General features: G+C 32.0%; 9 protein-coding genes and 1 long non-coding RNA gene across 26 annotated transcripts; 6 read left to right on the top strand and 4 right to left on the bottom strand.

The window, feature by feature from the left end:
• The first annotated feature begins 4,397 nt into the window (after positions 1-4,397).
• On the top strand, positions 4,398-7,256 carry LOC112766537 (uncharacterized). The gene is made up of 4 exons (XM_029294727.2): positions 4,398-4,553; positions 4,882-4,934; positions 5,538-5,647; positions 6,910-7,256. The coding sequence occupies exons 1-4, from the start codon at positions 4,533-4,535 to the stop codon at positions 7,044-7,046; spliced, it is 321 nt and encodes a 106-aa protein (XP_029150560.1). The 5' UTR covers positions 4,398-4,532; the 3' UTR covers positions 7,047-7,256.
• LOC112766538 (uncharacterized) lies at positions 5,873-7,283 on the bottom strand. Its single transcript, XR_003184423.3, has 2 exons — positions 6,957-7,283; positions 5,873-6,179 (listed from the first exon to the last, which is right to left on the bottom strand). It is a non-coding gene; the product is annotated as an uncharacterized lncRNA (long non-coding RNA).
• A 2,836-nt stretch (positions 7,284-10,119) lies between these two features.
• On the top strand, positions 10,120-15,574 carry LOC140180476 (uncharacterized). Its single transcript, XM_072221667.1, has 6 exons — positions 10,120-10,330; positions 12,980-13,154; positions 13,311-14,003; positions 14,320-14,569; positions 14,727-14,885; positions 14,975-15,574. The coding sequence occupies exons 1-6, from the start codon at positions 10,120-10,122 to the stop codon at positions 15,572-15,574; spliced, it is 2,088 nt and encodes a 695-aa protein (XP_072077768.1).
• Positions 15,575-45,711: 30,137 nt separating this feature from the next.
• LOC112767374 (LOB domain-containing protein 12) lies at positions 45,712-46,850 on the top strand. Its single transcript, XM_025813238.3, has 2 exons — positions 45,712-46,001; positions 46,464-46,850. Exons 1-2 carry the CDS (start codon positions 45,846-45,848, stop codon positions 46,821-46,823), a joined length of 516 nt encoding a protein of 171 aa, XP_025669023.1. The 5' UTR covers positions 45,712-45,845; the 3' UTR covers positions 46,824-46,850.
• A 3,127-nt stretch (positions 46,851-49,977) lies between these two features.
• On the bottom strand, positions 49,978-54,548 carry LOC112766035 (cytosolic endo-beta-N-acetylglucosaminidase 1). The gene is made up of 11 exons (XM_025811885.3): positions 53,978-54,548; positions 53,215-53,352; positions 52,728-52,837; positions 52,504-52,615; positions 52,327-52,434; positions 51,851-51,963; positions 51,662-51,743; positions 51,372-51,452; positions 51,231-51,283; positions 51,015-51,150; positions 49,978-50,807 (listed from the first exon to the last, which is right to left on the bottom strand). Exons 1-11 carry the CDS (start codon positions 54,341-54,343, stop codon positions 50,130-50,132), a joined length of 1,977 nt encoding a protein of 658 aa, XP_025667670.1. The 5' UTR covers positions 54,344-54,548; the 3' UTR covers positions 49,978-50,129.
• A 78-nt stretch (positions 54,549-54,626) lies between these two features.
• On the bottom strand, positions 54,627-56,142 carry LOC112766036 (RNA polymerase II C-terminal domain phosphatase-like 4). Its single transcript, XM_025811886.2, has one exon. The coding sequence runs from the start codon at positions 56,140-56,142 to the stop codon at positions 54,760-54,762; it is 1,383 nt and encodes a 460-aa protein (XP_025667671.1). The 3' UTR covers positions 54,627-54,759.
• A 4,363-nt stretch (positions 56,143-60,505) lies between these two features.
• On the top strand, positions 60,506-64,931 carry LOC112765203 (pentatricopeptide repeat-containing protein At4g21190). Of its 2 annotated transcripts, none has more exons than XM_025811089.3 (6): positions 60,506-60,946; positions 62,215-62,311; positions 62,413-62,511; positions 62,925-63,068; positions 63,722-63,934; positions 64,181-64,931. In XM_025811089.3, the coding sequence occupies exons 2-6, from the start codon at positions 62,228-62,230 to the stop codon at positions 64,580-64,582; spliced, it is 942 nt and encodes a 313-aa protein (XP_025666874.1). In that variant the 5' UTR covers positions 60,506-60,946; positions 62,215-62,227; the 3' UTR covers positions 64,583-64,931. The 2 variants fall into 2 exon arrangements, with proteins under 2 accessions (XP_025666874.1, XP_025666873.1); XM_025811088.3 differs by having other exon boundaries at positions 60,540-60,946; positions 62,227-62,311.
• A 5,854-nt stretch (positions 64,932-70,785) lies between these two features.
• On the top strand, positions 70,786-74,757 carry LOC112766604 (protein trichome birefringence-like 33). Its single transcript, XM_025812503.2, has 6 exons — positions 70,786-71,321; positions 71,626-71,845; positions 72,672-72,849; positions 73,208-73,407; positions 73,506-73,664; positions 74,193-74,757. Exons 1-6 carry the CDS (start codon positions 71,099-71,101, stop codon positions 74,530-74,532), a joined length of 1,320 nt encoding a protein of 439 aa, XP_025668288.1. The 5' UTR covers positions 70,786-71,098; the 3' UTR covers positions 74,533-74,757.
• A 7,933-nt stretch (positions 74,758-82,690) lies between these two features.
• Positions 82,691-87,484, top strand: LOC112764522 (uncharacterized). Of its 16 annotated transcripts, none has more exons than XM_072222288.1 (9): positions 82,691-83,644; positions 83,951-84,132; positions 84,222-84,331; positions 84,509-84,576; positions 84,669-84,705; positions 85,458-85,547; positions 85,640-85,717; positions 86,924-87,129; positions 87,199-87,484. In XM_072222288.1, exons 5-9 carry the CDS (start codon positions 84,699-84,701, stop codon positions 87,220-87,222), a joined length of 405 nt encoding a protein of 134 aa, XP_072078389.1. In that variant the 5' UTR covers positions 82,691-83,644; positions 83,951-84,132; positions 84,222-84,331; positions 84,509-84,576; positions 84,669-84,698; the 3' UTR covers positions 87,223-87,484. The 16 variants fall into 16 exon arrangements, with proteins under 16 accessions (XP_072078389.1, XP_072078390.1, XP_072078402.1 ...); XM_072222294.1 differs by having other exon boundaries at positions 82,709-83,644; positions 83,872-84,132; XM_072222296.1 differs by having other exon boundaries at positions 82,725-83,644; positions 87,202-87,484.
• Positions 87,485-109,656: 22,172 nt separating this feature from the next.
• Positions 109,657-111,545, bottom strand: LOC112764513 (abscisic acid receptor PYL4). The gene has a single exon (XM_025810161.3). It carries the CDS (start codon positions 110,896-110,898, stop codon positions 110,224-110,226), a length of 675 nt encoding a protein of 224 aa, XP_025665946.1. The 5' UTR covers positions 110,899-111,545; the 3' UTR covers positions 109,657-110,223.
• Positions 111,546-144,179: the final 32,634 nt, after the last annotated feature.

Here is a 144,179-nt window from a genome sequence, read left to right as displayed (position 1 = left end):
GACTGTTTAGCCTAGCCAGATGATACAAGCCCGCAGTCTCCAGATACAGTATAATCCGGTCATGTAAGGGCATATTCTGCTGCCTCCTAACGGCGCTAATAACCCTACTAGGCTGCAAAACGTGGGTAACAAAATTCCTTAACATACAACCATTACAAACAACACCAAACATAATTTTGGTAAAAATTAGTAAAATCGTCACATTAAATTCATTGATTCTCTTATTGTGGAATAAACAATGAAGCTACGAATACTATGCACTCATGATAACAATATAAATAAAGAAAAAAATATTTCTCAATAAAATATTAACATTTATAATAAAATATTTTACAAAAATACTATTAACCAGAATAACAAAATAAATAAGCATAATAAAATATGCATTACTATCAATACCGATAATAATATTAACATTTACGTAGACAATATTAATAAACGCCTCACATTTTGATTGACAGTAACCATAATAATATCAACATTTATATAAATAACATTAATCAGAATAACAATACAAATAAACATAATAAAATATTTTTACTAACAATATTCCTAATAATATCAATTGTTATATTAGTATGAATCTTAATAACAATAATAATAACAATAATAGTAACTAACCTCTTCGTCGATATATCCTGCCACGTGAGCGACGCCATTTAGTCGGTACAAGCGATCCTCACCCTCCATTGACTCCACCACCCACTCCTCCTTCACATCTCCAAAGTTTTCCCAAATCCTCTCAACACAACAACACCTTCCTTTTTTTTGTGCTGTCCCAAATGATCCGTCCCAGCCTTCAGCGGATTACTTATATAGCTACACACACATAAACCGCGGTGGGTTACCATGTTTTATGTGCAATCCACTTTCCTCATAAACCGTGGTGACTTACCACGGTTTATGCATGCCATGCCTCCTTCGTAAACCGTGGTGACCTACCACGGTTTACACTCAATAGTTTTTGTCCCTAAACTGCTGGGACCTGCCACGGTTTATGCACGTTTGGAAACCGTGGTTGGTTGCCACGGATTACATAGAAATGGGTTTTTGCACATGCAGGTAACAACAATCAGTTTTGCACATTTAGGTAAAGGATTCTGCTATTCTATTTATTTAAGTAAATTGCCCTTTAAATCGTATATATTAATTATTTTTTTATCATGATTAATTTTTTTGAGCCTACAATTATTCAATAATTTTTTTATTCTTTATTATTAATGTCATCGTATGTGTAATTTTTATAAATTATAATAATTTTTTATTTATCTATATAATTCTAAATATTTGTTTATATATATATATATATATATATATATATATATATATATATATTAATTGTACATATAAAAATTTAAGTCACATATATTAATTAATTTTTTTTGTTATAGTCACCAAAAAAAATTATTTTTTTGTTATGGTTATTTTATATATATATATATATATATATATATATATATATATATATATATATATATATATATATATATATATATATATATATATGATTATTTTTTATTCTACAATCGAGGAATAATTTTTTATTTTTTATATTCATACATATTCTCCAATCTCTTTTGATATGCATGATTAACAATTTTTTTTAAATGGTGATATTTTAATTTTTTTCTTTCATGTATTTTTATATATTAGCAAGAAAGCAAAACCACGTATTGTGACTCTTTTTCGTTTTTCATGCTTTAATCTTAATTAATCAATCTTGTGTCTACACAATATAATTAAACTTTTCATCATTCTAATTTATTGATGAATTATATTTCTCTTAATAATTGCATTACGAATCTGAAATACAAAAAAAAGGTGATACATATATCCAAAAAAGAAAACAAACTTAAAAATAAAATAAAAAATTTATATTAAAAAGTTTAAAAATAACATATCCAAAAAGAATAGTCATAATATATAAATTGAGACAACAATTTAAATTTCTCTAAAACTAATTTAATCAATTACCAATATTAGAACTAAATTATTTAAATAATATTTAATCTATTCTAATCCTTAGATACGTATAGATTATTAGAGTCATTCTCGTAACAACCAACCAAAATAACATCATAAGATCGAACACTTAGAATCCGTACAAATTTAGACTATCTTCTTATTAAAATTGTCAAATTAAATTGACTTTTATTCTCCTCAATGGCATTGAATTAATGCACCAAAAGGCCGGTAGTTTCTGAAAAAAATCACAATATGTTATAAAATTATTTTTAATACAAAAAGTTTAAGAGAAACAAATTTAAATATATTACCAATCTTTGAATTGCATCTTTAAGGTTGGCACGAATTTTTCAAAACTGAACCTAAATTGAGAAAATTCAATCTCATTATATGCTCCACTTCGAATATTTTCGGACAAACGTAGAAAACGTGGAAGAGGGGATATGACTTGAACTTGACCTACAAAACTCCTTAGAAACAATTGCCCAATCAAAGAAGAATAACAGATTAGAAAAAAAAGAATGTTTTGATTCTTAGATTTAAACTCACTAATCACAAAATACTATATATAGTCTTTAGTAGTAAAAAAATAATTATAGAAATTAATTATTGCAATATCAATTTACCACTATGAACGTTAGTATCATATTTATAGCAATTAGAATTATAAATTTATGTTTAATTTTTATATAATTATAATTAAGATATTTTTTTTAAATTAGTATAATTATGCATTTTTTATTAAATGCTAATTGTAATATAATTCTAATAAAGATATTTTTTAAAATAAATTTAGAAGAGAGAATAGTGCTTTAATTTTGAAAAGAAAATAAATTCATGAGGAATTGACACTTTACTTTCATTAGTTGAAGAAAAATCCAATTTTAGTATATTAAGCAGATTATTTTATATAATTATAATAAAGATATTTTTTAAAATTAGTATAATCATGCATTATTCATTAAATGCTAATTGTAATATAATTATAATAAAAATATTTTTCTAAAAATAAATTTATGAGATAATAGTGCTTTCATTATATGAGAATAGTACTTTCTAAAAATAAAGATATTTTCTTAAATTAGTATAATCGTGCATTATTCATTAAATGCTAATTGTAATATAATTATAATAAAGATATTTTTCTAAAGATAATTTTAGAAGAGAGAATATTGCTTTCATTATATGAGAATAGTACTTTCTAAAAATAAATATATTTTCCTAAATTAGTATAATTATTCATTATTACTTAAATGTTAATTATAGTATAATTATTATAATAAAGATATATTTTTATAAAATAAACTTAGAAGAGAAAATAGTGCATTCATTTTGGCGAAAAAATGAATTCACGAGGGATCGACATCTCACTTTCATTAGTTGGGAGAAAACTCAATTTTAGTATATTAAGTAGATTACACAACCAACTCATGATGCCAGACAAGATTACAATTTTTCAGCAACAAAGACCAGAAACATTGCCAAAAAAACAGCTTATTGGGCAGTTATCATCATTATTTCTAGAATGACAATGCAAGTATTTTTTAAAAAAATGTACTGTGTGAACTATCTTATCTTTAAGTCTCTTCATTTTGATTTTGTTTTGTTCCAAATTACTTATATGATACACTTGGTATATTATTGGATGCTTTTCAAATATAGCATTGGTATTATGGACATAATACTTTATATTTTACCTTCATTTTATTAAAAAAAGATTTATTGATCTACGACCTTGACCCAAAACGGAGCGAGCTACAATAATTTCTGATTACCTTCATTTTGGATTATATTATTTAAGATTTTGTCTAGACAAAAATGACTACAAAACATAAATTTGAATCATTCAAAATTATGATCTTTTAAAACTTTTTGACTGTAGTTTTTTTTAAAGGAATTTAAATATATGTCTTGAATTTTAGTGATCTTTTTGTTAAGAGTTTTTTGGTACTCTTTTGTAGTACTCTCTTCTTAAATTTAATTATATATTTCTTAAAAAATTTATAATATAAATTTAACATTATTATATAAGATATATACTAATTTTTTAACACACAATAAAAAATCTACAAAGGTAAATAAAAAAAATAAGGTTCTAACAGAAATATGTATGAATAAAAATAATTTTAAAAAATTATATAAAAAATGAGTGCTAAAAAATCTATTCACAAATACAATAATATACATCAATAAACATAAAAAAAATCTGTACTATTACCAAAAGAAACTAATAAAAAATCAAAACTTAAAGAAAATATATTAAAAATAATATTAAACAATGCCTATAACGTGAGCTACAAGGACACAATTCAAATATAATCTATAACCCAACCGAGCAAGCAAGAGTCCCTTACCCATGCTACTTCCCTTACATGCCTCTTCATTGGCGTTGAAGGGCTGCTGTTCCCCCGACTCAACCGCGACCTTCTACTTCCAGAGCTCGCCATGGCGGTGCCGTTGTTTATCTGCGCTGCTGCTCCTTGCAACCTCCATATCGGTTCCGACGTCCCCTACGTGTAAGAAACTAGCCAGCGTGACCTCCATCCTCGCCGCTAATACTGTAATATATGCATCACGAGCACTGTTGGGTAAGTTTCTGGCTTCCTTGATCCTTGGAAAGAGCTGCATCAACATTTACTTTTATCACGCCATACAGAAGAGGTCTCAAGTTAATGTTAGGAATTCTGCTTTTTTTAAATTAGCATCCTCTAATAATTTCAATTTATCCTCTAATTGTATTTCAATCTTGTCAATCCAAAAAACAAATGATTATTCAAGCTTTACTTGAGTACCTCATCTTTGGTCTATACATTCTGCAAAATCCATTGATTATTGGTGTACCTCTGGCTTTTTTATGCACAAGCCTTGCTTGAGATTTAACTAACCTTCATTCTTTCCTCCTATTAAATGTTTCAGATTATAGGATCTAGGATTCGGTGTGACAAATTGGTATACCGACACTTAGTGAGGTTTTTTAATTTCATCTATAATAATATAATACATGTAGTGTATCAATAATTTTAATTTATAAATATAGTTGCTCATGGTTTAATATTTTATTACAGGAGTATATCTTTTAATGCCTATTCTCTGTATAGCAATAATGTCATGTATATTTTGTATATCTCTTCTTTGAACTTTTCTCGGATAGTTCACTATTATATATTTCCATGTATGTATATATCAATGAATTGGAAATCATTGTTTTCTTATCATATGAAGCATTAATTATTATATTCCAAACTTAGCTCTCCTATAAGTTTTCTTGATCTAAGGTTGCAAATGTAATTTTATTTAGAGAAGGTATCGCAAAAAAAAAAAAAAAAAAAAAAAAGAGAATAGAAAGCATAAAAGCATGGAACATTCCAAACGTAATTATCCTACTCTAAATATCGAGAATTAATTGTAGAGATTTAATTTTTTATTTTACCTTAATAAAATATTTTTCACATTCCCGCTAATTCATTTTCTTCGGTTTTCAAATACTTCTAATATATTCTGCATATATAACAATTCAGAATTTGAATTATCTTAATTTTAGTATGTTATTTTAATCTCTTGTCAATGGACAGTGAAAATTCAAGGATAAGTTCAAGACTTGCAAGGATTAGGCGTAGAATAATTTTGGACGGTCAAAAAAGAAGAAAAAGAACAAGTCTTTGTTTACGAAATGCACCTCAAGGTAATCACCAATTATAATTATATCATTCCAATTTTTTCATGGAATATTTTCTTTCTGTTTCATAATACTACATTCTTTTAAAACACTAATTATTTCAAGCATAGTTGTAAGAATCGGACCGGTAATCGAACCGGTCAGGTCACTGGTTCACTGGTTTATTGATTCAACCGATAAATCGCTAGTTGAACCGGTAAAACCGATTTCACATAAATAAAAAATATAAAATACTAAAAATAGTCATAAAATTAATAAATTCAAAATACATATCGTTAGTTCTTCACCAACATTTTAAAAACAACCAAGTTTCAAAGTCTAAATATAACTAATACAAAGATAAACATGAAAGTAGTTACTACTAGTACATTAGTATCTTAATTAAACACAATATGGATAACAATTCATAAACTAAATCCAAGGAGTGATTTCGAAGTCGGCAAGTTGCTCTTCATTTGACAAATGTGAAGCTACATCCTGATTGGTTTCATTTTGATTTGCATTTTTCACAGAATTATTAGCTCCATCTGACAGCAACCTTAAAGGCTTAAATAGTTAAATTCACAGCACAAGCATATTCATCCTAGAGACCTAGACAAGCATTAGTCAATAAACAATCTTAAATAGTTAAATTTCCTATTCAGCAAGACAAGCATATTCATATTTCATATTTCCAGAACAAATAAACAAAACAACAAATTTTCAAGTTTTTAACAAGCATGTAAAAGTGTGCAAAGGGTGATTGATATCACCAATAACAACAAGACTGGTTGAACCTTCATTGCAGACAATGACTCTTAACACTATGAGAAGAATACAATTATTATAGTAAATGTGCTTTCAAATAAGGACAAGTAAGTAGCTCAAGCTATGAAAATGCTTTGTGGAAATGTTTTGGTGTTTGGTACTGCAGTTGGCGATGCTAACATGAATTTATTTATAGTGCAACTCCAATGCACCTTCTCAGAAACTCTCGTGCCAAAATTTCCACATTGCTTTTGACAATAATAAAAGTGGTTGGAGAAAGAAACGTTCATGTTTTTCGATAGCTCTTAATTATTCGTACCACTTGGTTTTTATACAGCTCACAAAATGTTTCATCATGCCATGTTTCCTCACAAACGGGTTTGGGCAAATTTTTGTTGTGTCTTACGGTAAAACACAGAACAAATCAACAAACAACATAATTCATATTTCATAGATTCAAGCTTTCAACAAGCATATTTATCCCAGAAATTTCAACAAGCATATTCATAACACTGTAACAGCAAGAAGTGCAGAACAGAGCAGAGTACAGAGGAGAACTGGAGCTAACCTGTTTGACAGAGCAGAAGAGCGAAGCAAGGGCGAGTTCGACGGCGCAGCAAGGGCGACGGCGACGGCGGGGCAACGACGACGGCGATGATGGACACCCGCGGGTCTGTTCTGTTCGGCTGTTCCTGCTTCCTTAGTTCCTTCAGAGATCAGGCCGGCGGTGAGACGAAGAGGATGACGGCGGGTGGCAGGCGGCTGGCGGCTGGCGGCTGGGTGACACCGTAAAAGAGTGAGGTGAGGCGGAGAGGGTTAGGCGCCGTTAGGGTTGGGGGGAATCAGAAATGTGGAAAGTGGAAAACTGGGGGTGGGGTTTGGGGCTGGGGTACCCGTAGAGCTTTTTTTTTTTTTTTTTTTAAATAAACAAAAACGACGTCGTTTTGGACAAGGAATTAAAAAAAAAAAAAAACATTTCCGAACCGGTCGGTTAACCAAAAACCGCCGATTTTCCGGTTTTTATTAAAACCGGCCGGTTCAAACCGGCCCAAAACGGTTCTTTTCCTTATCCGGTTACATCACTCAACCAGATCGGTTATGAGTTCGGTTCACCGGTTTTTCAGTCGAACCGACCGGTCCGGTCCGGTTCTTACAACTATGATTTCAAGACACCTACAATGGAGGAAAGAGAAGAAATATTGTCAAAGAGAATTTTGCGGCCGGTAGCAGCTCATATAATCAAGTTCTCTTGATTAATAAATGGGGAGTGTTAGGTAAACAATGACCATTTTGAACAATATGAACAACTACCAATCAAATAAAAATACACTACACCCTAATTTAATGCTACTAATTAAATTTAAGATTAATTTACTCTTTTAATCCTATTAATTCACATTGTTCACATATTATTCAAAAATGTTGTTAATTACGTATACTTTTCCTTAATAAATTAATATGCACACAAAATGAGAACAACCAAAATTTAATGCATGCAATGAGGTCCGGTTCGGCTAGCACAAGGATTTCATTAACAGATGTTACAAGTAAGTTAATTAACTTATCCTTATTTGGAGTGTGTTTCATTATTAGTGTTTCTACCATTTATAAAATTAAAAAATTATTCAGATGTGATTTGTATCACCATCTCTGTTATTATCATCTGTATTATTACTAAATCACCACAAAATTATTGCAGTTATTTATTAATGTGTTGTTTATCAAATCTCTGTTAGTCTGATTTTATATACCCAATATGCCTAAATAGGCTGAAGTACAAATTTCCTCACTGACCTCTTCTATCCACACATGATTTGAGAAGCCTGATTGCTCAAACAGAGTTCAGCGTCTCAGCTCTTAATTAGACTCACACTTTGTAGCATTAAATTAAATGAAATGAATTTGGCTAATTGTGCTGCTTATTATTCAAATCGTCGATGTTAGGTGCTTAGATACATGAAAAGTGGGCCCATCCGCCCGCACGTTATTACTCTCAGTCTCAGGCACCATGTCATGTGCCGTCCAACTAATTATTGTAACCAAACAAACGAGGTTACACGAGTTAAATCCTAAAATGGTTTCTGAAATCGGCGTTGTGCACTAAAATCGTTCTGAGATTTCAATTGTACTAATTACGTTTCTGAAATTGAAAAAAGTGCACTATATTAGTCCTTGACCTATTTTACATTAACGACGTAATGATATGGTATGATGATGTGGACTGTAAATGACACATGTCACTTCATGATTTGACCACGTGTAATGGTATGATGATGTGCTGACCAGTGACACGTGGCATGCTGACGTGGATGGTTGTGCCACGTGTCACAATGTTATTTGGCCACGTGTCCGTTTGTGCCACGTGTCGCAACAGTATTCGTCCACGTGTCATCCATTATGTCATCGTTGTATATGCACCAAATTAGTCCCTCACTTTGCATTAAGTGACTCATTTTAGTCCCTGAAATTGAATGTCGTGCACCAAACTAGTCCCTTCACTAATTTTTTCTCATTTTTTTCTATAAATTCAAAATTCTCAATATTTTTTAATGAATTAATTTCAATTCTATTTTTTCACATGTTCTTCAAATAAAAGTGTTTTTATAAAATATTTTTCTCTTGCGAATACCCTAACCGCCAACTTAGAGTTGACGTGAAGGCTTTTCAAGCACCTTCACTACCATCTCCGACCTCTTTCAGTACTTTTATAAAAAAAAAAAATTCTTGCAGATACCCCTAATAACCGCCGTCTTGGAGTTGACGTGAAGGCATTTCAAGCTTCGCTCATTACCATCTCCGACCTCTTTTGTCTAGACTGCAGAGGTCAAAGATGGTAGTGAGGGTACTTGAAGTGTCTTCAATCTAGCTCATTTACACATAACGAAAACATGTATTTCATAAGAAAAAAAATGTTTATTTTAATTATTAATTTATTGTTAAAAACACATATTTTTTTATGAAAAAAATGTGTCTAATCAATCATATAATTATTTTTTTATAATAACATACTTATATATTACAAAATTTACCAATGTTAAATTATTAAAAAAAAGGGGTAAGTATGGTTTTGGTCCCAAAAGTTTAGCGCCAGAATCGAAATCGTCCCTCATCTAATTTTCGATTTAGAATCGTCCTTAACGTTTTTTTACGTATTAAAATCGTCCTTTTTATTTCTTTTGGACAAAAATACCATCATCACTACCAACACAATTACCTCATCTACCACCACCACCACTAACACCAACACCACTGCCACAACCTCCACCAACGCCACCACCAACACCACCACTAGCACCACCACCACCACCAACACCACCACCAACGCTGCCGCCGTCCCTCCCCCTTTTCCCTTCCCCCTCCCCTCCCTGCCTCCCCTTTACCCCACCCCCACCCCCACCCCGCGTCCCCTCCCCCTCCCTGTCTCCCCTTTCCCCACCTCCACCTCCACCTCCACCTCCACCTCCAAGAATAACAGCATCAACAGAAAAGCAGAAAATTAACAAATCAACACAAATTTAACACAAGCAGAAACAGAAAGTAACAAATCAATAAATCAACACAAAGCCAAATCAACAAATTCAAGCACAAAGTCAAATCAACAGAGAAGCACAAAGCCAAATCAAAAATTCAAAGCACAAAGAAGCAGATGCAGAAGGCGAAGCAGGACCACCGGCAGTTCGTGGGCGACGGAGCAACGGCGGCTGGGTAGATCGGCGGTGGCAAGAGCATGCATGAACGGCGGCGACACACTCCACGACTGGATAGATCTTCCCGACGACGCACTCCACGGTGGGGGCAGAAAGATACATGAAGGGAAGGCGGCGACGCCTTCCTCTGGTCGTGGTTTCGGCGACGGCTCGTGGGCGGACTGGCGGCGGCTCGTGATGCAGGTGTCGGATGGTGGCGGCGGCTATGGCGATGGACTCCTCCCCTCCCTCCCGCGTTTTCTTTCCCCCTACCCCCTACCCCCAACGCGTTTCCTTTGCCCCCTCCCCTAAAACGCGTTTTTTTTAATTTTATTTTTTTTATTAAAATAGGGGTAGTTTAGGAATTAAATTAAAAATTTTATTTAAAAGAACGATTTTAATACAAAAAAAAATGTTAAGGATAATTCTAAATCAAAAATTGCGTCGGGGACGGTTTCGATTCTGGCTGAAAACCTTAGAGCCAAAACCATACTTAACCCTTAAAAAAAATATATAATTAAAACTAAAAAGTAAAATCTTAAAAATTTTTATGAAAGCACATATATTTAAACGATATATGAAAAAATAGAATTGAAATTAGTGTATCCAAGATATTAAAATTTTAAATTTAAAAAAAATGAGAAAAAATTGGTGAAGGAACTAGTTTGGTGCACGACATTCAATTTCAGGGACTAAAATGAGTCACTTAATGCAAAGTGAGGGACTAATTTGGTGCATATACAACGATGACATAATGGATAACACGTGGATGAATACTGTTGCGACACGTGGCACAAACGGACACGTGGCCAAATAACATTGTGACATATGGCACAACCATCCACGTCAGCATGCCACGTGTCACTGGTCAGCACATCATCATACCATTACACGTGGCCAAATCATGAAGTGAGACATGTCATTTACAGTCCACCTCATCATGCCATGTCATCACGTCGTTAATGGAAAATAGGTCAGAGACTAATATGGTGCATTTTTTTCAATCTCAGAGACGTAATTATTAATTAGTGTAATTGGAATCTCAAAGACGATTTTAGTGCATGACGCCAATCTCAGAGACTATTTTGAGGTTTAACTCGAGGTTACACTATATTAATACAGTACTGCCTACTTTCTCAGTATTAATTAACCATAAGATAGTATTAGTGACCTACTCTTTTAATTTTAAATGAATCTTGCTATAAATATAATATGTTTTAATATATAAAACATGCTATTTTGATAATTAGATCAAATGGTAAATTGGTAATAAAGTTATTTATTTTAAAAAAAAACTATTTTTAATATATATCTTTTTACTATTTTTTCTATTCGCAGTTGTTAGATCATCATTTCCTAATAAATATGTAGTATTATATGGAACGATATGATTTGTTTATGGTTTGAATATGCATCGTTCATGGAATGGATTGAGATGGTTTGTTTCCCCAGTACAGGAAAATTGTCGAACCAAGCTTATGGTATATGTCTAATTTGAAATATATCATAGAAAAAAGAGGTATAATCTAGAACAGTTCATTTTTATTCTATTGAATCTGTAAAACACGGGCCTGTGTATCTGGCATGTTATTTTAAAGCACAGAAAATTATTTGATTGTAACCTAAAAAAGTCAGTAAATTGTAATTTCAACTTAGAAATTGTTCACAACGATTCTTTAATGTTAAATAAAGAACGGTGCTTCTTTAAGTTAGTCAGTGCCTTAGGTACGTCCCATTTTTTTTAAATTTTGCCATAAGATTATTACATTAAAGTTGCCTAGAACTATGGACAGCATTTTATTAGCAAGACGATTATTCTCATAGAATATAGAAAAATTACAATATTTATAAATTTAATGTTTTCAATAAATTGTGTTTTGTATGAAATTGTCTCAAGTATTTTTTTCTATATTTTTAACGTGTACAAACTTTAACTTATCTTTTATAAAAATTATAAACATAATTAGTTTTAATTAAAAAAAAACATTTACTTTCTCCGAAATCAATTTCACAATTTAAACAACTTTACGCAGTAACTACAAAACTACACTCTGTGGAAAACGTTGCATGGTTTGTAATGAATTATTTAAGTACTCAATATTAATAATAGCGGATAGGGGTTATTCGGTGATTTGGCAATTTGATTATGTATATGTTTTGTCTCCCGATGGCTCTCATCCAATTCTTTATTTTATGTTCACTCTTCTATTTTCTCTTTTGTTTTTTATTAATTCTATTTTTACGATAATATTCGTTTGTTTTATTTTTAACTTACTTTTAGATTTGGTGAATAAAAAGTCTCCTATTCCTTTGCTCTCCAATGAAAACTCAAGACGTGGACCAGAAAACGTAATTCAAACACCAATTATAGTAACAACTAATTCAGGAAAAAACACCGATAGTATAAAAAACCATGATGATCATCGTGGTGATAATCAGTGTTCTTCGAATCTTCAGTCAACTACTGTACCAGCTTTTGAAAATTTATCAAACAGGTACGTGTGAAAATTATATAATATTAACTATTTTAATATTTCTTTGCTATTTTCTTATTGAAAAAACTGCTAATAACAGTAAGATAGCTATTGGAAAGACAGTGATCCAAGCTTCACAAGTTATAAAGTCTGTCGCAAAGAGCGGAAATGAATTGTTTATACTGATCCGATATACCAATGTCTATACTGTCAGGCTTTGATGTGGCTAGATGAATGCTTGGAAAAGTTAAGAGGTAGCTCCAATCCTATATTTTCTTTATGTTGTATGGAAGGAAAGGTTGAATTTCCTTTCTTGAAGCATCCACCTCAAACGTTGCAAGAGTTACATAGTGGAATGGACGAAAAAAGCATATACTTTCTTAAAAACATAAGGGCTTTCAACGGAATGTTTGCATTCACTTTTATGGCAGGAAGAGTTGACCATTCGATAAACAAATGTGGTGCACCTCCTATCTTTCGCATTGGTGGTCAAAATTATCACCATATTGGCAGTTTACTACCACCGAAAAGTGAGAAACCAAAATTTGTCCAGCTATACATTTATGATACTGAGAATGAGATTACAAACCGCATGGAATCATTTAGGTAATTGTTCGACTCACGCGTGTAATTCTTCTATTTCCTAACTTTGTCTAAAACGCTAATTATAGTAATATATTATGAGGAGTTAAATTCTCATGCGATCTTCTCGATGCTTAACAAATGAATTGAAGTTCTCATATATTGTTTATTTATTAATAGGTCAAACATCAGTGCAGAATTGATGGAAACTGAAATTGTTTCGTCCTTGAAAGTCATGATGGATGAAAATAATGTCCTAGCAAAGGCATTTCGTTCAGCACGGGATAGATACCAAGTTGATGGCTTTGCTGATGTTAAGTTACGATTAATAACCAGAAGAAATACTGATGCAAGGACATATAATTTGCCAACGGCATCTAAAGTTGCTGCACTGATAGTTGGAGATATTGACAAGAGCGGAGTTAATAGGGATATAATAATCGAGACAAAATCAAGAATCTTGCAGAGGATAGAAGTAGTACATCCAATGTACCTTGCTCTTCAATATCCTTTGTTGTTTTCATACGGTGAGGATGGTTACAGATTACATATAGCTACTTCTTCTCGACCAAATGTCAGAAAAACTGAGAAAAGAACAACAATAAGCATGAAAGACTTCTTTGCATACAGATTTCAAAGAAGGACTAACGAGTCTCAGATCCTTTTGCGGTCAAGAAGATTACTGCAACAATTCATAGTAGATGCCTACACTATGGTTGAGTCAGAACGGCTTTTATACTTACGATTGAAACAACCAAACTTGAGGCTAGGCAAGTTCAAACAATTGCATGAGTGTATGGTTCGTGGTGAAACTAATGCCATTAACACTGGACAAAGAATTATTCTCCCAAAGAGCTTTACTGGTAGTCCAAGGTACATGTTCAACAATTGCAAAGATGCTTTTACAATATGTAAATAGCTGGATATCCAAGTGACTTTATCACTATGACATGTAATCCAGAATGGAATGAGATAAAAAGAGAGGTAACACCCCAAGGACTCCATGCAGAGGATAGACCAGACATCTTATGTAGAATATTCAAGTTAAAGGTTGATAAATTAATTAAGGAATTGAAGAAAGGAACATTCTTTGGAACGATTATTGGATGTAAGTATAACTAATCTTCTTATACGGTCAAGGTGGTTGTGGAAAAACATTCTTATGGTCAACTATATCATGCTCAATTAGGTCTAAAGGAGGTATAGTTTTAAATGTTGCTTCGAGTGGGATTGCTGCACTTCTGTTACCTAATGGAAGAACTGCACATTCAAGGTTTAAAATTCCTTTGACCATAAATGAAGATTCTTTGTGTAGCATTAAACAGGGAAGTCCTCTTGTAAGGTTGATATCCAAGGCCAAATTAATCATATGGAATGAAGCTCCAATGATAAGTAAGTATTGTTATGAAGCTTTAGACAAATGCCTCAGAGATCTTAAGGTGCTCAGAATCGTATAATGCTCATTTGCCATTTGGAGGTAAAGTTGTTGTTCTTTGAGGAGATTTTAGACAAATTTTACCTGTGATTCCCAGAGACTCAAGGCAAGATATAATTCAATCTTCTATTAATTCTTCATATTTGTGGCATAACTGTAAGGTTTTGAAGCTTACAAAATACATGAGATTGTCACTAGGTGAAAACAACAACATACAAGAACTCAAAATTTTTGCAGAATGGCTACTCAAAATTGGTGATGGTTTGGCTGGTGATACAACAGATGGTGAATCGATCGTTCATATACCATCTGACATTTTGGTTAAGAACTCTGAGACAGCTTTGGATGACCTCATTGATTTCATGTATCCAGATATGTTATCCAACTTATCCTTGAAAATTATTTCAAGGATAGAGTAATTCTTGCACCAACTCTGAATCGTGTCACTGATGTCAACAAGAAGATGACTGCAGGGTTATCTGGACAAGAAAGAGTCTACTTAAGTTCATACTCTGTGTGTGCTGAGGAGGAAAATATGGAATTTGAGTTAGATGCTTTCTTACCGGAGATTATAAATGGAATAAATTGTTCAGGTCTACCACCACACAAGTTGGTTCTGAAGGTTGGCACTCCTGTTATGTTGCTGTGGAATATAGACCAAACTAATGGTTTGAGCAATGGAACGAGGATGCAAGTTAGAAGAATGGGAAATCATGCGATAGAATGCAAGATTTTAACTAGTAACAAAGCTGGAAGTATTGTTCTTATCCCAAGACAGAATCTAATTCCAAATAATGAAACATTGCCGGTCAGGTTTCAAAGAAGACAATTCCCAATTATCATGTCATTTGCAATGACAATAGATAAGTCCCTGGGACAAACTCTATCGAAAGTTGGAATTTACCTTCCAAGGCCAGTTTTCACCCATGGTCAATTGTATGTTGCGTTATCGAGGATAACGAGTAAAGATTGCAAGATCATGGGCACTTGGAAGATAACTACACGATGAATGTAGTATATAGATAAGTTTTTGAGAGCCTATAATGAAAAGGTAATAACAAAATGTCTTACTAAATCTATTTATTTATTAAAATTAATTACTATTAATTAAAAAAATTTAGAAATTATAGGAACTAATGGATGAATTCTTATTATACATTAATAGTTTGAGAATATTAAAATTATCATAAAAATTTGTATTATTTTATTCTCCTGATAAACAATTTTATAATTACGTTAATCATATAATTTTATATACTAACATTGATACAGTGTTGTTTCAGGTATATATTTTACAGGTATCAAAGGATAGCATTGAATTGTTATTCAATAGGTCTAAATTATTTATTGTTTATTACAGAATTTTCTGCATTAGGATTCTCTATTAATTTGTTTTTCATTTTGAGCTGATTTTAATATGTTCTTACTTCACAGTAAAGCAACATATAAAACTTTGTTGGTGAATTTTAGTATTACTAGATTATTTATGGTCATATTGAGTATATATGTCTGATTTATTGAAAAAAATAGACTAAATAACTATTTTATAGTTAATACAATTAACACTATATTAAGAAAAGAAAAACAATGCATACAAGTTATTTTTTTATTAATTAAATTATTATAATTGAAATTAATTTTAACACAACAGATTAAAATTATAATTTCAATCTAGTCACGTGCATGGCATATGTTATTACACTTGTTAAATAGTGCCATTTATCTTTTTCTTTTCAATCCCGCTAGGTAACCAAGAGGAATCCTACCAACTTCTACCAACTCTTAATGGGCTGGACCAAAGCCCACAGCAACGAAGAAAACATCCACCCAATTTTCCCAATTCACTTTTACTCTAGTCTATAATTTCAATTCACCATTTCACTTTAATATGGTAAAGGTGATTTATATTTGATTTTTGTGATAATCAAGATTTTGGTTGAGTAGCTAAATATGTTACTTCTTAATATGTTTTAATGATGACTAAGTGATGTATTACATAATAATTATGTCTTAATGTAATTAAGTTATTCTAACTATCAAAAGAAATTTATTCCATACAAATTATTATAAGTTTTTAAAACTGTTGAATCGATTAACTTAAACTTGTACCGTTCTAAGAAACAAATAATTTTGAGCAAAAATATTTAAGATTCTTAAATAGAGTTTAGATTTATGACAAATTAATTATTGATCTGTTCGACCAAAAAAAACTGTAAAAAAAAAAACATTCGAGGGGTCTGTTGATTTTTTTCTTATATAAATTAACTCTTAAAAAGAAACACAATAATCAAAGTAATAGAGTAGTTATTCGTGGGTTAACTTTGCATCGAATATAATGATGGGAGTTATGCAAAATAAAGATATTATTATTGTTAAATTCGGATATAATGATGAGGATAGTGTAAAATAAAATATTATTGTTATTAAATCAAGATATTATTATTATTATTATTATTATTATTATTATTATTATTATTATTATTATTATTATTATTATTATTAATTATCGCAGTACAATGAAAAGTTATATCTTTTAATCAGTATCTGAAATTGATATATCATTTTTTTCAAATTTAAAAATATTAGTGAGAAATTTTAAACTAAAAGTTACAACACTTTCTTAATTCAAACATTTTTTTTATCTTAGCCAACAAGATAAGATAAGATAACAACTTTAAAATATATAAAGGGACTAACATTTTGCACATATATAATTGTAATTGATTATTCTTTTATTTCTATAAATAAATAATAAACCATAAATTAAAGGGACTAATAAAAAAATACTCCATCTGTAAATTAATTATCTAAAGCCACCTATATAAAATAAAATAATTTTTTTAAATTATTAATTTTTTCCATTGTCTTAAAAATTGTTTTCATTAAATATTTTTTATTTCTACATCTTGCCTTTAATATATTGTAGTGGCAAGTTTGGAATCCGATGCATGTTGGTTGTGGATTGATTTTAAAGTTTAGTTTTTAGTTTTTCTAATTTTTGTAATTTTAATTTTTAGTTTTCATCTTGTGTTAAATATTTTTTATTTTTTATTTTTGTTGTTGGAAGCAAACATATTAGATCATTGGCTAGTAAAGCCCATCTGTCTGAAACGGGGCAATGATAAAAATATTACTTTTATTACAGCACATTAAATAATTTGAGACTAATCAAATTAAATGCTCTTTTTTAAAACCATTAAAAACTGGACAATGAATCAGTTACTTGTATTAAAAGTATCAGATGCATCATTCTCCTCATCTTAACCGGTGTAGGCTATAACTCACCCTCATGTTCTCAGCTCTATGTTCTGTTAGTTCAGCACAAAGCCACAAACAAGCCTTCACCAAACACTTTTGCAACACCTGTGCAGCGTCTGACAGTACTTCTCAACATTTGCACGTGTCGCATTCACCTTTATTTAGAGGAAATATTTGTACATATTACTATGTACCGTAGTAATCTCTTTGAAATTATTGCTCATAGTTCAATATTCATATTCATATCCATTCCATACTACTTAGAAATCACATAGCATAAAAGAGTAACTCCTAGAAGAAAAATATAGGTAACCAACAATATTTTTAAATAATGTGTGAATAATATGAATTAATAAAATTAAAAGAGTAAATTAATTTTAAATTTAATTAATAGCATTAAATTAGGGTGTAGTATATTTTTATTTGATTGGTGGTTGTTCATGTTGTTCAAGATGATCATTGTTTACCAAACACTCCTCCTCCCAGAAATTATGGTCCAAAAAGCTAATAAGTTTTTTTCTTACATATATCTCATGATTAATGATAAAATATTAAAAATTGTTAGAGAATCATTAGAATCAATTTAGTTCAATTAGTATCGTCTAGTATATCTGTATATTAATTGTAGGATTCTATGCCTTTATTGCTTTGATTCATTTACCACCTATAAATACCCCTTGTATATTATACCTTTCATTACAACTAAATAATACACTTTTCAGATTACTCTCTCAGTCTCTTGTTTCTAACATGATATCAAGAGCTTAGGTTATTTTTTTTTCAGCCACCATTGGTCCATAATTCTTTTGTTTTTTCTTTCGGCAGCCTTCTTTGTCCTTGATTTTTCGTTTCTTTTCGACGCTTTGGTTCGTCATCACCTACACCATCGTCTTCGTCTCGTCATCACGAGTTCAATGAGTCTCGAAACGTCGCCGGAAGCCTCCACACGTGCCGCCACGCGCCGCCGGAAGTCGCTGCCGTCACCAGCTTCTTCTCCTCTCCAAATTCTTCTCCGACCATTGGATTGCGCGTTTGATCAAAGGTTCTGCGGCTCCCACGTGTCGCGTCTCTGCTTGCCCACCCAGCACCGTTCGATCTTCAGCCACGATCCACCCGTCCAGAGCGCGCCACATGTCGTGGCCTCAACGCCTCCAGCAACCCACGCACGCGCCCGACCCGAACCAGACTGCTTCGCAACCCGCGCACCGCACCCGCTGATTCAGCGCTGACTAGGCTTCTCTTCTCCACTCAGACGTCACTAAGATTTTTTTGTGAGCTCTTTCCGATTTTGCCATCCGTTTTCTGATTTTCTGCTCCAAAATTGCAATTTTTCTTTCCTCTCTTTGATCTCTGAGACTACTATTATGGAAATGTCAGATGTTTTTGCTCCCACAGACAGAAAGGGTAAATTCTGTCGAAACTATAACCATTCTGGGCACCTCTTCTCCGACTGTCCTTCTGTTGAATGTCGCATATGTCACCAGAAAGGTCATATTAGCTACCATTGTTCACAACTATTCTGCCGTTACTGCAAGCTCTTTGGACATTTAATTACTGCCTGCCCTACTCGCCCACCACGTCCTGATCCAATCAACCCGTCTCCTGTCTCTCTATCAGATGTTTCATCTCTTCTTCAGCGTCTTCCCTCTATTTCTGGTAATACCCCTGCTGCTTTTTCGACCCCTTCAGGTAATTCTAAATGGTACTTTGACTCAGGTTGCTTTAATCACATGTCTCCGTTGCGTAATATTTTCTCGTCTCTGTCTACCACTACCAATGGACCTTCTGTCAATACTGCAAATGGCTCCCTCTTGCACGCAACACACAAGGGTTCTATATCCCAGTCTACTCTTAATCTTCATGATACTTATTACATTCCCAAATTAAACTTTAATCTTATTTCTGTTGGTCAACTTGTTGATCTGGGTTTTGAAGTCACTTTTTCCGTTTCTGGTTGTCGTGTACAGGATCCTCGGACGGGACTGGACGTAAGGTCGGAAGGTTGTTTGAACTCGAGAATCTTCATATTCCTTCTGTACCAAATCTCTGTGCTGCTTCTTCTCCTTCTACCCTTCACTTATGGCATCAGCGTCTTGCCCACACCTCCTTAGGAAAACTGCGTCCTCTTGTGTCTCAGGGTATTTTAGGTCAGGTTCCAAATGAATCATTTGATTGCATTTCTTGTCAAACTGCTAAACAACCTGCTTTATCTTTTCACAATAATTCATCTCTTGCTTGCTCTCCTTTTGATCTCATTCACTCTGATGTTTGGGGCCCCGCTCCCACTGCCTCTATGGGTGGAGCTCGATACTTTGTCGTTTTCATTGATGATTATTTCCGTTTTACTTGGGTTTATTTGATGACTAATCGCCATGAGTTACCTCAGGTCTATATCAACTTTGCTACTATGATTCAAACTCAGTTTTCCAAGGTCATTAAGGTTTTCCAACGTGATAATGCTATGGAATATCGTGATTCCAAACTCTTAACCTCTCTTGCGGAACAGGGTACTTTGTCTGAGTTTTCTTGTCCTGGTACGTCACAACAAAATGGTAGAACTGAACGCAAACACCGTCACATTTTTGACTCCGTCCGTGCAATGCTCCTTTCTTCTTCGTGTCCTGAGCGTACTTGGGGTGAAGCTGTTCTTACTGCTGTTCATGTTATCAATAGACTCCCTTCTTCTGTTCTTGGTAATGTTACTCCCTTTGAGCGTCTTTATCATACCTCACCAGATTATAGTTCTCTTCAAGTTTTTGGTTGTGTATGTTTTATTCTTCTTCAGCCTCATGAACATAGTAAACTTGAACCTCGGGCTCGTATGTGTTGTTTTCTTGGTTATGGCACTGAACACAAGGGTTATCGTTGTTGGGATCTTCTCTCTAAACGTATTCGTATATCTCGTCATGTTGTCTTCTGGGAATACCACATGTTTTCTCGATTCTCATCCTTTGAGTCCATTCTTACTACTCAGTCACCTTTGTTTACTAACCCCAATGTTGATCTTTTTCCTAGTGATGATTCTACAGATTCTATCTCGAGTGACCCTCCACAGCCTCCTGTTCTTCCGCCTTCTCCATCTCCCGATGATTCCAGACCGAACGATGATCCTGCTCCTACTGTCATGCCTCCTCCTCCCGCTCGTTCTTCTAGGGTAAGAAATCCACCTTCTCATCTTCTTGATTACCATTGCTTTTCTACTATTCTTCATCAATATGAACCTAAGACATTCAGAGAAGCCTCCTCAAACCCAAATTGGCAACAAGCAATGCAAGAAGAAATACAGGCACTTGAAAAAGTACACATTTGGGATCTGGTTGATCCTTCTTCTGATCAAGAAGTTGTGGGCAGTAGATGGGTATACAAGATCAAGACTCGTTCTGATGGCTCTATTGACCGTTATGAGGCCCGCTTGGTTGCTCAAGGTTGTACGCAAGAGTATGGTATTGATTATGAAGAGACTTCTGCCCCTGTCGCTCGTCTTACGTCTGTTAGAGCTTTTCTTGCCATTGCCGCGGTTAAAAAATGGTCTCTCAGTCAGATGGATGTGAAGAATGCATTTCTTAATGGGGATTTGAAAAAGAAAGTCTATATGAAATCACCTCTGGGATATCCTTGTCCTTCTAATAAGGTTTGTCTCCTTCGTAAGGCACTTTATGGACTTAAGCAAGCTCCTCGTGAATGGTTTGACAAGTTCAGCACTACCATATGCAGTCTTGGTTTTACTTCTAGCCCTCATGAGAATGCCCTCTTCATTCGTAAAAGCGAACATGGAGTTGTTCTTCTACTTTTGTATGTTGATGACATGATCATAACTGGGGATGATGTTGATGGTATCTCTTATCTCAAGGCCTCACTTCACCGTACCTTTGAGATGAAAGATCTTGGTTCTCTCAGCTATTTTCTTGGTCTCGAGGTCATCTCCACCGATGATGGCATCTATCTCTCTCAGGCTAAGTATGCTTCAGATCTTCTTGCTCGCGCTGGGATTACAGATAGTCGCACTGAGTCTACTCCTCTTGAGCCTAATGTTCGATTTACCCCTATGGATGGCACTGTTTTAGATAATCCGACTCTCTATCGACAGTTAGTTGGCGGTCTCGTCTACTTGACTGTCACCCGACCAGACATCGCCTATCCGGTTCATGTACTTAGCCAGTTCTTGTTAGCTCCTCGTACTACTCACTATGCGTCAGTTCTTCGCGTTCTTCGCTACATTAAAGGCACTCTATTTCATGGCCTTTATTTTTCTGCCTATTCCTCTTTGTCTCTTCAGGCTTACTCTGATGCTGATTGGACTGGTGATCCCACTGATCGTCGTTCTACTACTGGTTACTGTTTGTTTCTTAGCGACGCTCTCATCATTTCTTGGCGTGCTAAGAAGCAAACGTTCACTGCTCGCTCAAGCACAGAAGCTGAGTACTGTGCCCTCGCTGACACCACTGCTGAAGTTATCTCGGTTCGTTGGCTTTTCGAAGATTTGGGTGCTCCTCAGTCGTCCCCTATTGATATTTTTTGTGATAACCGCAGTGCTATTCAGATCGCCCATAATGATGTGTTTCATGAACGTACCAAACACATTGAGATTGATTGTCACTTTGTTTGGCAATGTATCCTTATTGATGCTGTTCGTCTCATTGCTGTTGGAACACTAGATCAGACTGCTGATATCTTCACAAAAGCTCATCACCCGACTCGTTTTCGGACTTTGTTATCCAAACTCAAGTTGGTATCCTTAGCTCCCACTTGAGTTTGAGGGGGGGGATGTTAGAGAATCATTAGAATCAATTTAGATCAATTAGTATCGTCTAGTATATCTGTATATTAATTGTAGGATTCTATGTCTTTATTACTCTGATTTATTTACCACCTATAAATACTCCTTATATATTGTACCTTTCATTACAACTAAATAATACACTTTTCAGATTACTCTCTCAATCTCTTGTTAGAATAAAATTATTAAATTAATAATAAATAAAATTAATTACATAATAATCATAAAATATATAAAAAAATCTAAATTAAATAGTTTTGTGACAAATTAAAATATTTTATATTTATGTGATGGAATATTAAAAATAAATAAAATTTATATTATTATTTAAAATAGTCAAATAATTTATTAAAAATATAGTTATTCATGTGACTTCTCTTATTAATTTTAACTTTAAGAAAAGATAATATCATGATGTAGTATTAGAATATCTATAACTTAAAGATGTAGAACTTAATTCTTGTTGACTGTAAAAAAAAATGTTAACCTAAACTTTTATGATTATTTTAACTAAATAGACTAAACTATATGTTACTTTTTTTTTTTGGTCTTCAACAATATGTTACTTTAATCTTACATGCAAAGAAAGTGTGCATCTAGCAGGAAAAAAAAGTGTCGTTTTCTACAAAAAAAAAAAAAAATGGAATTGAATTAGTCACGGCATTTTTGTTAATTGAGTGGCAGTGGCAAGATTGATGATCCATCGGAGGATTTCCATGGTGGTGCATATCAAAGATATAACAGAAAATGAGATTGAGTTCTAAGTATTGTGCCATATGTAGCCAAGGACTATTTTAAAGAAAAGTAGTGTTAAATTCATCATTATCTAATACAACTACATGGAAAAAAAAATTGAGTAGAGGGGTGAAGGATTACCATGTCTTCATAACACTTAGCAAAAGAAAAGAGGTAATCCTAAAGATCTATTTTGTGTTTAAACTTTATTCCAATAATATACAATATATAGATCAGATCTAAATACCTAAGTACGCTAGTAAAAATCCTTTTCTCCTTCGATGGTACGAATGCGTTATGCGTATCCACACCGAGACCAACTTTTGCTGTCAACTCCTTGACTAATGGACATCTGATCTAAATTGAGAAACCTCTTGCAACTCTTTGCAAACCATAAAATTCTTCTCCAAGAATTAGGCTCACATACATTTATGTGCGTAGAGGTAAAGGAATAACAACCCTTGTTATTCTCTCTGTCATTCTCAACTATCCTCTACTCTTGGCATACATATATATAGTATGAGATTTGTTACTGATTTTAAATTTGATTCTCAATTCAAATTTAAATCATATCTTTTTATTTAAAACTTGAATCTTTCAAATTTATGAGTCATATCATAACTCAATTTGAAACAAAATCAGTTAGGATCTCATCCAAATTTAGAATTCAAGTTTAGAAATAGAATAACTAATTATTCTCAAATCTCATATAATATTCTCAATTATCATACTATTATTATATTCTTGGTGCTAGCAAAGAATATAATAATATTCCATTTGAATTAATATAATTATTTATTTGATCAAATCAAAATAATAATTAAATAATTCTATAGCAAAGATTAGGACACTCGTTAGTGTGTGACCCCATAGGTTCAATACTAAGCGAGTAGTAAATTAGTCATACTAAATTTACTAATCAAGGTTGGCGTCTAGCAACACTCCTTAACGACCCGATAGTATGAAGTAGTATTTTTACTAAGAACCTCAGAAGAACAAAGTATAATTCCTTCCATCTTTCCAGCTCTTGGTTAACCCTTAGAGTATGGTTTAATTGTCAAACTCTAACTTGTTACCATTATTATAATGAACTGTGAATGACCTAAGAAACTCATTTCTTCATTCATTCAATCCCCTTGGCCAAGGTTTTATTCATCTCAGTCATTATAATCATAGAGCTCAAACTCTTTACCGAGAGTTGACGGATTCCTTATTGACTAATCATTAATTCTACAAGTATTTAAATCATACCCAATATCCATTCAACTAGCACCCTAGGGTATTAGGTGTCCGGAATCAAAGTATAATAAATATATTGTTAATTACTATGACAGTCGCAGGTCAAAGGACACTCTATTACTGTGTTCATGTTGAGAATATCCTATTGACAAATATGCGGTAATTATAACCATTAGGAATTCTCAGAGTGAGTCAGTTCAATGGTCATATCTCTATATGCACCATATATATATATATATAATTTAATAAATGAGATCTATTAATCTTCATCCAATGAAGACCATTATATATATATTGATCTTTCCGGATTATTAATGTCCTTTTTAATAATCCTATGACCAAGAACAATTTAGATTAAATTATAAAATATTTATCTCTCAATATTATGATCACTATCACAATGATAAATCTCTAAATTTAATCAAGGACCTTATTATATTAACATTTTAATATAATAACAATAAAAAATTATTTGACACATGATTGATTGGATTGTGGTCATACTACTTATTCCCAACAATCTCCCACTTGCACGAGAGCCAATCATGATGGATTGGATCTTGGGCATACTATTATCACAATAATCTCCCACTTGCACTAGAGCCAATCAATCATGTGTATAATTTTTCAATGCACATTTGTGTTTATCAAAATTCTTTTGACCTTAAACACCTTTGCTCTTGAGCATGTTTGCTTGACCTTTTGTAAAATACACCTAGTGCATAATAAATATCACGTATTCTCAAAACATAAAATCTCCCACTACAATAGTGTATAATTTTATTTTAAGGACAATCCTTATTGAACATGATTATAAAAAATCTAAGTAACCATTAGATCTATCTTTATAGAATTGTATCATTATACAAATAGGCTACTTTTTCGAAAAGTTAGTTTGACGATCAAACCTTTTATACTTTCAGGAGAAAGTATATCCTCTATTGAGTGGTATACAGTTCTAATAAAAGTAATTATACTCCCATTCTTTCTTTAAGATGGAATCTCCTTTTTAAAAAAGGAGTTTAACCTCTTATCACAGACACTTTGTCATAAGAAGAGTGATAAAAATAATCTCATTATTTCTTTAGGGTAACCAATAAATCTCATTTATTGGACCTAATATCAATTCTATTGTTGTGCAATCTCTTAATACATATAAGACATCTCCAAACTCTAATGTTCTTGAGTTTCAGCTTATGCCTTTTTCATATCTCATATGGGTAAAAATTTGATTTAGTGAGAAATTTGTTAATTTAGCAACATTTCTAAAATGTAGTCTAAATATTTAACAAAATACTCAACTAAATCAAATTTCATGTTTCTTAAACATGATGGAGTACATAGAGTACTAGTATTTGTGCATGGAGAGAATTTCATTCTCTATTCAATAGAATATCAATTAGATAATTAGAGATTTTACTTTAAACTCTTATAATAAAAATACTCAATATCTTTATTATTGGTCAAACCAACCTTAAGAGCAATTTTGATTCGCATCCTCAATACTCATCTTGGATTTTTTTCAAAAAGATCACAAACCTTAATTATATTAGGGCCAATTATAAATTGTTCGTAACAAAATAAATCTCCTAAAATGCTTGCAAGAACAATTCTCACTAAAGCCATTTGCCTAATGGCATTCTAACTTCTAAAGTTGTTTAATTCAAAATATATTGCCCAATACTCCCAGTAGTTCAAATAAAATATTTGATAGTCATACTATCTTGCTTTGGGCATCATACATCTTCTCAAGATGTTTAATAATAAATAGTAAGTTGTCTTTGAAATTGGAATTCATGGTTGTCAAAATAATCCATATTGCAGTAAAGCAATATTCCAAATTCTTCACAACTTCTAACTATTCTATAACCAAATTTATTATACAATATTATTTCAATATGATTATCATGTCCATGATAACCTTTTCATACATAAGAACAATTCTCAATGTATAGCCAATTTATTACTTTCAAAGTATGCCATACAAAAGATGGACATATTTAAAAAATTTAAAATATGAAAGTAAATCAAGAAATCTATATTTCTGTTAAAATTATTTAGAATCATAAATGAGTACCTTGGTTGTCAAGTTATTACTCATACCTATTCTAAATAAATATGATTAAATTGTATCACATACAATTATAATCTCAAATAATTATCTGGTTGTCAGACAATTATTTAACTGAATTATATTTTATACCCCTAGGTTGTCTAGGTTCAAGTATAAAATTAATTCTCCTTATACATCGTCATATGCATAAATAAATTCTATCTTTGAGTACAAGTGTCCTGGTTGTCAGGTTGCTCCTTATAAACAAGAGATAAATTTATTTTTTTTGGCAAACTCCTAACTTTTAGGATTTATCTCAATTGTTAGAGAATTTCTACCAGCATTCATGGATTAAATTTTACACTCCTAGGTTGTCTAGGTAAATATAAAATTAAATCCCTAATACATCAAATGTATATACTGATTAGTATCTTGAAAATAAAACTCCTGGTTGTTAGGCCGCTCTTTATAATCAATAATATTAGAAAAACTAATTTCTAAAATTATAGTGTTCAAAACACATAATCAAATCAAAATTTGATTTTTCATGTACTAACGTTTAGCTTTAAAAAATTATCAAATCAAATTTGACCTTTATATATATGCTTATATATATATATAAGAAACAAACAAAAGATATTTTGCATCTTATTCCTTTTATTGTGATCAAAATCACAATAAAATTTAATATATAAATAAAATCAAACAAAATATTTGATTATAAATATAACTTTTATATTAAAAGAATGATAATTTAATCAAAATTAAATCATTAAAATAAATTAACTATTAATTTATTAGAAAACCATTTCAATGGAAATAACTGCATCGCATGCTTAAAAAAAATTTTTGAATTAATCCTATTAATTTACAAATTTAAGAAAATAGGAATAAAAATTTAAACACAAAAAAGCCAAAGCTCTGATACCACTGAAGGATTACCATGTGTTCATAACACTTAGCGAAAGAAAAGAGGTAATCCTAAAGATCTAGTTTGTGTTTAAACTTTATTCCAATAATATACAATATATAGATCAGATCTAAATACCTGAGTACGCTAGTAAAAATCCTTTTCTCCTTCGATGGTACAAATGCGCTATGCGTATCCACACCGAGACCAACCTTTGCTGTCAACTCCTTGACTAATGGACATCTGATCTAAATTGAGAAACCTCTTGCAACTCTTTGCAAACCATAAAATTCATCTCCAAGAATTAGGCTCACATACATTTATGTGCGTAGAGGTAAAGGAATAACAACCCTTGTTATTCTCTCTGTCATTCTCAACTATCCTCTACTCTTGGCATACATATATATAGTATGAGATTTGTTACTGATTTTAAATTTGATTCTCAATTCAAATTTAAATCATATCTTTTTATTTAAAACTTGAATCTTTCAAATTTATGAGTCATATCATAACTCAATTTGAAACAAAATCAGTTAGGATCTCATCCAAATTTAGAATTCAAGTTTAGAAATAGAATAACTAATTATTCTCAAATCTCATATAATATTCTCAATTATCATACTATTATTATATTCTTGGTGCTAGCAAAGAATATAATAATATTCCATTTGAATTAATATAATTATTTATTTGATCAAATCAAAATAATAATTAAATAATTCTATAGCAAAGATTAGGACACTCGTTAGTGTGTGACCCCATAGGTTCAATACTAAGCGAGTAGTAAATTAGTCATACTAAATTTACTAATCAAGGTTGGCGTCTAGCAACACTCCTTAACGACCCGATAGTATGAAGTAGTATTTTTACTAAGAACCTCAGAAGAACAAAGTATAATTCCTTCCATCTTTCCAGCTCTTGGTTAACCCTTAGAGTATGGTTTAATTGTCAAACTCTAACTTGTTACCACTATTATAATGAACTGTGAATGACCTAAGAAACTCATTTCTTCATTCATTCAATCCCCTTGGCCAAGGTTTTATTCATCTCAGTCATTATAATCATAGAGCTCAAACTCTTTACCGAGAGTTGACGGATTCCTTATTGACTAATCATTAATTCTACAAGTATTTAAATCATACCCAATATCCATTCAACTAGCACCCTAGGGTATTAGGTGTCCGGAATCAAAGTATAATAAATATATTGTTAATTACTATGACAGTCGCAGGTCAAAGGAAACTCTATTACTGTGTTCATGTTGAGAATATCCTATTGACAAATATGCGGTAATTATAACCATTAGGAATTCTCAGAGTGAGTCAGTTCAATGGTCATATCTCTATATGCACCATATATATATATATATATAATTTAATAAATGAGATCTATTAATCTTCATCCAATGAAGACCATTATATATATATTGATCTTTCCGGATTATTAATGTCCTTTTTAATAATCCTATGACCAAGAACAATTTAGATTAAATTATAAAATATTTATCTCTCAATATTATGATCACTATCACAATGATAAATCTCTAAATTTAATCAAGGATCTTATTATATTAACATTTTAATATAATAACAATAAAAAATTATTTGACACATGATTGATTGGATTGTGGTCATACTACTTATTCCCAATAAGAGGCAATTATATTCATTGAAATTTGACATCGAAATAATTAATTTTATTTTTTAAAAAATTATCAATTAAGTCTTGTACAATAATAAATCGTAGATATATTATGCTTTTCTGGTAATAATTTATTGTGTAAAATTTAATGACATTGCTTATGTATATTCTTAATTAAAGTGATGTAATTGTTTATGGAAGATTATCACAAAAATAATTATTTTTAAAGTGAAATTTCACTTAATTTGTTGGAATTCATGATTCAAAGAACAGTGGAAAAGGATTATATAAAAGCTCATTAAATAATACATATTTTAGTGTCCCCTTATTTATACATAAAAAAAATATTATTAGAGATAATAAAATATATGGACAACTTGATTTCATTTTGCATTATCTATTAATAAAGAAATATAACATGTTTATTATCTACTATAATAAAAGATTAATTGATGTATTTTTTTTAAAGACTAGTTTATCTGGAGTAGAAATTCTCATAACTTAATTGTCACTTCATTAAAAAATTTAAAACTAATTAACATTTCCTTTATATTTTCAATTAAATATTGTTTATGATAAGTTTGACTAGTGTCATATATGTAAGACATTAGAAAAATAAATTGGAAAAAACATGCATCTCGAAAATGAATCTGTCCATGATAACGAGAAGGAGAACGATGCTCATTTAATGCCTGCATTGGAGGCCTCGTGTTTCCTCTTAACGTGGTGAGATGTCTGTTTTTCTTCAACAATATTTTATTGTCTTCAAAACTATCGTCATTATATTTCAGACAAACCAAACGACAACCTTCTAAGTCTCACCTTAGCTTCATTCCGAGGTCTTCAACTTTTAGGTCATACATACATCTCTTAGTTACAACTTATCTAATCTATGTTTTGCACGTTCCCATATTAATTAAGAGTTTTGCTTAGTATATTTATTAAAGTGTTGAATATTCAAAAAGAAAAAGTCTAGGGTCAGCAACTTTTCAAATTCTGGCCGGCATGTAACGAGCAAAAAAAAGTGGGTCATTGGATGAAATTTCACACCATTAAAATCATCTTGATGGCTACAAATATCAAAAGTTGTTGGTCCCTAGCACTCTTCATTAAAAAATAAAGATAATTCGTAATATATTTATTGAATAAGTTTTTTCTTTTTTTTTTTTAACTTCTAATATATTTGTGAACATGTTTTGTTTTTGTATAGTTGACCAGAGATTTTAAGATAATGCTACCACTACTTCCTCTAGGGATTCTTTTAATGTCTTATTATCTATGTAGTTGTAAAATTTTGAGAGACATTAAAAACAATTTAACGATAGGAGACCGTCATACCAGCATTACCATGAAAGGAGAGCTGTTTTATTTTGGAATCCATGAAATGAAAAAAGAACTCTCTGAAGTTTGAATCATGTGATGCAATTAATGCAGGGAAACCTTAGGGTTTGTACCACACTATAAATACAACTCTCAACAACAATCATATCTCTACTGAAAGGAGCCTAATTTATAATAATCCCTACAAATTAATTACATGTCAGGAATCTCATTAATATCTTGGTTTGAGTATCTATACATTATAGGAAAATTTTATGATGTCTATTATTTAATGTGAAATTTTTATTGAATTTATTTTTTTAGATTTAGCTAACATGTGTATTTAAGATACATGATAAAATTATAAATTATTTTTTTATAAAAAAATATAAAATTTAAATTTTTGATGTATTTATTGTACATTTATTAAAGGAAAATATTTAAACTTTTTTATTATTAGAAATTTAACTTGTGCCCTTAGGTAGCACTTGATTATATTTTTCTTGAGACAAAAATATAGAGATATAAACATTAAAGATATGAATATAAATTATTAGTGTATATATATTGTGTTTGGTAAAATATTGACATAATAAAATAAAAAAAGTCTATATTTTGTAAATATTAAAAATAAGAGACTAAATTGGAGAAGGGATGGTATATTATTGAGTGTATTCAAGTTGTCTGGAATGATACAATATAAAAAGGTATTTATAGGTGCTAAAAGAATCGAAATAATAAAAACGTAATATCCTATAATAAATATTCAGATATGCTAAATAATGCTAATTGATCCTAATTTATATTCTAACATCCCCTTCAAACTCAAATGACAACTTGAGTTTGAAACTTATTGAAAACAAAGAATAGAACGGGTGCAGACGGAACTGCCGGAAGGAAGCGCAGACGGAACTGCCGCTTGTCTGAAGGAAGCGCAGACGGATCTGCCACAAAGAAACGCAGACGGAACTGCCTCAAGAAAACAAAGATGAAAGGCAAACGAAACTGCCAGGAGAGAACGCAGACGGAACTGCCAGGAGAGAACGCAGATGGAACTGCCATGAGAGAACGCAAACGGAACTGGCGAAAGAGAGCGAAAACTATATGATTTGTTCATGAGAATAGGTAAGCAGCAGATGACAATGATGTTTGATCATTCGACTCGAAAAAACACAAGACAGAGAGAACATGCTAGTTGGTAAAGTGAAAAAGTATCAAAGGAGTGACAAAAAGTAAGGAAAAATGGCATAGAAAAAAAAAAGTGCAAAAACTATGGTGATTTCACCGCAAGGAAAATAACATATCATCTTCAAAGAGGATACCATGACTCTGATACCATGTTAGAAACAAGAGTCTAAATTGGAGAAAGGATGGTATATTATTGAGTGTATTCAACTTGTCTGAAATGATACAATATAGAAGGGTATTTATAGGTGCTAAGAGAATCGAAATAATAAATATTCAGATATATTAAATAATGCTAATTGATCCTAATTTATATTCTAACAGTAAAAATTAATAAGAGATAAAAATGTAAAAAATTGATAAGAGATAAAAGTATAAAAAATTAATAAAGTATAAAATTAATTGTGTAAAAATTAATAAGAGATAAAAATATAAAAAATTGTGTTCAATTAATAATGTTTTTGTGTTTTAATATTTTAGAGGAATATATATATATATATTGTATGTATTTGTGTACTAACGTGTGTATTTAAAATTTGTGTCTCAATAAATAAACAATAGACATATACTAATATATTTATGTCTCTGTGTCTATATCTTTAAAATCAAATATTATATTAAGATGCATGTTAATTAAATTTTATTTTTTTATAATAAATTTTTAATTTTTATACTTTTAAATTAAATATTAATTATTTAATCTTTTTAAACAATTATACATCAAAGATTTAGGCACCATATATAATAAACACTATGGAGTATATTTGCATAACTGCTTTTCAACATGAGTACCTATTACTACTAGGCAGCATATATCATAAACTTCTGCAGCCATTGGGACCAAAAAAAAAGAAGGGAAATCTATATGATCTCATATGATCTTAATGACAATGGACTAAATGAAATATAACATATTACTGCGTGCAGCAGCGGGTACACAGCAAACAATGAGCTGGGCGAGGAATCTTTGATTTCTATATGTTTTATTTTAATGTACGTATATGAAATAAGAAAGTTAGACGATATAGCTAATGATAGAGTTTATGGTGAGACTGGAAGACAAGAAAAAAAATTCTAGTTATTAGCTTCCGTAAGAAATAATATGTAAAAAAATATATATATTGAAAATAGATGTCAAAATATTGATATACTAAGCACATACATAAAAATATTAGATATTTTTATAACTTAATTTCAGTTTAAAGAAGGAATAACCAAATTGATGCATTAGTGGTAAATAGATGATAGATGAGGAATCAAAGCAGAATTAAAATTGTTATAATAGACTTTTACAAGAATTTGTATCATCAGAAAACGTCATTTTTAATAGATTTTTAAGATGAACTAATAAATAAGATACAAAAAGAGGAGGCAACAAAATTAAAAAAGATGCCTTCAGCTGAAGAAATAAATGATACAATTTGGGATTGCGAGTCGTCTAAAATTTCTGTATGTGATGATTGTAATATGATCTTCATAAAAAAGTATTGGGGGGATATTGGTTCTAAGTTCACTAGAGTTGTCATAGATTTCTTTCAGTCGACTGAACTACCAAGATATTCTAATGTTACATGAGTGGTGTTGGCTCCAAAGTTTGTGGGAGCGAAAGAGATTAGAGATTTTCAGCCTATTAGCATAGTAGGATGTGTGTACAAGGTCACATCGAAGGTGTTGGTGCGGAGAATAAGGAGGGTAATAATGCCAAGTTTAGTAGGAGAGACTTAGAGTACTTTTGTAAAGGGAAGGAATATACATGACGAAATTTTGATTGCATGTGAAACGATAAGAAGAGATCGGCAATAATTAAGCTAGACTTCAAAAAAGCTTACGATAAAATAAAGTGGAAGTTTGTGGACATTGTATTTCAAAAGATGAGCTTTGGACAAAGATGGAGATGGTGGATTAAGAAATCTGTATGCACATTGTCTATGTCGGTTCTGATAAATGGGTCGCCATCTAAATCTTTTAAGATGGAACGAGGCTTAAGATAAGGTGATTCTCTTATTCCATTCTTATTTGTTCTTATTGTTAATGTTCTTCATAGAATGGTAGGAGAGGTAGTAAAACATGGAAGGATATCTCATTTGTTGGTTGGAAAGGACAATGTTGAGTTGTCTCACTTGCAATTTGCGGACGACACCATACTTTTTTATCCTCAGAAAGACTATCAGAAACTACAAGCGATTTCTGCGGTGTTTTGAGATGATGTTTGGTATGAGCATTAACTTTGATAAATTTAGCTTGATTCCAGTTAATTGCGAGCAAGAGTGGTCATAAAGGATGTGTAGATTGCTAGGGTGTAAAGAAGTTTCGTTGTCAGTCAAATATCTTGGTATTTTTTTGGGAGCGAATCCGATATTGGTCAAGACATGGAAACCAATTATAGACAAAGTGAAAGAGAAACTCAACTTATGGAAAGCCAAAACGCTTAATAAAACTGGTTTTACAGGCTGAAATACTCTCGGAGGACATTACAAGTTATAGTTTCACTAGTTCTATTTGGAAGAGATTGGTACTATCAAGACTTGAGTTATTCGTCTTATTTGTATTAGTTGGCAGGTCAATACTAAGGAGGGATTAAGTAGATTTGACATTATTGATCAAGATGATAATATTTGTGTTTTATGTAAAAAAGATACTGAGAATGATTATCACTTGTTTATTGGGTGTGAGTTTATTTGGTAGGTGTGGTGTGCATGGTTGATTGCCTATAATAAATTATGGTCTAGAATAATCAAACAATATTTTGTGAGAGGGACACACCTGTAAAGAAAGAAAAACGTATTAATAGATAGTTGATTGATTTCTTTTGCTATTATTTAAAATACGTGGTTAGAAAGAAACGACAAAATATTTAGAAATTAAAAAGTAAGTACATCAAAAGTTATCAACACGTTGATTAGGAGTTACAAAAAATAGACTGATTTTAATTTTTTTAGTTGTTGATGACAATATTGGAGGCCGGTGACTATGAATTAATCTGTAATTGTTTGACTAACAATTCTGTATTTTTTAGTTGTTTTACTTTATTATGTTAAGTTTTTGTTTTAAAAAAAAAAGGAGGGTTATAGTGTACAGATGATTATTTACAGATATCTCTTACGCATTTGTAGATGGCTGACACGTAGTAGTATAAAAAAACAGCGCTTCAGCTGGCTCACTGGCTGTGCGTGTGTCTGGAATATGTAGCTGAAGCCACGTTTTTAAAATGGAATTGTGATAGGTGGGGTCCGTTTTACCTAATATAATAGACTTATAATGAAATTGTGGTTTCGGGCTTTGCAGTGGTGTATGCCTTATGCACAAAGTGAAAAAGACAAGAGTAACAAGTCCGAAAAAAGGGAAACAAGAGTAAAAAATGGATTATGAATGGGTTATATTGCATGTATAAGAAGCATCTTATTTCTGAAAAAAAAAAAAAAGACTCGTGTAAAAAAAGTTCAACCCCAGGCTTATCAAATTTGTGTTGAAATAAATTGCTTTAATAATGAATAAAATTTTGCAAATGAATAGAGAATAATAAATAATTAAAACTTATTTAAAAATACATAGAGAATTAAAATATTTAGTTATGCTGAAAATAAAAAGAGAACAATTATAAATTATTTTTTGTTATTTAAGATTAATATACCTATTTTTTAGATAATTAATTTTTAGAAGTTTAAATTTAATTTATAAGAAGAGATATTTGTGTGGATTTAAATTAATAAATTATTTCAAAACTCAAAAATATACCTATTATAAAAAGAATTGTGTGAGTTGTAAATGTATCTAGCCATTCTAACATATTTGGTGTTTATTTGAATTGGTTTTATTGTTTTTTAAAAAAAATTAAAGTATTTTTATTGAATTTTAAGGAGTAATAGTCAAATTCGTCATTGAAAGATCACTTATTTTTCAAATTGGTTTTCAAATGATTTTTTTTTTAGTCATATTAGTCTCTGAAAGGTAAAACGTAAGTCAATTTGGTACTTCCGTCACTTAGATGATAATGTGTCACATTAAGTGCCGCATGTCACAAAATGATTGGTTGACGTGTCAGATCAGTGACACGTGGCATGCCACATGTTATTTGATATGTAATAAATTTGTTTATGATGGTTATCAGTGGCTAAGAGAAGTGAGGTTGAATCTTAATTATCTTTTTCCAGAAATACCTTTTTGCTTTTTTAAAGAACTCAGGAGATATTTTTATTTTTGTCTTGTGACGAGTTGAGAGACACTTTATTTTTGTCTCCTGAGCAACAGAACCAAAATCGAAGTAGAGAAGAAGAAGTAACACACAGATGTATCCTGGCCTACATCCAGTCTCCATCACAATTATGATGAAATTTCACTATCTCTTTTACAAGATTACAAACATCAATGCTTTCCTAGGATCTACCCAATTCTATCTGGGACAAATCCATATTCTAACCCAATCTGAATTTGACTAGGACTCAACCTAGCTTTCAACAGCCAAGTGCTAACCCAACTTGTAAGGGAATCCCCACAGGATCATGAAACAAAATAGAAAGATGTACAAAGGACCTCTGAGACATCTTATGGCTTTTTCTCACAGTTTAACTCACTGTCTTTTACCTCTCATTGGCTTTTTCTTACAAATCTCACCATGTTTGTCTTTTTCAATGAGACTCAGATAGACTAACTAAAAAAAAGAAAATACTAGATGAACAACATGAAAGAGAAGAACTCAATCAGCTTAGGTAGCTATGAGAATCAAGGTTCTGAAAACCAAACCGGTCAATAAACTGATAAAATGATTGGTTTAACGATTTAATGGTTCAACCGAAGTTCAATCGATTTAATTAAATATAAAATAAAATTATTAAAAATTTTATTTTCAAAAAAAAATTTATAATTACTTAATTAGCAACCATCACCAACACAAACTTGCACAAATCAAATACAGTTAATAACACCACCAACACATCAACAAAAATAGTTTTTGGATTTATACAATTTTTAGTTACATCAACAAACCAACAACACATGCAACATCATAACACAATCAACAATTACATCTAGAAGTTCAAAAGACAAACTCAGAAATTAAAATTCATTACAATTTGACAATAAAATCAAAAATCAACACACAATTAACAAAATACATCTAGAAGTGCAGAACACAATCAACAATTATATCCAGAAGTTCAGAAGACAAACTCAAAAATTAAAATCCATTACAATTAGACAATAAAATCAAAAATCAACACAAAATTAACAAAATACCATTAAACAAACTGTAACACCCTAACCTTTAGCACGTCATGATCGTACCAAAAGTAAGGCGTTACGGACCTGATTTCCTTTATTATAAATTTACTATTGAGCTTTTACGTCGATATCGCGTTTCAGTTTTTAAGAAAAAATTTAGAAAAAGATTTTAGTAATTAAAAACACACAATTATTAATAATAATAAATGCTATACAAATGAATTTAATATAAAACTCAAATACAATACATATCCCTCTGGATAAAATAAAACTTAAAGCAACAAGGGCGAGGGAACTCTATAAAAATAACAGGAATCACAAGTAAAACTATTAGTCGTCTGCATCTTCTAACTGAATCTTCGAACCTGTGTCACTGAAAGGGTGGAAGATTTTGGGGTGAGAACAAACCACACGTTCTCAGTAGGGAATGAGAATGCCATAAAAGTAATGAATTTAATGCAAATAATTAACTTTACTCAATAAAACTATTTTGTTAACCCTTTGGAAATACTTTTATTTCTACTTTAGATAAATAATTACTTTTCTTTAAATTTCTAAACTCAAAACAAATTTTAAATATAAAACTAGTCACATTTTCTGTCTCTCAGCCACATAGTTAATCCTCAGTCAAATGTCAACTCGTAATCACTTTAATACACTCACAAACAAATAGTGCAAGCAAGAGATTCAATTCAATGTACAAGCAAGTCACAACAAGACAAACAATACAATCACAAAGTAATAAAATAGGCAAGTGCAATCAAATGCAAATGCGCAATCAATATGATGCATGTCTATCCCTAACGCAGGCCATGAGCTCATGTGTCGGTTGCCTACCCGCTCCCGACATTACCCGGGCACAAGTCCCAGATATGGTTTTCTAGATGCATCAGTGTGCTTATAAGTCGTACGGCCAGGCCGCATCAGTGTGACTTTCCAAATCAATAAGCGTACATCTGGAAAACAGTTCTCAGTGTGTAGGCGTCCCCACTTTACATTTGGCACTAAGGCCCAAACAATGTCACATCTGCTCTCCTGTGGCAGACACTTCATTAATTAATATATTCTTTAAATCCTTGTTCTCTGCTCTCCTGTGGCAGAGATCCTTTTCTTAATAAACCGAGCTCAAATCTTTACTTAAAACAAAATCTCTCCTTAAAAGATTGGGTTTAAAACATTATATTTTTCTTAATAAATCAAACTTTAAAATAAAGTAAATCTTTTATTAACTAAATATATTTTAAATAATTTAATTTTCCAAAACCAAATCTTTTTAAAATAACTTTTCAAATAAAACCTCAGATTTTCTAAAATTTCGGCAGCACTTCTCCTAAAACTCGGGGTTAACCACCCTTTTTCGGGTCCCAACTGAACCATTTTCAACCTCTTTTCAATCAAAAAAACCAAATACATATTCATCAAATTCAGTCACAAACACAACTCAAACTCATCCTTCAGTCATTTCAAACAATCATAAATTATTTACAAATACCCACTAGACTTCTATGGCATTTATAGTTTAAAAACAGTTAATTTCAAAATAAAATCCCCTACCTCCGTATAAATCAAAGTCAACGAAAATTCTGGAGGAACTTTTTGACCGAACTGTTGAAGAAGAAAACTACGTCAGAAATCATCTGTGCTTCCTAATCCAGTTAGTTGAAGTCAAGAGGAAGGAGAGCTACGTCACCATCAACTTCTACAAGACAAAAGTAACGCTAACGTGTAGAGGAGGAGGATACAAACACTTTTATCGGATTAGATTTTTTTATTAGAGTTACGAAACTTAAGAAATCGAAACCGAAACTTATGAGAGAGTTACAGTTCTCTCTTTTCTTTCTCGGTCCCTTTCTTTTTATTTTCTTCAAACTTAACTTAGTAATGAACGAAGAGAAAAGAAAAATTGATTAAGGGATGATAGTAAGGAACAAAAATGGGTGGTGATTAAGCCTTAATATGTGTCATTACCTAACATATATATACTTGCATGCCATCCTCGTTTTATATATATAATGGATATGAGTCAAGCTTTAAATTTTCTTTCTTCACTCCTTAAAAGGCTTTGGCCATTTTTTTTTAATAATAATAATAATAATAATAATAATAATAATAATAATAATAATAATAATAAAAATCAATTTAGACTGTAACTATTAATATAATTTCTAATAAATAATTTAAAATAATAGAATAAGTTATAATTAAATAAAATTTTATTTTTTAAATTCAAAGCATAAAATTTAATTTTAAAAAAATTCGGATTGTTATACAAACAATTGAAAATTACATAATAATGTTTGTTCATCACTTGGATTAATTTTCTAAACTTAACTGTTTATAATTAAAATAGTCTCTAAAAGTATACACTTAAGTCATTTTTATCTCTAAAATTTTAAAAATTGATCAAATTAATTCTTATATAATTTTTTCTTCATAATATTAAATTTTAAAAATATTTTTTATACTACTAATTTTAATATTATTTTTTAGACCGTAATAAACAAATTTTTTTTTACATAGAATAATAAAAATAAGGGTTAACCACAAAAAACGCTCCCAAATTATTCAAACACTGACAAAAATACACCCGGATTTTACTATCGACAAAAATGCCTTCAAATAATTTAAAAACACAACAACAATACCCAACAGTAAATATATATTTTTAAAAAATATCTTAGAGATTGAATTTTGATGCAATTTTTTGTAAGCATGATTATAAAAATAATATATTATTATTACATAAAAATTTGTGATTTTTTGTTAAGTATATAATTTTTTTATAATTGTTTTTGTTAACAACCAATAATACCTTTAAAAATTACAAAATAATATATACTTAACAAAAAATCACCAAATTTTAAGAATAATAATATCTCATTTTTTTAATTATGCTTGCAAAAAATTGCATCAAAAATCAATCTCTAATGTATATTTTGAGAAATACATATTTAATGTTAGTTTTTTTCAAGATTATCTAACATTAAATATGTATTTCTCAAAAAATATATTAGAGATTGAATTTTGGTACAATTTTTTGCAAGCATGATTAAGAAAATGAGATATTAGAATTCTTAAAATTTGGTGATTTTTCGTTGTGTATATATTTTTTTGTAATTTTTTTGTTAACAACTAATAAAATAGAAAAGAAATCATGTTTAGGTATATACTAAAATTAGTTATTAAAATTAGTTATAAAAATAGAATATATATTAAAATATAAAATATACTTTTAAAATGAATTTAACTATACATATATTTATACACCAATTCTATGATGACTAATTTTAATGATTGATTTTGATAAACAAATAATATTTTTGAAAAAAAAAATTTGAGTAGACTTTTAGTTATCTAAAATAATTTGTTTAGTTGATTTTTTTTATCTTTGGCATATCCCTTTGCTTATTTAAAATATTAATTAGTGTGTTTCTCTCCAAAAGTAAACATTTTAAGGTCTAAAGATCTCATGTTACAATAATTCCAGCAATTTAGGGCTGGAAGTGAGTCAAGCTAACTCATGAGCCAACTCGAACTCGACTCATAAATAGCTCAATAAGCTAAACTCGTGAGCTGGTGAGCCAAGATTGAGCTTGGAATTAAGCTCATAAATTAAATGAGCCGAGCTTGAGTTTGAATAAGCTCAACTCGTTAGCTCGTGAACTAGCTCGATTATATATATATATATATATATATATATATATATATATATATATATACTTTTAAAATTTTATATTTATTTTTTATATATAATTTTGATGTAGGACATAAATAAAAAGTTCATAATTTATTGATGGATAAAAAATATATAAAATTGATATTTTTAAATAATTTTTAAAATATATAAGTTATAATTTATTGATATAGAATTATAGATTATGTTCCTATTATTTGAGCCAACTTGTGAGCTCGAACCAACTCGTGAACTTTTGGTGAGTCGAGCTGAGCTTAAGAAATAGGTTCGATTGTTAATGAGTCGAGTCGTGAGTCAAACTCAATTTTTGTGAGCCGAGCTTAAGTTTAGTCTAACTCGACTCACTTCCAGTCCTACCAGCAACTATATATTCAAGAGATGGTTTGATATCCCTAAAAAATATAATACCTTTTAACATTAATTTTCAACTTTTAAAATAAATAGAAAAGTATTTTTTTTCTAATATGTCATTTCTTTGAAATTTAATACAAACTGCTACTTTTTTTGAAATTATTTAGCTAAATATTACTTTTTTATATTACTATAGTCGATTATAATTAAAAATAAAAGCTTTTTAGTTATTTATTAAAATTATGCATGAAAATAAAGAAAAATATTAATATAAATCTTTAAATAAACTGCAAGTTAAATAGTGTTGGAAAATATAGATAAATCAAGTTAAATTTCTTGTTTTTTATAGGGCTGCAATATATTTTTTTTCGTTTTGTGATCATGGGGGTTCAAGTGATACAAATCATTTTAAGGCAGTAAAGGTACTGGGTACCCATACCCAACAATAGAGTTGTATGTTCAAGTTTTTGCTAACAATAAAAAAAATACATGTGAATTCAAAATGCAAACAAATCCATACACATTCAATCCAACTCAACATAGAAAGAGTACCGTTTCATAATTTCAGCCAAGCCAAGCCCGTTCGTTTGCTTGAAAACAACTATCTACAAAGCTGCTTGCTCCAAGGGGGATCTAATGCACACGTGTCAAAATAATATGAATCTCTGTAAATTTGAATCTGTACGCTAGTGCGACCCAAAAAAAAAATACGTATATGATTGATGCATTATCTTTTGTCTACTATATGTCTTTTATAGAAAAGAAAATTAAGAATATACACCAAAAATAAATAATTATATATCTATCATATTTTTTTGTGCAATAGATTTTGTCTGTCTTAATCTTAATAGGTTTGTTTTGGTAAAGAGATAATTTAGAGTTTAGAACTTTTAATTACCTTTTTATACAAATAGGGAATCAATTCATAAAATTTGGGACACAAACATTCAATTATTATGAACTTGTTTAGTATTGAATTGGGTTCTAAATAAAAAAAAGTTCTTCAATAGAATAATACCTTGCTTCTAATTATGTCACAGCTTGTTGGGAAGTTTGTGTGTTAGTAGGGGAGAAAGAAATTGGTGCTCCTTAATTAAGCCCTTTTTGAGTAAGATCCGATAAATGGAAAATATTTTCTTTATATAATGCCATGAGGAGAATACCATCCCAGGTTTCAGATCAGCCTAAAAGCCTCTTTTGTTTCAGCTCTTTCCGTTAGAAAAGCCTATTTTCGCGGATACAAAACAAGAAAATAAAAAGCGGTGTGGCAATACATTTTAAAGTTTAGTTTGGTAAATTTTTTATTTTTTGAAAATAATTTATAAAAATTAATTTTTAAAAGATGAATTTTAAAAAGAATAGTATTTATATTTGATAAATTAAATTAAAAATAATTTTTAATAAATACAAACGATAATAATTATGTTTAATAAAATAACTTTTAAAATTTAAAAATATTATAAAATATATAAATTTAAATATTAAATTTGAAAAGTAGTTAATATATGAGATTATATTAGACTTTTAAATTTTAAAAAATATAAGCTAATTTTAAAAAATTTTACTTTATATAAAGAATAAAGAATAAAAATATAATAATTTTTATATAAATTAAATTATTATATCATTTTATAAATTAAATCAATTTTTACATTATATATTTTATATTTTAGTTTTTAAGAAAAATTAATAAACAAAAACATCTCCAAGATTTCGATAGACAAATCCGTCTCTAGTTCATTTTTTGTTAGGATATATAATTACCCAAATCAGTTATCAAAAATTTTTAAAGCGGACATTTTAGTCTCTAAAAAAATTAATACACAGATCAATTCCTAACAATTTTTTTGGGACTAAAATGTACGCTTTTAAAATCTTTGGAGACTGATTTGGATAATTACTCTGTCGAAAAATAAATTGAGACCCGGCGAAGTAAAACATTGAGAATATTTTTATGTATTAATTTTTTTGGAGATTAAAATGTCTATCTTTAAAATTTTTGGGACTGATTTAGATAATTATTCTTAAGTCAAATACAAAAATAATTTATTTAAAGCACACCTTAAACAATTCTGAAAATGAGAATTCGGTTACTAAACTATTTTAAAAATTAAAATTTAAAAGAATGGAATAATAGGGATCTAACTCTATACATTTTAATGATAAAAGTTTTAATATAATATTATAAAATTATTTTTTTTCTAAAAATTAATTATTTGCTAAACTAAAAATACCTAAATTATATATATATAGGTAAATTTATGATACTTTTTATTGTGGTGTTTAAATTGTTTAATTTGCTTTTATAAATAAAAAATAAAATTTTTAAAATTTTTTATATATTTTTATTTATACTTTTTAGTAAGTTAGACATAATGTGATAGGTTCCATAACATTTACCGTATGTATATATATATATTGATTTCAACAATAAAATGTGAGTATTAAAAGCTAGAAGTTACACTTATAATTACGTATACTACTGCATGCGTGGTTAAAATGATGAATAACATTAAACAATGAAATTAAATTGAGGGTGTGAACAGTGAAGTGTACGGTACTGTCAGTGATAATATACAGGGTTCTAAATTTGTCATTAATATGAAAAAAAATATGGTTATTATATCAAGGTTCACGAGACTAATAATAATCTTCAATTCCTACTAACACAACTTGTCAGAAAGAAATTCTATTTCTTGGACTAGCTTGAATTTGATTGATGCGGAAGATCTAATAACAACCTATTCAAAGTTTTGGCTATGACCGAATTGAAGAAGAAGAAGAAGAAGAAGTAGGAAAAGAATATATATGATCGGTCCACGGGGAAACTATCTACAAAAGATTATTGTTTTGTTTTTATTCATTCAAAATTAAGATTAATCATGTCAAAATCTAATTTTGAAATTTAATATTTCATTGCTTGCTATTTAATTTGCTACGTACTAGTTACGTTCGACAATAATAATTGCCATTGGCCTTTAAACTAAAATTAAATATTGATGTTGATGATATGATCTCAATTCATGAAAATTTTCCCTCTCTCATATTGATCAGGTACTTGTTCTTTTTATAGGATCAAACTTCAGTAATTAATATAGCCTTTTAATTTTTCCCACAGTTCTTATATTATGAAAAATATTAAATTTAATTGGGTTGTATCTTACATTATATGTACATATATCCTTGTAGTCATTGAATTTATATTAAGGCTACTTTAATTTGAATATAATTTTGATGAGTTTGACCTTCATGAATAAATTTTCTCCTCCTCTTTTTGATTGAGGAAGATCATATATGTTCAGCTAGTCAATGAATTGAGTCAAACTAGTTAATTAGCTATGTATATAACACACAAATAATAGGGGTCTATATAATATAAATGGAAGAGTTCACAGAAAATTATACTATTATTAATTTATTATGCTAATAGTGATAAGGTTGGTTGATTAGAGAGTTGAAAGAAATTTTGATAATTATATATATGATGATGAGTGCAGTCACGTGAATGTTTTTATGTAAGTGTGTAACGCACATTCATGTATGTTGAGTCTCCTATAACCTTTAATGGTAGTAGCAACACCATACTTAGTCAAACAACGTGTAAGCCATACTTGCCAACTTGGCCATAACACTCACTGTCTTCATTTGGTGGTGGGTACGTTAGTTACTTAATTAATTAATTAATTGATTGATTATTATAATTTATAACCATTAGTTTTGTTTCCTATTCAATTCAAATGTCCACCAAGACATTAGTAACTTATTTTTTTTTTATATTTGAAAGAGAACAAAAATCAATTAAAAATTACTTTAGTTTGTATTTATCAATTAGTACGGTAATAAATATGTAATTATAGATATTATATGTATAAAATTATAGATATTAAATTAAATAAAATAATTTTAAATTATTGTCTTTTTAATATTATTGTTTATTTTTCTCTTCTAATTTAGAATGACTAATCTTCAAAGGATAGATATTAGAAGAAGCTTAATTTAAACCATATAGTGTCTTGTTGTTGCAAGTGAATGGTAATATACTAATTTCTTTTTTTTTGACAAGGGTAATATACTAATTTCACATTATGAAAAAAACCTAAAAACACATAACCTAAGAATTTTTTTAAATAAGTAAGAAGAAAGATTTTAAATTTGGTGAAATTGCACAAAATTTACCATGCAATGAAAAATGCAACAATAATCACAATTCAAAAGACCAACACTTTTAGTATAAAAATTAGTTAATGTTGATTTAAATAAAAAGCAAAATCAAAGAAAACATGTTTCGGTCATCTAGAATTTCTCTAAAACTATTCTCTAAAGGAAAAGTACAAGATACCAATATACTATCTGCTAATTTATTATCAACAATAATTAATTATTATATTTTAAACACATGTATAAACAGACACATTCAAAAAATACGTTTATAAAGACACTTTCATTAGACACAACCATAAAAAAATATTTTTATTAAACACATTTACAAAGACATTTTCATTAAATATCATTATAAATTAGAGTTGGCAAAAGTTGACAAAAATACTATGAGTCATGTAATTTGGTATAGTAGTATGGCAAAGTAATATTAAAAGTAATTTTTATCTAAATATTAGGGTGTGACGCCAAAATGTCACTGGGTCACTCCTAACTTTAAAAGAAAAAAAAAAAAAGGGAAGAAAGAAAAAAAAGAAAAACCTATTTAGTAGTTGAAAATGGTTGAGAACACATAGAGGTGGCAAAAACTAATTCAAAAAACAGGTAGCAGCTATAAATACAGTCTCATCAAAGTCTTCCATAAACATGTTCTTCATCAGTTTCTTTATGAGCTTTGTTTAGCACTTGAGGCTTTAGAGCTACCAAAAAAGATTCCTTTTATTTTGACCTTCAAAACAGAAAAATGGGTGGGAATTCACCGTGTGCCTCATGCAAGCTTCTGAGACGCAGGTGCACCAAAGATTGTGCATTTGCTCCTTATTTCCCTGCTGATGAACCCCACAAGTTTGCCATAGTCCACAAAGTTTTTGGCGCTAGCAACGTTAGCAAAATGTTGCAGGTACTTACCTTATATTCTTATATATAATTCATGCTCTTTAATTTCCTTTCCTTTTTGTCTTTGATGATTATTTGTATGCTTAAATTCTTAACATTTAGGTACTATGTTTTATGGTTATATATGATCATGGTTTGGAAAAGCATTTTAAGAATTTCAAGAATATACAATTGAGATCAATACCTTATTCCAGAAAGAGGAATGTTAAAGAGTAATCAGAATTTATTATTTTTAGTCATCAACTAATCATTAATGTTTAAAAGTGTGGGCTAAAGAATATTGTTAGATTACTAAACTAAAAAATTTGAATTATAACTAAAAGTCATGAGCAAAAACAATAAATTCTAATGGTTTTTTTAGCATTTCTCCTTCTAAAATACTTAAAACAGCGACAGTAAAAACGACAGTGACAGATAAAAAAGAAGGAAGGAGGTAACTGTAACTTTTGCACAATGATGGTGACAGGAACTTCCGGTGGAGCAAAGAGCAGATGCAGTGAGCAGCCTAGTGTACGAGGCGAATGCGAGGGTCCGGGATCCGGTGTACGGGTGTGTCGGAGCCATATCATACCTTCAAAACCAAGTCTCAGAGCTTCAAATGCAGCTAGCAGTTGCTCAAGCAGAGATACTCTGCATCCAGATGCAGCAGCAAGTAGAAGAAGATCCACCAGTGATGATGATGATGATGCCACCACCTCAACTCTCAAATGAAAATGAACTCTCTCATCATCACTACTTTACTACTTTTGGATCTTCTTCTACCAACAATGTAATTCATGATTCCTTCAAGAGACAAAGTGTTTTTGGACATGACATGGTTTCTTGAATCAATGATAATTAATTTCCTCTCCCATCACATGCTACTTAATTTCTTAATATTATTACACACCAATTAGTATGTGTTTTAATTTGTCACACATTTTTAAAAGGTTTAAATAATAAAACATTCCTTTTGTTAATTTTTATACAATTTTCTTTTGATTCATATAACAAAATGCAAACTGCCATTAATTAGTATAATGTAATTAAGTTTTTTTCTTTTAATTTTATTGGGAAAAAGAAAATTATTTGTGAAGATGGGATATGTGAAGGAATTCATAGGGTCAACTCTAGCATGTGATTATTCAGTAGTACTGAATTAATATAGTGTGATGTTAATCAGAAGCACGTTAAACAAATAATTACAACGTACTTCTTGCAAGTTGATGCAGCCAGCCACCCACTTTGGCAAGGGTTGCCTGTTCTACTTAATTATTTGAGATGGGTGTCCAATTTTCTCACCTTAAATTTTAACATAATATTCTTATAGAGGTAATATCAAAATAGTTCTCAAATTTTTTAGGGTAAACTAAAATAATCTCTTATTTTTATGATGACCAAATAAATTTTAAGGGAAAGTGATAAATAAATTTATGAAGATTTATTCTTCGGACATATTAGTGTTTGAAAAAAAAAATATCAATAAAATCTTTTATGATATTAGCCGTGGATAAATAACGTTCAAATTAAGACCGTATACTTTGATTACTGTAGCGGAGACTGCGGAGTTAATATGGAAGTAATGTATTCACATTTATTATGATGAATGATTTTATTGGTATTTTTTTTCTAGGAATTAATTGTTCAAAATGTAAATTTTTAGAGATTTATTTGTCATTTTACTCTAAATTTTTTAAATAACTAAGTGTTAGGGGTTTGAATTGTGTGTTGTGCATGCTATAATCTATTGATCAATAATGATAAACTCCTAAATAGAATTTTGATCAACGATAGTTCTTAACTTGTCGGGTTAGGTTAGAATTAAATTATTTAAATTGTTAGTTGTCAAATTATTAGTTGTTAAAATGATATTTATTTTAAAAAATTCAATAATCATTAAAAATAAGGTCCGAATAATTGTTATTCAAACCAATATGAAAACTTGTGCTTTTCCAATACATGAAGAAGTATATGCTACACGCTAGTCCATGCATGACGATAATGAAACTTCTATTGCGTACAAAGCAATAAGTTTCTTATTGGTACAATATTATACAAATTATAAACACTATATATCTATTTTATTCTTGTTTTTCTAGAAAGAAATTAGTATATATTGATTAGGCCTGATGATATATATCTATACTAGATGAACGTGCAGAAGACTATATATAGTATATACAGAATTCAATTAACTGAACATTTATGTGAAGGAAAGAAATTATTCATAGCAAAGAGAGGCATGTTTGTGGATATGAATGTCTCTCTCTTACTCTGGATTTTCTCATAAGGATACTTCAAAGTTTGGATTCCTTTTGGACCTTGTTTTTTATCTTTCACATTCTCCTACACTTTTTGGAAGATATTAGACATACCCTTCTGACTTTATTTATTTATTGAAGTTCAAACCCTAATAACATTCTTACTTTTGTATGTCAATTATACTTTTGCATTTCCGAAGCTTGAAACTTAGATGCTTAATTTCAAGCTTGACTTCAGTATATATATATTATTTAAGTCAGTTTTTAAAATGGTTATTTAGACACTTAATTAATATCTATATATTTTGAATGTAGAAATTAAATATTACACAAAAATATTTTTGCCGTTTTGTGGAGACAAAGAAAGTGATGGGGGGAGCCTCATTTCTATTTTGAGGGCTCGAGAAAGATGCTTCCAAAACAAGAGTTTCAGTTTTGTCTTTTTTGGAATTCAGATGCTACTAACCCCCCTTCACCTTTTCTTTATTGACTTTCTTCTTTCTTTCACTTAAGGCAAAGTAAGATTTTCTCACACTTTGGCAATTTGCTTCAACACCAATCAAATTAGATTTTCCTGTTAAATCAATAATCTATTAACATAGTGCAAGTGTGCAACTCATCATGATTTATTCATCATTGTCAAACGAGATTCATATGGTGGAAAACACAGTAAAATAGCGTTTCAAGTTATTTGGATATGTGAAAAGAAGACCAACAGAGCACTCAATCAGAAAGGTGAATGAGATGAACAAGGAGTGAAAGACAGAAAAAAACCTAAAAAAATCATCCATAAAATGGTCAAACAAGATCTACATGTAAATAGTCTCTTTGTAGACATGATACATGATAGAACTCAATAATATCGTTTCATCTATATAGCCAACTCCACCTAGTAAGACAAGACTTTGTTATTATTGTTGTCAAACAAAATTTATATGTATATCCTTTGGTAATTAAAATTACCTACATTTAATAGTTCATATATATAACATACATAATAGGTAATTTGGTTCTTATTATGAAATATTTTTTAACATTTTGTATTAATTGAGTAGTATAAAATCTTAGCTTTCTGTCTTAAGCTAATTAAGAACACCCAAAATATTGTTTGACACACATTTTATATTCCGATAAATGGTAATACTTAGGAGACAGTATCTAAAATAATTATCTTATACAACATAATATTTTAATATTTATAATTTTATATACATAATATCTGTAATTACATATTTATTACATCTAAAATTATATAATTATTTAATGATAATTAATGAATGTTAAACAAGACAATTTTAACTGTTTAAACTGATTTTTTATTCTCAACCAAATATTATTGTTATATTCTTAATTCCGCATATATAGTAGAAATGTAAGATGTGTTCTTAGAAGCTTTAAGTATACATGCATTTAACATTAATTTCTTTGCTTAACCAATAAAACTATGTTAAAGGTCATTTTATAAATAGAACTATGAGCAAAACTGTACTTAAAACCATTAAAGATGAAGACCTAAATTTAAATTACTTGTGTTAAACATAATCCATACATAATGATATTTTTTTATTATAAATTATTTATTACTTCCTTATTCGTAGATATCATTATATCGAATAGATTTATTCATTATAAAACCTACATTAAATAAATTTCACACCCCATTCAATAGTAAATTAGAATGAACTAATTTAATATTCAATATGAAATGGATAAGAAGAAATTTCAAAGAACGAGTAAATATTTTGTTTCCTTAAATATGGTTGTTGGGCTAACCAACCTTATTTATTGAACCTTGTAGAGAATAAAACATGGTTTTTGGATGCCAAATCCAAATATAAATAACATGGATACATCATTATTAATTTGTTGCAATGAAAATTAAAGAGGACACTCTACACCTCCAATTGATAATATGGAGACTCATCCAACTTCTGATTTGTGCCATCAACATTGCAAACTTGTATAATAAACTTGAAGCTAGAAGTGGCAGAAGGAACTTCTAGCTCAGAAACATAAAAAGAATTCACATGTGCTACTCCAATGTACTCTTTCACTTTTGATTCATTTTCCATATACACATTGTAGTGTGAAAATACAGAATAATCCTTTTCTTCCTTCAGCTTCCATGAAATTTTAACACTAAGGAGTTTTGAGTCACCCTTAGGACTTGATTTCAAATCTATGTATTCACCATTCACTAGCCATGAATTGGATACGGGAAAACTTGGCTTGTACTCTGAAGGTGTGATTGTGACATGACCAAGAATAGCAGAGTAATCCGTGACGAGATCATGGTCTAGTCGTCGCGAATTCAGTGTCAGTTCATGATCCTGCCTGTAACACATGGCGCGAATTTCTGTTAATGTGTATCCATTCATGTCGATCGTGAATTCGTGCATAATCCATTCAGTGGAAGATCCATTTTGCTCAGTTGTTGGGACTATTTTGTCAAATTTTTGTGAGAGATGATTCACCATTTCTTGTGGTGCAGATAGAATAGACACATTTTCATTGATGGTGGAAGTAACATTGAGCACTAATCCCAACAAAGAATTGCTATCAGATTTCACCTGCATTAGTTTAGTACCAAATTCACTTCCCTAAGAAAGAAGACTAGTCGATACGGATTTTGACCGAATGGTTCGTGTTTGATTCAACAATAACCATGAATCCATGATGAACATTGAATCTAAATTCTAATCATTATGATTAAAACTTGCAGACATATTTGATGTGCATAAGTTTTGTTTTGTCAGTAGTTTAAGAAGATTGCTTACAGAGTAAGTAACTCGGAGAGGCAATTTGGTTAGAAGGAGCTCTGCTTGAAATATTGTCTTCTGGAAATAAGATTTCGCTTTCAAAGTTCCTTGGAATGTAATGTTTGCACCTCCACTGTATGATTTTTCTGTCAAGCTACAACAATTTATAAGATAAAAAAAATTATCATTCTAAAAATGTAATAAGACAACATAAGACAGTGTTTTATGACTTACTCTACAAGAACTTGAATGGAATTCACAGTAGAATCATCAAACATGAGTTGTGGCTGCACGTGGATATGTGAGTTAGGATAATGAAGACTTGGCTATGATATACTGATATACATGTATAATATGTATATATATGATGAATACCTGAAGCCCCTGTGAAGAAAGGTTACACCAGGTAGCATTTGAGATGTTTATTCCATCAACTGTAATATGATTACCACGTCCCTGAAAAGTAATAAAGAAATGCCAACATTTCAATTATAATGAATGTATTATTACTTCTCCATGTGATTTTCAAGTCACAAGTTCAAGCTGTGGAATCAGCCATAGATACAATTATAAAGTTCAGTTGTTTATATTACATTCTTTGGATATAACCGTTTTTCGGATCCTGTGTTAATGCGAGATATTTATGCACTGAGTTGTTGATTAACCTGATCAAAATTTGAGTAGAAGGGTAGTGCTACTGGATACTTTCTCACTAGTCCCCATGATTTTTCCACAAGACCCCACCATCTGCATACAGATTAAATTCTTGAAACTTTATTACAAACAGCCCAAAAATAGTAAGTTACTATGTATTAACTTATGGTAGTATAAAAAAACAGTTAACAAAATGTTACCTATTTTGAGCAGTCTCAAAATTTGGTTCTTGCTTAGTCTCATAAACCCATCCAGGAGCAAATATTGCAGCAGAGACATCTGCTTTTTTTATTACATCAAGAGCAAAATTTGTCTGAAACGTACCATAGTATAAACACATTAAAACAGATATATAATAATAATAATTCATATACTGTAATGCTTGCACAATATACATTGATTAACTTTGAAGGAAAAAAATATATCTAGTGTTACTGTTACGGTAGTCCAGCTCTCAGATTAGGTTTAAAGCTGTGGCAGGTCCTAAAATGTCCCTCTTAAGAACATGCCGGCTTATAAAGAAGGCAATTTAAATCATATTCACGTAGGATCCTGGATATATCTTGCACGAATTTTCTCAAGATTCACCGTCCAAACACTATATATATACAAAGGACTTAACACATACTCAAGATATTTTGGTATTGGACTAAAGTGAGAGATAGTTGACACATACATTCCACTGTCCACCACCAAATGTGCCTCTTCCAAATACATCAATCCCCATGTAAACATCATACTTTCTATCACCAGCAACATCAGCAGAAAGTTTTGGATAGTTTTCCTGCATGGTATTATTTGGTTAAAAAAGAGCGGAAAAAAAAAAAAAGTATTGTATGAGCATAAGCATTACCTCCCAGGAATAATTGGCAAATATTCCATCACATATATCAAAGAAAGGCTTATTGTATTTATTTAGTTGATTCTGATAATTTAAGCTACCATCATCAGTAACGCTGTCGTACCTACATGAATATGAAAACTAAAGTATGAGCATCAATTTTAGGCAGCATCATTAATTAATGTGAAGAAAATCAAAAGAAATGGTGATCTTTGCACCTTGAAATTAATACTCACCAAATTACTAGTGATCCAGGCACCGAAGAATGCATGGTTAATGTTAAATGGTTGACAAACTCTTTCAGATTAGGAATCTGAACACTGTCCAAGTCTACCTCCATATTTAGCTGCAATAATTTGAGTACTACCATATAAATTATTGAATAGATTACCAAAAAAAGTTATTACTCCAGTCAAAGATCTTCAAAAAACAATTATGTTTCAGTTTCCTAGCAAAAATATGCATGATGAAGGAGAATTTTTTCTCTGTGTATTTATTTCTAAAAAAAATGTTGACACAACATCACAATATAGTGTTTTTTAAGCCCTAAACTCATTTTCCTAATAAAATAGGTATCATGAATGTGAAGAAAAATAACTTATCAAATTAGATAGGGATAAATTACTCCAAACTCCAAAGGTTAAATGCCAAGTATATCATGAAAAGGTTAAGTCATAGGTGTGTAATATGGCATAATTTGAGAGGACAAAAATGTAATTTTACCAGCCATCCATCGAAGCCTAACTGAGAAGCAAGCTCTGCCAAACGCTCTGCATAGATTTGAGCAGACTCCTTTGTTGAAAGCAGTTCATTACAAACATCCCTTCCTCCTTCCCCTTCGGTAAGGAAAGTTCCCAAAACCTCCAACACATTTTTAGTTATAATCAAAATCATCAAAGCCCAACTTATAGGTCTCTGAATAATTCATATGTACACTACACCATTTAATCTCTGATCATTCAAGCTAAATTCTAAAACCAATTTATCTTCTAAGCTAATTGTTATGTGGCCACTAATATTATGTCACAACTCATAAGTAAACAATATTGAGTAGTACTAACTAACTAAACAATGAAATTTGCTTAAGCAAATGAGTCAAATATGTAATAAAAATTAATTAGCATTTTGAAATTACTCATCTCAAAAGTTTAAACGATTGAATCAGGTCTTTTTAAAATAGAAAGTTAGTAAAATAAAAAAATGAGTCTAATCATCTTTAAATTAAGATAGTAAATTATTATAAATTTAATAGGAATCAAATCCACTTATTTTATGACTTTACAATTGTTTTATTTTAGAGAATTTTTTTTAAACTGTTAGTCACGGACATGTAAATAGTACTAGAAAACAATAAAGATCGAACTCTAAATCTTTTAGTCATAAAATTTTTTTTATACTATATCATAAAATTATTTATCTCAAAAGTTTAAACTGTTAGATAGATGCACGTAAATAACCATATAAAAATGAAAATATGTAAGCATACCTTAACAGCATGGCGATGAGCAGTGTTAGTCCAAGTAACAGGAGGAAGAGTGACAAGATTATGAGAAAAGTAGACAAAGGAATCAATTAGATACCAATGCCACAAGGAGTAGGCATCAGAATTGGTCCCTCCTTGGACATACTTATCATCCAAATACCCACCAGCCATGTCATGGCACACTAGAATTTTGCCACGGTTAGAAGAAGAAGTTGGAGTTTGAATAAGGGGAACAGAGGCTTTGTTGAAAGGGTAGTGAAAGGAGTCTAAGTAGGAGCGAGACTCAAGCTCCTTCAATGTCTTGAGTGGGTATGATATGGGGACTGATGCTTGTTTTGGATCAAAACTAGTAATGTCTTTAGACATCATTGTAAATTTGTAACGATGAATATTGATTCTGATTTGTACTAGGATGTTTGAGGCTAGGGTAATGTTATAGATAAGAGAACTAGAGAAGAAGACGACTTAAGACCATTGACTTCACTGGTGGAACTTGTGGATATGATTCTCTTCAATTTTTAATTATTTTTTTCTCCCACTTCCCAGACAACATAACATGGCTCAGGATTTCTCACCAATCATGATGAAATTCATACCACTTTTATGAATTTATTAGTTGCACCGACAAGTGACAGGGAAAAAATGTACGTTCATAATTGGGGATTTATATATTTAAATTATTTAAATATAATATTTATAAAATTGTGTAATCTATAGAGTATTGACCCATATGCACAATATGAACACAGCAAAGTGTGTGATGCTACAAGAAAAGTTACTAGTTACTACTGCATTTTCTTGAGGACGAAGTTCTCCTCAGGTTGCTTCTCCCAAAAATAATTTGCAGCCACTATCCATTGGGGATGAACCAAAAATCTCTTCTCTTTCACTGCCCACCGAGCCTTCTCGGTTCCAGCATCAGTAGCCACCACATGTGTCACGGAGGAGTCAAGTTCCATTAAACAAGTGGCTCCCAACTGCTCAGCCATCTTCCGGAGTGATGGTAATGCTCCATGGCAGATACGGCTGAAAACAATCACGCATCCGCCCAAGACTTCCCTTCGAACTGATTTCAAAATCTGCCTTACATCTCGTTCAGCTATATCTTCTTTAAGTTCATCAAAGAATTTATAATGGACTTGCTTAAGAACTTTAAGGATTTTATTAAGTGCTCCTTCAGCTTCGTCTTCGTCACTCTTCAATTCAGCTAAAGATTTGCAATTGAGACCAAATTGCCGGCAACTTGAACCAAAAAAGTGGTATCTTTCCATCAGAATCAAATTATCTTTATGCTTCACCCATGCTTGTTCTGTATCATCAAGAATTACAACAGCACTTTCTTGCCCCAACACAATATCAAGACCCTTCTGATGCTTTTGAGTGCCATCATCTTGAGAAATCACCTTTGCATTGAAGTATTTTCCTTGAGGATCAAGCAGCTTAGCCATCTCTAATGCATAGGGTCGATCACCCATGGTGTATATGTACATGTCAAACATTTCACTTGCTTCTCTTAGAAATGTGCGGACAAAAGGCCTCAACTTGGTCATCATATGCATTTTGTCCAATTTGAAAAGGCTACCTCCAAGAGAATCTGGCTGGGAAATTAAATGCAACTCTTGAGTGTTCAAATGAGCAAGATGAGTGGAATTTAATAGAGTGTGATCTAGATCGAGCATCAGGTACAGCTTTTTATTCGCATCTGTATTGCGCAGTCTAGAGATCTCCTCATGATGGAGTCTGAGTCCCTTGTGTATGTAGGCAAATGTGACACCAGATTCACCATCCAACTTTTGGCCACAACGTATACACATGTCTCCAAATGAACCAGGATGTGTACACACTTCTGAAGTAGACTCCTCAGTTTCCTCGTCACTTTCAAACTTGCGCCTTTTTATTCTGACACTTTCCAGCTCATCTTGATTTTCATCTGGCGAAGTTGCAGCTAATGCATCATCAAGATAGGCAATGAAGTCATCAATACTGGATGAATATGCTAGAGAGTCTGCTGTAACACTTGACTGCATCTCATGGAAATCACTAATAGGAGAATGAGTAAAATTTATCAGCTCGGCCATGGGAAGTATGCAAAAGAGTGAGGAGTTGGCTAGGTTCCACGCGAGTAATATCAAAGTCTGAACTGAATTAGGGATTTGATCGGCAACCATAATAGGTCTTTCTCCACCGATTCGAGAGGGACAACCCTAGCTTCAGCCTCAGCGACAGGAAGCACAGCTGCAGGAAGATAGGCAAGAACAGAGAGAGAGAGAGAGAGAGAGAGAGAGAGATGTTAGGAGAAGAGAGAACAATTGAATTGAAAAATGGAGCACTCCTCTTAATTCATATTCACATATACTAAATAAAAGTAATGATCATAATTATATTCTAAAAGTTTATTTAAACGTTAGTTTTATAAAATACCTTTTTTTAATAATTTTTTAAAAAAACTTTTATAAAAATAAAAATAATTTTATTTTTAAAATTTTAGATATTTCATATAAAAATAATTTTTAATTTATTTTTTTCTCCCAACTTCCGAGACAATATAAAATGGCTCAGGATTTCTCACCAATTATGATGAAATTCCTACCACTTTTATGAATTTATTAGTTGCACAGCAAGTGATAGGGAAAAAATATACATTCATAATTGGGATTTTTTTTATTTAAATATAATATTTATAAAATTATGTAATTTATAGAGAATTGACCCATATGTACAATATGTCATATTTCGAATGTAGCATTTAAAATCATGTTAAAAATACATCTCGATTATAATCGGGATAAGTAAAAAATGTGCAAATCGGATATTGCGTATTTAAAAAGTAGAAAAAAAATCTAAAACAATCCCAACAATTATTTCGAAAGATAATAAGGTCTTTGACAAAAAAAAAATCTAATTCGATTTTTGACAATTATTTCGAAAGAACAACGAGATTTTTGTACTAAAAAAAAGTCAATATTATTTTTTTTGACATAAAAACTAATCAATCCTAAAAAAAAAAAATCAAAAATTGAATTGGATATTTTTTTTGTTTAGAGACCTCGTTATCCTTTCAAAGTAATTATCAAGGTCCAGGTAAAGTATTCATTCTTTAAAGTATGCTCATAACTAAATATCACACAGTATTCAAAATGTGTTTGAAAGCTATGGTCCAGTCGAAGTCTTTGTGTTCATTCTAAATTTTTTCGAGTTTTAAATAGTTTAAAAAGCATATATGACTCAACAAATGAATTATGTCCGATCACAATATAGTTTTTTAAGTCCTAAACTCATTTTCCTAATAATATATTGGTGTCATGAATGTGAAGAAAAATAATTTAGGGCTGGACTACACATACAAGCTTACAAGCTTACAAGTTGGCCCAACCCAAACACAAGTCACGCGCATCAACACAGATTACATGGAGCGTCACTTCACGCGTTCAACACAAACGGTTACGTATGGGAAACTCTTCCACTTCTTCCACTTCTCAAAACGCTTCGAAAACAAGGAAACCCTTCCATTTTCGAGCGAAAATCAAAGTTCAAAATATACAAATCGTTGTTCGAAACCTCCATCAAAACACCATCAAACTCTCCGTGAAGAATCTGAAGAGAAAACAAAACAACAATACTCAACGTAAGTTCATTAAGATTCATGTATATTTTACTTTTCTTCTACATCGTTCTTCTAGGGTTTACTATTATTCTTGCTTCTTTGTTACACTGTTCTAAGTTCTACGTCGTTCTTCTAAGTTCTACGTCATTCTTCTAAGTTCTACGTCGTTCTAAGTTCTCCTGCTATTGTTGTTGATTTTTGGGGGTGTATTCCGTAGATTGGGGTGTATACTGCTTGAACTTGTAATGTGGCTTGATATTGAAGCATGTTTGACTGATATCTGACTGATATATATGGATGTATCTGAATAATATCTATGGGTGTATCTCACTGTTATCAATGTGTGTATCTGATTCTTACATATGGGTGTATCTTACTGTTATCAATGGTGTATCTGACTCATATATGCGTGTATCTTACTGATATCTCAATTAATTTGATATTGAAGCATGTTTGAGTGATACCTGACTGATATATATGGATTTATCTGAATCATATCTATGGGTGTATCTCACTGTTATCAATGAGTGTATCTGAATCATATATATGGGTGTATCTTACTGATGTCTTTGGGTGTATTTTTCGTTTCAGAGAAAATGGCAGCAAGAAACCAAACAAAAGACCTTAAGTGTGCCACACATCTCCTGAGTGATAAGTTCAGAAACATGACTGAGGAGAAAGAAAGAGATCGGGCAATTAGAGAGAGTAGTGCTATAAGGCTGTCGAAGCCATCCTCTGTATTATTGAGTCCGTTTTGTCATATTAATTCTGCTGATATAGAAACTGCGTAATCCAACTGCTGGGTAGTTTGTAAATTGAACAAATGACGTAAATATTTGCCATTTATCAACAACTTCTATTCCATGTATATTTTTTTCCATAGTTAAACTATCTGTGCTGGTAAACTGTCTGTGATGTATTCAAAAGCTGTATTACAGGTGGTAAAATATGAAGGAAAAAATCAAGGCATATATAAACGCAAATTATAAACTGTTACACCCAACGCAGGTCTAATAATACACCCAAGATTGCATAAAATATACACCCAAACTGTCTGTGCTGTATTCAAAATGTATGAATTACATGTACTAAAATATGAAGAAAAACATCAAATCAAATATACACCCATAACCTGCGAATTTTTACAGCTTTTGTTCTATATGAATCTATATATGTGTCTATATGTAAATTGTCAATGAACAAAAATACACCCAAAAGAACAGTGCGTTTACACCCATATTCTATAAAACTATACACCCAAAGAGTTATCCCCTGCTGCTGGTACCCTGAACTGATAATTCATAACGTGTCCTTGATATTGGCTGGAATTTGAATGCGCCGCTGATGCAGCATCAAACAGGTTTATCTGAATATAACACTCACACATTAGCTAACCTATTAACGAGAAAAATAAACTCAATCGCCACAAATGATTGGTATGTTTTGCTTGGTCTGATACCGGCCTCCTCGTTATTCTCTATTGTACGACGAATGGACATGCTTAGTTCCCTGTGCCGTTTGAGCATCTCTGCTTTGCTTGGACAGCAAGGGTGTGAATGATCGAGCACAACCTTTGAAATAATCCAAGCACCGACATCCTTCAATGTGTGTATATAAATTCTTGCAGGACAGTTTAAACCGGCTGTAGGATTGGTCTTCTCGGTCGGAGATATTTTAGATTTCCATTTTCCCTCTCTGCTACATGTAATCAGTTGATTCTTAATCTCGTTTCCCTTCCTATTTGTGCACCGAACTCTTGTAGAGAAACCTGCAGCCTTGGCGTAGTTCCTGTAAAATTTTCCAGCATCTTCAAGGGTGGTAAAGGTCATTCCAACCTTCGGAACAAGCTCGTCATCAACAACCGAGAGAGGCTGCACAATACACCGTGTCATAAACTGTGAATACACCCATAGATATGATTCAAATACACCCAATCATGCCTAATATGATACAGCTGAACCGCAACAACTCAACTACACAATGACCTTTAAAGCCATAAACTGTAAATACACAGGCTGCAGAATACACCATGTCAAAAACTAAAAACACACCCAATCATGTCTGATATAATACACCTGAACAACAACAACTCAATTAAAATAACAAAACCAGTAGTGTAGATACACCCACACTTCTAGCAAAAATACACCCAAAAAAAGACCTGATCTACACCCGAGCGTCTGCTATAAATTCCAGGTAATTAATCACAACTAATACATTGAATCGACAGATTCATGTTAACGTGTTAGTTTCACAGTCAATATTCAGCAATTTTTCAACTACATAATGCTATACAAATTACTGAAAGAAAATTCATTATGTAAATCAAACCTCAAGAACTTCGTTAGATTCAAATTCATAATCCACTTCGCCTGGATTCAGCTGAGAATCTGAGGTGGAATGATCCATTATCTTCAAAACGAGTTCAAACTTTGATTTCAGAAAACAACAAATCAAAATAGAAAACGAAGCTCGAGTTGCAGAGAGAGAAAAAAGTAACGTAAACGAAGAACATACCAGTGAAAAATGGAGAGGAAAAGAATGATGGAGAAGAACGAGGGAAGACGCGCGAGAAGAAGAACAACCAAATCTCAAAATAACGAAAACGAAGAAGGAAACAAATATTTTAAATTTGGTAGTTAGATATACGCGGGATCTTATATAACGCGTGTAATCAACGTATGTGGAGTAGCGCGTATTTTCGTTTTATTGTTTAATGAGCTTGTAAAGCATACAAGCCCTAATGGCTTGTATGCAGAGCTTTTCCGAATAATTTATCAAATTATATAGGGATAAATAAATTACTCCAAAGTCAGGATAAATGCCAATTATAATTCGGTCTATTAAAAAAAATAACGATTTCAAAAACCACGTGAGAACTACTGAACCGGCTGAAAACTAATTGGTCGGACCGAACTGAAATCCGCCGGTTTACATCAAATGACACTTCTTTCAGAATTGAAAATTGACTCTTCAGAAATCAGAACCTTACCATCAACCAAAATAAACCTTAGCTAACCTCCATCACTGCCTCCGCAAGGAGTGGGACACTGCCACCATCCGTCGCACTCAGGAGCTTCCCCCTTCATCTTATCGGCGTGCTCCAAGTCTCCAACCCTTGTTCGCTCTCACCGATCACAGCTTCTTCCTCGAGGTCAGCTCGGCGTCCGTCGTCTTCGTCTGCCCAGTCGCGCTTCCGCCGCCGTCCGTCGCACTCAAGAGCTTCCGTCCTCGTCTGGTGCTCGTGCTTCGAGTCTCAAACCCCTCTGCTCGTGTGGTCCTCGTGTGGTTGTCATCTGGTGTTCATCTGGTCACCGTCGCGCTCAACTGCTCTCAGTCATACTCTACCCATACTGCTCAGATCGAAGGTCAGTGTTCCCTACATCATCGCTTCCCCTGTTCTCTCTTTTCCAGATTTTCCGTCTCCCTGTATTTTTTCATGTTGCTGAATTGCTATTCAAGTAATTTGCCTTGTTGCTGATCTAAATGTTGCTGTAAATCGTAACTGAACTAGGATTGTTAAATTTATTGCTGTAAGTTGAATTTGTTGCTGAAAATATCCCTGAGCTAATTTTTGTTGTTGATGAAAATCATCACTGAGTTGAATTTGTTGCTGATTATCATCCGCTGAATCTTGAATTTGTTGCTGTTTTGCTGAAATAATCACTTAGCCAAATTTTTGTTGTTGCTGTAAATCATCTTTGGAGTTAAACTTTTTGTTCCTGAAAATTATCATAGTTGAACAGCCTATAATTCATCACTCCTTAATTTTGTTGCCGGAAATATCATTGAACTAATTTTGTTGCCGAAAATCATCACTTTGTTGAATTTGTTATTGATTTTCATCACTGGAGCTTGAATTTGTTGTCTTGCTGAAATAATTACTTAGGTACTTTTTTGTTGCTGTAAATCATCTTTTAAGCTAAATATTTTGTTGCTGAAAATTATCATAGTTGAATTTGTTGTTGAAAATGCGGTTCATGCTCTCTGCAACCCGGAATAAAATTGTTCAGTTAAATTGTTGTTCCCATGCTCTTTGTTTGGTTTTTTTTTTTTGCTAGAATTTAAAAAATGTCATCTTCACAACTCAGTTGCTGTTATGAATTATTCTTGGTATTGATTTGTGAAAAATACACAAATGTAGATATTAGATGCATACCAAAATGAAGAAAATGTTGGTCAAGCTTCAAATTTGTCCTATGAAGATATAGATGCAACTTTGAGATCACCCCTTGAATTTGATTTACTGATTATGTTATTTTCTGCTCTCTCTCTTGTTTATTTAAATTGAGACTTGTTTATTATCTCTTTTTGCATCCTTAGTTATGTCTAAAGATTGATACTTAATTGTTATTAATATATTTGTGAAGACATGCATTTTAAGTTTTAACTTTTGATTGTAATTTTATTTTTATAATTTTACATTTTTATTTAATTATGACAAGGTTAACCGGGTGAATCAGTGACCCACCAGTTGAACCAGTGATCTGGTTGTATGACTGGGTCAATTACCGGTTCTTTTCTGATAACTATGCTGTTTCTTTCACTTTTCTCGATGCTTTTTCTGTGTTATATTGGAAACTGAAACGAGCTGAATTGCTCTTATTGTTATGGTGTTCGGTGTTCTATTCTAAAGAAAGTTCTTCAGGATGCATGCACTGAGAGTTTCTCCTTTACTTATTGCTAAAACATTTCAAGCAATGGGAATTCCATCAAGCACACGAAGCCCTGCGGTAAGATTTGGGAAGTGACATTACTACGATTGTTAAAATATGCAAACTCTTCCAGCTTCAAACATTTTTTTTTGTCTGAATTTCTTTTGTTGTGATTTCAGGTGTGTGCTGCAAAAGGTCCAAGGCCGCGCTATCCACGAGTTTGGAAGACCCATAAAAGAGTTGGGACCATTAACAAGGCTGCTAAGCTTGTTGAGACTGTAAGTTCTTAGTTTAATTTCGGATCAACACCATTTCTATCATAAAAGTTCAGCATGTCGACAAATCTACCATGAATAAAGGAAACTAATTTTGTACAAAAGACGAAAAATTCTGATTTCTACCATTGGAAGTCTGGAATATTGACAAATCTACACATGAATAAAATTAAAGTTTGAATACGTTTGTCGCATAAACCATCTTTCGTAGGTACAAAACTAGTTTCGTCCATTCATGGTTAAATTTGCCAGTGATTTAAAGTTTCATAGTTAAAAATGGTAGTTTACTCTTTAATTTCTGTTCCAATTTTTTCTTCTCACTTGATAATCACGATACTAGAAATTTTCTGATTGATTTTTTCTTAGGTGATTTGGATTCTTGGGAAAGTTAATGTCTCTGTGTGGCTTGTGTGTAGATTAGACAGCTGTCAAATGTCAAAGAGGAAGTTTATGGTGCTCTTGATTCCTATGTTGCTTGGGAATTAGAGTTCCCTTTAATTACTATGAAAAAGGCACTCAAGACTCTAGAAGATCAACAAGAGTGGAAGCGGGTAATACAGGTACTTAAACAAAGAAATTTTATCCATGTAAACTTTTAGATAGGGTTTGTTTTTAGAGAGTGGGACTGAGACTAGGAGATTAAAATTCAGTATTGTGTTTGTTGGCCAGAGACGGTAACTAAAATTTTAGTCCCGAGATATAAAATTTTAGTCTCTTCAGTACCTCCAGAAAGTGAGGACACGGGACTGAAATTTTTAAATGCAGAAATTGAAACTTTGATAACATTTCTTCTCAAAAACACCTTCATTTAACTTTTCAAATTCCAAATCTATCCGTCAATTTCCATGTTTATCTTAAACAGAACATAATATTGAGACATAACACACTAACACAGTCCAATACATTTTACACCAAACGCAATACAGAGATTTAATTTAGTCTTTGTCTCTCAGCCTTTGTCTTTCAATCTTAGTCTCTCAGTTTTAGTCTCCTTTCCAAACGCAGCCTTAATGCCCTTGTCTTCATTCATGTTGTATTCACCAAGTTGTTGGATGTCTTCTTCAGGAACCAGAGCTATTTAATTTATTTTGAGTTTATTCTTTTAATTTTTGTTTCGTTTAACCTTCTAATGTCTTATGTTGCTGTGTATACTCGATCTGGGGATATCCTCTAAATTAGTTCCTGCGTATGCAAATTACCTATGGAACTGTAGGTAACAAAGTGGATGTTAAGCAAAGGTCAAGGTAGGACTATGGGAAGCTATTTCACATTATTGAGTGCATTAGCAGAAGATGATCGAATCGATGAAGCTGAAGAGCTTTGGACAAAGTTATTAATGCAGTATATGGAAAGCTTGCCTCGTAAATTCTTTGATAAAATGATATCTATCTACTACAAGAGAGGCATGTATGACAAGATGTTTGAGGTATTATTCTGATTTGTGATTTTATGTCAATATAAATAATTTGCACCTTTTATAATCTGCTTACTAGTCATGAAATTCCTAAATTCTAGGATATTACTTGTTATTTAGGAGGAAATGATAATTACAAGAATAGAAGATAAATAAAATTCAAGAGCTATATAACCAAGACAAGCTAATTGCTAGAAAATATTCAAACTCTAAATATCCACCAAATATCACCCTGAAACAGACATGATCTAATTGTAGGTTTTTGCTGATATGGAGGAGCTTGGTGTTCATCCTAATTTGACTGTCGTGCAAGTGATTGGAGGTGTCTTTAAGGAGGTGGGCATGTTGGACAAATATGAGAAGTTACACCAAAAATATCCGCCACCTAGGTGGAAATATAGATACGTCAAAGGAGGACGGCGTATAAAAGTCAAGGTGTCTGGTCAACCTTATCAAGGCAACTACAGAGAAGGGAATGAGCATGCAAAGGCGAATGGTGAACCAAATTTGGACTTAGACGACAATGATACATCAGAAGAGACTTCAGAGTTAGAGGAAGTTGATGAACAATTCAACCAGGACGCTAATGCAAGAACCATGGAATCTAAACAAATATCAGTTGATTCATTTGAGACTAAGGAATCAGTTTTGGATGTATAATAGTTGGGGAAAGATGATTTAAGATAATTCAATACTTGATGAGTTTCCATTGGCAGTTATTTCTGTCATAGTTGGAATCTATTGTTTACATGCCTCTATCATGGAATGATGGAAAGTGTTAAAGGGTATATAGAATGGAGATGCTTTTGAAACTCATTAAGGATATAGAATGGAGATACTCTTGGACAAGAAGAGCATGCTTTTGAAACTAAGGTATTCTACAATGGGAAAAACCAAGATGTGATGTTCTTCTCTAGCCAGCATCAATGAACTTTTGTAGTCATGATTATAATGTCATTAGTTGATGGCTATATACCAAGTCTGAAGATTTTAGCTCTTGGCACAGCAATTTATGTTCTACCTCATACAATGACACGTATTAGTACTGAATCATCTTGTGTTAAAAACACATTAAAAATTATACAAATCCAAATAAAAAATTAACAAAAAAAGGTTTCATAAATGGTTAAAAAATATTACACGAACAATGAGTACTAAAAGTTCCATAAAAAAATAACAAAGGAGAAGGAAGGATAAAATTAGTAGTAAAGAAATACATAAATTTTCTCATTTTTTTTTATTATAAATGAGAAGGAAAGATAAAATTAGTAGAAAAGGAATAATTTTTTTTAACTACTACAAACGTAACAATTGAATGCAAAAGTTTCCATTTGTTACTTCTGGAGAATGAGTGTTTGAACATAGAATCAAAGTTGCAATCAAAGAAAAAAATATAGCCAAACAAAGAAAAATATAGCCACACAAAAAATTGAGACTTCAAAATGAAAAAAATGAACATATTTTTTGTGATTTCAATGTTAAACCATACACACCCTAAAAGAGTATGTACTTAATTATCTAAAGTAAATCTACCTAATTTTCTGGTATCACTTTATTCATAGAATCTTTTTAATGTATTTTAAAATACTTCATAAGTTATTTTTGGTAATATTTAGTTGTCCTAAAAAATTATCTCAAGTGAAAAACGTAATTAACTATATTAAATATAAATCTACATTGTTAATTGATAAAATAAATCTTAAGGTAGGTTCTATCCAAATATTTAATCAACAATTAACAAAGTTAACTAGTTAAGTAATGTTTTCATTAAAATAATCCATTCATATTATTAACTTATTTTTTTCTCTTTTCATAAAAATGATTTTTTCATATAGTGCTAAATACACATGGTTGCTTCTTGCCTGCTAATGAACTATAATTTAAATGGCATAATTTTTTCATCTTTACTTAAAAATCTCATTCACTCTTAACTTTAAAAAAAAAATACACATAATTACTTTGAATTTTATTTTATTTTTTTCCCCGAGGGACATTCATTGTGTTGATTTATTTATTTTCTACTATTCAAACAGTTTATTAAAAAGAGTAAATGGTCATACTCATTTTTTAAATTGATCCTGAAAGATTTTTTTTATTAAATTCGTTTTTAAAAATTTTTAAGTTAATCACTAATTCATTTGTTATTTTTTTTTTTTGGTTGACTGTGTCAAAATTTGCTACCATGACAATTGGCATGTTAAATGACACTAACTCACATCCAAGAGTTCTAATTATCTTATTAATATGATAAATTTATGAAATTAAATCAAATCAAAACTTAATTGAGGGAGAGATCTTGAAACATTAGAATCCTTTAATTTAGAGTTAATTTGATCTATTTTCATAAACTTATCATATTAGCTGTCAATTAAAACTACTTAGTGTATAGTGTGGTGTCACTTAGTGTGTCATATTAGCAAATTTTGATGTTGTTAGCAATGAAGATGACGAAAGAACTAATATGACTACTTAAAATCTTTGAAAGATGTATTTAATTAAAAAAAATTCAAAGATCAATTTAGAGAACAAATAATTTTTTAGAGACTAATTTAACCATTTACTCGATATGCAAATTTAAATGAACTATTACTGTAATTTATATTAGTATAAAAAGTTCATATTTATTTATTTTTTGGGAGGTTGGGGGGTTAATATTTTTGGTCTACAATACACACTCACACTCACTCAGACTATCCACTTCCTGATGTTAACAAGGACTTGAACCCTTTGCAGCTCTCTAGGAGGCCAACAATTTCTGCACTATGCCATTGCCTTAGCTGCGCGGGGAGAGGGGGGTTAAATTTTTTTCTTTTTGGTTGCCTATTGTATACTTGATAAACTAATGATTAATTTATTATTGATCTGAGTTCTATTTAAGAGTCTATTGCTCACCAATAGCAGTGTTTGCGGTGTGGTTTTGTTCGGTTTTAAGGAAAAAAGTCATCCGATCCGAACGCTTAATCTATGTGCGGTGCGGTTTGGATTGGATGAATTTTTTTTTGGAAATCCGATCCGATTCGATCCAATTACAAGCGGTTTGGATCGGTTTGAATTTGCGGTTTTTTAAATAAAAAAATTAAATACATATAACAAGTCTCAATATCAAATTTTAAATAATCAACAATGACATAACAAGTCTTAACAATATCTTAAAAAGCCAACGATAACATAACAATAGAAATAAAATTATAGGTTAGTTAAAATAAATAAATAACATTTTGAACATAAAATATTTATTAAATAATAATAATACATGAATAATAGAAAAATGTATAACAAATTGAACATGTTATAAGTATAATTGTAAATATAATAATAAAATAATAATATTATAGCACATTGTGCGGTTTGGATTGGATTGGATCGGTTATAAAAAGTAGATCCGAAATCCGATCCAATTCAGCGGTTTGCAAAAAATAAAATCCAATCAAATCCGAATTAATGCGGTTTTAATCGGTTTTCGGTTTGAATCGGATTGGATGAGCAGTTTAATTTGGATCGGTTTAAATTTGAACACCCCTACTCACCAATAAATTACTGCATGCATAAGTTGAAATTCGAACCCTCCGGCCTCCGACACTTATTCAAAAAGACGAGTGAAGTAACTACTCGCCGAATCCAAGTTCCATTTGTTTTCTTGGAAACTACCATCTTACACAAAACTCTGAATGCAATATGGGCCTTTTGGATATGGAAAATGGGCTTTTTAACTACAAAGTAATATACTCATAATAGCCCAACCTTCCATTTGTTGGGCAATCAAATAGTAACGACCCTAATTTAGTATCATCATATCATGACGGGCTGGGCTCTAGGCCTTCTCAGCTTTTAGTCCAAATGAAAGTTTTAGATAAAAAGTTTACTGAGTTTTGGGTTATTCCATTAGATCAATAACCACTTTGATATAAATTATTCTCACATGGGCTGATTGGAAACTTTAAAAACAAAAAAATTGGGGAATCCCAACTAACAAATTATAATGGATTAGATCTATAAATAATTACAATAATGGATTAGGAGAATCGTTAGTTAGTTAGAAGAAATAATGTTTAGTTTAATTTATGTTTAGTTGATCCATCATCTTTGACATTTTGTGAATGTCCAACGTTGTAACAGCTGCACAGCATATATAAGTCCGAAATTTCCTTAGTTTTGGTGAGAATCAGAGTAGCCGAAGCAGGTAATAAGTTCCAAAACGAAAGCTAAATGTGACCTAATCACCCTCCACCTAAAGGCTATAGTCCAGAACCATTCATTATTCATTATTCATATATTTGGTACAATTATTTATGTATATATATGTAAAGTGATTATGATTATTGATCTTGCATGCACCCTTAGCTTTGAAGGCAAGCAATACTTATAAGTTATAACCACCATAGAAATTGAAGTGCTTCTCTCTTAGTACCACACTATCTATATCTCGATGCTTCTTCGTTACACCCTTGTATATATTTCTTAGCGCTTGTAATTATCTCTCTTTCTTTTGTTTCTATCATTTTCTTCTGTCAATTGTTATAGTGGCATAAGTACATGCACATGCTAAAATTATCAACATGACAAGTTGAATGATTTATTATCTAATACTAAGTAGATAACCAATAATTCACACTAACACACTTTAATCAAAACTCAGGGAAAAAAAAGTATTATTCCCTCCACAATGTTTTTTTTTTTTCTACTTTCTCCCGCGCCATGTAATAATTTTCTTTCAAGGTTCTTATTTTAATCTTGTAAAAAGCATGCAGCTTTTTATTTATAATAGCAAATTTTTCCTGTTTATGTTTTAGGTATAGGAAAACCAATATTTAAACAAATTTACCTTTATTTGATATTTGTTAAGGACTTGTGAATTTCTTTGAACGTGTCAAATGGTAAGTATTTGGAGGTTTTATTTTCACTGTATTTTAATATAGGGTAAAGTATATTTTTTATCCCCAAAGTTTGACAAAAGTTTTAAAAATATCTCTAAATTTTATTTTGTTTCAATTTTGTCCAAAAAGTTTTCGATTTGCATCAAATATATTCTCGGAGGCTAAATTTTCAAAAAATTTAAGACCAATATAACAATAATGCATGAAAATTATGCTTGATTTGCTTGTGTTGAGGGATTGTTCTGAAATTGTTGTTGAATCGATCTTAAATTTTTTAAAAAATTAGCCGTTAGGGGTATATTTGATGCAAATCGAAAATTTTTGAGATAAAATTGAAACAAAATAAAATTTGGGGATATTTTTAAAATTTTTGTCAAACTTTAAGGACAAAAAATATACTTTACCCTTTAATATTTAATACACTAAGTTTTGGTTAAATATAACACAGTAATAATTTAAGAGTAAAATAAAAAAAAAAAAAAAAGAAAAACAGGGGTGATTTCATGGCATATTTTATTCTAAAAAACATTAAAAAGATAAATAAACAAAAATGTCAGATGATCCTGAAATATTATTCGTCCATAAATTCTAATTTGCTACATGTTTCCCTATTGAAGAAATTTCTCATGATTCAAGTATCAAAGTGCAATTTAATTACCACATAAAAAATAATAAAAAGGAAATTCCTAATAAGTATCTTTTTGATATATTAGTAGCTTCACCATGATCTTCCAGAATATTTTACCTAGACAAATGCAAAATTGAGGTTCATGTAAATTAAAGGATGGTTTAATTAGGATTAAAGAAATTGTGACCATATGCATGTGAGATAAAGTCCACTTGGCTCAATCAAGGGCATACATATACCCCACCTTACCTCAATTTGGTGTTTGTCTAATCAATTCGGAGAAAGAATATATGATGAGAGAAACAAAGTGGCGACAAATTATAGTAAAGCTATAATACACATTTTTATTCAATTATCAAATTCCAACTATATATAACTCTAATTTGTTCGATTATTTTACACATCAATAAACGGATTAAATAAATTTTTTGGTTAGGTGAACACACTAAATAATTAATTGGCGGTCTTTGAAAACAACAGCCATAGCGTCAATATAAACCATATAATTATATGATTATACTGAACTAAACTTATTAAAATTTATATTAATAATGTTTTAATTAACTTAGTAATGACTAATGAGCCAATACCATAGTTGTTGTCTTGACCCATTTTCATAATGGCATTAGATATAATAATATATAGTACCCGACTTTTTTCTAAAATGAATAGTACTTATTAGCCACCTTCTAAGCAAAGCAAACAGAAAGTAAAACTGAATAAGTAACCTATCATTGCAGTTTAAATTATTTTTCGTTATAATCTCATTTTCATGCTTTACAATAGAAAGCTTTTTGAAAGTTAAAAAGAAGGTGAAAACTCAAGTGAAGTCGATTTCACGTGAAATTGATATTTATAATCGTTAGATGATTTGACTGATATGACTAAATTTTCATCTAACAGTTCTCAAGTATCAATTTCACATAAAATCAACTGCACCTGAGTTTCCACCTAAAAAGAATTCCATATTCAACTCTAAAATAAAGGGGAAAAAAACTATTAAGTGTAGTTTATTGTCGATAGATAGATGTTGATTCACTGAAGCTTTGTTAAATACTAGACATAACTTTAATTATCAATATATATCATTCATATATAGTAATACTAAAATGAATAATTAAATTACTGCTATAGCACTATGTTGTCATCTGCTGATGCCATCTTTTTCACATCTCATTTACTAGTCCATTCTACCTACTACTATATAATGCCACATTCTTAAAGTATAATCTATTAATTAGTTACACAAGACTTAATTAAGCAACAACGGATGAATTTGTGATTAATAATTTTTGACATACTTGAAAGAAAGAAAAAGAAAAGGCCAAACTATAAGAAACAATCAACAAACCCTAATAATTAAACACAAAATTATGGTCATCCCTTCTTTTTTTTATCCTCCATTTCCAATCATTGTCATTAATTATTTATGTTTAATAATAATTCCTCATTTTGCCAACATGCATGTTTTTATATTTGACGGCAGAAAATCAGTCTTTTTCTTCGTATTATTCTATGAATTTCTTAGAGAGTAGTGATTTGCATGCTATAATAATAATAATAATAACAGTAATGAGAGAGAGAGGAGAGGAAAAAAAGAAAGGGGAAGCCAAGAAGAAGAATATCGAAAACTGGTAGGAGAAGGTGGGTTTTTGGTGTGTGCATGCAAATTAAATGAAGCCACCATTCTCACCACCTCCTTCTTCTTCCTCTCTTCTGAGTCTGAGAGGCAAGGGTCGCCTCTCTCCCTACCTCTTCACACTCTTTCTTTTCATCCTCTTCGTTGCCGTCCTCTATGGCGAAGATTTCATGTGTATCTTTGGTGAACAACTCCAACTTTATTCCACCGCGGACACATTTTTCGCTTCTTCTTCCTCCTCTTCTTCTTCCTCGTCGCGTGAGTATTATTTCATTGTATTATCTTCTTTCTCTATGTATAAACAATGATAAAAATTTATGTGTGGTCAACATAGTTAAGAGTTGTTAAATTATTTTAACTAAATTATTATTTAACAACTCTTAACTAGTAATTTTACGTGTACATAATTTTTTACTTCAAAAATAATTCTCTCGGAGCCAATATTTTTAGTATAAAAAATAGAGAATTTGACTAGTATTAATTTAAATATAAAATTAAAAAAATTTATCTCATGGAATAACAATGTTGGTTTGATTGTTATGTTGTTGCGCGATGATTAAAGAGAGGGTGAAGAGGGAGCGGAAACTGCCATTTGCGGTGGGAAAGACGGAGGAAGGATGCGACGTGTTCAGCGGACGGTGGGTGAGGGACGAGATGAGGCCGTTGTACGAGGAAGCGGACTGTCCGTACATACAGCCTCAGCTGACGTGTCAGGAGCACGGTCGACCCGACACCGGCTACCGGCAATGGAGGTGGCAACCTCACGGTTGCGATCTACCCAAGTAAGTATAATAGAAAAAACATTGTTTCTTTAAGTCCTCATCAGCGTAGTTGAGAGTTGGTTAAGACATGATCGAAGTGAAGCTCACGTCAAATCTTTTCTATTAATAATTAGAACTATTTGCCCATTAGCCATTAGGTTTTTGCTTCAATGACGTACGAAAACAAATTTTCTAATATTTTAATATATTTTAATTCAAAAAATAAGATTTGCGTATGATAAAAAATTATAAATGTAAGGACATATGAAATATTATATATTTTTTTATTTTACTAACTTCTACTTCTCATAATGTGAATAAAACTACTCTCATCTCTACGGGACTATGATAGTATATCTGTTTGGTGATAAAAAGAAATTTTTTCATCAATATTGTGTATATATACGAGTTTAGTTCCTCAATCCTCATGATGTAGTGACTAAAATTTGAAGGCATCTTTATTGCTCTTCAAGAATGATTCCATTCGTTTCTGTGACATAATTTGAAGCCATAAATTACAAAATAAAGTCAACTGCAACAATGGGCCGAGTGGATAGTACAAAAAAGGCTGTAAAATCCATCAGGCCCATCTGATAATTACAAAAACAAATTGTATTCGGATCCAAGAGCGACAAAAAATTACAAGGAAAATAATGTAAGGTATACATTAGTCTTTCTCCAGTCCAAAAAAAAAAAAAAACACAGTAGTCTTTCTGACATTTGATAAACCAGGAAAAAACTGATTTTATTTTTGTGTTGATAATTAATCCCCACATAAAGTTGGAAGTAATAAACTAATTAATAATGCAGTGAATAATGTTATGTAAAAAAAAAAAAAATACTGCAGATTCAACGCGAGCATGATGCTTGAGACACTTCGAGGGAAGAGGATGATGTTTGTGGGAGACTCCCTGAATCGTGGTCAATTTGTTTCTTTTGTTTGCCTTCTCCATCACCTCATTCCTCCTCATCAAAAGTCCATGCAAACCTTTGATCATGATTCACTCACTGTATTCACAGCCAAGGTATATAATTATTTCACCTACCATATTCTTATGCTGTTATTCGAATAATGTTACATAATCAATAAATATTATTATTTTTTATTAGTAGTAATTTGTATTTAAATTTATATAAATTTTGCATATAAAAATATATAATTTACAATTATATTTATAAAAATTTTGTATATATAAATTAGTACAGTTTTGTATTTATATTTTTCAAAGTTTATACACATAAATTAGTAAAATTTATTTGTTAAAGATAATTTAATATTTATGTTCGACAAATAATGACCAAAAATAATAAAAATTGCTAGTTTTACAAGAATTTATTTTTTTATATTATAATATTACTAACTATTATTATTATTACTACTAGGAATATAATGCGACAATTGAGTTCTATTGGGCACCATTTCTTCTTGAATCAAACTCAGACAACGCAGTGGTTCATAGGATATCAGATAGGGTAGTGAGAAAGGGTTCAATCAACAAGCATGGTCAACATTGGAAAAACGTTGACATTATGGTGTTCAACACTTATCTTTGGTGGATGACTGGCTTGAAGATGAAGATCTTGTATGCCATGTTCTTCTTCTTCTATTCAAATAAATAACTATATATTTTCCCCATTTTATTTATTTGATCTTTAATTGAATTTTTGTATTATATAATAGGCTTGGATCTTTTGATGATGAAGTGAAAGAGATAGTGGAGGTATCAACAGAAGATGCTTATCGTATGGGTATGAAAAGCATGCTTAGATGGGTGAAGTTGAATATGGACCCCAAGAAAACTAGAGTCTTCTTCACCAGCATGTCACCTTCTCATCAAAAGTTAGTATTATACCTCACATATACATTTAAACTTTAATTAACCTTATTGGGTTAATTTAATATGCGTATTTTCATCCATTTAGTCAATGATTCTCTAGTCAGTTGGCAAAACCAACTAAAAATATGTTTATAAGACAAAAATTTGGTCTTTATGTCCGAGTTATGCTAAATAATTTAAGAATTAGTTCGATAATAATGGAATACTCACAAAAAAAAAAAAAAAAAAAACAACATAATGTATTTCTACATCATATAATAAGTTCTAAACCTAATTATCTTAAAAGTCAAATTTTTGTGATGATGAAAACAAAAATGTGTAGATTAAAAATTAATTATTAAATTAATCACTACATCAGCTATTATATATTTATGTATAAATTTAATGTGTTATTTAATTTATTTTCAATATATATTTTATATTTTTAACACATATTTTATACGAATAATTGATTTGATAGTTAATTTTTTTATGTACATATAATACTAAAAGAATTTTACACTTATTGATAGTATGTTTATACATGGCAGAAGTATAGATTGGGGAGGTGAAGCAGGAAAGAATTGCTATAATGAAACAAGTATGATTGAAGATCCAAATTATTGGGGCTCAGATTCTAGGAAGAGCATAATGCAAGTGATTGGAGAAGTGTTCAAAAAATCCAAAGTTCCCATAACATTACTTAACATCACACAGCTATCTAGTTACAGAAAAGATGCACATACTTCAATATACAAGAAGCAATGGAGCCCCTTGACACCAGAACAATTAGCAAACCCTGTTAGCTATGCTGATTGTGTTCATTGGTGTTTGCCTGGCCTTCAAGACACTTGGAATGAGCTTTTGTTTGCAAAGTTATTCTATCCTTAAAAAAAAAGGGGGTTTTGATTTTTGATTTTTGAATACTCTTGTTTGTTTTGTGTCATTGCTTAAATTGTATATTAACAATGTTAGTTATTTTGTGTCCTAAAAGAAGAAAAATTCATTCATCCACTTTTTGTACTCCTAAGTTTAAAAGATGACTAAGAGGATGTCAACTTAAAAGATATTTTTTAATGGAGAATTGTAAAGATGGTATAGATTTTGCCAGTTTAATTTTGTTACCCAAGCAAAAAATAAAACTGCAAAATTTTCTTTTGGTTAATCCTAGAATAATGATGGATACATAGTTATTATTTGGCATTAAAAGAGTCATGTTAATATCTTTATTATTACATGTTTATCATTTTAACTTTTATTTTTTTATTTAGATCAATTAGATAATAGAAGTATAAATATGATCTTATTATATTCGTAAATCATGACTCAAATTAGTAGTTAGGTAAAACTCCTCATTCACTAAATTAGTGAGAAATTGAATAGATACTCATACATGAATTCAAGTCTAACATACATTAGGCTGTCCTAGTGTATAAGGATGGCAACACCATCCGAACTCGCGGGTACCCACTCCGTCTCTACCCGCTCGAAACGAGTAAGTATTTGCCTCGCACTGAGACGGATTTTTAGTGAGACGGGTTTTTGGGCAGGACGGGGCCGAATTTAGGTACTACCCGCCCCGATATATATATATAATATATAATTTTAATATATATATATATATATATATAAAATAATTAGTAAAATGATTGATAATATGGTATCATATTTAAAATTTTACTTTAATTTATATTATATATGTGATGATGGTTATATAAATTTTGAAATTTAATTTTATTTATTAGATTTTAATACTTATAGGGGGCATATAGGGGCGGGGCGGGTTAGGGTTCAACCATTTACTACCCGCGGGTAGAAGTGGGGCGGGTTTTATGCGAATTATTATAAGGCGGGGCGGGATCGGGTAGAGCAAAAATCCGCCCCGTTGCCACCCCTACTAGTGTACTTGGACTGAAGTGATATATAAACATAAATCTGAGAAAAGGTCATCAAACAGATTAGTTTAGTTTGTTTGCATTTAGTAGGGGTGTTTATGGGTCGGGTGAAATCGGGTTTGATGTGACTCAGATCTAGCCTGAAATATATGCCGGGCTTATTTGTTAGACTCAAACCCGACCCTAGACTCGATGAAACCTACACACTTTTGGGCCACAATTATATCATGTGAAAACCAGGTAAAAACTGGGCCGTTAACATTACATTACCTTAATACCTTCTTGTAAGTTAACATGTGAAAATATCTAAATTTTCAAGACTCCAACCATTATTTGACATGGTAAAATTCACTTAAAAAAATATAACAAAACCAACCCTTCTCCAAAATTAAAGCATAACCACAATCAATACTAATATTGTCTAATAATACAAAATATTTAAGTCAATACAAATAACACAATATTATGCATTAGTCTAAAGTCTTATGCATTCTAAACATAAAACATTAACTTATAGTCTTATAATGACTAATAACACAAAATATTAAGGTTTACAATAATCAATTTTCACATAAGAATAGCCATCTTCCATTCTAAACATAAAATATTAACATAAGAATATTAATTGTGCATGATGATCGGGCTACCGGGTCAGGTTCAAATGACCCAAACTATAGTCCGATCCCGGTTTTACTCACTTTCCAGATTTTATTTCTTCTTCCTGGATCACTTCGGGTCCGGATCTTCATGGTCTAAAATCTTTAGACCCGGGCCGGGTCTTCAGACCAAACTGGGCCGTGCACACCGCTAACACTTATGACGTCTAAGTCCATAAGTTATATGAGCTGGTTTATTTATTTTTTATTTGTTTACGGATTTTAATGTTTTAGTTCAGATCATTAATGATCCTTTGATGGATTAAATGGATAGACTCGTTTATTTTTTTATTCTTTAATTAAAAAAATAAAAAAAATCTAATTTTAAACAAAAAAATACTATTTGACAAAAAAAACTTAAACAAATAATTTTTTTAGTGGATTAAGTTGGGTTTTGGAATCAAATTAGTAAAAAAATATTAGAAAAAGTAGTAATTCTTTTGAAAATTGCCAAAGAAAATTTAAACTTGTCGTCTCTTTAACTCGTAAGTTAGTCGATTTGATGGTTTTCAGTGGCTAAGAGAAGGGGGTTGAATCTTAGCCCATTTTTCACTTAATAATATTTGCTGGTCTTTGAAACAACTTTTGGAGATTTTTTTTTATTTTTGTCTCGTACCCAACCATGAGATATTTTCTTTTTGTCTCGTCACCCGGCACGAGATATTTTTCAATTTTATCTCCTGAGCAGCAGAAACAGAAATGGAGTAGAAGAGAGAGAAAATTACACCAAGATATATCCTGGTTCAGCTGCAAAGTGCAAGGCAGCCTACATCTAGTCTCCATCACAACAATGATGGAATTTCACTATAATCATTCTTGATTACAAACACCAATTCTTCCTAGGAACAGCCCTTCCTATCCGAGACAAGTCCAAAATCTAAACCCCAATCTTTAACTTGACTTGGTCACAGCCAAGCTTTCGACTGCAAAGTGCTAACCCAACTTGCAAAGGAATTCTCACAGAATCATGAAACACAACACAGATGTACAAAGGACCTCTAAGGACATTTATGGCTTTTTCTTTTTAATTTTGCACTCTCTGCCTTTTTCCGCTCTATGGCTTTTTCTTACAAACCTCACTGTAATTGCCTTTTTCCATGAGACTCAAGACAGACAAAATTAAATAGAAAAATTACAAAATAAAGAACATTGAAGGAGAAGAACTTCTGTTAGCTTAGGTAGCTATGAGAACTCTGTGCTTTGCACTCTCACTCCTTGCCTCAAGCCTTGGCTGTTCTCCCTTATTTATAGGGGGAAGCCTCTACGGTTGAAACCAAACAAACCAAGCTAAACTTCTTCTTCTTCATGCAAAACCGGTTCGGCCAGAGAGAGAGAAGAGATAACCAAATGCAAAACCAAACATGCAATTACCTCTAGTCCTTCCTTGGTCATCAATCTTCATCAATCCGAGCCCTCCATCTTGCCTTGCTCTCCAAGACGGATTCCTAGCCCTTGATGAGTTATGATGATGACAGCTTCATCTGCTCCAACTTCTGCCTCCTCCATCACGTAGCCACTGTAGCTACCTCCTGTGGTGGTTGAGCAAACTCAAAGACAAGCCATCCCTCCAAGGATCTTCCTCTATCGACCGAAATCTTCTTCATCCATTTTTGGTATGGAGAAGCTGAGATCTCTTCACCAAATCTTACCATAAGTGATGAAAATCTCAGCCACAACTTACTTTTTGTTTTCTTTTTCTTTCCATCATTGTGATGGTCTTGTAGCTTGCTTCTCCTTCTTTTCGGTGGCTAGGCTTAGCTTCCATTCTTTCTCTATGAGGTGACCGAAAGAGAAGAAGAGAGAGTAGAGAGAGAAGAAAGAGAAAAAAGGTAAAGCTATGAGTGTTATCACAAATAAATTAATTAGGTGCAACTCTCCATGCTTTGTGTAGTAGCGTGTAAGCTACACTTAATTTCCATCAAATCACTTTGATATTTTCTCTTTCATGTTTCTAAGGTAATTAACTCAAGCAAAGAAAATTTTGAAATCCATCACATGATAGAAATGGAATCCGTTGGAAGCATGAAGCAAAAATATTTGCTTTCTCTCTCAATTGGTTTCGGACCAAGCAAGCAAAATAATTTGGGCTCATAGTGATAATTGAATTCTGGCCCAAATATCATAACAATCAATTCAGCCATAAGGATCAAGGGAATTTTGTATCAATGCTGAATGTTAATTTTAATTTTGGGCTTGCTTAAATCAATCTGACCCAATGATCAAAAATTGCTTCAGCAACATCATTTAACAATTTTTATAACCAAGGCTGATTTACTTCCAACATCTTGGGTTTGCTAATTTTCCGGCCCAATAGCAAAATCTGCACCAACAAAATTATTAATTAAACAAGTATGAATTAAGATCAAATTAATAATTTTATAAATAATTATATTAATAATGTTTAGTCATCACTAATATTAATTTAGAGTTTTTCAAACTCATCAATCTCCTCCTTGATGACAAACATTATTAAAAATTGAAATGGAAAGAAATCAAAAGTTAGAGTACTCTCTTTGTGAATACTTGGATTCCTTCCTTTCCAATTGTTACATGGCTCCCCCTTAATGTATGCTATTTTACCAATGGAAGCTTTATACCTGTAACTTTACAAATCAAGCTTAAGGCAACTATGTTATTCAACATATTAATTTTTGAAATGTTGAATGCTTGATTTATGAGCAGAATTTGTTTGATAAGCAAAATTCATTTGTTATCATAAATTAATTTTCTGCTCAAACACACACAATGCAATTGAGTACATATCAACCGAAAATATTTTTGGTGTTTCAAGAAATTACTATTTAATCTATTCGAAGATATTTTCCCATTCAGTATATCAGAGCAAAATAATCAGAGCAAAGAAAATATTTCTGATCAAGCATGATCATCTCTAACCATAGCAATTATCAAAATTTATTTTCATATCACAGCTTAAAGGAACTGCAAAAACTAAAGTATTCAGCAAGCATATTTCTAATCCAAAACCCAGCAGGCATATCTATAAAACAAATGCATCACAAGTATTAAGCATATCACACCAACAAAACAGCAAATAATTAAAACAAGGGTGATCATAAATCCACAAGGATTTCATCCCCCTGTTTTCTTAGTTTCAATTTTTCAGCCATTTTTCCCCCTTTTGGCATCAAGGGGCACCTGCAAAAAATGACATTGGAAACAAAATATCCAAAATATAACCAAAATATCAAGAGTGTATCACTGTGTCATGGGTCTAAAGTATCAAAGCAGACTACTACAGTATCAGATTGAGCCGAAACAAGCCAAATATCAACAAAAGAAAAAACACAGTGATCAGTCATCAGATAAATTGAACTCAAAGCCATCTGCCTCCTCTTCACTAGCAGCACCCATCTCCTCCTCAAAACTCTGCAACATTAGACCTACCCTATCTTTGCACCTCATCCACGTCCTCTCATTTTCATAGGCTTGCTTGCGGGCTGCCTTATAGGATTGTACCATTAGCTCTGACATGTTGGAGAATTCAGTGAGGATTTCTTTGATTGATTCTGTTGCCTTGGAAGACTCAGGCCGACTCTCAAACTCATTGTCCGAGGGTACTGACTTCTTTCCTTTGGTTCCATTCATGGCTCCTCCTCCTTTAGTCATTGAGACCTTATTCTCAACAGCTTCATTAGTTAAATCAACTTTAAAATATTCAAAAATACTGGTGAGAAATATGCCATAAGGCAGATTTACCTTTTTGGTACTCTTAACAGATTCCCACATATGCCTTATCATAAGGTATCCAAATGAGATAGGAGTAAAAGTAACAAGAGTAAAAAGTACAAGAGAGTCTGAAATAGTTACTCTGTTATGTGAATCATTTTGAGGAGTCAGAATATGGGTGATGATTCGATGCAGGAGAGAGTTTGTTGGTCCGAGGGCCTTGTGAGTAGGAATAGTGCCATCCAAGCCAAACAAGTTCTCACAGATTTGTTGGAGGGCTTGCTTGTATGTGACCCCGACCTGAGAGTCCCATTTTTCAGTCATGTACGCTCTTGGTCCCTCATCTGTGTATCCTAGGGAAGCGCTGATGGTCTCAGAGTTCAGAGTCATGTATACCTTCTTTACATTAGAGTGGATGGTACCATCGATCAGTCTCATATTAGCATAAAATTCTCGTACCAATTCAGGGTAAACATGTTTCTGAATGTGGAGCAGAGAAGTCCATTTCAGATTTTCAAACAGAGGAGAGACATTGATTCCTTTTGCTATGAGTGAGTCCAGATTCACTAGATAGGTGGCACAGAGGTGGCACTTCTCCAACACTTCCTTGTGGAATTCATAAGAAGCACACGAATTGAACCTGGCTGGGTCATAGTGTGAGTGAGGTTTGTTGAACTTATTTTTGAAGTCCAATAATTCCAAGTTTGCTGGCTCCCTGGTGTTGTACAACACAAAGCTTTTTGTTTTCTGTGAACTGCGTCCGGGGGTGGTCTTCTTATGTGGTGATGGCGGCGGTGATGGAGGAGGTGAGGTATGGGATTCTTCTTCTTCAGCCACGGGTACCTTCTCTTTCTTTTTTCTAGAAGAAGTCTTCGTTGCTATCACTTTCCTCCTCATGGTGTCTGTCTGCTTGGATGATGGTGAGGGAGAGGATGTGGAGGTGGAATGAATATATATGTAGGTGTGGGTTTGAGGAGTGGTAGGTTTTTGGGAGAGAATGACTCGTTCACTTTTCCTTGGGGCAGTTTTCTTTTTCATGATAATGAAAATGGAGAAGTGGGAGGGGGAAGATGAAGAGAGAACCGAATTGAGTGGAGAGAAGAGGGAGGTTAGGGACGCATTAAATGTTGAGTGGATAGAGAATTGGAGGGAGTTAATACTCATTAATGGGCGGTTATTAACCAAGGTGAGTTTCCTTTTATTTGAAATGAAAACTGAAAAGTGGTTTTCTAGAATCAAGGGATGAGAAGAGGAAAAAGATTTGATTTGACAATAATCTCTTCCAACAAGATTTGATGAGACAACAAAAGGAATTGTGATTTACACAAAGAGGAACTAACAAAACGGTCAGAGTGGGGTCAAAGAAGTTTGGTGGGGCCTAAAAGAATTAATGTCTGCGCAGTCTCCCCCTTGATCATAGCCCTTTCAACACATCCTGATTTTTATCTCCTGCTTTCCTACGAGACAAAACTGAACAGAATCAAAAATTTCACAAGTTATCAATAGAGCTTAAATCTATCATTCCAAAACTTTTTCTCAAAGTGCAGAATCTGTCTTCACAGAGGGATTTTGTAAAAATGTCAGCGAGTTGGTCTTCAGATTTTACAAATTGAATATCAATAGTATCCTTTTGTACATGTTCTCTAATAAAATGATATTTGATTTCAATGTACTTGGTTCTTGAGTGCAGAACATGATTTTTTGAAATGTTTATAGCACTCATATTATCACAAAATAAGGGTATACTATTGATCTTTAATTTGTAATCTTCCAACTGCATTTTTAACCAAATTAGTTGTGAACAATATGCAGATGCAGAAATATATTCAGCTTCAGCTGTGGATAGAGCCACTGTGGCTTATTTTTTGCTTGACCACATGTTGAGTGAGCTTCCAAGGAAGCAACACATGCCAGATGTACTCCTTCTATCCACCCTATCTCCCGCATAATCTGCATCACAAAACTCTACTGCACAAAAATCATCAGATTTTGGATACCACAAGCCATAATCACTAGTTCCCTTAATGTATCTAATGATGCGCTTAACAGCTGAAAGATGGGTTTCTTTTGGGTGAGATTGAAATCTTGAGCATACACTCACACTTTGAACAATATTCGGTCTAGAGGAGGTAAGGTACATGAGAGATCCTATATATCAAACCTCTATACCGTGTTTCATCAACATCTTTCCCATTATCATCCTTTTCAAGTTTAGTGTTTGGATGCATTGGTGTTCCCATTGGTTTAGAATTTTCTAGGCCAAATTTCTTTATTAGTTCTTGTGCATACTTTCCTTGGTGAATAAAGGTACCACTAGGAGTTTGTTTAATTTGGAGGCCAAAAAAGAAGGTTAGCTCTCCCATTAAACTCATCTCAAACTCACTAGTCATGAGTTTTCCAAACTCTTCACACAAGAACTCATTGGCCGATCTAAACACAATGTCATCCACATAAACTTGAACTAGGAGAATATCATCATTAGAACACTACAAGAAAAAAGGCCTATAGCCACGCTTTTATGAGGGTGACGATAGATTAGAGATTTGGCCACTTTTTTTTTGCCACGCTTCAAAAGCGTGGTGAAAAGGATCAACGGCCACGCTTTTGTAAGGGTGGCAATTGATTAGAGAAACGGCCACATTTTTTTCTGCCACGCTTCAAAAGCGTGGCCATAGAGAGAAACAAAGACGTTTTAAAAGCGTGGCGGCAGGGTTTCATTACGGCCACGCTTACAAAACGTGGCCATATCCTGGTACTCTTTTGGCACGCTTTAAAAGCGTGGCCAAAAGGTTTTTTATTTAAAAAAAAACTAATAACCCCAAACCCAATAACCCTGAATCCTACTAACCCTGAAACTTCAAAAGCTTCGAGACTCTCTCAGTCTCCGTCACTCACAACCCTAACCCTAATAACCCCTCACGCTCCACCTTCAACATCCCTATCTCAATCTTCAGCTCCCGCAAACCTTAATCCCAATCCGACTCTGCTCTCCGCGCCACCGCCCCCGCCGCCGTTGCAGTAGCATCATCCCACCTTCTCCTACATGCCGCCTCAGGTCTCCACTGGACCTCCCTTCGCGCCTCTCGCCGCCCCCTCCTTCCGGCCGCTGTCTCCTCAAGCACCGCACTTCTCCCCGCTGCCAAATCCATCCGGAGGCGCCGCTCCGCCCAGTCTTGCCTACCAGAATCCGTCGATTCCACCTCCTGATGTTAGCTCTGCGGCTGCAATAGCTCCCAGCGTCGCCTCTGCTGCCGGTGGCGTTGCGGTTCCGGTATCTGTGCCGCACATGTAGCCAATGATGTCGTATCAAGCTCCCCCGACGTCTTCTCCTCCCTCGCTGCCCTCCGCTCCGGCCAGTATCGCACCAGATTCGGCGCCATCCTCTCCGCCGGTACCTTCGTCTCCGCCCTCGTTGTCGGATTCGTCGCCATCTACGCCGCTCCGTTCTCCCTCGACCCCGCACCATTTGTCAGAGACGTGCTCTTCTACTTGGCGGCAGCGATGTTCCTCTTCTACGTGTATCTTAGCGCGGAGATCTTTTTGTGGCAGGCGATTGGATTCGTAAAGTTTTATGCATTCTTAGTTGGTCTCGTGTTCTATATGGACTTGGGAGTAGTTGATGGCAGAGGCAAGAGTGGGAATTCTTCCCCAGATCTTGAGGAGCAGAAGGAATTAGTTGCGGTGCACGTTGACTCCGACGCCAAGGTTTCGGGATCTATGAACGATAAGAAGCGCAGTTCTGGATTTCCGAGAGCTTATGGATTGGTATGTTTCAATTTCAATTAAACTGATAATTTTTCTGATTTAGAGTTTGATATAAAAGGATTTGGTTTTTTATGGCAATTGGATCTGGTAACTTGGCTTTCTTGGTTTGTTACTTTGTTGGCTAGAACCTGAATGAAAGAAATAGTAGTAGGAATAAGGAACCTGATCTATGTTCTTACCAACTTATTTGAATTTAGGCGTTGGATTCGTTTGATTCTTTTTTGCAGTGTACATGGTACTGTGCACATTTTCTGATTAAACTCATTGCATTGATGTAACCATGATCATTTTTATTGTATAATTAAGAACAAACTAGCGAATCGCCTTGCGAAACTGAGTCGCAACGCGGCGTGATGAAGAGTTCAGATAAACCTCCGAAGGGGTCGAATTCAGGAACCCTAGCTGCTGAATCACCTGTTGTGAACAATCTTCTCCTTCCCTATCTAGGGTTTTTGAAACCAATGGCTTCCTCTCCTCATTTTGATGATGTAAGACACTCCTTCTTTTTGAATTTTATTTTTTCTTTCCCCTTTCTATCTATGAATCTCGGCCCTCACTACAATTTTGTCAAACGAAGCAAGACTTCGATTTTGAAGGTGGATTTTCCGGAACGTGTTCTGGTGAGAAGAGGCCCTCTCCCAATTATGACGCGAATATTACGATAATGACCCTTTCGCACCCAAGAAGGTAATCAAATATAATCCACTATAGTTTAGTTTATTTTATGTGATTCTGCGTTACATGTTCTCTAATTAGAATGTTCTATGTGGAAAATGGAATACGTTCATCAATTGTACATGACTCGTTTAAGGTTGGATATTTGTTTTCTAAAATTGTACTCTATTCTATTTGTTATTAGTTCAGGCAAAATCAAAGGCTGAAGAAGCTGCTTCTGGTGTAACCACTGGAATGATATTGTCTCTTCGTGAGAGGTATAACAAAATCTTAGCTGTACTGCGTTCAGGTTGCTGTGAGGATATAATTTGAGCCTAAACTTCTTTCTGTGGCTCTTTCTTTCTGGCAGTCTTCAAAACTGTAAGAATACCCTTGCCACATGCCAAGTACGTCTTACTTTTATGAATTCAATTACTCAAAGTTGATATTCTCTTCTTGATCGAAGTGGACTGTAGTTTATAATAATGTTGGATTCATTAATGCTTCAGGAAAATGTAGCATAGATATGGGTACATAGTATGGTCATTTTGCACAAGGTAGGGTATGTATGTGTGTGTATATTATATAAAATGTAAAACAGTAAACAATAAAGTAATTGAAGCATATTATATGCAATTTTTATGATGTTGTAACTTCAAGTTTTTATCAAAATATTAGGAAAGAAAGCAACATCTTAAGAGGAATAAGACTTGAAGAAATGAAGTAGTGTTTTATTTCATTTAAAAGTAAACCAAATAGTGTACTTGTCAAATTTTATGATTTGTAAGTACTAACTTAGATTTAGCCCTTTGGGTACATATGCTTGTTGTGATGTTTGACCAAATATTATCAATTATTCGTGTGTACCTAGCAGACTAGCAGAAAGCCCTGGCCATAATGTTTGATTTGTAAATTCTCATAGCAGACTAGCAGAGAGCCCTGGTCATAATCTGTTCAAATTTTATTCTTTTACTATTTTTTTTAATTGTCATATCTTAGATTGAATTCTACCTTTTCCTTTTCTTAGAAACTTGATTAGATAATTCCATATTTAATTTATTTTTCATTATTCTTGTTTAATTTGATTACTAACTTACTATTATTATTATTATTATTACTATTATTATTATTATTCTTGTTTAATTGGCCACAACTTAAGCATATCAAGCATATTTCTGTCACTGCTACCTCTCAAGCTTACGAGTAATGATATTAACGAAGCCAAACTGGTTCATCTCAGCCCCCATATGTAAGCAAGCCATCAACTCATTCACACTTCAAGCTATTGCTTTCACTAGGCAAATCTTTTAGTAGTATTATTTCTTTCATTGTGACTTTTAGGTTATTTGAACAAAGAACAAGATGGAGACTTGGCATTACAGATGAAGATCAATGTATGTTACTCTTGGATTTTCCAATGTGAGTTGATTAAAATTTATAAAAACTGAATGTGACTATAATTTATACTTTTTCAATTTGCTGAAGTTATTTTCTATTAAGCTTTTCGTTTGTGCTTGATATATGTTGGATGAAACTTTGTTTTTATAATCAAGAACCAAGCTGTATAAATCATAGTTGTAGCCTACAATTCAAATAAAGCATCTAGATGAATGTAAGAATATAAAAATAAAATTGAAAACAAATCATTTCCAAAATACATAGAAAAATAAAAGAAAAGATTACTTGAGAAAATTACAATTTAAAATTAGTTGTATTCATCATATATAGCAAATGTATAAATTCATTCAGATGTCATTTTTAGAATTAAAAAATATCTCATTAATGGAAAAAGGAAAAAAGAAAATTCAAATGCATCTCATTACTTGAACATAGAACTGCTTCAAGAAATTTTATAACTTTCATTCAAACATGTCAATATTAGCAGCAAACTAAATCTCACTTGATTTTTTCTTACCTAATACTCTGCATTTTCCATGTAAAAAATAGAACTTAATCATAAACTGCATTTTTCATATAAAAAAGAACTAGTGAGAACAACGTCCTTACTACTACCAGCTGACCTTATATAATATGTGCATGGTGCAATTTGCCATTAATATGAAAAGTTTGCCCCATTGATCTGTGTCAATAAGAACTACCAGCCATTAAGAAAGAAGCCTGTGGAATGTAACAGCCGACGCAGTAAGTGGCGCTGATCGGTTTCTGTCCAACCGCATTTACCCTTTTCCCACCAGTAAAATAAATTACTACCACTATAACCGATTTATTACAACTCCACCACACTCTTCTAGTAGTGGGTGTGTCTTCTGTGAACGTCACAAAACCATAGCTTCCAACCTTTCCCCATGGTCATGCTCTCTATTCTCTATAATATTTACTACTCTTTTTGCTTATTTTATTTTTTACATTTTTTACATGTGTGTTATAAAAGAAAGAAAGAAGAAAATAAATCTTCCAAAGATTGTGAGGGACATTATTCTATTTTGTTTCCTTTCATATACTCCTGAGATTTTGCCTATTTGTATGTGAAATGAATCTTCCCTTATTGTTGTATTTTGGGTTGGTGAAATGAGAATGTCCCGTTAGCTTTCTTCATTAGCTCAGCTGTTGTTTCTGCTGGTTGGATTCTGATTCTGATACTTTTTCTTTGGGGTGACAAAACAGGTTTGTCTCAACTGAAGAAACTTTTTCTCCTCAACATAAGAAAGAAAGAAGAAGCAGCAAGAATGTATGAGGATTGCCAAGTAATGTCTACAATGGGAGGCAACGTAGTTATAAACTCATCCGAAACACTTTTCTCTTCTCCGATCCAAAACAACAGCTTCACCTTCATGCCTACCATGCATTTTCATCACTCTTTTCCCACCATGGTACACAAAACAAGCCTTTCTCTTCACCTTAATTATTGCTTCTTGTTTAATCAGTTTGTGTGGTTTTAGAAGGAAGAAGACGGAATCTTGTGAGGGAAGGAAGAGATCATGGAGAGCGGTTCAGGGAGTGAACAAGTTGAACAATTATGTATGATCTAACGGAATGAAGTTTAAGAGGGCTAGAAGAAGGAGGAACAGCAAAGGACTTAGGATTTAAGTTGTATTGTTTTTATATTTTTCTTTAGTTTTTAGTTTTGGAATTTGAACTCGAGATTTATTTTGTATTTGAGTATTAGTTTTTTAATGTATAAAACAATTATAGCAAAAATTATATATGTCACTAATTATTATTTAATTTGTCTTATAATAAAAATTGTATACTATATTTATAAGTTTGGTAATAAAAAAGAACTGAAAAATATATATTTTGTATCGATGAAGGTAAAAATTAGAAAAAGGATTTTTTTTTTTTTAAATTTTATAAGGCCATATCTTGCTATCGCCACCCTTCAAAAGCGTGGCCATATCTTGCTATCGCCACCCTTCAAAAGCGTGGCCATATCTCTCTCTATCGCCACGCTTCAAAAGCGTGGCCAAATCTCTCTCTATCGCCACGCTTCAAAAGCGTGGCCATATCTTTCATATGGCCACGCTTTTAAAGCATGACCATATCTCCCACATACGGCCACGCTTTAACGGGTGGCCATTTATAAAAAGCGTGGCAAAAGAAAAAGTGTAGCGATAGGTCACCAAAAGCATGGCGATAGAGCAACCGCCACGCTTGTAGAGGCCACCCTTTCAAAAGCGTGACGGTAGCTCAAAAAGCGTGGCGAAAAGCTATCGCCACGCTTTTTTCAGCTTTTTGCCACGCTTTAAAAGCGTGGCAATAGAGCTGTTTTCTTGTAATGGATGCTTTAATAAATAAAGTAGTGTCGGTGGTTCCCCTTTGAAATTGATTTTCCAACAAGAAGGCACTAAGTCTTTCATACCAAGTTCTTGGAGCTTGTCTAAGGCCATAAAGAGCCTTAGAGAGTTTAAAAACATGGTTTGAAAATTCTTTATCTTCAAAACCGGGGGGTTGTTCCACAAACACTTCTCTATCAATAAAGCCATTAAGAAAAACACATTTTACATCCATTTGAAATATTTTAAAATCCTTATGGGCAGCATAGGCAAAAAGCAACCTAATTGCTTCCATTCTAGCTACCGGAGCAAAAGACTCATCAAAATTTATACCCTCTTCTTGATCGTAACCTTGGGCCACTAATCTAGCCTTGTTACGAACAACTTTTCCATCCTCACCTAATTTATTTTTGAAAACCCACTTAGTACCCGTAACCTTCTTACCATCCGGATAGGGTACTAGTGTCTAAACCTCATTCTTGTCGAATTGAGCAAGTTCTTCTTCCATGGCTTTGACCCATGATGGATCTTCAAGAGCTTGCTTTACATTGTTGGGCTTCATTTGTGACAAGAGGGCAAAATTGCTTGGTTCGGTTTGCCTTTTGGATGAGGATCTTGTTGTTATACCTTGTGAGGGATCACTAATGATAAAGTCATGAGGATAACCCCTCATGGATTTCCATTCTCTAGGCTTTCGGAGTGGTGTTGAGCTTTGATGAGCTTCTGTGGTTTGTTCTGTTCCAGTTTCTCTTGCTGGCTCAGGAGACAAAATGGAAATATCTCCTCCATTCTGATGAGACAAAACTAGACTGACAGATTCTTCATTTTGAGCAGACTTGGGATTTTCTTCACTGGTTTCCTTGTTGACAATATCTTCACAATATGTATCATCTTCAATCACAGCACTGGGAATTGAATTAGAATCACAAAAAGAGACATGTATGAATTCCTCTATGGTCCTATGTTCCTTGAGGTAAATTCTATAGGCCTTGCTAGTGGTGGAGTATCCAACAAACATCCCTTCATAGGATTTTTGATCAAATTTACCAAGGTTTTCTTTATTATTGAGTACAAAGCATTTGCATCCAAAAACATGGAAATACTTAATATTTGGAGGAGTTCCTTTCCATAGCTCATACGGAGTTTTCTTCAACCTTTTTCTAATAATGGTCCTATTCAAAATATAACAAGATGTATTTACAGCTTCTGCCCATAGAAATTTTGGAATCTCATTCTCACATAACATGGCCCTAGTCATCTCTTGAAGGCTTCTATTCCTTTTCTCAACCACCCCATTTTGTTGAGGGGTTCTAGGAGATGAAAAGTTATGAGCAATTCCAAAATCATCACAGAATTTTTTGAAGTCTTGGTTTTCAAATTCTTTTCCGTGATCACTTCTCAAATGGGCAACTTTTAAATCCTTTTCATTTTGAATTCTTTTGCAAAAGGTTGAGAAAGCATGAAAAGCATCATTTTTATGAGCAAGAAAAAAGTACCCAACCAAATCTAGAGTAGTCATCTACCACCACTAGACCATAGTGTTTACCTCATAAACTTTGAGTTCTTGTTGGACCAAAAAGATCAATGTGTAACATCTCTAATGGCCTTTTGGTTGAGATTCCATCTTTTGGTTTAAAAGAAGATTTTACTTGTTTGCCTAATTGGCAAGCATCACAAGCAAGATCCTTATCAAATTTGATATTTGGAATTTCTCTAACCAAATTTTTCTTGACTAGCTTAGAAATTTGGTACATGCTAGCATGACCCAACTTTCTATGCCATAGCCATTTTTTAGATTCAAGAGAAGTGAAACATGTTACATTTTGTTCTTTCAAGTCTTCAAGAGTCAATCCATACACATTATTGCACCTTTTAGCCTCAAACAAAATATCCCCAGTTTTTCACACACAACTAAGCACATAAACTTTCTAAAAATAACTTCATATCCTAAATCACACAACTGGCTTACACTAAGTAAATTATGTTTCAAACCATTTACAAGAAGAACATCATTTATACAAGATGAAAAGCTTTTACCAACTTTTCCAATAGCCACTATCTTTCCTTTACCATCATCATCGAAAGTGACAAATCCTCAATCATACTCATCAATCTTTATGAAGAAGGTTGTCTTTCCGGTCATATGCCTAGAGCATCCGCTGTCCATGTACCACATGTTGTCCTTTCTTTTGGATGCTAGGCATACCTACAAAACAAGCTCAAGTGACCTTAGGTATCCAAATCTTCTTGGATCCTTTCATGTTAAACCATCTCTTGTGTCCTAATCCATTATAATAAAAAACAACTTTGTAAACTTTATCACCAATCATCCTCTCACCAAAAAAGCATTGAATGGGAAAGTGTCTATTTCGGTTACATAGTCTACAAAACCTTGGAGTTGCTATTTTGTTAAAGCGTGTTGGGTTTTGAAACCTTGTGTCATTAGAAGATGAGGCAATATTTTCAAAATAAGGTTTCTCAACAGGTTTATAGAAGCCCAAACCAGCTCTATCATAAAGAGATTTTTGACTAGTCAAGATTTGATTCAGATTTTCAGAACTTTGAGTGAACTTGGCTAAGTCTTCTTTTAGCCTTTTGACCTCTTTAAGCAACTCTTCATTTTCCTTAAAACAATTTACATATGCAACAACAGAATGATCACTTTCATAGCTCCTAAGTTGGGCTTTCAACTGCTTGTTTTCTTCAACAAGATCAACATCAGTTTTGGCTTCCCTTAGTTTTTCTTTGAGAAAACCATTTTCTGCTTTAAGAATGGTGATTTGTTGTTCAAGATCTTGATTATCCAGCAAGAAGTATCTAATTTTTTCAGAAAGGTAGTCTATCATAAGATGAAGAGATTCAGTGTCAGGGTTGTGAATAACTACCTGTTCAACGTGGTCTGCCATAAGACATTGTTGAGACTTGGTTTTGGATTCTTCATCATCTTTAGAATCATTTTCCAAGTCCTCCCAAGAAGCCATCAGCCCTTTCTTCTTTCTCTTCTTTGGCTTCTCTTCTTTCTTCAACTTAGGGCAATCTGACTTGAAGTGCCCAGTTTCTTTGCAGTTGTAACATGTCACCTTGCTGACATCTTTCCTTTGTTTCCTAGAGCTGCTTCCCTTGCTTCTCTCCTTGAGTTTCACCATTTTCCTGAATTTTTTTGCAAACAACACACATTCATTTTCAGAGGAATTATCACTGGATTCATCATCCAGGGGGTTAGTAACAGATGTAAAAGCAATTCCTTTCTTTTTTGAATCTTTTTTCAAATAAGTGTTTTCAAAAGCAAGTAGGTTTCCTCTCAAGTCATCATATGTCATGGAATCTAGACCACTACTCTCATATATGATTAAAGCTTTTGTTTCCCAATCTTTAGTAAGACATCTTAGAACTCTCCTCATTAGCACAGAATCAGGATACGTAATTCCCATAGCATCTAAGTCAACAATGATGATGTTGAATCTTTCAAACATTTCATCTATTGGTTCTCCTTCCTTCATTGAGAACATTTCATATTCTCTGTTCAACATATCTATCCTTGTCTTCTTTACTATGGTGGTTCCTTCATGAGTGATTTGAAGTTTGTCCCAGATTTTCTTTACCGTTGTGCATCGTGATACCCATCGGTACTCCTCAAAGCTGATAGCACAGTTGAGCAAGTTGATAGCTTTGGCATTGAGCTCCACCTTCTTTCTGTCTTCTTCGGTCCAGCTGGCTTCTGGTTTGAGTGAGATCACTCCTTCAGCACTTGTAGTGGTTGGAAACTGAGGACCCTCCAAGATAATTTTTCAGAGTCTGTAATCCACTACTTGCACAAAGATCTTTATTCTCTCCTTCCAATAGGTGTAGTTTTTCCCATTGAAAAGAGGAGGTCTGTTGCTTGACTGTCCTTCTGTCAGATTGTAGGACACCAGAGTTGAGCCACTGTTTTCTGCCATCTGGATCTTTTCTCCAAGCTGCAAAGCTTGATCTCTTTGAGACCAAGCTCTTATACCAATTGATGGTTTTCAGTGGCTAAGATAAGGGGGGTTGAATCTTAGCCCCCTTTTCACTTAATAATACTTGCTGGTCTTTGAAACAACTTCTGGAGACTTTTTTGATTTTGTCTCGTACCCAGCCACGAGATATTTTCTTTTTGTCTCGTCACTCGGCACGAGATATTTTTCAGTTTTATCTCCTGAGCAGCAGAAACAGAAATGGAGTAGAAGAGAGAGAAAATTACACCAAGATATATCATGGTTCAGCTACAAAGTGCAAGGCAGCCTACATCCAGTCTCTATCACAACAATGATGGAATTTCACTATAATCATTCTTGATTACAAACACCAATTCTCCCTAGGAATAACCTTTCCTATCCGGGACAAGTCCAGAATCTGAACCCCAATCCTTAATTTGACTTGGTCACAGCCAAGCTTTCAACTGCAAAGTGCTAACCCAACTTGCAAGGGGATTCTCACAGAATCATGAAACACAACACAGATGTATAAAGGACCTCTAAGGATATATATGGCTTTTTCTTTTTAATTTTGCACTCTCTGCCTTTTTCCATTCTATGGCTTTTTCTTACAAACCTCACTATTTGCCTTTTTTCATGAGATTCAAGACAGACAAAATTAAACAGAAAAATTACAAAATAAAGAACATTGAAGGAGAAGAACTTCTGTTAGCTTAGGTAGCTATGAGAACTCTGTGCTTTGCACTCTCACTCCTTGCCTCAAGCCTTGGCTGTTCTCCCTTATTTATACGGGGAAGCCTCCACGGTTGAAACCAAACAAACCAAGCTAAACTTCTTCTTCTTCATGCAAAACCGGTTCGGCCAGTGAGAGAGAAGAGATAACCAAATGCAAAATCCAACATGCAATTACCTCTAGTCCTTCCTTGGTTATCAATCTTCATCAATCCGAGCCCTCCATCTTGCCTTGCTCTCCAAGACGGATTCCTAGTCCTTGATGAGTTATGACGATGACAGCTTCATCTGCTCTAACTTCTGCCTCCTCCATCACGTAGCCACTGTAGCTACCTCCTGTGGTGGTTGAGCAAACTCAGAGACAAGCCATCTTTCCAAGGATCTTTCTCTACTGACCAAAATCTTCTTCATCTATTTTTGGTATGGAGAAGCTGAGATCTCTTCACCAAATCTTACCATAAGTGATGAAAACCTCAACTACAACATACTTTTTGTTTTCTTTTTCTTGCCATCATTGCGATGGTCTTGTAGCTTACTTCTCCTTCTTTTCGGTGGCTAGGATTAGCTTCCATTCTTTCTCTATGAGGTGACCGAAAGAGAAGAAGAGAGAGTAGAGAGAGAAGAAAGAGAAAAAAGGCAAAGCTATGAGTGTTATCACAAATAAATTAATTAGGTGCAACTCTCCATGCTTTGTGTAGTAGCGTGTAAGCTACACTTAATTTCCATCAAATCACTTTGACATTTTCTCTTTCATGTTTCCAAGGTAATTAACTCAAGTAAAGAAAATTTTAAAATCCATCACATGACAGAAATGGAATCCGTTGGAAGCATGAAGCAAAAACATTTGCTTTCTCTCTCAATTGGTTTCGGACCAAGCAAGCAAAATAATTTGGGCTCATAGTGATAATTGAATTCTGGCCCAAATATCATAACAATCAATTCAGCCATAATGATCAAGGGAATTTTGTATCAATGCTGAATGTTAATTTTAATTTTGGGCTTGCTTAAATCAATCTGACCCAATGATCAAAAATTGCTTCAGCCACATCATTTAACAATTTTTATAACCAAGGCTGATTTACTTCCAACATCTTGGGCTTGCTAATTTTTCGGCCCAATAACAAAATTTACACCAACAAAATTATTAATTAAACAAGTATGAATTAAGATCAAATTAATAATTTTGTAAATAATTATATTAATAATGTTTAGTCATCACTGATATTAATTTAGAGTTTTCTAAATTCATCACGACTTAATCCTTTTTTTGAGTTAATCGAACTCAATTTATTTAGCTCAAAATTTTAATAGACTTAATTTTAGAAATAAAAATCCGTTAGTTTAATCGAATAAAACGAATTGACTCGAGTGGTTTATTCCATTTTAACAGTCTAGGCAAATATAAGAAAATAGAAAAAAGATGTTTGGGCTGAATTCAAAAAATGAGATTGTGGACAAAATTCGAAAGTATTTTAGACATAGTTTTGTTTTGGGTATAATTTTAGACACAGTTAACACTTAGTGGGGCGGCATGTCAGCCATGTTGAGCCTACTTTTAGGGATAAATATCATTTTTATAAATAGCTTATGCTGCTGAATCTATTGTAAAAATAATGGACCTCAAGCCCAGTTATGGAATGGGCAGTTGGGGGTGGATACATTCATATATGCACTTGTTTCTTATAAATGCTAAAATATATAGTGTGCGAGTGTGTATGACAAAAAAAAAATGCTAAAATATATAGATGATTTCATAGGAATCTATTTCCAGCTGAAGTTTTAGTTGAGTGGCAAAATATAATGTCTTTTAATATATTGGATTCTGATGTTTAGGATTGAGAATTGTCAATCCATTTGAAAAAAAAAAAAAGGGTAAAGTACGTTTTTATCTTTAATAATAGTGATTTTTAAAAAATATATATATAACGTATAATTTAATTCAATTTAATTTCTAATATTTTTTATTTGTGTCAAAATTATCTCTAAATGTCAATTTTATGTAAAATGTTAGCACAAAATTAAAAATATTAACGACAAAAAATATACTTTATCCCAAAAAAAAACACATATCACCTATTAATGCTTCTATGCAATGAAAATAACGATCATGACTTTATGAAAATTATTGGAGGAAAATCATGTGATTTTGGCCTTATTGGCTTTTTTTCGAAATAACTATCACTTTAAATAAAGCAATACATTGAAAAATCTAATGTAGAATTTGGTATGTTAGTTGTAACCTTTTTTTTTCCGGTATTGTGTTAGTTGTAAGTTGTTACCTTTTGTGGGTGTATAACTGTATATAGAACACTTAGTGTTTGTTTTGAGGTATTGAGACAGAGATTAGGAGATTGAGACTTAATATCATGTTTGTTGGTTTAGAAATTGGTACTAAAATTTTTGTCTCTGTCTTTAAAATTTTAATATTTCAGTATCTCCAAAAAATGAGGATACATGGGACTAAAATTTTTAGAGATGGAGACTGAAACTTTAATAACATTTTATATCTAAAATACCTTCATTTCAATTAATTAATTCCAATTTTATCCTTTGTACAAATTAAATTAGAATTTCATTTTTCTTTCAATTTCTGTCTCCCACTTTACACCAAATAAAATACTGAAATTTATTTCAATTTCTATCTCTTAATCTCTGTCTTTCAGTCTCAGTATTTCCGTCTCTTTCTCTTCACCAAACGCTATCTTATGTCTTATAAGATGTCTTAAAATCTTAGAATTACTATGTTAATGGTTTAAGTTAAAAATTATTATTCCTTCCAACACGTGCATTAAATATTGATATGTATCATTAACAAGGAATTTAATTGATTCGTTAAAGATTGATGTAGACAACGGATTGAAAATGAAACACGGACCAATTAATTAGTTTAACTGTTTAGAGTTATATTTATAGTTGGTGAATTATATGGTAAAAATGTAAGTTTAAGGATCTTTCTTTTTAAGGGATGAAAGAGAGACTAAAAAAATTAAAATCTATAATTTAAATAACAATAAAAATATAAAATAATAAAAAATAACTATAAAAAAATATATTCTTTCTATACAATTTTAATTTGTATAATAGAATGTCCCTATATAGTTTATGCATCCAATTCAAAATACTATCATGAGTTTAACCCTAAAGAGTGATTGCTGGAGATTCGCAATTCTCCTCAATTTAGTTTACTTGGCTGAGGAAAATCTTTTATTTTTTTAAAAACATTTATTTTAATTTTCCCCATTTAATGGGAGTGGGAGATGGTTTCCACTTACATGCTCATGTGAATCATTTTATAATCATAGTGCCTCCAGAGTGCTGAGTCTTCACTCAGCTTGAAAAGTTGAAAATAAGAATTTCTAATAAAATAAGTAAATAATAATCTCTTATAAACATAAAACTATATGTAATACTCATTAATAACTTAATATATATTTTTTTTAAATAAAAGCACTCAACACATCAAGAGTGGAGCAGCAGTTTAGTAGCAAAACAATTCAAAGTACACACTAATATTAAACAACTCAAAAAATAAAAGACCCTTAGTCATCTTCGATATTGCCATCAACAACCAAAAAGTTTACCACCATGAAAACTCATCCTCAGCAGATCTCACTTTTGCATACATAATTTTTAAACCTTTAAAAGATGATTTGTACAAATTAAATATACCTCGACTCGGCACACTAGCCAAGTTTATCCACACTCCCCTCTTACCACCTGTGACCTGAAACAAAGGCTGAAAAGTCTCTTCATCAGGAGCATTCGTTTACTTTATTGGAGTGAATGGTTGTGTTTGTGAGATAATAAAATTAATATTTTTTCTCTTTCTTTGTCGTCTCGGGATGTAATACAGTTTTCAAAGAGAAGAAACGAAGGATGAGTAGAAAAGATTAGTAGCATTGTGCCTTGATACTTATTTTTTTTCTTTTACTTGTGTGGTTTAGTCAATTGTTGTGCTGTTGTTTGAAAGTAAATGGGTAGAAAGAAAAGGGATATAAAAAGTGGGAAGACGAAGAGGGAAAAAAAGAAAACAGTGGAAGGGAAGGAAAAAGATGAAAAAGAAAGGATGATAGATGAAGAATTTATTCCAAATAAAAATGATCCCTATTCATGGGTTGACGCTGTTATTAAGAGTTATGTTTCGTGGTTTTGTGATGAACATAGCATGTCATGATTGGGTATTGCTGGGTTGGTTAGAGAAGGTAGTAGTGTGAAGTTGGAGTTTGTTCCCTGTAGTTCGTTAGATAGGGTTTGCCATAGAAAAAAAGGATATGAGTTTTTTTATATGTATTCGTGTGTGTTTGTGGAGTTGGGAATGAAGTTTCTGGTTATTAAATTTGAGTTTGGTATTTTGAATCAAATGAGGTGTGCCTTCACAATTACATCCAAAGCAGCATTTGTTAGAGTTTTTCAGGTTCTGATGGAGTATTTGGAGTTGGAACCTTCATTAAAGGCATTTTTTTTTGCCTTGTTTCAGGCCACAGGTGGTAAGAGGAGAGTGTGGATAAACTTGGCTAGTGTGCTGAGTCGAGGTATATTTAATTTATACAAATCATCTTTTAAAGGTTTAAAAGTTATGTATGCAAAGGTGAGATCTGCTGAGGATGAGTTTTCATGTATTTGGATGAGTATTTGTTGGAAAGGTTCCCATTGTATTAGTGTCCTCGGTCTCGACAAATATTAGGTATGGAGATGATGGAGTACAAGCATGAAATGGCGGGGGAAGTTTTTAGTGAACAATATATCGTCATCTAGACTGTTGTCTGTGTCCGAGTTGCTCAAGTGGGAAGCAAATAGGAATGGCGTTGCTGAGTATATAGGTAATGAAAGTTTTTGTATTGAATAGCTGTGTAAGTGTAATTTATTATGGTTGTTACTTTGTGGTGTGCATGTGAAATGGCTCCGAAGGTCACAACAAGCAGTTTGTGCACCTTCTTCAAAGCGAAACATGTGAAAAAATAGGGATCGACCAATAATGTGAAGGCGGAAGGTGGGGCCAAGGTAAATTAGCCATCTCCACAGAAAAGGGTGAAGAAAAAGAAAATAGAGGCTGGGATTGAAAAAGGTAGTGTGGTGGATTTGACTGGTTCAAAAGTGACTGAGAGGCATGTTGACCTGGCTGAAGTGGAGAAGTTTACCAAAAATAAAAAAAATACATGGCTATTAGGGGAATGACGATCTTACTTTGCTTTGGAGTGAGCATCTCCCTTTCTTGCTTATGTCTGATGACTGTCAGTGTCCGACAGATGTGAAGTTGATTGAGAGTGTTGGAGGTGCTAGGGTGGCGCAATATTTACAGGTAATTTGAAAGGCTGTTTTGATCTATTTTTGTTGATGCAAATTGGTTGCGTGTTTTATAGCGTCTTGTGTGCATAACTCGAACTCAAGAGATAGCTCATGTCAAATATTCTTATGAGAAGAATATGTATGAAAAGCTATCTCAAAAAATACTGAGAATAAAAAATAGTTGCAAGAAACGCTTGAGCAATTGAAGTTGAAAAAAGAAGAGAGGAAAGGGTTGAGCGAAAAACTGGCTCATGTTGAAGAGAAAGAAAATAAGTTGGATAAGGATAAAGCTAATTTGGAAGCCAGGATTGTGGAGCTGGGTATAGAGAAAAAGAACGTGGAGAGTAATAGGGATCATCATGGGCTGGAGATGTTCACAAGTGGGTTTGAAAGAGCGTTTTAGCAAGCTAAACTCTTTGCTCCTGGTGTTGATTTTTCTGGTATGGACCCATGTAAGATTGTGGCTAATGGGGATTTGGTTGATGATGAATCTGAGTAGGAAGAAGAAGATGAGAATGTCAATGCACCTTTAAATGAACTTGTGTTATATTTTGAAAAAGTTTGTAACTAATTAGATAGTAGTAGGTGTTAATGAACTGATGAGCAGGATACATCTCGGTTAAACTTGGCATTTTGGATTAGACAATACTTATGTTTTGATGGTATTTTAGTGTTAACAGAGTTTAATATTTGAATTTGCAATAGGTATTACGTTGCTTTTGATGTGTATGCATGTAGTTTGTTTGGTTGATGTTGAAAATATTTTGCAACACCATGTTTCATTTGATATAATTTAAATATCATAGTTGTATGTTTGTATAAATTGGTATGGAGTTGGGTTGATTTTGAGAAAAAAATAAGGATAGTACGTGTGAAAATGGCAAGTACTGTGTTTGATTGTGCTGTAATGTATGAAAAAGTAATAACGTATAGTTCGGTTAAGCCAAGGACAGTAAGTAGTGTAAACAATGAGGTATAGGATAGTATGTCATTGGTTGAGGATCTTACAGAGTTGGCAAGTGCGGAGGGTGTACCTCGTTAAAACTTCTCTAGCAAAATCCCACTTAGAGATAAAATCTGGCAGTAGAAAAAAGAGTACAGCTCCTTGTCCCAATGTACAGACTTAACAATAATAAAGTTTTAGAGACGAGATATTCCAAGTACTTGAAAGGTCATTGCCTGCTAAGGAAGCTTGCTCCTCGTTCTAGGACTTTCGATACTCAGAAAGGGCCTTCCCAACTGACACTTAGTTTTCCATGTCTCAGTGGTTTGTGTGCTTCTTTTGTTTTCCTTAGGACAATGTCTCCTTCATGTAATAACCTCAGTTTGATTCTTTTATTATAATTTCGAGCTATAACAAGTTGAGTTACGTGTTGTTGGATTAATGCTTTGTCATGGTTTTCTTCTACTAAGTCGAGTTCAGTTACTCTTAGCTCGGTGTTTACGTCGTCGGTGATACTTTATGTTCGGCTAGATTGATGTGATACTTCAACTGATATCATGGCATCACAACTATATACTAGTCTGAAAAGAGTCTCTTTAGTTGATGATTGTTCTAATGTGTTATAGTTCCACAGAATTTCTGGAATGAGCTCGGCCTATTATCCTTTAGAATCGTCCAATTTTTTCCTAAATACCTGCAATATGACTTTATTAGCAGCCTCAGCTAGACCATTAGTTTGAGGGTGTTCTACAGATGCAAATTGATGAGTGATTCTAAAATTTTGTAAAATATTTGTGAATTTTTGGTCCATAAATTGTCTGTTATTATCAGTTATAATGGAATGAGGTATGCCAAATCTACATATGATGTTTTTTCAAACAAAAGATATCATTTTTTTAGAATTGATTTTTGTCAAAGGTATAGCTTCTATCCATTTTGTGAAGTAATTTATAGCAACAATTAAGAATTTAACCCGACCTGGTGCTTGTGGAAAAGGGCTGAGGATATCTAGCTCCCACTTACTGAAGGGCCAGCTTACCTCTAATGCATATAATTGCTCGGCTGGATTGTGAATGATGGGTGCGTGACGTTGGCAATGGTCGCAATATTTGACTTTATTCATGCAATCTTGTTGTAGTGTAGGCCAATAGTATCCTACTCTTAGTATTTTGGATGCCAAGCTTCTTCCTCCTATGTGCGTGCCACATAAGCCTTTGTGGACTTTGTCCATGGCAAGGTTGGCATCTTTTTTGTAGGCATTTTAATAGAGGTATTGTGAAACCTCGTTTGTATAACTCAGCTCCCACAATGGTAAAGAAGTTGGATCTCCTTTTGAATTGTCTTTTGTTTTGGATATTCTCATGTATTATTCCTATTTTGTAAATATTGTATAAATGGTATTTTCCAGTATTCTTCCTGTGAAATACTCAAAACATTTGTTAATGTAACATTGGGTTCATCTAGTGTTAGTTGTGATAAACGCGTTTGATGGGCTAGATGTCTGGTGATTGCAAGTTTTGATAAAATATCAGCTCGGCAATTTTGTTTCTGAGGTATATGAGTGATTTCAAATTTCAAGAAACAAGAGATAAGATTGTTAATAATAGAATTGTATTTTTCTAGTAGTATGTATTTTACCTAAAAGTTACCTGTTACTTGTTGCACGACTAGTAGGGAGTCGCACTTGACATGGAGGTGTGTTATTCCAGGGGTATGAGCTAATTTCAGGCTAGCTATGAGTGCTTTATATTCTGCTTGGTTATTACTAGCATGAAAATTGAATTGCAGATATTGTTCTATAGCCATTCCTTTGCTATTTTCGAGTAATATGCCAGCTCCAAAACCTTGCATGTTTGAAGCTTTGTCCACATATAAAGTCCATATCTCGTTACATGAAGAAATCTCATCGGGTGTGAGTTTTGCTATGAAGTCGGCTATTGCCTGTGACTTAATTTCTCCCCGTGCTTGGTATTGGATGTCATATTCTGAGAATTCTATAGACCATTTAATTAACCTTCCAGCAAGTTCAGGGAGTATTAACATTTGTCTAAGAGGGTATTCTGTCCGTACTATGATAGTATGCCTTTGAAAATAGTGCCTCAAACGTCTTGTTGTCATAACAAGAGACAATGCTAGTTTCTCTAGCTTTGAGTATCTCAATTCAGCATTCTGAAGAGATTTGCTGGCGAAGTATACTGGTTATTGCTGCTTACCTATTTCTATTACCAAAATAGAGCCAATAGCATGATTAGTGGCTGATAAATATAAGTAGAGTGGTATACCATATTCTGGTTTCTGAAGTATTGGTGATGAGGATAATATGGCTTTTAGATCGGTGAATGCCTGCTCGCATTCTTCCGACCAGATGAATTACTTTTGCTTTCTTAATCTTTTGAAAAAATTGTGTGAATGGTATGCAATCTGAGGTAAGAAACGCGACAGTGCTGCTAACGGCCGGTGAGTTGTTGGACTTCTTTGATGGATTTAGGGCTCCTCATTTCCAGTATAGCTTAGTATTTTTCTAGATTTGCTTCTATTCCTCGACAAGTTAACATGAAACCTAAAATTTTTTTGCCGTGTACTCCGAAAGCACATTTTTCTAGGTTCAGATTCATGTTGTATAGTTTCAATTGTTGGAATATCTCTTCGAGATCATTTGTGTGATTGCTTCTGGATGTGGTTTTTGCTACCATATCGTCTACATATACCTCTTTATTTCGTCCGATTTGGTTAGCAAAAATTCTATCCATTAGCCTTTGGTAAGTTGCACCTGCATTTTTCATTCTAAATGGCATAACTTTATAACAAAGTTACCATGGTCAGTAATAAAGGTTGTCTTATCCTAATCAGCTGAATACATAAGTATTTTGGTTATAGCCGAAATAAGCATCCATAAAACTTAAACATTGAAAACCAGATGAACTATCAACTAATTTTTCAATACAAGGTAGAGGATATGCGTCCTTTGGCATGTCTTGTTGAGATCAGTGTAGTCTATGCATATCCTCTACTTACCGTTATGCTTTTTGACCATGACTATGTTTGCTAATCAGGTTGTGAATTGGAGTTGCTTTATAAATCCAGCGTTTAGTAGTTTCTAGGTTTCTTCTAAGGATGCTTTCCTTTTATCTGTACTGAGGTGGCGTTTCTTCTGGACTATAGGTCGGATTGTGGGGTTGATTGCAAGTCTGTGGCAGATGACATTTCAATGCCTAGCATGTCTGTTAGGGTCCAGCAAATAGGTCGATATTTTGTTGTAGTGGTGTGATAAGTTGTTCCTTCTCCTATTCTTGTAAAGCATCTCTGATGTAGGTATGCTTGTCTTCATTGGTTGCCAATTTTATTTTTGTTAAGGTGTCTGTAGGCATAGGTTGGTCTTGCTGATTTGTCTGAGGGTCTAGGTCTGCTAAAGCAGGTAGACTCTCTAAGTTATAGACTACTTGGACGTACTGTTGGTTAGCTTGTCTTAAGGGATTCGGCTTGAGGCTTGCATTATAGCATTGTCTGGCTTCTCTCTTATCAATGTGAATGGTGATAAATTTATTATTTTGCGATGAAAACTTGACACACAGGTGTATAGTAGAAACAATAGCACAAAAAGTATTTAAAGAAAGTCTGTCTAGAATGATGTTATATGGGCTTTTACAGTCCACAAACAAGTATTGAATGTATAGGGTCTTACAATCAAGATAATGGCTTAGTGTTGTTTGTAACCATATATAACCTCGGATTGGAACGCGCTCACCTGAAAAACCTATCAATTTCCCTGTAGATGGTTGTAAAGCTTTGTCACTTAGCTTCAATTTTGGTATGTGGAATAAAATAGTACATCGACGCTGCTCCTAAGTCCATAAGGACTTTTTTCACCAAGGGCTTGCCAACTTGAAGTGATATAACTACAGGGTCGTCATGGTTTTTATCTATTGCTGTGTAATCTAAGGAACTGAATGAAACATCTAGGACATTCATGTTGGTGGTATAGAGCGGCTTAGAGCCGGTGGCTAACATCATGGTCTTTTAGGACCTCTTTCTAGCTGAGTTGCTGCATCCTCCACCTACGAAACCACCAGAAATATAGTTAATAACTCTGTGAGATTGGTTAGGGTTTTAGTCTACCTTCTTTCATTTGTCTTTGTAATTGTCATTTGATTTGGAGTGTTGGCCGAGGTATTCTGTGTTACGTCGGTCCTTGGCTGTCAATGTATTTGTTAAGCAGGCCTTGGCGAGCCAACTTCTCAAGGAGGTCTTTTGCTATAACGTAATCATCTATAGTGTGTCCATATTTTTTATGAAAAGTGCAATACTTGGATCTGTCCACATATTGCTGGTCCTGATATGTCCCTACCTTATTTGGTGGTTTGATTAATTTAGAGTGCAAGAAGTCTTTAATGATGTATTCTCTTTTAATGTTGAAAGGGGTGTATATGTCGAATTTTGGTGTAAGCTTGAATAGTTTTTGGTCCGTCCTATTGCTCTGGTATTTGTTTTGTTTGTCTTCTTTTTTGCTAGGGTTAGGCTTTTCCGCCTTTCGAATTTGTTGGAGCTCTTCTATTTCGATCTGGCTTATGGCCTTTTCTTAGAACTCGGCTAATGTCTTTGGTTTTGTTACGACTATAGTCTCTTGGAACTTTTCAAGGAAGAATCCGCTCTTTAATGCATGTAGATGGACCTCTGGGTTGAGGTTAGCTATCTCCATGGTTGCCTTGGCAAACCTCATCATGTAGTCTTTAATACTTTCATGCTTTCCTTGATTTATGGTGCTGAGGTAGTCTGAGCCATGCACATAGATCTTTGATGCAGCAAAATTGTTGACGAAGAGATTGGCTAGCTTGTCAAAACTTGATATAGAACCTGCAGGCAAATTAGAAAATCAAATCAAGGCAGTGTCATCTAAAAAGGTAAGAAATGTACGACAGAGTATTGGATCGGATGCACCGTTCATGAACATCATTGTGTAAAATGTGGTGACATGTATGTTGGGATCGCCAATTCCTTCATAAGGTTTCAGTGTCATTGGTAAGGTGAAGTTTTTAGGCATTTGAAAGTTCATAATGTCTTTTGAAAATGAGTTAGTCCTCTTCACTGTTGACTTTGTGAAGGTTATTAATATAGGCTTTGCTTCTGACGAGTGATCGTCTTGATCATCTTTGTTCTTAATGTTCTTGTGCTCCCCTCCCTTACTTTAGTTGTTTTGCTTCTGACGTAACAAGTAGACCATTCTTCAGTTTTCCACTCGTAGGGATTCGTTGATGGTCAATAGCTCAGCTTGAGTGGGGGGAGGAAGGGGGTTTCTTGGATCATCCGCCATAGGTTGTGACCTGCAAAAAAGTGGCAACAATAGGGTAGGAGAGATGAAAGTGGGGTTAGTTTAAATCTTCGACTCCACGGTGGGCGCCAAATGTTCCTGCGTAGATAACCGGCTTCAACATATAGGCAAGGATGGCAATGGGTCCTCATAGGGGCAGGGACATACCCCCGGCCCCCGCCATCCATAATCCATCTCCGTCCCCGCCCTATCCCTGCAAAGGGTAATGGGGACCTTGTATCCGCCAGGGATTGGAGTCTCTGCGGATTTTTAAAAAATATTCAAAAACATTTAAAAAACAAAAAAATTAAAAAATAAAAGATAATTAACATTTAACATAGTCCAAACCCTAAACTCAGCATTATAATCCAATGTCTCAATTTTTCAGTAAGAATTTAAACCCCAAACCCTAAATCCAATTTCACACCAACAAAATCTATCTCTAAATCCAAATTTATCAATTAACAGAATTCAAACCCTAAACCTAAATCCAATTTCACATTAATATAATTCAAACCGTAGCAATTTCATCAATTAAAAATCAAAACATATATTAAAATCAGTGAGCAACGGTAGAGCAGAGGCGGACCAGGTGGTGAAGCTTTGAGCAGGAAGCAGTGAGCGACGCAGTGGTAGTAAAATAGTAAAACTGTTTAGCATAGTGCCTTATACAATTATATAAACCTACATCAACCATCAAAAAGCACAAAATCTTTCTATAAACCACCTAAACCTTCATAAAAAATAGAAGCAAATTAAAAAAATTAGAACTGTATTTGTTTAGAGAAAATAAATCAATTCTAAAAAGAAGAAAAATAAAATAAAAAATTTATTTTGAGGAAATAAAGAAATACCTTTACCAAAGACAGAGGTGGCGATGCGACGAAGATGACTGCCTTGCCAAAGACGAAGACGGCGACGCTTCTGGCTCTCTCTCGAAGAAGACGGCGACACGAGGCCGACGACAACGACGCTTCAAGTAACGATTCTGCCTCTGGCAACGACGGTTCTCTTCAGGGTAGGTCGTTGTCAGGCGCGCGACGTCGATTCTACCTTTTGATGGACATTAAGTGTGAGAGGTAGAAGCTGTAAGAGGAGATGAGGGTGGCGGTCTGGCAGACTGCGGTAAGAGCAGAAGAGGGTGGCAGAGAGAATGAGAGTGAGAAGGAAAGGCAGAGAGTCTGAGAGAAGGAATGACGGCCGAGAAGAACTGAAGAAGGGTTAGGAGAGATAGGGTTTGTCAATAACGTATATATATATATAGGAATATTTTTGACATTTCCTATATACGGGTATTATACGAGTCTCCATAGGGGGGACTTCGTTCCCTGCCCCCACCCCCTTTATTTCGCAGGTCCCCGTCCTCGTCCTCCACGGGTGAAAAAAGCTCCCCAAATATATCCCCCTCCCCCCAACGGGTAAATCCCCGCGGGTATCCGCCCCGTCGGGAAAAATTGCCATGCTTGGATATAACTCGTCCTACTCAATGTTCGAACTTGATTCTCCTTTAACTGGATGAGATATATGCCGGCTCCTTTAAGAACAGCAGTGGTGGGCACCTACAAAGGCACTCCAACGCTCAAGTTAGGAAGAGTATAAGACGAGATATATGTTATTCAGAGTGAATAGCGTACCTTCCTCGTCTCGTGTATTTATATGGTTGTTTGTGCTGTAGACGGTTATTGATATTCTCGGAGATATTGAGGATATTGGCCTACTTTTATGGTAACTGTTCCTGAGTGATATTTGACTTCACAGGATAAGTCCGTTATGAGAGCACAATCACGTGTTTATTTATATTTGTTCAGATTTCATGTGGTTTATTATGCACCTTTATTGTAGTTCCGATTTATAGGTGGGTTTAGTTTGGGTTTATAGGTAACTAATCATATTTAAATCTAAAAATATATCACATTTTCAAGTAATAGAACATTTTAGTTTCGATTTTTATATGTTACTGATCCGTTCATTATAGCTCGTACCCGTTAATCCTATAAATCGACAACATGCTAAATAAAATAAAGCAAAGATCCTTATTTTAGAATGGAAAGAAGAAAAGAGGTAATTATATGTAACTTTCGCAATACACTGAATCAAAGGAGGATTAGGTCAAACAAGTTAATCGCACGATGTACTATAGAACAAGACGAAACTTAATTCACTCTACAAGAATAGAACAAAAAAAAAAAAAGGCACATTATTCACTTTGAATAATAATATACTTTGTCTCACACTTTTTTAATTTGAGCACCAAAATATTTTTTACAGATATTCTTCGTCGCTATTTTTCTTAAAGTCAACGTATACCCGTCTTACCGAAACGAACACGAGTTTAACCTTAAAATGGACAAGCTATACCTCTTTTTAAGATTTACCACACAGAAACAATTACAATAATTAAGTGGTGTTATTATTTGCATTAGCACTAAACGTTATAATTTTTTAGAAAGGAGAAAAAGCTTAAACCATATATAGTTTGAAAACGTGTTTTTGTGGGAAAAATGAGTCACGGGACACTTGCTATCTAATTGCTTGTACAGGAGAATAAGAGAAACAAAAGGAAACACATATAAGGTAAACAAACATTAATAATTAATGAAAGGAGAAGGCCCTTTCTGACCAACTTACAACCCAACTTGCCAATCCGTATCAATCTCTTCGGATCCCATTTGTATTATGATATAAAAAAATAATAATAGCTATTGTTAAAATAGAGGGAGGGAGATAGAATATTATTAGAGTATTAGTGAGGAGACAGAGAATGGCAACTTGACCATATTTTTTATTGAACAAGTTGAGTTCAGCATAGGCAAGTTGCACTAAGGAGGTTGATTCGTCCACCATACAAAAACGAGTACTATAATAATAACGTCGTTATCAAAATGTATGCATACACAACCACCCTAGTCATTGTCATACAGATAAATTCTATATATATTGTTTCCTTTATTTGATGTTCTTTTCCTTTCATTACTCAACATTTATGTACAACAATGATATTCGCCTTCAATTTTTTACCTTATTAATTGGATGGTTCAGTCACAAACTCACAATGTCACATGTATCGAATCACACGATATTAAATAACAAAAATACCTTATTCTATTCGTATTTGTAACATTTTCCCTTTTTCTTTTTAAACAAAAACTAATAATTGATCTAATAATAATATATAATGAAATATATGAGTTTTTTAATTTATGGAGTTACTGAAAACAATTATCTGATCATTAAATTAGATTCATATGTTTAAATAATAAATTTTAAAACTAATTACTTTTATCAGTATATTAATATACAATTAATTTTTTATTTATGTAAAACTTATTTTTTCTACTAACCGTTAAATTATTAAATATATATGTAAAACTTTTGTAATTATAGTGAAATATAATTGATTAAAAATTTCAGATAGCAAATCCTAATCGTAAAACTTATTTTTTTTACTAGCGGAATTGTAATGGCATATATGCTTTTTCTTATGATCAGGATCCGAAATATACACATACATGTTTAGAGGGAGAAATCGAGAAATTGATAAAAACAAGCAGATGAAGATTTTAATAATTTAATTAAATTGTTATTTAATTATTTAATATTTTTAATTAATAACTTAGCACAAAAATAATTGTCCGTGAATTTCTCTCCATCCGGAAAAAATTAAGGAAGGCACCGTCATGGTCATGCACCGACTGAGTGTGTATGGATAACATAAGAAAATGAAGGAATTCATGGATGGAGTGATGAAGAAAGAAAGTAAACTTGCAAGTCACGTAATTAATACACTTTCTTGCCGTTTATATTACTGCTGCATATTGTTGGCTGCCCTCTGCGTCTCTCATTATATGCATTAATGCATGCATATATCTTCGCTACTCTCTTCACATGACTACTCTCTTCAGTTTTTTTTCTTTCTTTTTTCTCCAAAAATATTTATTGTCAAATATAATGGCTAACATAAATTTGAACACCCAATCAAAGTTTGATTTATAAAAGAAGTATAGAAAGCTAATGAAATATATATACAATGTGTACAATAATTTGTATTGTGTTTGATTCAGTAGGATATCAGATGTTTATTATTCTTTATATCCGGATAGTTATTCTAAATAGTATAAATATATTCTATTTGATAAATTAATAGTATTTTATCGTAAATATTCATTTTTAATTCATTTTAATTCATATTAAATCAAATAAACAGTCCATTGTACATATACTTTATTGGCTCTTTAACACTTTATTAGCTCTCTAACAGAAATCAACAGCCAAATCTTTAAAAACAACTAAAGGCACATATTGTGAAACACATTAATTTGATAATATTTTTCGTTATTATTTAGTTAGTATAAATATTAAATTATTTTTAATAAATAAATTTTATTAATTTATATATATAAATTTCAAAAAATATAAATATAAACAGTATTAATTTATATAGATAAAATTCTAATAAATATAAATAAAATTCTAATAAATATAAGTATAAATTATATATTTTTTTATACAAAACATCTATAAATATAAATATAAATTATTATTGATTAAATACTGATAAAAAATAATAATATTTATTAATTATGTAATATTTTATGATTATTATTATTATATATAAAAAAAGATCCTACAACACCAAAATCCAAAAATCATGCTATCCAATAAAATCTTCTCATAGATCGAAAGGAGGAAGTAAACCTTCTAAAATAAACTTCGCATATTACCCGATCCTATCCTACTCCTACCAATAAAATTCTCCCATTGATTAAAAGGAGCGATATTATCATATTTCATATAACACTCGACAAAAAAAGAAAGACTATTTAATGACTTTAGCAACCAATTACCACTGTTAAAAAAAATCACTGAAAATATTAACACTGGTAACTACTACACTAATATAAGTAATATTACTAGAGCTTGGTATCAAAATATTAAACTTCCTAATTTCTTTTTATATGAAATGATTAAATGAAATTGCGAGACTTAAGTTTTTTAAAAAAAAATTCCACTTTCCTATAAATCAAATGTGAATTTCTACTATTAATTGACGATAATGCTAACCTAACAAAAACTTCTTAATTTCGTATTATACAAGTACCTAAATAATAATGATAAAATCCACAAGTGATTACCAACTAAAAAAAATTGACTCCGCATTTTGATTTTCAATTTGAGGTCAAATATGTGGAGGCTGCTAAGGTTATGATTTTTAAAATTTTCCAAAATTGAGGGCCAGGTGCAGAATAAAGATTTTGAATAATTTGGAAGATTAGATTTTCCCATCAATTGATGCATTTATCATGGCCAACCATTTCAACTAACCATCTCACTAACTGAAACTGATATTGATAAGTGCAGTAACAGAAATTAGTCTCATAAAAGAACAGTGAAAATTAAAGAAATACTAAAAAGGAACAAGCTCCCAATCGATATAGAATTATCAAATAATCCACTACAAATTAAGAGGAATTTAATTTACAGAAACAAAAACTAGTACCAGTATACCACAATTGAACTATCCTCTATCATTTCAACCACCATCGATTTGGTGAAAAAAGCAGCATCAGCAGCAACAGCAGCAGCACCTCTTGATCAGAATCAACAGTAGAACGGAAAAAATCTGAGGCATATATATGAACATTTCTCATCTCATATATATATATATATATATAGAATAATCACATTCAACCATTTTCCTTTCTGACCAACGGTCCTCCAAAACCTACTGATTTAACCAATTCCCAACACCAGGCACATGCATCATCAATGATACAATCGCAGTAACAAAGACCCGAATCCGAACCAGAATCCGAATCCGAAAAACGCGAGGTTTTAGTTTTGGAGAAGAAAAGAGTAACACTTATTCCTTCCCTCCTTCTGCTCTTCCTCTCCGAAATTCCAACTCAGCATATCAAAATAAAATAAAAGAAGAAAAGAAAATGAATGACGGTTACTTTTTTTTTTTTCCTTCATTTGTGAGGGGTTGTTTTGGCCATGTTCTCAGCGATCTGAGCGAGGGACTGCAAGTTGCACCGTACGATCGTATCAACGAACACGCAAGTCTCTTCTTTAGTGTTACCGATCGGTACATCAACGACGTACGATTCAATCACAACCGTTCCGCCGTTACCGTCACCGTGAAGCGTTGTAACGGAGCGGTAGTTCCTCAAACGGTGGTCTCCGCCTACGACGCTGAAGCTGATGACGTGGCGCTCGTCATCCAAGATCTCTAACCGTTCCGTGCTTGACTGAGCTGGCAAGCCGGAAACCACGCGCACCTCGCGCAACGCGCCGACTCCGATTCCGTCGTCTCCGCCGTTTCCCGAGGCGACGACGTGGCAGCTCTTGACGAAGTTCTTGTATCCCTGCGGGTTGTCGAAGCGGCGCACGACGGACCACACGGTGGATACCGGAGCGTCAATGGACTGGATCACGGAGGAGCAGCACTGGTGCGGTCCAACTCCGTGCGCGTGGTGCCGTGCTAGAGCCTCCGGGAGAAGGCACGGCGGCGATGGAGACGCTGTTGCCGTTGCCGTGAAGGCATGCTCCTTGGGGAAGTTGACGCCGGTGGCGATGGCTGTTGCTGTGGCAGTTGCTGCGTCGGTGGAAGGATCGAAGCGGTGGAGTTGAAGAGGAGAAGGCATTCTTGAAATAACAAATAATATATTATTATTATTTCTAATAATAATAATATTAAAATATTGTAAGGTATGTTGTTCTCTCTCTTTTTCTCTCCTCTCCCCACCAAACCTAAGAGATACTAGTTTTGCTTTTGGGTAAGGGTCTTATATATATCTCTTCTAACTTCAATTTTTGATTGATTATGTTGTTGAATAAGCAATTGCAAATATATAAATGTGAGGGTTTTGAACTTTTGATATATTTGTGTCAGAGGGGAAATTAAAATTAAAAAATGAGACGGCTATAATACAGTCTAGCCAGTAGCTTGCCCTTTCTTTTGCTTTGGGTTTGGTGGTTAATATTTAATAATTTAATAGTTAATATAATATTTTCCGTAATCCAACTTGGATTAGCTTAATTGATTTGGTGTTTAATTTTATGAAATATGATTGGTATTGAATTGAATTGAACTGAACGAGGGACATGAAAGGAAATATGGCGGTGCTTGCAAGTGGATCCTCAACTTGCAAGTAGCAGCTATCTTTAGACTTGGTTTTATCAATGTTCCCTTTTCTTTATTTATTTATTTACATCAAACTGCAACTTTGCCACTCCATCAATTATTATTTTATTGTTAACTTGCAAGAAAATAATAATAGTTTATTTATCTCTTTTCTTAAGTTGTTTGCTGATTATTATTAATTCATGTGAGAAGAAAGCCTATCTTCTCTCTCTGCATGCCGCTATAATCTATATATCTCCTTACTTTTTCTTCTCGTTGATTTTTTCTTGATCCATTCATTTTTTTTTTCTTTTGTTTTTAACTAAAACATGCATGCATTCCTAGGGCGTCTTTGGAAATAGATAATATATTTGTGAATTTGGAAGAAAACTCTAGAAAGTCCCTGCACAAATTGAACAAGTTGCTTGCGATAATATTGTTCAATTAGTGGTACACAGATTTTTCCAAAGGCAAAAAAAATAATTGGATGCTTTTGTCCGGTTAAATTTTGAATAGAAAGAAATGAGCAAGTTGGCACGATGACGACATGCGTAATATTAAGCATGTAACATATATTTTATAGTACAGTCTTTTCTTTCACTTTGGATTTGATAGCTAATAAATTAATAAAAAATATCATATAAATACCAAAAATCAATTATCCTAAAAAGATTTTTTTTATCATAGTATATAAGTCATTATTCATTAGATTATTGTGAAGTACCTATTGTTATTTATTTCGATCATGGAAAGAATTTATCACGATAATAAATATTTCTGCTTGGTTTGGTATATATAGTAGTTAGAAATGTCAAATGGACAAGTAGTTTATATTATAGAAGACATTGCTCACATGGTACATTTTGATAACAACCTACAACTAATAAAGTAGTTGAATTATCTGAAAATTAACTTGAACGAATATATACAGTATACTACTATTATCAATAAAAACCAACTTTCAAAGATGCCGATTGTATGTAAACGGGAAAAGCACAAAACACGACTCAAATAAAACTTCAAAAAGAAATAATCATGAATAATGTAAGTTATTACAATTATTTTGTCACAAGGGATTACATATATATTTTTGTTAAATATTTTTATTAATCAAAATATTTTTTGTTCACTCATCTTCATCAATAACAAAAATATTTCTAAAACTTTTTTACAAGTTCATAAATAAAATGTATTTTTAAGATATCTGTATACTTTTAGCTAAGAGATAATTTTTGCAACATACAATTATCTTCTTTAAAGTTTGAACTTGTATACTAATACATTTTCGTGAATTGATCGTGCCAAGCTAATTAATTGATAAATACCACTATATTCAACAAATTAAATAACAAAGATTACGCTGATATATCAAAAACATAAAGCTTGCCATATGTATTTACATTTACTTAAGAGGGAAGAACATATACATACACATATATAAAATGCGTCAACATATATATTCAAAGAAACTTAGCTTAACAAGGATATATATAATCTCATAATAATTTTATATATCAACTTGGGCATACTTTTTTACCCTGTCAACTTTAATCATCTAAGGCTGTTGGTTTTATCGTTTAATTTACTCTTAAAACACTTCCAATGATTCCATATCTTCGAACTTTCTTTTGTGTCCTTATCCCTTCTTTGTTGCCCTATTCTCACCAACTTCTCCCAACTTGTGTTCTTTTCCCTCTTTTTCTTTTTTTCCAAATTAATAATTAACTTACCTACAATAGTACCTCCTACTTTAGTTTAATCTGTCTTTCCGGAAAATGGAAATAAAATAACATAAATAAATAAACTAAGTAAACATCTACCGGATTTAATTATTAGAGATTTCAATATTAATATATTATTAAGTAACCAATATTAACGACTATGCAAATTAAAGTATTTATGTTTTAACTATGTGCTTCGGCTTTAGATCTGGAAAAAAGAAAAAACTTGTTCATATATTTAAACCCTCCTTTAAAATGTCTACATGCTCTGCTCGATGAATAAGAGTTTTGATCATGAAATCTAGTGAAGTGGTCGGTTTGCCAAAAAATTATGACAACATTTTAGAGTATTATTGTTAATATTTCAAAAATACTGTTCAAATAATAATTAGAAAAGTAATTAGTTTTACAAAAATATACTGTACACTTAAAAAAAATATCAGATTAGTTATTATATATATTAATTACATATAGATTTAACTTTTAATATATATTTTGTATAAATAATTAATTTAATAACTTTTTTTTGTCTACAATAATATAGCTATTACTTTTGAATTATTATAATTGGAGCTATTAATTTATAATACAATTCCATTAGGTACTAACAGGAATTTAATCAATAATAAGTCAATAAATATTTTTAAATTATATTTTATATTAATTAATTATCATTAATTAATAATTATTTAAAATTTATTTTTTTTAAATACAAAATTAATTATTATTAATTACAGTGATTTAAAATTGAGTAGTTAAGAATTATTAATTTATATTTTTTTTATAATAATAAAAAAACTCTATTTAAAAAATTATGTAATTAACTTAGCTTTGACGATATGCCTTGCTGTCTTTTGACCAATCACAATCGATATTTTGTAACTTGTTGCCGTTTTATGGGGTCCACTGTTCCTAGTTCCACTCAATTCAACTTTATTTAAAATAAAATACATGGCCAATAATATACATTTAAAAAAAAATCATATAAGATATTTTGATATTTAATAAATTTTTATTTTATAAAAATGTTTGAGAATTATTTTTCTTAAATAGATTAGGCTTTGAATTACTTTTAAAAAGGATTAATTTATTTTAACGTATATTTTTTAAGAATTAATTATTTAATATAATAAAATTTATTAAAAATTTATTTATTTAATATACATTTTAAAATTTAATTTAAAGTGACAATAAAATTAATTTTTTAACAAAAATAATTTTAAAACTTTTCAGAAAATAAAAATTTATTAGAAATTAAATGTTCGATCTTAAATTTGTTAATAATTACTTTGAGTATTTACTAAAAAAAATTATTTCCTTCAGTTAGGGGAATTTTTAACCTTTTAAAATAGGTGGAAACTCATGTGAAGTCGACTTCACGTGAAGTTGATACCTGAGAGTCGTTAGATGATTTGACTGATTTGACTAAATTTTCATCCAATGACTCTCGTGTATCAACTTCACGTAAAGTCGACTTCACCTGAATTTTCACCTTTAAAATAATATAGTACAAATTGATCATCGAACTTTTCTAAAGAAATGCAAATTGATCCACAACATATGGATTAAAATAACGCATTGAATAAAAGGTAGTGCAGATTGATCTTCTTTAATTATCGTAATAAAAATTTGTTCTTTCAGATAAAATTTTGGGTCACCCATTTTTAGTATTTTTTATTATTATATTATTTGTTCAACATAAATATTAAAATATTTTTAATAATTAAATTTTATTAATTTGTTTGTATAAATTTTAAAAAATATAGATACAAATTATATTAATTTATGTATATAAAATTTTGATAAATATATCTACAAATTATTTATTTTTTATATACAAAATATATATATTATTGCTAGTTAAGTATTAATTAAAAATAATAATATTTATTAACTGTGTAGCATTACTATTTTTTAATTTAACTTGACAATAATTACTACCCTAATTATTTTTCCATCTAACAAAGTTCTCAATAATTAGTTAGTGTAAATGTTGTGTAAAATTGTTTTTATTTTGTCAACCGACACTTATAAATTGTAGCGAGAACATTAGATGTAGATAATACGGATACTCTATCCATCTCAGTGCAAAAAGAGTCTTACCGAATATATATATGTGTTTAATTACTCTATATTTTTTTATAATTTTATCGAATTTTTAATTAAATTTTATTTTTATTTTTTTAATTAAATTTCTATATATTAATTTTTTTTAATTTAGTCCATATCGACATTAAATATCAAAAAAATATTAGTGATTTATGTAATTATTTATATATATTTAGAGACTCAATTGAAAAGAAAAAAATAGAAACTTAACTAAAAATTTGGTAAAACTATAAATATTCAATGAAAAATATTTCTATAATCTCTATTCAATAATTCTACAACATGAAAAATATTCTTATAATCTCTTTTATTTGTCACTATCATTCTTTTACTTATTTATATACAAATTGTACCAAAAATATCTTTTTTTTAACTTCCAAAATACCTTATCTTAAGAACATATAAAAAGAAAAAATAAACAAAATAAAACAGAATAGTAATAATAAGTATATATAAAATTAAGTTTCCATCATTTTGTGTAAATTTATGGAATATAGTTTATGTCTTTATCATATCATAGTACACTATAGATATCAACATATTTTATCATATCTAAAATACATTATCAAAAAATTACAAAAATTTATTGCATATAAAAGTAAATATATGCAACTATTTATGATCATATTAACATAATGAATTCATCAAACAGTCATAACTTGTCATTCATAAATGATCAAACATATTTCAAATAAGAGTAAATACCCTTTCCGACCCCTATCCTTTTCAAAATTTGACTACATGCCCCCTAACCTTTATAAAATATCAGATCGGCCCCTATCCATATACTCCGTGATACCAATAAGTCATTCCGTTGGTTTCTCCGTTTATAGTCGTCGAAAAACGCTAAGGTGTAACGTGCAGCCCGTGACATGGCCTTGGCACATCATATGTGGAATGGCATGTGTTCATTTGGACCATTAAATCCCTGTACAGTCAGCAAAGCGACATCGTTTTAGCCTGAAGTCCTTTTGCGTGTTATTGTGAAATCTCATTCTCCCTCTTTTTTGAACTCTAACACTAGGGGCTCAAACATGAGCGATCCAGAGCAATCTTCAACCTCTCACACACGCCGTGTTTGGAGGAAGACTATGGTGGGTTCGAGTAGCAATGCAAGTGTGGGGAAGAAGGCCAAGTTCCAGCACCCTAAATGCAAGTGTGGAACGTATGCAATCATGCAAGAATCTGGGACATTGAAGAACCCAGACAGAATCTTCCTCGGTTGTTCCTACTATCGCGTAAGTGTGCCTCCATCTTCCATTTATGTAATCAACTTCTTCTGTGGTTTAACAAGTTGTATTCACTATAATGGCAATTACAGACGGAGCAACGTCACTGCAACTATTTTGTTTGGCTGGACGAACTGATTTCTAAACGTTTTGGGCATGAAGATGACAATGATGTTGAAGGAAGAATGATGATGCTGGAGAATAGATTGGAGCAACTGGAATATAAGATTGAGCATGAATATGAAAGAAAATAAAAAAATATAATAATCACTATGGTGTATTTGTTATGCTGGCAATGTTAATTCTGTTAACAGCAATTGTGTTTGTAGTGTTTTACGGTATACTGTGTTGCTGTAAGTGATGCATGGACAAGGTTAAGAGATGGGTTAATTTGTTCTGTAATTACAGGTTCTATATGAATTGAATGTGAATTTTTTGTGTAAGAATGTTAAGGCTTAAACCATGATAAGTCTGCACAATGTTGTATAAGCTAAAAGCATAATATTTATATATTCATACTGCTAAGCACAAAGACTATTACATATTCAGCCAAAAACATCAGCACATGTCTGAATTCACAAAACAAAAAATATGTTCCAGTAGTCTTAAGTCTATTACATATTATAACTTGACAACCAAAAAACTTGATACTAAAATATTCATAACTATAACTACGACTATGTCATTTCTGAAGTCTTAGTGGCCTAAATCCATATGTTTGCTTGAATCTGTGGGGTGCATTTAGGCCTGGTGTGGGGATAAACGTGAAGGGAGTTGTGGCAGTCCCTGAGCAAGTTGCTCCATTAGTTGGAAGTTGCTGCTGAGTTGGTGGTTGTGTAGTTGGGGCTGTTGCCTGCTGTAGAGGGGCTGAAGTATTGGGGCTATGGCCTGCTGCATAGGTTGCTGAGCTGTTGGGACTATGGCCTGCTATTGAAGGTGGTGAAGTGTAGATGCTGGTGGCCTAGTTATTGCTTGCTTGGGTCTGAAGTTTGGCCCGTGGTTGAGTGTAGTTGGGGTAGTAGGGATTGAGTGTTGAGTGTTAAAGTTCACACCCTAAATCACATGAAAACAACAGAATTCAAGATCTATGCTCTTGGGCTAAAATATGTTATAGTTGTTTGTAGGGGTGTTCATGGTTCAGTTTTTTCATAAACTGAACTGAAACTGCACTAAACCATTTTAAACCAGTTTACAATACAGTGCACCAGTTTAAACCAGTTCATAAAAATAAAACCAGTTTTAATAGAAAAAACCAGTTTAAACTGGTTTATAGGTTAAAACTAGTTTTAACTTTTAACATATATAAAATTAGTTTTTACATTTTCTCTCTTTCCCTCTCTTTCTCTCTCTCTCCTTCTCTCCCTCTCTCTCCCCCTCTCCCCCTCTCCCTCTCTCTCTCTCTCTTTCCATTCTCCCCTCTCTCTCTCTTCTTCTCTCCCTCTCTCTCCCTCTCTCTATCTCCCTTCTCTCCCTCTCTCTCCTTCCCCTCTTTATCTCTCTTATTCTCTCCCTCTCTCCCCTTCCTTTCTCTCTCTCCCTCATCTCTCTCTTTTCTTTTTCTCTCTCTCTCCCCTTCTCCTCTTTCTCCCCTCCCCTCTCTTTGTCTTTCTCTCTCCCCCTCCTCTCTCTCTCTCTCTCTCCCCCTTTTCTCCTTCTCTATCCCTTTCTCTCATTCTCTCTCCCCCTATTCCTATTCCTCTCTCTCTCCCTCTTCTCCTTTTCTCTCCCCCTCCTCTCTCTCTTTCTCTCCCACCTCTCTCTCTCTCTTAACATATATAAAATTAGATTTTATATTCTCTTTCTTACCCCCTCTCTCTCCCTCTTTTTCTCTCTCTCCCTTTTTCTCTTTTCTTTACCTCTTCCTCTCTTTCTCCTCTTTTCTCCATCCTTTCTCTCTCTCTCTCTTATTCTCTCCCTTTCTCTCTCTCCTTCCCCTCTCATTCTTCCTCTTCTCTCTCTCTCCCTCTTTCTCCCCTTCCCCTCTCTTTGTCTCTCTCTCTCTCTCTCTTTCTTTTCTCTTTCTCTCCCTCTCTCTTCTTATCTTCCTCTCTCTCTCCCCTACCCCTCTTTCTCCCCCTCCCTTTTCTTTCTCTCTCCCTTTTCTCCCTCTATCCCTTTCTCTCACTCTCTCCCCTATCCCTCTTCCTCTCTATCTCCCTTTCTCTCTCTCCTTCCCTCTTCCCCTCCTCTCTCTCTCTCTCCCTCTCTCTTTCTCTCCGTCTTTCTCACTTTCTCTCCCTCTCTCTCTTCCTTTCTCTTTTTTTTGTGCTCTTTCTCCCCCTCCCTTCTCTCTCTTTCTCTCTCTCTCCTCCTCCTCATCTCTCTCTTTTTTTTCTATCTCTCCTTCTTCCCTCTTTTTTCCTCTTTTTTCTCTCTCTCTCTCTCATTCTCTCTTGTTTTGGAGAAAAGAGGGGGAGAGAGAGAGAAGAGGGATATAGAGTGAGAAAAGGTTGAGAGAGAAAGAAAAAAGAGAGAAAGAAAGGGAAGAAAGAGGAGAAAGAGAGAGAGGAGGGAGAAAAAAGAGAGAGAAAGAAGGGAAGGAAGAGAGAGAGAAATAGGAGAGAGAAAGAGAAAAAAAGGGAAAAAAGAAAGAGAGAAAGAGGAAGAGAGAAGGGAGGGAGAGAGAGAGGAGGGAGAGGAGAGAGAGAAACAAAAGGGGAGAGAGAGAGAGAGAGAGAGAAGGGGGAAGGGAGGGGGAGCAAGGGAGAGGGAAGAAAAAGGAAAGAGAGGGAGAGAAAATGGAGAGAGAGAGGAGGGGAAGAAAGAGGAGAAGGAGAGAGAGAGAGAGAGAGAGAGAGAGAAAGAAAAAGGGAGAGCGAGGAAAAGGAGGGGGAGAGAGAGGAAGAGAGAAGGGAGGATAGAGAGAGGAAGGAAGGGGGAGAGAAAGGGAGAGGAGGGAAAGGAGAGAGAGAGAGAGAGAGAGAGAGAGAGAGAGAAGGGGGAAGGGAGGGGGAGTGAGGGAAAGGGGAGAAAAAGGAAAGAGAGGGAGAGAGGGAGAGGAAATGGAGAGAGAGAGAGAGAGAGAGAAAGAAAAGGGGAGAGCGAGAAAAAGGAGGGAGAGAGAGAGAGAGAGAAAGAGAGAAGGGAAGAGAGAGAGAGAGAGAGAGAGAGAGAGAGAGGAAGGAAGGGGGAGGGAGAGGAGGGAAAGGAGAGAGAGAGGGAGAGGGAGACAAAGAGAGATGGGAGGGGGAGAGAAAGGAGGGAGAGGAGAGAGAGAAAGAAAGGGGAAGAGAGAGGGAAAGGAGGGAGAAAGAGGAGGAAAGAGAGAGATGGAAAGGAGAGAGGAAAAGGAGAGAGAGAGAGAGAGAGAGAGAGAGAGAAGGAAGAAAGGGAAAAGAGAGAGAGAAAGGAGAGAGGAGGAGAGAGAAGGGAAGGGGAGAAAGAGAGTGAAGGGAGAGAGAGAGAGAGAGAGAGTATGTAAAAACTAATTTTAGAGTTTAAATGAAACCAGTTTTAATTTGGTTTAAAACTAAAATGAACCATAAAAACTGATTTTTAATAAACTGGTTTTTATAAAAACTATGGTTTCAGTTCAGTTTTTTATTTAAAAAAACTGGTTTATTTAAAACAGTTTCAGTTCAGTTTCAATTCAATTCAGTGAAACCAGTTTTTTTGCACACCCTTAGTTGTTGGACATGAATCTGTAAAATAAAATTACCTCTGCTGGTGGTGGGGCAAACTGTGAAGATTGGATCTCAACTCTTGCCTCTTCTTGGACTGAAATAGGGGTGGATCTCTTTAGAACCTTTTTCTTTTGCTTTTTTGCTTTAGCCTGTGAAAGACACAAGAGAAGCAAAGTTGTTCAGCCATAACAAAAAAAAAAACCTAAGTAACTATAGGATGTAAGACAGTGGACTACCACTGGATCAAGTGGTGTGGTAATAACATTCTGGGGGATATTTGGTTGAACTTCTTCCTCGGCCTGTGCAAATGAAAAATAACATCTCAGCTACTTTCATGCATATGGTGGTATAATTATACTGCTTAATTAATGGAAATAACAAAAACTACAATGTAAAAAAAACATGTAGAACTCCTTTAACCTGTGCCAAGGCCATGTCATGAGCTGCACGTTACACCTCAACATTTTCCGACGACTATGTACGGAGAAACCAACGGAAGGGCTTATTGGTATCACGGAGTATATGGATAGAGGCTGATCTGATATTTTATAAATGTTAGGGGGCATGCAATCAAATTTTAAAAAGAACAAGGGACGGAAATGGTATTTACTCTTCAAATAATTACACTTAAAACAAAAACTGTTATTAAAATCTCAAAGTACCAACTTATTCATAGAAACATCATCATTTGAAACCTTATCTCTACTCTCTAACTACAAAAAGAAGAGCACCTTTTCTTGAAGTAGCAGCAGAACCAGTATCATAATCCACAACCTCAAAATCATAAAAACCAATCCACAAAATTGCATGAACCAAAACAAGAGGCATACTACAAGCCAAAGGCACTGCAAGATGAATCCCAACGTTGGTTAAAACCGGCTGCATCGCCATCACAACCACAATTACAGCCAACACAAACCATTATTTATGACCTTATGAAGCAAAAAAGAATTTGGCCATGTTCTTAGAATCAAAAGATAAAGAGATGTCACGTATGTCATGATAACAAGAAGAGTTAGTGACACTTTTCTGGCAGGTATGAGAGTTATGAATAGTATGATCCACATAAAATGGGTGTAGTATAAGCCATAAGTTCCAAAGTTTTTTATGATTCGAACTGCCGCAAATTCTAATATTAAAGAAATGCTAAAATGGCAGAAAATCTTGAAGTGATTTTTATTTTTGGAACTTTTGGTTCGTAGTTTTCAGGCTTTGATGAAAAGTTTGAGAAAGAGGTTGCTACTCTTTGTGTAGTTCCATAATTTGTCATTTGTGTGATACAAAAATAAAAAAATTGATCTAAGCTTAGTATGTTACAGAAAAGATAGGATATATGAAATTCAGTGAGAGTGGCTTGTGAATATATATAAAATTTGGATCAATATATATATACACCAAGTAAGCGAAAGGGAAGTATGATCAGGTCTAAGAGTAAAAGCATGTCGAAGACTTTGAATCTGAAGACTTGGACAAATATTGCAAACCAGCATCATCACAGCAACAATAATCAACAATAAACAAAATTCATAATCAACAAAACTAATTCATATATCAATTCACCAATTAACCAAATCGCTGTACATATATATCCATATTGTAAACCCTAAACAATTATATAAAAAAATTTCCAAAATCAATTCAAGTAATAGGTATTCAACGAGTGTCATATTTCAACAAAACTGACATATGCAAAAACTGAAAAAAATAAATTTTAATGTCACCTGTTTTGGCAGATCAAGTACAGGAAGCAAGGCGAAGTGCGGCGAGGAAAGGCGCAGCGCGGTAGGGTGCGGCGAGGCGAGGCGCGGCGCGATGAGGTGAGGTGACGCGAGGCATGGCGAGGGCTGCGAGGGACAAACAGTGCATAACGGCGCAGAACAGAGCAGCGTAGAGAGACGGAGGCGATGGACGAAAGGAAGACCACCAAGCGTCCACCACGGTCGACGACAAATATGGATGAAGACGATGGACCGACAGAGAAAAAACGCACTGCACACGATCTTCAGAGAGCAAGTTAGGCTGGCTAGGATTTTTTTTTTTTTATTTTTGGGACGAAATGCTAAGGGTGCTTTAGGTATTTTGAAAGAATAGAGATATGTTCAATTAGTTATTTTAACCCAATCATGAGAATATTTGTTTTTTAAACAGAACATTCTGTTATCTTAAACATTATTCTCATGGTAGGGACTTAATTGAAAAAAAAAGTTAACGTATAAGGATCTATTTGAAAAAAAAAAGTATAAAAACCTAATTGAAAATTCGATAAAATTATTAAGACCTGTAGAATAATTAAAATATATATATTCTTGTGTTTTCTTGTTGAATTTATATTTGGATGTGATTATAGCTATATAAATTCTAAAATTCAATTTTATTTGCTAAAATCTAATGGTTATAGGGGTAGACAGGACAATAAGGTAAGTACTCCTGAGACTGATGAGCTAGGATACATTTATAAAGATGGGACAACTTTAATATTGATTAAAGTATAAATTTTTTTTTAAGTATACTGATATCTTGTTATTTCATTAAATTCTAATTATTGATCTTAATTATATATAATATATATTTTTTATAATTAAAATTAACAGTTAAAAATTACTAAAATATCAATATATTAATATACTTAAATTTTTTTTAAATATAATAAGTTAGAGTTAGAGAAAGTAAAAATTTGTCTGTATCCATTTCATTGATACCCAAAAAGATAATATTCAATTCTAAAAAATCTTAAAAAATAAAAATAAACCTTAGTTTCTAAATTTATACGGATGCATAATAAGATACCTTATTCTTTTCTCCCAAGAGATCTGCTAAATTTCCAGACTTGAGCAAAATTTTCATGAATATTAAACTTTTCTCCAAACGTGGTCTTCTCCTACATGAGGGTCAACACTACAAAAGCCAAAACTATTCCCCCTTTCTCTTTTCTCAATTATCATGTTCTATATTAGTGAAAAAAATTAGGTGAAGGGAATTAAAATTACCGTGAAATCTAATAAACGATCATGGTTATTTAGTTTAATTAAATTGACAATCATGAAACTTTGTTGGGACAAATCCCTTTCGTAAACTTCATAGTTCAGACCGGGGAAAGGTAGTATAAAATATCCAAAAATTATCCATAGCTAAACTTATTTACTGCTATGTTATCATTATATGATTAGATATGGTAATTAATAACTAACTGTAGGCACCTTAATGATTACAATTTAGATTGTGCTGTTTAGCGGCTATTGGCCATATTAGATAGTCAAAATTCTATTTTTCTCACGTGTTCAACATGTGACAATCACCATTTTACCTATTTTAATTCATAACATGAAGATACGTAACAATAATAAATAAAGCAACAGTGTTTTTTTTTTTTTTTATCAAAAGATAGGGAGACTCGAATTCGTAACCTTTTAGTATGGAAAAATTATGCCATTTGAACTATAATTTACTGACAAATAAAAGAACAGTTTAAATATTAATATTTTTAGTATATATATATAAAAAAGAATTAGGTTAGTATTAATTTAAATATAAAATAAAAAAAATATTGATCATTTAACATTTTTCTTCTACATATAGTTAATTTTTTTTCATTCACCGTTAAAAATAATAATTATTTATTTTTACTTATTTATTTGGTAACTAAATAAACAATACAGAAACTAACTTTTAATTAGTTGATATTAGTCAATTTTAATATTTAAATTTATAATTTAAAAGGTAAATAACATAAATAAACTAAATGACTTTTAATATTATATCAATGTTTTAAAATAAAATAGCTTACATGTATGTCCTAATTTGATTTATTATTTTTAAGTTAATTGTTATTCATTTTAAAACATAAATATCAATAAAAAATATCCTCCATTTGAATTTAAATAAAATATCAAAAAATCAAAACGAATAAGAATAGAAATCCAACTTTTATATTTTAGTTCGAATTTAAGAAAATCTACCTTTTATAAATTTAAAACGGAATAATAAATAATTTCTAAAAATTCATTAAAAATTATCTTTTGACTCATTACCATCTAAAGAATTATTATCGAAACTTTTGATGTTAAAAAAGTTAATATAAAATATAACCCTCCAATATGGTATAGGAATTAAAATTTAAATTTTTTCAAAATCAGAAAAAATAGATAGTTATACTTTATATAAAATGACCAATTATATTTATATAATTAAAACTTTAAATATAGTTGGTCATTTTATATAAGATATAACTATCTGTTACTTCTGACTTTGAAAAAATTCAAATTTTAACCCTTATTTTATTTTGGAGGGCTATATTTTATATTAACTTGAGAAAATGACAAATCGATCCCTGACTTTTTGGTCTACAGACATTTAAGTCCCTAAAAATTTAAAAAGGCATTTAAGTCCCTGACCTCTTCAAAATCTGGACATATCGATTCCTAAGTTTAATTTGTCTAATTTTAAAAACTCTCTCACGTGTGCATCCGTATCAACCAGGTCAGTACAGGAGGAGTTACGTTTAATTTTTCTGTTGAATCTAACAGACCCAAGTGAACATGAGGAATCAATAAATTCAGATTTTGAAAAGGTCAATGACTTAAATGAACATGAGGGATCGATAAGTCCATATTTTAAAAATGTTAAGGATTTAAATGGATTTTCAAATTCTCGAGAATCTAAATGTCTACAGATCAAAAGGTTAAGGACCTATTTGTCTTTTTTTATTAACTTTTTTAATATCAAAAGTCTCAATAATAATTTTTTATATTAAAATAAATTTGAACAGGAATGTAATTAAAAAATTTAATTAACAGATAGATTATCATATTTAAATGACAGATTTAGATAGATAATTATTTTTCATTCTTCCCACATGTACGCTCAAATATCACAGTTTAGGTTTGTAAATGGATTCATGTCTCATATATCTGAATTCCTATGCAACTTCTTTAAAATCCTCAAAATGTATGGGAGTTATTATCCTTTTAATCCCAAGTTAATTTTAAAAATAATTTCTGTACGAATATTAATTACTTTAACTAGCTAGCTAACAATAGTAAACAAGACGATCTTCAAAGGTCGTGATTTGTTCTCTCGTTTTTTTTTCTGTTTTTCTTTTTTTTCCACTCTGTTGAATATTCCAATTATTATTCTTGTCGTAAGGCACACCACACCATTTGTAAAGGTTGTACGCTTTTAGTGGAACCTTTTCCAAAAGTACAAGTGGGGTTATTATGTTATGCTTAGCCCCACAAGAAAAACAACTAGTAAAAGAAACTAAACCATGGACGAAAGGCCCATAGAATTTGATGAGCATCTAGAAATTATTTTACGGAAAAATGTGACACACCTCACAACAAATAATCAACAATAATATACGTATATACATACGCATACATGTGATCGACTATGTTACACGTACATATTAAAATTAGTTATTAAAATTAATTATCAGTATAAAATATATATTAAAATATAAATATATATTAAAAATAAATTAAATTATATATTTATTTATATACAAATATATTAATAATTAATTCTAATAGTTATTAATTTTAGTATACGAATAACGGTTTTAATATGTACTATTATTTGGCTTGAGTGTAAGAGTTATTATTAGGTCTTTTGATAATAAAATAATTAAAAATATAATTATTTATATTTATTTTTTTATTAATTTAAATTTTAAAAAAAATAATTTTATGATATAATATTAAAATTTTATATCTAAAAAATATAGAATTTGATTTTTGATGAACCCAAAATTAGAAAAAAGATAGTCTAAGATAAGTAAAAGAAAAAAAATTATATAAAAATCAAATAAATTTAAAAGAAACTATTAAAAACGAGTACTAAAAATATAATTATTTATGTTATCTCTTTCTATTAACTTAAATTTTGAGAGAAATAATTTTATGATAAAAATAAAAGAATTTACTCTTCAATCAATTTATGTTACATTTGTCAAAATGATTTTGTTATAAATACTTATCATTTTAAATGTATACTAAAATCAGTTAATAATATAAAATATATGTTAGAATATAAATATATATTGAAAATAAATTGAACAACGTATATATTTATATACGAATATATTAATAACTAATTTTTATTAAAAATAAATAATTTAATAATATATATAATTATATACAGATATATATTAGTATCTAATTTTAATAACTGATTTTAATTTATAAATAATATTTTTATTGTAATAATTTTAATTTGTACCAATACTACATGATAATTTTTTAGTCTAAAATGACGGTTATGAACTTTTGTAACATTGGATCGCAACGATATTTCATTATTTTCATACACTTTTAAGTAATATTATAGATAATAAATAAAGATATATGATTAATAACATTTGTGTTTATAAGAGAGTGTAAATTATTTTCTTAATTTAATTGATACAATTAATTTTTTTTATAATTAATTATCTTTTCTCATTTAATTATACTAAAAGTTAATTCTAAATTTAATACGAATCAAATTCCAAAAATTCCTCTCTCATTATTACTATATGCATTTATAATTTTATAATTTTTTCTCCCAAATAAAAATCTCAAATTCTTATATTTTTAATTTTTAAAAAATCTCAAATCACCTTAACACATTTAAAAAAAAAAATAAAAACATCTTAAATTTGATCGGTTTCTATTTATTGAAAATTATAAACATCTAAAATTGTTGGTTTATGACCTGCAAAATAAAATAATAAATAATAATAAATTAGCATCAATTTATTGATTATAGATATCATGTATATAAAATATAAATATTATATGTATAAAAATATGAATATTAAATTAGAGAATTTAACAACTTCTGTTATAAAACTCATATTTTACATATAGATTATTATAAAATAAAAAATAGAAAATAAAAGATAAACAAAAATTAAGAAATAAAATTTTAAAAATAATTATTAACTCGTCATATTAAAATTAATAAATAAGAATACGTATAAATAGTAAATAAAAAATATTTAAATTATGACTCTTTGGTATACATATAAGATAATTTGAAATATATAACAAGACACATAGTTTAAAATTTAGTAATATTAATTATAAAAATTTATTAATTATGGATCGGATACTATATGTATGAAATTATGGATGTTATTAATATAAAATTTTGGATGTTATTAATATAAAATTTTGGATGTTATGTGTACCTTACTTAACTATGAATGTTATGTGTATGAATTTATGGATGTTATGAGTAAATTTGTTAATTGAATAAATTAATTTAAGTATTTGATATTCTTTTTTAAATCTAATTATAATAAAATTTAAAAATATATGTAAATCAAAATAAATAATTTCACTGTGAAAAATATGAAACAAATTTATAAATTATCAATGATTTAAAAAATTATACGTTAATTTAAATGTATAATATCTTTTAAAAAAAATTAAAACATGAATCATAATTTATGAGTGCATATATGAAATAATTTGAAATATATAAAAAAATATAGTTTAAAAATATATTAATTGTAAAAATTATTTGTATAAATATATAGATGTTACATAATAAATAAAAAATGTACTTTTGTTATTATAATATAAATTAAAAACTATAAATATAAATTATGTATATTCATTTAATAAGAATATAAATTGACAAGGTATATATTTATAATATACTATTTAATATATATAATTAATGTTTTTATATACAATAAATATTACAATAAAAATAATAGACGCATGAAAAAATACTAATTAAATTTAGTTTATTTAATTAAATAAAATTAAAAATAAAAAATTTTGGTTCCTAAATTTGATTACCAAACTTTTTCTAATTTTTGCCTTGCATGTTTTATGCCCCCAAAGAAAAGAAAAGAAAAGAAAACGCTATCCAGATGCATGCTGAAGAAGCCAGAGATGCTCAGCAGTTGTCTCTTAAATATTTTATTTTCATATTGAATGGTGATAAATGACTAAGTTACTGTTCAACCAATAAAAGTACATTAGAAAAATAATCTCATTCTCTTACTTTTTCCTTTTTTTTTTGAATAATCTGCATCCTCTTCTTCCTTTTCTCTTTGTTGCCAATTTTTTGTTCTGTTTTACATTTTTTATTTTTTGTTACATAAAAGAAAAAAAAAAGCAGAAATCACAAATTTTTTTATATTTTTTTTAATTTTTATTTTTTAAGAAATTATTAATTTTTTATTTTTTTTTCTTGCTTCTCATCTTGTTCTTCTTTTTGAAAAGAAGAAATAAAAAAAAAATAAGATTAGAAGAGAACAAATAAAAACAAAATTAAAGAATAACGTACAAGAAGAGGAGAAACAGAAAATATTACAGATTTTTTGTATTTTTATTTTTTCAAAAATTTTATATTTTTCTAAAAATCAATTTGTTTATTATAAAAAAATTGCATTTGATTCTAAAATTTTTGTATTTATGTGTTTTTTTTAAGTTCTTAATTAAAAAAACACTTATTCACCTAATTTTTTTTATATTTATCTTCCGTTGATAAAAGAATAATGAATAAATTATCATTTGATGAAAAATATAAGTGCTAATAAATATATCTATCAAATAAAAAAACTAACATTATACTAATAAAAGATAGATTTTCTGTGACAAAAGTATCCAAACTTTAAATTTTTATTAATTTTTTAATAAAATTTTTAAATTACCCCACCTTTTATCTCCAACTTCAACTCTTATCGTTGGCTACTGAAACTGACTTCTCTGGGAACGTTGACGATGCAAACGTTCTTCTTCATCTTAGGTGCGCTTCTTTCCGCCTCTGACACTATCCACCACCTCCACCCACTACAAGAAAAAGGCGTATTTGTAATAAAAAAAGGGTCAATTGCAGTAAGTCCCGTTACAAAAAATTTTTGTAACGAAAAATGGAACTGTTACAATTCAATACCATATTTTGTAACAATTTTTTCTGATACAAAAAACCAGAAGCCGTTACAAAACTGGTAACAAATTTTGATCTTGAAGGTATTTTTCGTGACAGTAAATTTTTTTCCTATCAAAAAAATTTGTTACAAAATGTAACATGATTTGGTAACATTTTTTTTCTTCAGTTACGAAAGCGAATAAGTTATTTTGTAACTATTTTATTTTTATTACAAATTACGTGCATAATTTAGTAAATTAGTTTTTAAATTAACTAATATAATAACGCTTTTAATAAGCTAGTTTACATCTATTTAATATGCAAAAACATACATAAGTCAAACAAGATCCTTCTAGCTAAAATTGTCTTGAAACAAAATAACATTAGCTAGTGAGTATATGGATTAGTTCAACCAAAACATAAAAGTTCTAACATAAAAGTTCAACCAAAACATAAAAGTTCTAACATAGATTAGTGTCTCTATGCATCAAAACATTCTTGAGCCCTCAAGGTTGCATATGGTCACCCTTTCAGCACTCCTGTAAATAAGAAAAACCGAAACCAAAAAGTTAGAAACAAGATATAACACTATCTATAATTTTTCCACTAAGTTTTATCCAAACTATTTATAAAAAATTCGGCAGAACCTCCCCTAAAAATTGGATATTTCCACCGTTCACGGTTCCAACAAACACAACCAATATGCAACTTATGTCTCAGCCATACCCAACCAAATTTATCAAAGCAATCAATAGGACATTTGTCATTTTTCAACCATGACACAAGTAAAATATGATAAAGAGATCCATATACAAATTAAAGTATACTAATATAAAATGGGAATCATCTACAAAAATATATTAAAAATATAAGCAACTTTAGGAGTACCTTTAGGGTCTAGTTTGTTTCATTGTCAAAGCGCGCTATGAGAGAGTTGACAACAGCTTGTTGAGCTTCCAATTGAGCTTTCATTTGAGCTAATTCTTCCTCTTGCCGTGTTCGTTGCTCTTCAATAAGTTTTTCTTTGAGCACATCTATTTCCTTTGTTAGCTCCTCACGGTCTTGCATTGCCTCTTGAAGTTGTGCTTGAATCCTTAACTTAGACTTTGAAGCCTTTATGCCATAACTTGCACCACTTTTGTCACCTCTCACAATTAGAAAAGCTTCATTTGGAGTGAGAGGATTTTCCAAATCATAGGAGTCATCAAGCATAGTGCTAATGTCATCCTACACAATCCAATTTGTAATTTGAAAATGGAGATAATATTTAACTTCCATGCAACAAAAAGAGGAAAAGCTTAAGAATGTTACATCAATTTGTTTAGCTTTTTCATTCACCCATTCTCCATTACTCTTTTGATGAGTAATTTGCCATAATTCTTGAATGTCAGGCTCGACACCGGTTCTAGGATGGCGCTGCAAATTTTTTGGAAGTGTAAAATATAGCATGTAGTTAAGTGCAAACATGACAGCAAAAAATAGAAGACCAAATTAAAACTTTAAGACTATTTACCCGATCACGTCTAACAACTTGAAATGTCCTTCGACCAACAATATGGGGTACAACATGATGCTTTCTATTATCTTTGTTTCTTAAACTTTTTTCCTATAGAAGACCAAACTCACAAAAGACAAAAGGAGGTCAGCTATAATAATTTGCATTGACCTAAAATAGCAAAACAACATAAAAAAAACCTCAATGGTTGTCACAATGAAAATTTTAAACCTGAAAAGAAGGACTTCCAAAGTAGGACACCAAAGTCTCCCATGTCTCCGGTAGAACATTGTTTGGTGGATTTTGAAGGCGCTCCTCATCAGTTTGATACAACTCATAGTGCTCACGCAATCTTGAGCGCCAACTTCGATAACATATGTTAGCCTTAGCTAAAATCATGTTGCGCATTACTTGCGTATCAGCTATATCAAACTTTTCCTACAAATGATTTGTCAAAGTTAGTTAGCAGAAATAACTTCTATAATAAACTGAATAACAGAAAATATAAATATCTATTACCAAAACGATGTCGCATATTTTTTGCTTGACATCATCTCCAACTTGGCTCCATTTCTCTACATCCAAAGAAGCATTTTGTCTTGTAACGATACCCACTTCAGATGCAAACAGATCAGCATGGATGCCATTAGGAGCTAAGTTCTCCAAAGAGATTGGCAATTCCAATTTCCCATTTGTCTTTGTTTTGATAACCCTATTTGTTGCAATCCCACGCGAAGGTCTCCTTTTACCAATACGCCTATCAACAGGGGCAGTGGGTGGTGCTGAAGTAGTGTCTGCCGGGGCTGGGACAGATGCTGCTGGGGCTGGGGCAGGGGCTGCATGGGCTGCCAGGGCTGGGGCAGGGTCTGCTGGGGCTGCAGGGGCTGGGACAGATGCTGCAGGGGCTGCAGGAGCTGGGATAGGTGCTGCAGGGGCTGCCGGGGCTGGGACAGGGGCTGCAGGGGCTGCAGGGGCTGGGATAGGTGCTGCAGGGGCCGTGGCAGGTGCTCGTGGTGTATAACCAGATGCAGCAGTCCTTGTCAATCTCCGTGTAGCCATTATGTTACGCAATCTACAATAAAGTTAACAGAGATAAAATTAAAAAAATAAAATAAAAAATAGCAACATCGTTTAATATACAATTACACAAAGGAAAGCACATCAATAAAAGTTGGTACTTGATTCAAAATATATTATAGTTTTTAAAAAAGTTAAACAAGTGGAATAAAGATTGAAGAACTTAGCAAATGTAAATATGATGTAATTCATAAAGTTTAACTACTTTAAAGGCATTCACCATTCCTATACAAAAAGTGGATAAAGTATATTCACAATCCTATACAAAAAATGGATAATTTAGCAATTGCAAATATCTTGTATTCCCTAAAATAAAAATACTAAGAAGTCAATCACTATCATTTGAATCTTCTCCTTCTCCTTCTCCTTCTCCTTCTCCTTCTTCCATACACTTAGGCACGTCCACACTTGATCCCTCTATGTCACCTCTACCTAATTCCATCAACAAATTGATATCACCCGAAGATGGTACTTGATTAAAGCTTCCCATTTCAGCTTGTTGGTAAGCCTCTTCTGGCATGATATCTTGCTCAGGCACATCATATGTATTGCGAGGCTTAACTCGGACCACAGTACACCAATTAGGCCTTTTAATTGCCTTTACATAGTATACTTGCTTAGCTTGACATGCTAAAATGAAAGAAGGATGTAAAGAGTGAAAACAAAAAGCGGGGCATGACATAACATAGCATCACAGCGGCTATCACTTTCAAAATCACCAAAAAAGTGCAAACAATAGAATCAAAATAATAAAACCCAGAAACAAAAAATAGAACAAACATATCAACTCTCCAAATAACCTAAAAATCAAATAATCAACCATGTTACACACCAATACTTTCAACCACAACAACATCAGCATAATCAACTAACAATATTTTCAACTACAATAACAGCAGAATCAAGGTTCAATATTTCAGCTAAGATTATCAACTAACAGCATATTTAACAATACTCAAATAAACTGAAGTTACCTTTAGCAGAAACGTAATAGGACCAGACTCGACCAGCAGGAGAAGAAGGACAACCGAATCAGACCAGCAGAGACAAAAGACAACGCCGGATGAGCAGAGCAGCATAAACTATCCTAGATTAATGCAATGTAAAATACACAAAATTATTAACAGAATTTAAACTATATCTCTATGTTACTAAGGATCAAATAGTTACCTACTTTACTCAATTCACAAACACAAAAGTATAAAAAAATATTGGAACAGAATAAAAAGAAAGCATAAGCTAATAACACTAATATAGTCAAACAGATATAAAAACTAATATTTTTAGTCACAACATCAGCAGAATCAAGGTTCAATACTACTTTTAACTGGACTTACCTTCAGCAGAGGAGACGAGCAGAGCAGACCGCCAGCAGACCAACGAAACACGGCTGAATTAGAAGAAATTGAAGACTGCAACACAACACCAGAAGAAGACCCTTTTTTAAAAATTCATCATTTCACTATCAAGCTAGAAGACAAACTTTTTAGTGCTAATAGAGGTTTCTTCTGCTTTATTATGTAACTCAGGTTTTCCAACTTTAGTATACAACCCTCAAGAAAGGAAAAAGATCAAACAGAACAACATATTAAATCATTTATTTTTACATAATTAGCATCAATTTTTCTCTTCTAAACCTACAATAAAACAGCAAGAATTACGTCCACAAAATTAATTTACAACAACTACATATTAGAAAAAATCATCACCTCTAGACTGAAGAATGGCAGAAGCAGATCCAAGTTCAGTTCTCAGCGACGGGTTGGGGCCGTTCCACCGTCGAAGACGCAGGCCACCGGCGAGGAGATGTGACCGCACGATCAGAGCTTCGGCACGAGCAGAGCTTCGGCAGGAACATCGCACATCCAGCAGAGGACTCACCCACCAAGACGACCACAGATACGGTGGTAGCAGAAACAGAAGAGGCTAGACGCAGAGGCAGAGAAGGCGGAAGGTAGCGGAGCCAAGACGGCCACGCCGACAGAGACGGAGGTGAGGAGTGGCACCCACGAACCAGATTCGACCAGCGACTTGAGGACCACGACACAGCCGGAGACGTCTCCGAGGGGCTACGCCGGTGACTCTTTCTCCCGCAAGCAGCTCCTTTTTCCCTCGCAGATAGGGTTTGTTGACGGCGCCATGGGTTGAGAGTTACTGAGTGTGAGGCTTCGAGTGAGGTGGGGGAATGGGGGAACCTTAGGGTTTTTTTACCATTTTACATTCACTAGCTATTAGCCCTTGGTTTTTTTAACATTGCATTTAGTTTTTTACATTTTCTTGGAATATTTTTAACTCTTTGTTATTTATATTTATAAATTAATAAAAAAAATTTAAATTTTACAAATTAGTTTTAAGTTATCTTAAAATTCTGATTATTATAAATTATATACTAATTTTCTAAAGGAATATAAATTAATATTTACATCATTTAAAAATTAATGAATATGTAAAAAATAATCTATACAATATATTTTAAAAGAATTATATAAAAAAAAATTTATTTCTGAAACAAAATAAAATTATTTTAAAAAAATATAAAGACAATTTTTTTAATTCTTAAAGTTTTTAACATGTTGAAAAAAATGTATAAATTATACACATATTTTGTGACACAAAATAAAACTTGTTACAAACAATATTAAATTTCGTGACAAATTAATTTTTTGTTACAAATTAATTTAAGTTTTTCAGACAAAAAAATATTTTGTTACAAAATATTTGATTTTTTGAAACAAAAAAACTATTTTGTTGCAAAATACTACGAATTTTTGCAACTACTTTATGTTTTGTTACAAAATATTACAATATTTTGTAACAAAACACCGGCGCGTTACAAAAACTACCATCATTTATAACAAAATAAAATGTATTGTTACAAAATATCTGGATGTTTTGTAAAAACTTGTAATGTTGTTACAAAACATACTTTTTTTGTAACAATCAGCAACTATTAATACAAAAAAAGGATTTTTTGTAACAATTTTTAATTTGATACAAAATTTTTGTTACAAATGTTCCATTTTCTTGTAGTGACCCATCCGTCCTCCGCTCTTTTTAGAGGTGTATATGGGATCGGGTAAAGTTGGGTTCATCTTAATCCGGATCCAACCCTAAATAATGATCGAGTCAATTTTTGAGATTCTTACTCGATTTTTGATCCGATAAAATCACACTAATTTTAAATCACACTAAAATGGGTCTAGACCAAATGAAATTTAGGTCTTGATAAATTTTATATTAAAAAATTATTATACGTTTATTTAATTTATAAAAAAGAAAAAACTTATTTGTTACCAAAAAATTTATTGAAAAGTATGCTTAACTTTTTTATATTTTTTTTTTGGTTTTGTTACAAAAATAACATTTTTTTAGTAAAAGATTAAGAGAAGAAAATAAATTAAAAATAAAAAATAAAAAATTAGTTAGTTATGTTAAAAAATTAGTATTTCATTTTTTTATTATTATTACAATGATTTTTTTTTATCTTGCTAAATTATTAAACTTTCAAAGTCCAGACTAACAAAATGTTTGAACCTGTTTTAACTAAAAAATTCTATGACAAAAACAGACAAATATCAGAAAATGTTGTGATAAGATCACATTAGATGCCCATTAATATGGGCAGTTGAATTCCATTTCCAATAAGAATTAAGTTGAAAAAGCAAACCTCGTTGGCTTATAAATAGAGAAGCCATCTGAGGGATATAAGTAGGGCTGGAAGTGAGCCGAGCTGAGCCGAGCTAGACCAAGCTCAAGCTTGGCTCACCAAAATTGAGCTTGGCTCATGACTCGACTCATTAACAATCGAGCCTATTTCTTAAGCTCAAGCTCGGCTCACTAAAAGCTCACGAGCTGGCTCAAACTCACGAGCTGGCTCAAATAATAGAAACATAAATACATAATCTATAATTTTATATCAATAAATTATAACTTATATATTTTTAAAAATATTTGAAAAGAACAATTATTGTTTATCTATCAATAAATATAAATTTTTTATTTATGTCTTACATCAAAATTATGTGTAATAAATAAATATAAAATTTTAAATAATTAAGATCATTAATATATATAATTATATATTACTATTTCATAAGTATATATATAATATTAAAAGTATAGACTAAATGCATATAGGATATGTGTATTAATAATTATATATATAATCGAGCCAGCTCACGAGCTATTGAGCTGAGCTTATCCAAGCTCAAGCTCGGTTCATTTAATTTATGAGCTCAATTTCAGGCTTAAGCTTGGCTCACCAGCTCACGAGTTTAGCTTATCGAGCTATTAACGAGCCGAGCTCGAGCTGGCTCATAAGCTGGCTTGACTCACTTCCAGCCCTAGATATAAGACACAAGCAAGTAATAATAAAATCAATTCTCTCTTTATGTTGCAATCAAATACTCTTCTCTTTATATTTCTACTACAATTCTTTCTCTTCTTTTATTTTATTAGTATTCTAAATTCTCTTTTCTATTACTCTTTACATATAATATTAATAGCAATATTAATCATCTTTATTATATTGAGATAGTAACAATAAACATATGCAATTCTCTCTCTCTTTATTTTTAATACTCCTTTCTATCTTTGTATATATATACACATTACAACATATAATATTATTATATATATATAAATTATTATTGAGCTAATTATTTTAATACTAGAGTCTTCTATTTATACATTTATATATATATATATATATATATATATATATATATATATATATATATATATATATATATATATCTTTTATTTCACAACACGTTATCAGCACGAGACTCTGATCAAATTTTTAGGAAGACTCAGGTAACAAATTTTCATTATGTCGAAACTCTCTCATCTTGAATTCAATGCTCTTGATATATCTGGAAACAATTATTTATCATGGATACTAGATGTTGAAATCCATCTTGATTCAATGGATCTTGGAGATACCATTAAGGCTGAAAATAATGCATCCTAGAAGGATAAAGCTAAAGCCATGATTTTTCTTTGTCGTCATCTTGACGAAGGATTGAAAAATGAATATCTTACATTAAAAGATCCTGCAGATCTTTGGAAAGACCTTGAAGAAAGGTATAATCATCAGAAAACGGTGATACTTCCTCAAGCCCGATATGAATGGTCGCATTTGCGTTTACAAGATTTTAAATCTATAAATGAATATAATTCTGCAATGTTTCGAATCACCTCAAGAATGAAATTGTGTGGGAAAAAAATAACTGATCATGATATGTTGGAGAAAACTTTCTCAACCTTCCATGCCTCGAATGTGCTCCTGCAGCAGCAGTATCGAGAGAAAGGGTTTAAAAAATATTCTGAGTTAATTTCTTGCCTTCTTGTTGCCGAACGCAACAATGAGTTGTTATTGAAAAATCATGAAGCGCGCCCAGCTGGCGCCGCCCCATTTCCTGAAGTAAATGCGGCAAATCATTACCCCAGAAGAGGTAAATGGCAAGCTTTTAATAACAAGAAAAATTATGGAAGGAAAAAGAATTATGTTCAAAAGAGAGGATCTCACCAGAAGTGGGATAGAGAAAGAAATATCGGGCAGAGTAAATCAACAGAGGATAAGTGTTTCCGTTGTGGTGGAAAGGGCCATTGGTCTCGTACCTGTCGTACCCCAAGGCACCTAGTTGATCTTTACCAGGCATCTTTGAAAAAGGACGATAAGGGAAAAGAGTCGAATTTTGTTTCAAATGATGCAGAAAATTCCACCACTCATTATGATGTATCTGATTTCTTTGAGGACCCTGAAGGAAATATTGGCCATTTGATTAATGATGGAATAGTTTAATATGTGAAATTGTGAAGTATCTATGTAAATAAATAATGTAAAGAATTTATTGTTAAGTTTTATTTTCTATGTATTTAAGTTTCAAATGTGATGTACATAAATAATGAAATATTAATGTTTATGAATTTTGAAATTATTAAATGTGTCAAATTTTAAAATAAAATTTTAGTATATGACATTATTTTATACAGTATTTCTTAGAAAAATAATTCTGATCAAGTATTCAATTTATCTGTGCATACTACTCATTTTATTATTATTTGTGTTTGAAGAGAATGGCAAGGATATGTAATGAAGATGTATGCCTTGCGGATAGTGCAAGTTCGCACACTATTCTCAAAAGTGATATATATTTTACCCATCTTGTGCCAAAAGAGGAATATGTTAATACTATTATTGACTCAGGCAATGTGATAGAAGGCTCCGGAAGAGCTATAATTTTGTTTCCTGGAAGAACAAAATTTATAATAAATAATGCACTATTATCTACCAAGTCTCTGAGGAACTTGTTGAGTTTCAAAGATATTCGCCGAAATGGATATCATGTTGAGACGATGAATGAGGGAAATCATGAGTATTTATGTATCACAACTCATGATTCAAATAAGAAAGTTATATTAGAAAAATTACCCTCACTTTCATCTGGGTTGTATTATACCAAGATTAGTGCAATTGAATCACATGCCACTGTAAACCAGAAGTTTATTAGCCCAAATGAATTCATAACTTGGCACGATCGATTGGGTCATCCGGGAACAACCATGATGAGAAGAATTATTGAAAACTCTCATGGACATTCACTAAAGAACCAAAAGATTCTTAAAACTAGTGAATTTTGTTGTGCTGCATGTTCTCAAGGAAAGTTAATTTTAAGGCCATCACCAGTAAAGATTGGATTTGAGTCTCCTGAATTCCTGAAAAGGATTCAAGGTGATATATGTGGACCTATTCATCCACCATGTGGATCTTTTAGATATTTTATGGTCCTAATAGACGCATCTTCGAGATGGTCACATGTGTGCTTATTATCTTCTCGCAATCTGGCGTTTGCGAGATTATTGGCTCAAATTATTCGATTAAAAGCACAATTTCCAGAAAATCCAATCAAAGCAATTTGTCTTGATAATGCTGGTGAATTTACTTCCCAAGCTTTTGATGCTTATTGTATGGCTAATGGAATAAGTGTTGAACATCCAGTAGCTTATGTTCACACGCAAAATGGGTTAGCAGAATCACTTATTAAGCGCCTCCAATTAATTACTAGACCCTTGCTTATGAGAACAAATCTCCCAACCTCGGTTTGGGGGCATGCTATTTTACATGCCGCAGCACTTATTCGTTTGAGGCCAACGAGTTATCATCAATTCTTTCCTATGCAATTAGCTTTTGGCCAGCAGCCAAATGTTTCCCATTTAAGAATATTTGGGTGTGCGATATATGTTCCCATTGCACCACCTAATCACACCAAAATGGGACCCCAAAGAAAATTGGGAATATATGTTGGATATGATTCTCCCTCTATAGTGAGGTATCTTGAGATACAAATTGGAGATGTATTTAAAGCCCAGTTTTCGGATTGTCATTTTGATGAATCAAAATTTTCAATATTAGGGGGAGAGAATAAGCTTCCTGAAAAGGAGCTTAACTGGAATGCATCATCATTGATGCATTTAGATCCTCGATCAGGGCAATGTGAACTGGAAGTTCAAAAGATTATACATTTGCAAAGAATAGCGAATGATTTGCCTGATGCATTTTCCGATACAAAGAGGATAACTAAATCTTATATACCAGCGGAAAATGCCCCAATTCGAATTGATGTCCCAGTAGGACAAGTAGCCACTGAAGCAAATTCACGCCAGAAGCGTGGCAGGCCTGTCGATTCCAAAGATAAAAATCCTCGAAAGAGAAAAGAGGTAAATAATATTCCTGTTGAAAAAGACATAGTAGAGACACCTACAGTTGTCCAAAATTCTGATATAACGCCAGAAGACGTTCAGGTACCTGAAAATTGTGAAAATGATGAGATCTCGATAAATCATGTCTTTACAGGAGAGAAATGGGACCGAAATAAGACAATTGTCAGTGAAATATTTGCATATAATGTGGCATTAGATATCATGCATGAAAGTAAGGATCTTGAGCCAAGATCAGTTGAAGAATGTCGACAAAGAAATGATTGGCCAAAATGGGAAGCAGTCATGAAGGCTGAATTAGACTCACTTGCAAAACGTGAAGTCTTTGGACCTGTAGTCCGTACACCTGCAGATGTAAAACCTGTTGGATACAAATGGGTATTTGTGAGAAAACGAAATGAGAAAAATGAAGTTGTGCGCTATAAAACCCGACTTGTGGCACAAGGCTTTTCACAAAGGCCCGGTATAGATTATGAAGAAACGTATTCCCCTGTAGTGGATGCGATAACATTGCGTTATTTGGTCAGTTTATCTGCATATCATAAACTGCATATGCATTTAATGGATGTAGTAACAGCCTACTTATACGGCTCATTAGATCGGAATATCTATATGAAAGTTCCTGAAGGACTAAAGATATCTAAACCATCTAATGAATATTCGCAAGGGTTATACTCAGTCAAATTGCAAAGATCTTTATATGGTCTAAAGCAATCTGGACGAATGTGGTATAATCGTCTTACTGAGTATCTGGCCAAAAACGGATTCAAGAATGATGATATCTGCCCGTGTGTTTTCATAAAGAAATCTGCATCTGGATTCATTATAATTGCTGTGTACATTGATGATTTAAATATCATTGGCCTGAAGAGATTCCAACAATTATAAAAACTCTAAAAGAAGAGTTTGAGATGAAAGATCTTGGAAAGACTAAATTTTGTCTCGGCCTGCAGATCGAGCATATAAAAAGTGGGATCTTTATTCATCAAACAACATACACAGAAAAGATCTTGAAAAGATTTTATATGGATAAGTCACATCCATTAAGTACCCCAATGATCATAAGATCTTTGGATGTGAAAAATGATTAATTCCGTCCTAAAGAAGAAAATGAAGATATCCTTGGTCCTGAAGTACCATATCTTAGTGCCATTGGAGCACTAATGTATCTTGCTAACAATACGCGACCTGACATATCATTCGCGGTGAATTTACTAGCAAGGTATAGTTCCTCTCCAACCAGAAGACATTGGAGTGGAATCAAACAAATTTTTCGATATCTTCATGGAACGGTTGATATGGGATTGTTTTATCCCTATGGATCCAAGTCACAACTAGTTGGCTATGCAGATGCCGGATACCTGTCTGATCCACATAAAGGGAGATCTCAAACAGGATACCTGTTCACATATGGTGGTACAGCTATATCATGGAGATCCACGAAACAGACGATAGCAGCAACGTCCTCTAATCATGCTGAAATACTAGCGATTCATGAAACTAGTCGCGAGTGTTTTTGGCTGAGGAGTCTGATTCAATATATTCTGTCATCATGTGGACTGATTGATCATAAGATAGCTCCAACTGTCCTGTTTGATAGAACAAAGCATATTTCTCCAAAATTCTTCTTCACTCATGACCTTCAAAATCAATGGACAATTGATGTCCAACAGATCCGTTCAAGTGACAATCTGGCAGATTTATTCACAAAGTCACTCCCAAAATCCTCCTTTGAAAGACTGGTACATGAGATTGGGATGCGCCGACTTCGAGACATTAAATAATGTCAGCAAGAGGGGGAGACTGTACTCTTTTTTCCTTGGTTGAGTTTTTTTCCCATTGGGTTTTTCTTGACAATGTTTTTAATGAGGTAGTCCCCATCACAAAGGATATTGTACTCTTTTTCCTTCACTAAGGTTTTTCCCACAGGATTTTCCTTTAGTAAGGTTTTAACAAGGCAATAATCTTAAATGGGCATCTAAGGGGGAGTGTTGTGATAAGATCACATTAGATGCCCATTAATATGGGCGGTTGAATTCCATTTCCAATAAGAATTAAGTTGAAAAAGCAAACCTCGTTGGCTTATAAATAGAGAAGCCATCTGAGGGATATAAGACACAAGCAAGTAATAATAAAATCAATTCTCTCTTTATGTTGCAATCAAATACTCTTCTCTTTATATTTCTACTACAATTCTTTCTCTTCTTTTATTTTATTAGTATTCTAAATTCTCTTTTCTATTACTCTTTACATATAATATTAATAGCAATATTAATCATCTTTATTATATTGAGATAGTAACAATAAACATATGCAATTCTCTCTCTCTTTATTTTTAATACTTCTTTCTATCTTTGTATATATATACACATTACAATATTTAATATTATTATATATATAAATTATTATTGAGCTAATTATTTTAATACTAGAATCTTTTATTTATATATATATATATATATATATATATATATATCTTTTATTTCACAACAGAAAACAATTTTATGATGAAAAAGTTTTTGTATCGAGAAAATAAATAAAAGTATATAATAAATTTTTAAAAAGTTAATAAAAATAAATAACATATTATTTTAGATAACTATTTATTAAAAAAATATTTATTTGTTTATAATTATTTTTTATTCATCGTAGCATGTACTAAAACAAAGGCTATATATTTGAATGGAACAGGAGTTGTTTTTTTTTCTTCTTAATTAATGTTTCAAATTCAACGATACAAAAAATTTGAATGAATGTTATCAATTAATGTTATCACTTGGCAATTGAATATATAAATTTGCTGCCCCATAAAGGCTATAGGATTATCTCCTTTCTTTCTTTTTGGCATTGATACCAATTTCTGGCCAATTACAAGGATGGCTTTGAAGTTGATGGTGACTTTGCTTTTACCTGTCTTCCTTTATTTATTATAGTTGAATAATTTTGTAAAGAAGTTTTTCATTTTTCCTCTTGTATGTATATATATATACATAGTGCTAGTGCATTACTAATGGTGATTTATTTATTATAATTAAATAATTTTGTGAACTGTTTCAATTAGAACTTCTTCTATTTTCTCTCTTTTGCGCATATACATAGTGTTACTGCTATTCTATTAAATGACTACTTGAATTGGTTCAAAAGTTAAATTTTTAAAGTAGCAATTAATATTTTTAATAATTACTAAAAAAAACGTTAAAAATCATTGAATTTATTGTCGAATTTTTAAAAGTAAATTGATTTTTTAAGTATCTTTACTAATAATTTTATATAAATTTTTTTATTTTTTTATTTTAAATAATTTATAACATGCCATGTTTTATATTATTGATTTTATAACTCATCTTTTTTATCATTATTTTTTTTGTTATGACTCCAAATATTACCTCCAATGCATGTAAATTATATGCTTTAGAAAATATGAATTGAATAACTTAGAAGATAATTAATATTATGATTATGCTATATGTACACTAAAATCAGCTATTACTAGTATAAATTATAAAATATATGTTAGAATATAAATACAGATTGAAAATAAATTAAACCACCCATATATTTATATACAAATATATTAATAGTTAACTTTAGTGACTGATTTTAATATATTAATAATAAACCTTATTAAGAAAAGATTTTAATTGTAGGAACTATTTTGTTAATTATTATGAGAACCGATACATAATATGAATTAAACAATTTAAAAGACATTAACATTGTTAATTATTGTAGAAGATTTTAGTAGTATAGACCACTTTACTAATAAAGTTATAAATAATTTATGTATCATCACTTGAATATAAAATGATTTTGATATTAATTTTTATAAAATATAAATAGATAGATTAATAATGAGCTGCATTACTCACCCAGTTACCGCATTTCTACAAGTTTAGATGGCTTGTCTCCTTTCTAAATTATTTTCAAATGGAAGATAATTTAAAAATATCTTCAATACTTGAACTTAATTTGCTTTAGTTCAATCCTAAATTCCTAACTCGAGAAAAAAAATGAAAGAAATATATTTTATGTGCAAAGACCAAAGTGTGATTTCTGAACTCTATCAAAAGAACATGTACCCTTGAAATTAGGTTTAATTTAACCAAGTGGAATCTAGCTGTAAAAATGATTAGAATAGTTATGCTACACATCTAAATTATTTATGTAATTAAATTTAACCAAGTCATTACTTCACGCACGCGGACTCAAAGTGATTGTCTTCATCTTTCTTACATTTCTACTGCTCATTGTCACCACCATTATACTATTACCTCCATTTTCTCCTTTTTTTTATATGAATTTTTTTGATCTCCTCCTTTCTTCTCCTCCTCCATCATTATTATTATTATCATCGTTATTGTTATTATCATCATTGTCGACTTCTTCTTATACGTATAACCGTTCAAATTCAAAATGCACCGAAATAAAATTTAGAATACACCGAAATTACTTAATGATGACGACACACAAATTTAGTTCGAAAACAAGCATACAAACAAGATTGAATTATGAACAAAAACACATCCAAATCTATTAAGTGATTTTGCAGCACTATGTGTTTCTTCTTTTTCTTTTTTTTTGTTTGATTTTTTTCTTGTTTTTATTCTTGTTAAAAGGGTAAAATAAGAAGAATGATGAGAAGGTAAAACAAGAAGGAGAAGATGAATAAGAAAATAAAAAGAAGAATGGGATGAAGAGTTTTGAAGTGTTTTTTTATTCTTATTTTTCTCTCTTTTTTTTTGTTTCATTTTTTCTTCTCTTTTTCATGGTTTTATTCCTCTTAAGAGAGTGAAACAAGAAGATGCTCTATCCGAATGAAATTTGCTTCTTTATTGTAGTCCTTCTTCTTGCTTGAAATTAGAAACAAGCTTTTAGTTCTCAGCCGAGCCCTAGTTTTGGATCTTTCCTCTTTTTTTTTTTTTTTTATCAGATAAATTAGACAGTCCCTAATCATAAGCATT

This window comes from Arachis hypogaea, chromosome 17, assembly GCF_003086295.3.
Source record: "Arachis hypogaea cultivar Tifrunner chromosome 17, arahy.Tifrunner.gnm2.J5K5, whole genome shotgun sequence".
Lineage (NCBI taxonomy): Eukaryota > Viridiplantae > Streptophyta > Magnoliopsida > Fabales > Fabaceae > Arachis > Arachis hypogaea.
This window is presented reverse-complemented; position numbering and strand designations above follow the sequence as displayed.

What these genes read in the sequence shown, in the direction of transcription:
- LOC140180476 (XM_072221667.1), top strand. Translation starts at nt 10,120, where the DNA reads ATGAACGGCGGCGACACACTCCACGACTGGATAGATCTTCCCGACGAC. An exon ending in AGCTTTACTGGTAGTCCAAG is followed by an intron (nt 14,004 to 14,319) that starts GTACATGTTCAA and finishes ATGCTCAATTAG; the next exon opens with GTCTAAAGGAGGTATAGTTT. An exon ending in ATATACCATCTGACATTTTG is followed by an intron (nt 14,886 to 14,974) that starts GTTAAGAACTCT and finishes AATTATTTCAAG; the next exon opens with GATAGAGTAATTCTTGCACC.
- LOC112766537 (XM_029294727.2), top strand. Translation starts at nt 4,533, where the DNA reads ATGCATCACGAGCACTGTTGG. An exon ending in TGCATCACGAGCACTGTTGG is followed by an intron (nt 4,554 to 4,881) that starts GTAAGTTTCTGG and finishes TAAATGTTTCAG; the next exon opens with ATTATAGGATCTAGGATTCG. An exon ending in TTTACGAAATGCACCTCAAG is followed by an intron (nt 5,648 to 6,909) that starts GTAATCACCAAT and finishes ACACTGTAACAG; the next exon opens with CAAGAAGTGCAGAACAGAGC.
- LOC112766036 (XM_025811886.2), bottom strand. Translation starts at nt 56,142, where the DNA reads ATGGTTGCCGATCAAATCCCTAATTCAGTTCAGACTTTGATATTACTC.
- LOC112764522 (XM_072222288.1), top strand. An exon ending in GTTCATCTCAGCCCCCATAT is followed by an intron (nt 85,548 to 85,639) that starts GTAAGCAAGCCA and finishes TGTGACTTTTAG; the next exon opens with GTTATTTGAACAAAGAACAA. An exon ending in ATCACTCTTTTCCCACCATG is followed by an intron (nt 87,130 to 87,198) that starts GTACACAAAACA and finishes GTGTGGTTTTAG; the next exon opens with AAGGAAGAAGACGGAATCTT.
- LOC112764513 (XM_025810161.3), bottom strand. Translation starts at nt 110,898, where the DNA reads ATGCCTTCTCCTCTTCAACTCCACCGCTTCGATCCTTCCACCGACGCA.
- LOC112765203 (XM_025811089.3), top strand. Translation starts at nt 62,228, where the DNA reads ATGCATGCACTGAGAGTTTCTCCTTTACTTATTGCTAAAACATTTCAA. An exon ending in CAAGCACACGAAGCCCTGCG is followed by an intron (nt 62,312 to 62,412) that starts GTAAGATTTGGG and finishes TTGTGATTTCAG; the next exon opens with GTGTGTGCTGCAAAAGGTCC. An exon ending in TGTATGACAAGATGTTTGAG is followed by an intron (nt 63,935 to 64,180) that starts GTATTATTCTGA and finishes ATCTAATTGTAG; the next exon opens with GTTTTTGCTGATATGGAGGA.
- LOC112767374 (XM_025813238.3), top strand. Translation starts at nt 45,846, where the DNA reads ATGGGTGGGAATTCACCGTGTGCCTCATGCAAGCTTCTGAGACGCAGG. An exon ending in ACGTTAGCAAAATGTTGCAG is followed by an intron (nt 46,002 to 46,463) that starts GTACTTACCTTA and finishes TGATGGTGACAG; the next exon opens with GAACTTCCGGTGGAGCAAAG.
- LOC112766035 (XM_025811885.3), bottom strand. Translation starts at nt 54,343, where the DNA reads ATGATGTCTAAAGACATTACTAGTTTTGATCCAAAACAAGCATCAGTC. An exon ending in TAGGCTTCGATGGATGGCTG is followed by an intron (nt 52,838 to 53,214) that starts GTAAAATTACAT and finishes AAATTATTGCAG; the next exon opens with CTAAATATGGAGGTAGACTT. An exon ending in CTCTCCGAGTTACTTACTCT is followed by an intron (nt 50,808 to 51,014) that starts GTAAGCAATCTT and finishes AAACTAATGCAG; the next exon opens with GTGAAATCTGATAGCAATTC.
- LOC112766604 (XM_025812503.2), top strand. Translation starts at nt 71,099, where the DNA reads ATGAAGCCACCATTCTCACCACCTCCTTCTTCTTCCTCTCTTCTGAGT. An exon ending in CTCTTCTTCTTCCTCGTCGC is followed by an intron (nt 71,322 to 71,625) that starts GTGAGTATTATT and finishes CGATGATTAAAG; the next exon opens with AGAGGGTGAAGAGGGAGCGG. An exon ending in ATGTCACCTTCTCATCAAAA is followed by an intron (nt 73,665 to 74,192) that starts GTTAGTATTATA and finishes TATACATGGCAG; the next exon opens with AAGTATAGATTGGGGAGGTG.